The sequence below is a fragment of the Salvelinus fontinalis genome, chromosome 6 (assembly GCF_029448725.1).
Source record: "Salvelinus fontinalis isolate EN_2023a chromosome 6, ASM2944872v1, whole genome shotgun sequence".
NCBI lineage: Eukaryota > Metazoa > Chordata > Actinopteri > Salmoniformes > Salmonidae > Salvelinus > Salvelinus fontinalis.
In genome coordinates, this window is record NC_074670.1 from 38,726,046 (window position 1) to 38,870,224 (window position 144,179).

The 144,179-nt window shown below is 42.8% G+C and overlaps 4 protein-coding genes and 1 pseudogene across 12 annotated transcripts; 2 read left to right on the forward strand and 3 right to left on the reverse strand.

Moving 5' to 3' along the window:
- The first annotated feature begins 13,030 nt into the window (after positions 1-13,030).
- LOC129857804 (protein cornichon homolog 4-like) lies at positions 13,031-23,910 on the forward strand. 4 transcript variants are annotated; one of them, XM_055926390.1, is made up of 6 exons: positions 13,031-13,138; positions 13,655-13,723; positions 14,281-14,307; positions 19,940-20,052; positions 22,559-22,699; positions 22,890-23,910. In XM_055926390.1, exons 1-6 carry the CDS (start codon positions 13,070-13,072, stop codon positions 22,915-22,917), a joined length of 447 nt encoding a protein of 148 aa, XP_055782365.1. In that variant the 5' UTR covers positions 13,031-13,069; the 3' UTR covers positions 22,918-23,910. The 4 variants fall into 4 exon arrangements, with proteins under 4 accessions (XP_055782365.1, XP_055782366.1, XP_055782368.1 ...); XM_055926391.1 differs by lacking the exon at positions 14,281-14,307; XM_055926393.1 differs by lacking the exon at positions 14,281-14,307 and having other exon boundaries at positions 13,124-13,138; positions 13,655-13,742.
- A 128-nt stretch (positions 23,911-24,038) lies between these two features.
- On the reverse strand, positions 24,039-37,598 carry LOC129857802 (WD repeat-containing protein 26-like). Of its 2 annotated transcripts, none has more exons than XM_055926387.1 (14): positions 36,918-37,598; positions 35,956-36,055; positions 35,704-35,760; positions 34,891-35,027; positions 34,415-34,512; positions 33,480-33,636; positions 31,512-31,650; positions 31,200-31,340; positions 30,838-30,957; positions 30,579-30,724; positions 30,398-30,476; positions 30,161-30,290; positions 29,650-29,844; positions 24,039-28,866 (listed from the first exon to the last, which is right to left on the reverse strand). In XM_055926387.1, the coding sequence occupies exons 1-14, from the start codon at positions 37,208-37,210 to the stop codon at positions 28,793-28,795; spliced, it is 1,866 nt and encodes a 621-aa protein (XP_055782362.1). In that variant the 5' UTR covers positions 37,211-37,598; the 3' UTR covers positions 24,039-28,792. The 2 variants fall into 2 exon arrangements, with proteins under 2 accessions (XP_055782362.1, XP_055782363.1); XM_055926388.1 differs by having other exon boundaries at positions 24,039-28,876.
- Positions 37,599-39,133: 1,535 nt separating this feature from the next.
- On the reverse strand, positions 39,134-69,517 carry LOC129857805 (adenylate cyclase type 3-like). Of its 2 annotated transcripts, none has more exons than XM_055926396.1 (21): positions 69,099-69,517; positions 67,352-68,783; positions 65,884-66,033; positions 55,331-55,473; positions 55,096-55,207; positions 54,733-54,860; positions 54,136-54,294; positions 53,614-53,779; positions 53,118-53,234; positions 52,477-52,619; positions 51,963-52,124; positions 51,726-51,813; positions 47,753-47,869; positions 47,159-47,427; positions 46,841-46,922; positions 46,515-46,673; positions 42,499-42,645; positions 42,186-42,299; positions 41,710-41,836; positions 41,481-41,605; positions 39,134-40,997 (listed from the first exon to the last, which is right to left on the reverse strand). In XM_055926396.1, the coding sequence occupies exons 2-21, from the start codon at positions 68,024-68,026 to the stop codon at positions 40,815-40,817; spliced, it is 3,366 nt and encodes a 1,121-aa protein (XP_055782371.1). In that variant the 5' UTR covers positions 68,027-68,783; positions 69,099-69,517; the 3' UTR covers positions 39,134-40,814. The 2 variants fall into 2 exon arrangements, with proteins under 2 accessions (XP_055782371.1, XP_055782370.1); XM_055926395.1 differs by having other exon boundaries at positions 53,118-53,237.
- Positions 69,518-72,136: 2,619 nt separating this feature from the next.
- Positions 72,137-78,458, forward strand: LOC129857806 (prolactin regulatory element-binding protein-like). 4 transcript variants are annotated; one of them, XM_055926397.1, is made up of 10 exons: positions 72,137-72,331; positions 73,129-73,305; positions 73,530-73,719; positions 74,079-74,329; positions 74,434-74,514; positions 74,658-74,785; positions 74,905-75,078; positions 77,387-77,459; positions 77,545-77,704; positions 77,806-78,458. In XM_055926397.1, the coding sequence occupies exons 2-10, from the start codon at positions 73,171-73,173 to the stop codon at positions 77,898-77,900; spliced, it is 1,287 nt and encodes a 428-aa protein (XP_055782372.1). In that variant the 5' UTR covers positions 72,137-72,331; positions 73,129-73,170; the 3' UTR covers positions 77,901-78,458. The 4 variants fall into 4 exon arrangements, with proteins under 4 accessions (XP_055782372.1, XP_055782374.1, XP_055782373.1 ...); XM_055926399.1 differs by having other exon boundaries at positions 74,082-74,329; XM_055926398.1 differs by lacking the exon at positions 72,137-72,331 and adding an exon at positions 72,459-72,567.
- Positions 78,459-111,370: 32,912 nt separating this feature from the next.
- Positions 111,371-116,145, reverse strand: LOC129857807 (lysophospholipase-like protein 1; annotated as a pseudogene).
- Between the last annotated feature and the right edge of the window lie 28,034 nt (positions 116,146-144,179).

Sequence of the window (144,179 nt, forward strand, 5' to 3'; positions counted from 1 at the left end):
TTCAGACCAGTCACCAGAGAATGACTAGACATTTTGATGCTTCAGGGACTAATTTTACATTGGTTTGCAAAAATTCTGAGCCAACACCATTCTGCTCTTGTATAGCAACACTACAAAGCAGCACCCAAACATCTGAAACGGAAGAAATAGGTTTCCTTAGGAAGACTGACAGAATGTTCTACTGCACAACACATGCATTACAACATAATTCTTTCATACTAATTAACCTATTGTTAGGTAACACTTTCCTTGACACCCAGCTTCATAACATGTTATGACAGTCATAACCCTGTCATAATATGGGATAACAGCTGACATAACTTGTCATAACCTGTCATATCACTGTCATGACCCATATATTTACACCTGCTGTGACATATATTGCGTTATTTTATGTTTAGTTATGACACCTACATAAGAGTGTCAAAACCCACATTTATTCAAATGTATTCTTTCCCTGCCAAGAAGTTTCCTTTTGTTTGAAAATGTGTTTCTTAAGTCCTTTGTTGTTCTTGTTGTAATTAATTCTTTACAGTCATGTTTTTTTTCATCATATTTTAAATAACTTGTAGAAAATACACTGTCATGAAGCATTATGACCATCCTGTGCCACTTCACTTGGACTAAGACAATGCACTTTATGATACTGTCAAGAAGCTTTATGACCATCCGATGTCACTTTACTTGGACTAAGAAAATACACTTTATGACACTGTCAAGAAGCATTATGACCATCATAATCATATAGGCCTATCACGTACATGCCCTTATGTCAGTCATCAGTCAAAAGAAGGGTGTCTTGTCCTGCTTCTGAAATCTGCTCCTGCATTCATCCCAGCAAAAGAGCATTAGGGTAGGTGCATGTCTGACATCAATTTAGGCATAATTGCAATAATAATTTAACATGGTCAATTTCAGTAAATGTTATATAACAAACATAATGTTGGCAAGTAGGCTATAGTATAATGGAAGTCGCTCTAGATAACGGCGTCTGCTAAATGACTCAAATGGAAAATGGAAAAAGGAAAGGTTTGTCTTGTGAGGTAGGTTTTGCGAGTTTTGACACTCTTATGTAGGTGTCATAAGCAGCCATAAACTAACTACCGTGGTAGGTTTTGTGAGTTTTGACAGTCTTATGTAGGTGTCATCATCCATAAAACAACCTAATATTGTCACAACGGTTTAAATATATGTGTCAGTGTTATGGCCATATTATGACAGGTTATGACAAGTTATGTCAGCTGTTATGACATGATTATGACCGTGTCATAACGTGTTATGATGCTGGGTGTCAAGTAAAGTTGTTATTTATGTTGTCCTATAGGCTATTACTGTGTTAGTCTGGTGCTATTATAATTGAGTAATCTTTGCAGTGATAAACACTTTACCTTAGATTTTACCATTGCCTTATCAGTGCCAGAGGGACTATCTGTAACGGGTGTCGTCGTCGGATGAGGAATCGGACCAAAGCGCAGCGTGGTAAGTGTTCATGATTTTTATTTACACTGAACACTAGAACAAAAATAACAGTGAGAAACGCAACCGAAACAGTCCTGTCAGGTGCTGAACACTAAACAGAAAACAACTACCCACAAAGCATAGGTGGGGAAAAGCTACCAAAGTATGGTTCCCAATCAGATACAATGATAGACAGCTGTCCCTGATTGAGAACCATACCCGGCAAAAACAAAGAAATACAAAACATAGAAAAAGGAACATAGAATGCCCACCCAAATCACACCCTGACCAAACCAAAATAGAGACATAAAAAGCTCTCTACGGTCAGGGCGTGACACTATTTTTCTGCACCTCTCCCTTTTTGCAATTGGTTAGTCTGATCCGTGCATTCAAGATGAATTCCTTTCCAATCATAATTTACATGAATGACAAGAAAAAGTTAATTGGTTCAGAAACAATCATACATTAGACAACAACATACAGTAGGCTACAGCTATTGCTGACAACCATTATCATTACAGCATGACCAATGGAAAACAAACAGCAGAACCTTACACAATTTCTATAACCATACAACCAAAAAGTGTGTGCTCAGCATACACTCCCAATTTTAGGGGAAACTCTGGCGAGCTCACCTGAAGCAGTTTGTACTTAAAGTTAAGAACTTTGTAGAGATACTCCTCATTAGATTTTTGGTTGAATGAGCCCAGAGCAAAGGCCATAGCTTCATTGGCCTCTAGCTGGACATTATATCCCAGTATGCTTATAGTTGCCAGCAATAAACAAAGCAGTACCAATACCTGCAACTTTGGCACCGCCATGTGTAATTTCCATTCTCAAGTTACATTTACTTTGTAACTCAAGCAAGGCTGCATACTACTCTGCAATGGAATCTCTGACCTCCAAAATACACTAAAGAGTAATGGAGAATGGGTGTGGTGGCAGGAAATTTCACCATTCACTTTACTAATAAAAACATTTAATCAAACCATGCAATCACAGTCTAATATTTGTACTACATGTATTCATTGATATAAATGTTACGATGGCATTTGTGATGCATATGAGAGTGAAAAGTAGCCAAACAATATGACTGTCGTCTAGATAGAGTGTGTGAAATAGAAAGATTGCGTGACCAACCTGTGTTTTGAGACCGATATACAGGCAATGACTGAAGAAACCTTTCAGAGAGCAAACTCTCTCCTTGTTCACTAAGCTGAAACTATATTGGCTGGTGTTTTGCAGGTACTATTTAATAAAGCTGCCAGTTGAGGACTTACGAGGTGTCTGTTTTTCAAACTATACACTAATATACCTGTCCTCTTGCTCAGTTGTGCACCTGGGCCTCCCACTCCTCTTTCTATTCTGGTTAGAGCCAGTTTGCGCTGTTCTGTGAAGGGAGTAGTACACAGCATTGTACGAGATCTTCAGTTTCTTGGTAATTTCTCGCATGGAATAGCCTTCATTTCGCAGAACAAGACTAAACTGACGAGTTTCAGAAGGAAGTTCTTTGTTTCTGGCCATTTTGAGACGGTTATCGAACCCACAAATGCTGATGCTCTAGATACTCAACTAATCTAAAGAAGGCCAGTTTTATTGCTTCTTTAATCAGGACGACAGTTTTCAGCTGTGCTAACATAATTGCAAAAGGGTTTTCTAATGATCAATTAGCCTTTTTAAATGATAAACTTGGATTAGCTAACACAACGTGCCATTGGAACACAGGAGTGATGGTTGCTGATAATGGGCCTCTGTACACCTATGTAGATATTCCATTAAAGAATCTGACATTTCCAGCTACAATAGTCATTTACAATATTAACAATGACTACAATGTATTTCTGATCAATTTGATGTTATTTTAATGGACAAAAAATTAGCTTTTCTTTCAAAAACAAGGACATTTCTAAGTGACCCCAAACTTTTGAACGGTAGTGTATGTTTGTTTGTTTATTAGCATTCAATGCACCACTGTAGTGCATTTCAGGTTACCATGGTAAATTGCCCATACAGCTCCATATCTTGAGTTTAAGTACATACAGTGCTTATAGAAAGTCTACACCCCCTTGAACAAAAAAACAAAAATGTGAGTTACAAAGTGGGATTGAAATAGATTTAATTGCATTTTTTGTCATTGATATACACAAAATACTCCATAATGTCAAAGTGAAAAGAAAATTCTACAAATTAAATAACTCAAATATAGTCATTTCATAAGTATTCCCCCATTTCTTTAGGCAAGCCTAAATGAGTCCAGAAGTAATATTTGGCTTAACAAATCACATACGTTATATAGACTCACTCTGTATGAAATAATAGGGGTTGACATGATTTTTTAATAACTACCCCTTCCTCTGTCCCCCAAACATACAACATCTGTAAGTTCCCTCAGTCAAGTATTGAATTTCAAGCAAAGATTCAACTACAAAGACAAAGGAGCTTTTCGAAAGCCTCATAAAGAAGGGCAGTGATTTGTTGATGGGTAAGAATAACAAATCAGACATTAAACATATCTTTATGCATGGCGACGTTAATAATTATGCTGGGGATGATGTATTAAACCACCCAGACACATCAAAGATGCAGTCGACCTTCTGATCTGAGCTGCAGGACAGGAAGGAAACAGCTTCACCATGAGACCATTGGTGATTTTATTGTTGACTTCAATGGCTGTGATGGGAGAAAACTGAGAACTGATAAACAACATTATAGTGACTCCACAATACTGACTTAACAGAGTGAAAAGAAATTAAATGAAATGAAAGAAATGAAAAATATGCATATGTATGCAACAAGGCACTAAAGTAATATGCAAAAAACAGCATAGGAATACACTTTTTGGACTAAATGCAAAGCCTTATGTGTACTTCTTCTTCTTTGCTATCATGGCGTTCGCACATTTTGATTGTGCATACCGCCACCTACTGTGCGGTAGTGTGTGGTCAATCACTTACATTTTGTGATAAAACAATAAGGGGGAAAGGGGGAAAGGAAAATACTGCACCACCAACTAACCCTACACGCATAGTACCAGTCAACCAGCTTCATGAGGGAGTCACCTGGAATGCATTTCAATTAACAGGTGTGCCTTGTTAAAAGTTAATTTATGGAATTTCTTTCTTTATTAATGTGTTTGAGCCAATCAGTTGTGTTGTGACAATGTAGGGTTGGTATACAGAAGACAGCCCTATTTAGTAAAAGACCAAGTCCATATTATGGCAAGAACAGCTCAAATAAGCAAAGAGAAACTAAAGTCCATCATTACTTTAAGGCATGAAGGTCAGTCAATCTGGAAAATGTCAAGAACTTTGAAAGTTTTTCAAGTGCTGTCGCTAAAACCATCAAGCGCTATGATGAAACTGGCTCTCATGTGGACCGCCACAGGAAAGGATGATCCAGAGTTACCTCTGCTGTAGAGGATAAGTTCATTAGAGTTACCAGCCTCAGAAATCGGCAATTAAATGCACCTCAGATTGCAGCCAAAATAAATGCTTCAGAGTTCAAGAAACAGACACATCTCAACATCAACTGTTCAGAGGAGAAGGTGTGAATCAGGCCTTCGTGGTCAATTTGCTGAAAGAAACCACTACTAAAGGACACCAATAAGAAGAAGAAACTTGCTTGGGCCAAGAAACACGAGTAATGGACAATAGACCGGTGGGAATCTGTCCTTTGGTCTGATGAGTCCAAATTTGAGATTTTTGGTTCCAACCGCCATGTCTTTATGAGATGCAGAGTTAGTGAACGGATGATCTCTGCATGTGTGGTTCCCACTGTGAAGCATGGAGGAGGAGGTGTGATGGTGTGGGAGTGCTTTGCTTTATTTAGAATTCAAGGCACACTTAACCAGCATGGCTACCACAGCATTCTGCAGCGATATGCCATCCAATCTGTTTTGTGCTTAGTGGGACTATCATTTGTTTTTCAACCCAAAGCACACCTCCAGGCTGTGTAAGGGCTATTTGACCAAGACGTAGAGTGATAGAGTGCTGCATCAGATGACCTGGCCTCTACAATCAACGACCTCAACGCAATTGAGATGGTTTGGGATAAGTTGGACCGCAGAGTGAAGGAAAAGCAGCCAACAAGAGCTCAGCATATGTGGGAACTCCTTCAAGACTGTTGGAAAAGCAATCCAGGTGACTACCTCATGAAGCTGGTTGAGAGAATGCCAAGCGTGTGCAAAGCTGTCATCAAGACAAAGGGTTGCTACTTTGAAGAATCTAAAATATAACATGTTTAACACTTTTTTGTTTACCACATGATTCCCTTTGTGTCATTTGGTAGTTTTGACGTCTACAATGTAGAAAACAGTAAAAATAAAGAAAAACCCTTGAATGAGTAGGTGTGTCCAAACTTTTGAATGATACTGTATATACACCACTATTTAATACAAATCTAAATCCCCACCCCATTCCACTACTTTGTCCCTAACTGATCCTACACAAGGCCAAGAAAGGGAGAAAGGGACTCTTTGGTTCAACACACCTCGAAACTCTTCTGCAGTAAACCCTTGTACATCCAAGTACTTCTCTGCAGCTGATAATCATGGCAATGAACGCTAAGAAGCAAAACTTACTGACGAACAAATTTGTATCACTCTGTATTAGCCTAGGCCTACTACTCACCCTTGACCAATCATCCTCAACTCTCTTCACTGCCTCAGTATACGACACCTCCTGTTCTACTCTGACCCTGGCAACCTCAACCTTTCTCTCTCTCACACCGGGCACTTCTGATCCCCAGCAACATGGGCACCCCCACAATTGACAGTTTTTTCCACCGATACTACAAATTTGTTCGTCCCATACCATCCTGCACACTTCTCACATATCCTAATCTCCCTCCTACACACTGCTGCAACATGACCGTAAACTTGGCATCTGAAACACCTCAGTGGTTTCGGCACAAGTTATTTGGACTGACTGGATAACTGACATATCCTAACATGACTTTATCAGGTAAAGATTCTGCTTCAAAACTCAAAAGGACAGACAATGTCGTCTCAGTTTCACCACGCTTACCACCGGGTCTGCGTCGTACCACTCAGAGGGCGTCACAGACAGAGAGAATTTTCCATTTCAGTTGCTCCACCTCAACGCCACCCCAGTAATCACTCCTTTCAAAGGGTTCCTGCTCCGAAAAAGCAAAGTAAGTCACAGGTCTTGTCCCTAGTCACGTGAAACAAGACATCTGCTCCCTCTGGACAGAAAAACATCACAAGTCCACTTCGAGCTATCTTTACAGATTTAACAGTACCAAAATCATTTTCTACCCAGCCTGAGACTACAGCCAAACGGCAGGGATCCACTTTCTCCAAAAATGTTCCTCCCACTGTGTCACCTTGCTTGTAGAAAAGTGGAGCAGAGCATGCTGAGCAATCTCCAGCTCTGAGGAGAAGGAAGTAACTAGAGAAAAGTTATAAGTTCCAGTCATCTCCTGTGATTTCCTTTAGTTAGCATTCTTTGTTTTTGCCAAGGCCAGTGTGCGTCCTTCAGAAATGTGAGTACATATTTCTTACTCTTCATGTGTGTATGTTGTGGACACACTCTGCTATGATTATTTTGTTTCTCTTTGTTATACTAATTGGTGTTTTTCAGCACAATAAGAGCTAAGATGCTAATATTTGTGGTAAACTCTACACAGTTGTGTTCTGTGAGTGTCACTAAGTAGGCGGATACTTCATAGGTTAAGCTGCAGAGAGCAGTATGAATGGCCAATACACACAATAGATTGATTGGAAAGGTGATTTCCCACAGTCAAAGTCCTGCAATAAGAGCTAAGACAGACGTTATGGATGTTAAACTGTTGAGTTTTTTATGCTACTAAAACACGCATTTGCACACTGCAGTCAGTGCACAACAGAGCCAGAGACGCTGTTAATGTCATTAGCAAGCAATTTGTTTTCTCAGCAGTTTGAATAGTGTCCTGTCTGACAGTGAAATGTGGCTAAGTTAGCTAGCTCTTACTGTAACTTGGACTATGGAGTAGCTAGCTACTAGTAGTGTTACAAAAATGTAGGACTGGCATTTGGATGTAAACTAACATTAGCTAGCTTCTGAGTCAAGGTCAGCAGTTGTTGTTTGGCTCTAGCTAGCTAGCTAATGGCTGAAGTTATTTGTGTAACAAACCTTCCATAAACAAATGTAGCTAACGCCCTTTCTTTGCCTTTTCGCTAGCTGACTTGTGTTAGCTAGCTACGGAGGTTGTCACGTTCCTGACCTTATTTCCTTTATTTTGTCTTTGTTTAGTATGGTCAGAACGTGAGCTGGGTGGGCATTCTATGTTATGTGTTTCTATGTTGGGTTCTTTTCAATTAGCCTGATATGGTTCTCAATCAGGGGCAGGTGTTTTACGTTTCCTCTGATTGAGAACCATAGTAAGGTAGGCTGTTCACACTGTTTGTTTGTGGGTGATTGTTCATGTGTTAGTGTTTATGCCACACGGGACTGTTTCGTTTGGGAGTTTGTTCCTGTTCGTGCGTTCTTCGTTGTCTGTAAGTTCTCATGTTCAGGTCTGTTTACGTCGTTTATTGTTTTGTAGTTTGTTAAGACTTTTTTCATCTTTCTTTAAATAAATCATTATGTCTTCATACCTCGCTGCATATTGGTCCGATCCTTGCTCCTCCTCAGACGAGGAGGAGAACGAACGTTACAGAGGTTAGCTGCTGGACTTTGGATAAGCAAGCTGCTAGCTAATAATGTTAACAGCAGCTGTGTTGTTGCAGAGCAACCAAGTTGCTGACCTGGTTAAATAGAACTCTGAGATTTGGCTGAGTTGATTTGCAAATTTAAAAAAAGGTGGTATCTCGAACCTAAAAGAGTTCATTGGCTGTCCCCATAGGATAACCCTTTGAAAAACCCTTTTTGGTTCCAGATAGAACCTATTGGTTCCATGTAGAACCCTTTCCGCAGAGGAGTCTACATGGAACCCCAAAGGGTTCTACCTGGAGCCAAAAAAGGGTTCTTCAAAGGGTGCACCTATGGGGGCAGCCGAAGAACCCCTTTGGAACACTAAGAGTGTAGTGTAGGTAGATCCAATTGATATAGCACCGCTTCTAATAGAATAACTTTGTAAAGCAAATCAAATCCTATTTTATCTCGCCTTTTTTTTTTCAGGTGCAAAACCCTTGTGTCCTGATTCAACAAGACACCTACCTCGGTGAGTCATGTAAAGATTCTTCCTCTTCTCTCTTGCTCATTCTCCCTGTCGCTCACTCAAACTCACATACGTGCGCAGTTGCAGAAAAGAGGAAGAGATTTGCCAATAACACCCATTTCTAACAATGTTTGTTGCAGAAATGATATGTCAGACAACTTTTGAACAAGATAATGTTGTTGTCTCCTTATTGCCTCTTTACACATACTTACATTTTTACATGTAGCTTTCTTTTTTTAAGACTGCCAAGTTGTCCTCAATTGGGGAAACCTCTGTCAGGGACAATGTCCTCAGGATTATGGAGTGTGTGTTTCTAAAAGGTTGTATGAATATCACAACATGTATTAGGATTAAGCAAAACTTTACCATTTAAAATGGGTTAAAAATTGTCATTATCCAACTTCTGTCTAATGTTGATATCCTCTTTCTTAAAATGTTTCAGATTGATGACTAATTCATTAAATTCCCACTTCAATATGAAGGGACAGAGGAGCAAACATGCCTTTGCTACGACTTTTTGTCGATTCTGTTAAAGATATTTTACTGTGCGTTACTGTTCTGTCGCGTTGTCATGACTGTCTTGTGAGGATCACAATGGGTCAGAACAGCTTGGAAATGGCTGACAATAACCAGACCTTCTCCCACCCGCAGAGGGGAGGATGGAACTGGTGTGGGTGTTTTGATGATACCTCCACACCCGGTCGTAAATTAAGCAATAGAGGACTCTCTCTCTACCCTCCAGTATTGGCTAAAGGAATGTCCCTTTGTCTCCAGAGACTTTTGCCCACCCAAAACTCTAAATGTGCAAAAAGTGGATAATGGAACAATAATTCTAACATAAAGAATGTTGGGAATAGACAGTGGGGAAATGTAGAAAACTAATGTCATATTGTTTTTCATTGTGCGATGTCATTAAAAACTGTATGGTTGAAATTCTGTAACTTGGAAAGGAAACCCCCTTTATCTGTCAAGTTTCCATCCAATACCTTGTGCATAGGATATGAACAATGATGAAAGTATCTTTATTAAGATAGGGATTTGATTTTAGGAGTCATAAGAGATAACTTCTAATCATACCCGTTGCACATTAATTAGCCACACCCTGAGTGAGGTCAGAAGAGCGTGTCAGACGGAAGGAGCCGTCCCTTTGGCCAGTGTGCATAACAAGTCTTGGTAATGAAATTCACATTAGAGTGGAGCAATCGCTACACGTCTGAAATGTTTGGAAATTTGAACCTCAACACGAGGTGAAGAAATAAACGAATCTTCCTTTAGACCAGAGAGACGAAGAGCTGCAGCTCATGTCCATAGTGGTCAGAATCCTGAACCCTGAATAATCAACACGAGGAGGAGGTTCAGAATTATGAATATGATAAGAGGTAATGTATACAGTTGAAGTCAGAAGTTTACATACACCTTAGCCAAATACATTTAAACTTCGTTTTTCAAAATTCCTGATATTTAATCCTAGTAAAAAATTCCCTGTCTTAGGTCAGTTAGGATCCCCACTTTATTTTTAGAATGTGAAATGTCAGAATTATAGTAGAGAGAATTATTTATTTCAGCTTGTATTTCTTTCATCACATTCCCAGTGGGTCAGAAGTTTACATACAGTCAATGAGTATTTGGTAGCATTGCCTTTAAATGGTTTAACTTGCGTCAAATGCTTTGGGTAGCCTTCCACAAGCTTCCCACAAGAAGTTGGGTGAATTTTGGCCCATTCCTCCTGACAGAGCTGATGTAACTGAATCAGGCTTGTAGGCCTCCTTGCTCACACACAATTTTTCAGTTCTGCCCACAAATGTTCTATAGGATTGAGGTCAGGGCTTTGTGAAGGCCACTCCAATACCTTGACTTTGTTGTCCTTAAGCCATTTTGCCACAACTTTGGAAGTATGCTTGGGGTCATTGTCCATTTGGAAGACCCATTTGCGACCAAGCTTTAACTTCCTGACTGATGTCTTGATGTTGCTTCAATATATCCACATAGTTTTCCTCCTTATAATGCCATCTATTTTATGAAGTGCACCAGTCCCTCCTGTAGCAAAGCACCCCCACAATATACTGCTGCCACCCTCGTGCTTCATGGTTGGGATGGTGTTCTTCTGCTTGCAAGCCTCCCCCTTTTTCCTCCAAACATAACGATGGTCATTATGGCCATATAGTTCTATATTTGTTTCATCAGACCAGACGACATTTCTCCAAAAAGTACGATCTTTGTCCCCATGTGCAGTTACAAACCGTAGTCTAGCTTTTTTATGGCGGTTTTGGAGCAGTGGCTTCTTCCTTGCTGAGCGGCCTTTCAGGTTATGTCGATAGAGGACTCGTTTTACTGTGGATATAGATACTTTTGTGCCTATTTCCTCCAGGATCTTCACAAGGTCCTTTGCTGTTGTTCTGGGATTGATTTGCACTTTTCGCACCAAAGTACATTCATCTCTAGGAGACAGAACGCGTCTCCTTCCTGAGCGGTATGATGGCTGCGTGGTCCCATGGGGTTTATACTTGTGTACTATTGTTTGTGCAAGAACGAGTCTCCTTCCTGAGTGGTATGATGGCTGCGGGGTCCCACGGGGTTTATACTTGTGTACTATTGTTTGTGCAGATGAAAGTGGTACCTTCAGGCATTTGGAAATTGCTCCCAAGGATGAACCAGACTTGTGGAGGTCTACAATTTTTTTCTGAGGTCTTGGCTGATTTAGTTTGATTTTCCCATGATGTCAAGCAAAGAGGCACTGAGTTTGAAGGTAGGCCTTGAAATACACCCACAGGTACACCTCCAATTGACTCAAATGATGTCAATTAGCCTATCAGAAGCTTCTAAAGCCATGACATCATTTTCTGGAATTTTCCAAGCTGGCACAGTCAACTTAGTGTATGTAAACTGACCCACTGGAATTGTGATACAGTGAATTATAAGTGAAATAATCTATCTGTAAACAATTGTTGGAAAAATGACTTGTGTCATGCACAAAGTAGTTGCCCTAACCGACTTGCCAAAACTGTAATTTGTTAACAAGAAATGTGTGGAGTGGTCGAAAAACGAGTTTTAATGACTCCAACCTAAGTGTATGTAAACTTCCGACTTCAACTGTACCTTATAGAGTTTAATTCGGGAGATTGTAACTCTTTAAACAATTTATTCCATGGTGCCCCAAATCCTAATGAGTTCATTGTTATATGATTAATTTAATCGGGTAACAATTCAACATAGTTAGTGGATTAAATAAATAAGTCATCAGATTACTGAAGGTAAAGTCACGACAATGTCCTGCATGCCCACATTATGCCTATCATTAATTTATTTTCTTCTCTTTTTATGCTTACAGTAAGTGCCATGAAAAGCCAGAAAACTCAGTAGGTTGATCTGTTGCTGGAAAGTCCTAAAATATGCCCCTGACCGCAATGGTGTAGAAGGGTGCAAACTATGTATATGAGCATCTTGCTCTTTTTTAAAGACATCTTTAAGCTATAACTGCAACAAAATGTGTCAACTAGCACCATGGAAATACCTATAGGCAGCGGATTCCACAAAGTTTCTTCAAGAATGTCCTTTTCTAGTTTTCTTTTAAAATCTGAAATTGATACAGATGTAATGCGCTGATTCTCTTCATTGCAGATCTGACACATCACATGACTCTTCAAGAGAGCCACTATGCTCCAGATTGCCTTCTGTGCTCAGAAGACCTTGTGAGGCTCTGCCCCATCAAACCATGCTTATCAATCATTAATCAAATAAGACAATGGGACTTTATATGTGTCCCAGTCGTTATATTCATGTAATATCTGTGGGTGAATTTTGAAACAATTACTGTATGCAGATGTGCAAAAAATTGTGATGTAGATTTGTTTTTGCCATTGTTTGATCCATTTAAAATGTAAGAATATGTTGCAGATTAACTTTAATTGGTGACTATGGAAACAAATAGAAATGTAATGAACAATGTTTTCAATATCCATCTTTATCCTCAGCAATACATTTTACAGTACACTCTTAGAAAAAAAGTGTAGGTTATAAGCAGTAGTCAGGTGGTTATGACCAGTAGGCTGCATAATATAGTGGTCACAATTATGACCAACTGGTCGTATGGTGGTCAGAAAAAATACGTTATATTCTGGTCAGTAAAAATATGGTAATGACCTGGCTAGATCCTAAATGAACAAATGTTCAGACAGAGGATTGCGTTCACGAATTCCCGATGTATTAACCAAACTCATCACAGGCTACTGTTTGGCCGTAACCCACGCCAAATAAATCAAGGAAAACAGTATCAAACAAAGGTGACCAGACGTAAAGAGGGAGAACAATGACTAAGTATGGTCTTAAATTTGCGGCGCTCCACCCCCTTCCAAACGATCTACTACAGTACGAGAGGTGGCAGTATAGTTAAAACCTGACCCTTTGCACAAATTTCAAAATAACCGGAAATAGCAGTGAATGCGGAAGACGAAAGATGGAGGCGGCTGTGTTCATTCTATCGCTGGTCGACTGCTGTGCTCTGATTTTTCTGGCGGTGTACTTCGTATCCTTTTCTTGAACATTAGCTAATACGTTGTGTAATGGATCTCTATTACTACCCTTTGTTACAATCAATACGTTTTGGCGCTCGTGCTTTGTGGGTACCTGTCTGTGGCAGACAAGTGCTAGTTAACGTTGGCCGTGGTTTAAGCATGATCAAACGTATCAATCCAATCCGTAGTGCTCTGTCTTGATAAACGGACGTTAGCGAACTAGCCAGCAAGGGCCAGTTAGCCAACGCCCTGTTCGTCCTTTGCATTTTAAAATGTCGATATGCTGGCTGTCAACAGCAGTGTTGACATATTTTAGATGCAGTGTCTGCTGCTTGTCTTTTCCTAGCAAAAGTTCAGTGGTTAAACAGACCGTCAGTCCTAGTTACTCACACATTCCTAAGTGTTCAATGGCTTCCTCGCTTGAGTTAGCTGACATTCAGAATATAGAGAAACTGTTACTGTATAGCTAAACGTTAGCCTTATACATCTCTGCCCAGACAGTTTACATACCTTAACTTCATGAATAGGTAATTACCCTCTCCGATCTAGAATGTGACTACATCAATGCTCGAGCCTGCTGTTCGAAGTTAAACAGAGTAAGCACACTTGTCATGGGTAATTTCCTTTCAAATATATATTTTTGCATGTACACACAGCTAGCTAGCTCTCGAGAACCTAGGGGGCATAGCCTCCCTTTAGGGCTTTCGGTTAAATGTGTAGACCACAACTGGCTCACTGTAAACTATAATCCCGACACTGTTTTAACGGTTCGAAACATAAAATCTCGTTTGCGATAAGGTTTTGGAAACATTTGGGATTTAACTTTCACATCAGCAAGAAATAATATTTCAATTTCCAAAAGATACATTTGTGAATCGCAAATTGAGCATCACCGGGCCACAGTTTGGTGTGCCGACGTTTCCCAATGTTCTTGAATTTCTGATTTCGTTTTAAGTAATTGTTATATATGGCAGAGCACCCCGCTAATAAAGCGAGATATCCCACCTTGTTACCCACTCCACAAAGCCGGGAGGCAGCCTGTGGTCAAAACGAATACAATAATTTTTTACACGGATAAACGCCCCCTACCGGGTCAATCGGGTGAGCTAAATCGAACTCCCGCCATTGGATTTTCTTTTCTTTTTTTACACAGCGGGGTGTAACTTTGATAAACTGTACAGTAAGTGTATTTTTTTGTGTTTTTTCGTCGCTGATATGATAGTTAGCTGCAATATGTAACTTGTTGGCCACTGTGTTAAATTCCCATAGAAATGTGTGTTATAGCTCTGTCATTCTCATTGAAAGCAAGTCTAAAAAGAGGTAGATATGTTTTATGTGCGAATTCTGTGCTTCCGTTTCGTTTTTGCGTCTTTACTTTAGGTTTTGTACACCATTTTCATTCAAACAAATTAAATTACAATATTTTTGGTTATGGAAGATATATTTCACAGCGGTTTAGATGGTACAATGATTCTCTACACTATACTTGCTGTTTAGTCAGAAATTGAAATGTTTAAGTTCCAAACATTTCCAAAACCCTATCACAAGTGAGGCGTATTTACGTTTAGACAGAGCATTTGGGTAGGGACAGGACATTTCCCACTGCAAAAAGGATGTGGAATGCCATAGAGCCCCACATTGGAGGTGATATAATACCCATAACCTAATGGTCAAACAGGAAAGTGGTTCCAATCGTTTTCCACCCATCTAAAAATCACCTATGTGAAAAATGAAACACTTAAAATAAGTGCTGTGTTTCGTGTAGGCTTACCCTGGCATGATGTTTTGATAACCATGTTCTATCTCGGACAAGGTGATTTGTCAATATATTCTGTTCCATTAACTCTGACTCGAAAATGCTAATTAAGATCAAAGTAGACATCATGCAAAACTACAAATCCCTGCAAGCACCTGCAGACCATCGCAAGCTGACACCTTTGCTAACAGGTACTGTGTCAATTTAAAACTTGCACAAGACAGTTCACAGAATTGTCAATTTAAAGAAATTCAGCCAATTTATTCATTACTACATTTACCTAACATTAGATAGTTAATCTATAGATCCTACATTTTGCCTTGATTCGGCAGTCTCGTCCAGATCATTATGGCATTTGTAGTTCTTTATGATAGCCACATTAGCAGCTAACTAGCCTTTCATTTTGGGGGGGTAAATGCAGGCAAATATATTGATAAAAGTAACTTTATCCTAGAGCAGGCGTGGCAAAGGCCGACCTGCGACCTGATTCAATATGGCCCGCGGACTCAGGCTCAGATCACATAAAGAATTTGCGATAGTAAAGTATTTGTTATTCAAATTAAAAGCATAATGATTTAACTCCGACCGCTTGAGGGACATTTATTTTGAAGGCACTTATAAGTAACAACTACACGAGGACAGGCAGTGACTGACAGGCTGACACACGTTACAAATAGTAGCTAGCTAGAAGTTGCGCTAAAATGAGTTTTTCAAAGAAAAGGAAAGTAGACAATAAATGTAGGGTGTTACAGCAAGAGTGGACTTCGAAATATTTCTTTGAGGTATCAGGGAAAGCTGTGTGCAAGGAGAGCATCGCAGTCTTGAAAGACTACAACTTGTCCCGACACTTCCAGACGCATACAGAGAAATATAGGAATATGTCTTCTGAGTAGAGGGCAAGTGCATCGAAATAGTTGCTTTCTCAGTTGCAAAAGCAGCAAGGACTTTTAACAAAACTGCATTCAGCAAACGACGGAATTGCGAGAGCTATCTATGTACTGTCCTACACAATTGCGAAACATAGCAAACCATTTGCTGAGGGCCAATTCATTAAATAATGTTTCATTGACTCTGCAGCAATACTTTGCCCCGTCAAGAAAGCTGTTTGAAAATGTTTCCCTGTCAAGACGAACAGTGACAAGGCATGTTGAGTACATCACCGAGAATAAGGAACAACAGTTGAAAGACAAGGCAAAGGATTTCACCTATTTCTCCTTGGCCCTGGATGAGAGCAGTGATGCATGTGACACAGCGCAGTTATTGATATTCTTATGAGGCATAACACCAGACTTTGAAATTGCAGAGGAGCTTGCTTCGGTGCAGTCAATGAAGAGCACAACCACAGTGAAAGATTCATTGGAGGAGGTTAATAATTGTGTGGCAAAGCTGGGAGTTTAGAAAGTTAACCGGTGTGACCACTGATGGGTGCCCAAACTTAACAGGAACAAACGTTGGCCTTTTGAAAATGATACAAGATCAAGTGGCTGAGCTGAACCCAGATCAGAACATTATTTTCCTGCATTGCATTATTCATCAGCAGGTTCTCTGTAAATGTGTTCTGAAAATGAGCCGTGTTGTGGATGCCGTCACTAAAGTGGTAAACTTCATAAGAGCACAATCTTTAAACCACAGGCAATTTGTCTCACTGTTGGAAGAGACAGAGTCGGATCATGCAGATTTCCCCTTAAAAGGGTGTGGGACCTGAAGTCGGAGATTGCTGAGTTTTTGCAAATTAAAGGAAAATGTGTGGATTTCCATCAATTGCAAGATAAAGAATGGTTGGCTGATTTTTGCCTTCACTGTGGACATCATGGCCCTCATAAATGAACTGAATTCCAAACTACAAGGGAAGGGTCTTTTTGCACATCAGATGTACAGCCTTGTCAAAGCCTTCAAGGGAAAGTTACTCTTCCTGACCTGCCAAGTAGAAGCCAACAATCTCACCCACCTTCCGACACTACTAGTCTGTTCCCTGTCAGATGACCAGCGGGAGAAGTATACATCGCTGCTGCGTGCTTTGAGCGGTGAGTTTTCTCGTCGTTTTGAGTATTTCAAATGTTGGAAAATGACATGCTGTTGGTTTCCTTTCAACTTCAATGTGGATAACGCTCCCACTGACCTGCAACTTGAGCTTATCGATCTTCAGTCTGATGCAGTGATTGGAGAACTTTTCAGAACATTGTCCCTGACGAGGTTCTAAGCATCTCTCGATGAACAAAACTTTCCAAAGATTAGGAGTCATGCTCAGATGTTTGTACTGTTTGGGTCAACCTATGTATGTGAACAGACATTTTCAGTGATGAAATATAACAAGTCAAGGCACAGATCATCTCTTACTGACTCGCACCTCTCAGAAATCCTCATAGCGATGTCAGAAACTAAACCTGACTGCACTGCTGTAGTTAATGCCCATCAGAGACTTCACTCCACACTGATTGAGTAGTTGAAATGTAATGTTGAGCTCTCTCTCTTTCTTGTGTTTTTGTACATACCCGTTAACAAGAGTTCTGTCCGTGGTGCTGAATGCGCAGTGTACTTTTCCCTCCGTGTAGTGCATTGCATGTTTAATAATGAAAATGCCTACCAAAAGGAGAACATGGATGTGGTTTATTTCTGTGCATTTAAAAAAAAAAAAATGAAATAAGTAGCATATCTGGACGTGATTTACAGTAGATATATCTGTTAACAGTCATACACATGATGTATAATCCTGTAATATGATTTAGGCCTGCGATGGCTAAAATATATTCGAATGTGGCCCTCCATGGAAAATAATTGCCCAGGCCTGTCCTAGAGAGATTTACACAGTTATCAAGAAGTCACTCAAGGGTAAGCCTACATGAGAAACAGCCTTTATTTCAAGTGTTTCTAAAATCCCCTATGGGGAAAAATGAATGGTGGAAAAATTCTTGGAACCGTTTCCCTGTTCGACCGCTAGGTTTCATGGGTATTATAACTCATACTGTGGTATTTTACAGGACTCATGATAAGTACAAGCTGTGCACCTGAGTGCAGAGCAGACATGAGAAAGAATGTCATATTTTGTTAATGTTGGTATAGGTTAAGGGAGTGAACGATATTTGAAATAAAGTTTACATGGAGAAAATGGACCTCTCTGAAATAAATGGATGGCCCTACCTTCAGTAAAGTGTTAAAAAAAATCAACCCTCCCCTGTACCCAAAATAATAATTAAAACAAAAAGTAGATGGCAACTGAACTGCCCCCATAGTCCTACACAGCACAGCCATTGGTTAAACTGCACACAAAAATGTTTTTGATTACCAAGAGCAGAGCTGAGCAGGCCAGGGCTCAGGGTTGGATTATCCATTGCAGTGTGTAATGCAGCCTACTTTCATTTACACCATCCCAGCAGCTATCTTAGAAATAGAACTTTGCTCTGTGCTTTTCGAGCATGCATTTCGTAGCCTATAGGCTATGGATTGTTTGATTGAGAACACACTAAATAGACTATAGGCGCACTTGATATTGAGTGCCCAGCGGAGAATCCGAGATGAGGGGCGGCATCGGGCACACATTGATTTATAGCCTAATAAGCAACTACTTCTAAAATACAAAGAAATATTGACATTTCAATCCATTACAAATTACATGACCCTCCCCTGGACTAGATTGAATAAAACACTAAACCCTCCGCTTGACTAATTGAAAAAGCATGACCCTCCCCCATTTTCCCCCAGGTAACCATTCTATAAATGTCGATCCATCCCTAAATCCATTTGAATTCAAATCACTTTTAGTCAGGATCCCTTTTGATTTAAGTAAAACTTTCCATACATGGTTGTCCATGGAAAAAGTGGTCTGAAAGTGACTTTTTGGACCTGACTGCCAAAAGGTTCAGGAGATAAAGGTGCTAAGAGTTTACCAATTATGCGTACACCACCATACAATGAGACATCCATGTCTTCTTCAATAGAAAGATAGTTTAGTGTGATATCATTTTATAAGCTTACAAACAGTGTTGTCAAACTATTTTATTTATTTGAAAAATATGTATGCAATACAGAATGTCATTTTGAAACCTTGAACATCAATTATCCAAAAAAGTTTAAAAAAATCTTCATATTCTCATATCCTATTTCACATCATCTGAGGTTTTTGTGTTGTGCCCGCCATTGGTTGAGACACAACATGCCCTTGAATACAGGGGGGGTGTCATTTCAATCATAGAAATATAATTCATAGAACGGAACCAAGCCTTCAGACCACTGTAATTTAGCTGGTACACTATTGACATTTAAAATGAATTGACATTTGTACTTCTAATTTCTACCACAAAGATGACCGCCCATCGTCGACTGTCAACTTAGTCATGTCTATTCTATTATCTATATTTCTATGATTTCAATAGGTTTCCTATGGATGATTGACAGTATAATTTAAAACAACATATATTCCCATTCAAGTCAACATTCTCTGATGTGTGGGCCTCCAACCATCTTTGTGGTACCATTCAAAATTTGACATTTCAATTTTATTCCCATATTTGAACATTTATCAGCCAAAACATGACACCCACCTTGTATTCAACATAAACATCTTAGACGATGTAAAATAGGGTCTAAGGTACAACATATGCGAATAGCATTTTTAGATAATTGATGTTAAAGGACATTATAAAAATAAATCTAGAAATTGTCAAACAATTTGACAACCCTGTTTTGTAAGGTTTTAAATTATATAAATCTCAACTGTTTATCTTTTACAGTGATGACGACAATGTGTGGTGGGGTGGTAATGGTGAGATATGCAAAATGGGTTAACTTTGAGCACCTTTTATCTCGTGAATGGTTTGGAATTCAGGTTCCTAAAGTCATTTTCTGAGCACTTCTCCAATGGTTAAATAGGCCTATGTATGGAAGGTTTCGTTCAAATCAAAAGGTGTGCAGTCAAAAAGTTATTAAATTCAAATGGATTTACCCTACATGTAATTAGTAACTTTCAGCTTCCTGACTTATACCTCTGTGGCCCATTGTCTTTTATTTATTGTGTCTTGTATGCTTGTGCTCATATACTTTTCATAATGTGCATCTGCAGTGGGTTGTACCAGAGCTGGTAGGCCAGGCCCTGGCAACAGTGCTGATGCTTGTCTCCCTGCACTGGTTTGTCTTCCTACTCAACCTGCCTGTGGCCGCCTGGAACATGTACAGGTAAGTACGTTGTACCTATTGTTTGTGATGACAACTGAATGTTAATGACCAACGGGATCTTCTTTTCCTATGTGAGCCGTAAAGACACTTTTGTGTTTGAGGAGTGAGGGGTTCCACTCAGAGCTGTCATCAGTGGCTGTGTTGTAAACCTTACGATAAGATATACTTTATTTTACATTGAAATTCATTTCGCGACGTCAGCATACGAACACAACACAATATACAGTTGAAGTCGGAAGTTTACATACACCTTAGCAAATACATTTAAACTCAGTTTTTCCACAATTCCTGACATTTAATGCCAGTAAAAATTCTTAGGTCAAGTTAGGATCACCACTTTATTTTAAGAAATGTCAGAAAAGTAGTAGAGTGATTTATTTCAGCTTTTATTTCTTTCATCACATTCCCAGTGGGTCAGAAGTTTACATACACTCAATTAGTATTTGGTAGCATTGCCTTTAAATTGTTTAACTTGGGTCAAGCGTTTCGGGTAGCCTTCCACAAGCTTCCCACAATAAGTTGGGTGAATTTTGGCCCATTCCTCCTGACAGAGCTGGTGTAACTGAGTCAGGTTTGAGGGCCTCCTTGCTCGCACACGCATTTTCAGTTCTGCCCACAAATGTTCTATAGGATTGAGGTCAGGGCTTTGTGATGGCCAGTCCAATACCTTAACTGTGTTGTCCTTAAGCCATTTTGCCACAACTTTGGAAGTATGCTTGGGGTCATTGTCCGTTTGGAAGACCCATTTGCGACCAAGCTTTAACTTCCTGACTGATGTCTTGATGTTGCTTCAATATATCCACATAATTTTTCTGCCTTATGATGCCATCTATTTTGTGAAGTGCACCAGTCCCTCCTGCAGCAAAGCAATATGCTGCTGCCACCCCTGTGCTTCACGGTTGGGACGGTGTTCTTCGGCTTGCAAGCCTCCCCCTTTTCCCGCCAAACATAACGGTGGTCATTATGGCCAAACAGTTCTATTTTTGTTTCATCAGACCAGAGGACATTTCTCCAAAAAGTACGACCTTTTTTATGGCTGTTTTGGAGCAGTGGCTTCTTCCTTGCTGAGCGGCCTTTCAGGTTATGTCGATATAGGACTCGTTTTACTGTGGATATTGATACTTTTGTGCCTGTTTCCTCCAGCATGTCAAGCAAAGAGGCACTGAGTTTGAAGGTAGGCCTTGAAATACACCTCCAATTGACTCAAATTATGTCAGTTAGCCTATCAGAAGCTTCTAAAGCCATTATATAATTTTCTGGAATTTCCCAAGCTGTTTATAGGCACAGTCAACTTAGTGTACCGGTATGTAAACTGCTGACCCACTGGAATTGTGATACAGGGAATTATAAGTTAAATAATCTGTCTGTAAACAATTGTTGGAAAAATTACTTGTCATGCACAAAGTAGATGTCCTAACTGACTTGCCAAAACTATAGTTTGTTAAAAAGAAATTTGTGGAGTAGTTGAAAAACAAGTTTTAACTGTATTACATGCGGTACTGGAAAGTTAGTATACAAATCACCCATTTACATTTTCACATTCTACTGTCCGACAGTGTATTGGGCCTGCATCTGTCCTATGTCCCACTGTTTAGCAGGCCTTGCTCCTATTCTTACTGAAGAGTGGGACCCTTAATCTCCTTCTGGAGGGCAGCAGCTCAAATGGTTGCGCAAGATTGTGTGTGGGGTCCTCTATGATGCTCTTGGCCTTGTCTCTTGCCTGTTTATCATAGTGGCTCTGAATACCCCTGCATTGCAGCCCGTAGAGCTTGGACCCCAGGTTCACAGTCCGGGATACCCTTATTAGCCACTGACTGCCCACCGTACCAGGCCAGGAAACAAAGTCAGCACACTCTATATGGCAGGTGTAGTAGTTGGAGAGTATCTAGGTGTTGACGTTCAGTTGTCTGTCTGCTCAGGAGGTACAGTCGTGGTTGGTATTTTTTATTGATGTTATGAGTTTTGGCATTAAAAGGGTGTGCTGTCCATGATGGTTCCCAGGTACCTACAACTCAACACTCTTTATCTTTCACCAATCAGGACTAGGTGGCTCACTGAGTCTGCCTTCCCCATGAAATCAGTAAGCAGTTTTGTTGAGTTTGGGGTAGTTATTGCACCAGTCATGAACCCTGTTTACATCTGTTTGGAAATGCAGTGTGTCATCTGAGGGTGCCTGGTGGTGTCTGCATATTTCACTGCCAACCAGTTCCCATTAGAGCCTTTCAGGTCATTGGTGCATATGAATAATAGCACTGTAGAGATGACAGTTCCTTTTGGGGAACCGGTAGATATACAGAGGAAGTGATGTTGTTGAACTTGACATACTGCCCCCTGCTCAGCAGGAAGTCCAGCACCCACAAGTAATACTATAACTACCCTAGCCCATGTAAGCCCCTTACAAACTCCCCAACTCTTAGAGAAAAAGCCCACACCCAAGCTGTTACCTACAATGCTATGGTTGTTCTAATGTCTCGAGTGTTGTGTCTACCTATTGTTTATCTGACAGGGTTTGGAAGGTGCCCATGGGAAACATGGGGGTGTTTGACCCCACTGAGATCCACAACCGGGGACAACTAAAGTCTCACATGAAAGAGTCCATGATCAAACTCGGCTTCCACCTGCTCTGCTTCTTCATCTACCTGTACAGGTAAGAGACTGGCCCTTGCTGTCTGGGATTCTACATGCTAGCCGCTGTCACATGTTACAGTACTAACATAGCTAATCTTACTGCTCCTTTATGTATTGCTTAGTACAGGATAACTTCTGTTTAGCCTGAGCTTAAGTTTTGTTTTAAAGTAATTTCTTCACTTGTCACACGCTTCCTTTCACCCCCACAGCATGATCCTGGCACTGATCAACAATTGAGATCCCCATGGCCATTTTAATCCAATCGGCCAAATCACAAACTATTCAGTATGTGGTGTTCAATATGTCCTGGTCTTCAGTCCTTTGCTCAGCTGGAGTCACGTGACATTGCACTCCCCTTGGACACCTAATCATTGCTCAGACCCCCCCCCCGTACTTCTGTGTTCTTATAACTGCCCTGGAATTGTGTGTGTGGGGGCTTTCGTTCAGCCTTTGTCCAACAATGCTGTCCATGCACTGCTCCTCTAGGCAGAGGGAAAACATGACAATCGTACAGGCTAGATGGTGCATACGATTGGGTAACAAATTTTCGGCCAAGAGCCAATCACAACAGCTAGCACATCCTCTTGCAGCCTGCCGAACATCATCTCTGATAAAAATAAATATGACTTTGTCTCTTGTCAACATGCTGGAAAATCCTTGAATTGAATATCCTTTGCAGAATAATAACCTGTGTTTTGGCGATCTATTTCTATATTTTCTTGCAGTCTCTTAACATCAATAAGTTATAGATCTGACATCCCCTGACTGCAGAAAGGTGCACATTTGATTGGTATTATAAAATAAAGTGTTCTCAGGGGAATACATGCACCTGGGTTGGAAAATGTTTCTCAACCCTATTTTTTCACTCGACTGTGTATCAATGGGCAATATAACCTCGATTCAATCCGTAGCACTGAAGAGCTACACCGTAGCGCAATTTCAAGGTAATTTCCAATTGAGCTGACATGTAACATTGTCTTTAAATTTGTGTGGTGCTTCAGATTGAATCAAATCCCTTGTCTGTATCCTAGTTGTATGACAGAAGCACATTTACTACACATCACTATGTATGTTATTTGTGCAGTTTGAGAATGTTCCAGCCAAATGTATTTCTCCATGGGGAAGGGTGCGTGTTCAGATTGTTTAAATCAAACTAAAATGACTCATTTTTTTATTTGTGCTTTTGAAAATAATTTGTGGGGTTTCTTAAATAAACTTGAAAGAGAACAATTTGTGTCTTTTTCTTGTGAGATTATATTGAGGTAGGGCTAATACTGTAGTCCAAAGTCATGTTCTGAGAATATCATTTCCGTGACTGTTTCTTGTAAGCTGCCAATCATTAAAGCCATCACTCACGGTCTTAAAACCCTGAATGCTTTATTGAAAATATGCATACATAACTTCTCCTACACAACGTTACATAACAGTACAATCACTTTTTGTAATAACACTTAAATGCAAAACGGATTCGTCCGAACCTAGCTGCTAACAAACAAACCTAATAATGGCTTCTCACCTCGCCAAGCATTTACAGCAAGAAGGAAATAAGAAGCCCCAAAATAAGGTACGTCTCAAAAGAACAACTTGCATAAGCTGAACCTAGAACACATCTGTGATTGTTTTCGTGTTCGACCTGTACTGAGGTGTGTATACATATTTTTATATCGATCAGTCTTCTGTAATAGAACAAGCTGGTGGTGGCTGTAATGACCTGTGGGCAGGCGCTCGCCTGATGCAGGGGAGATCTGTCACAGAAAAATGCTTAGCCTATACGCTGTTCTTACACGATCTCATTATACATGCCATAACACATCAAAAAAGCTTATTTTGCTTGACTGTCCAACAGGAACAATTTGTACATGTTCAGAATTATCTGATACACACATGTTAAATGTTTGAAGAGGCCAATGATAGTACAGGGAAACAAATAAACTATAGTAACGCCATAAACAGATAAGCAAGTTTTTTCAAAGACATTTTATGTCAGCCTGTATTGAATACATAAATCAGGAAAAGGAAAAACAAACAAAGCAGCAAATAAATGCTAATTTCACCACAGCTAGAGAAAAAAAGAGGATACACCAAAAATGTAAGCGATAAAGATGAGGGAAATGGAGGTAAAATGAAAACAGCACAATGGTGGACACAAATCAGATCAAGTCAAGGAAAACCCAGTTAACCCCATTGCTGTTAAGGGTGATACAGCAAGTTTAAGCAATTCCCTCTCCACAACTAAACTCAGCAAAAAAAGAAACGTCCCTTTCTCAGGACCCGGTCTTTCAAAGATAATTAGTAAAAATCCAAATAACTTTACAGATCTTCATTGTAAAGGGTTTAAACACTTTCCCATGCTTGTTCAATGAACCATAAACAATTAATGAACATGCACCTGTGGAGCGGTCATTAAGACACTAACAGCTTACAGACAGTAGGAAATTAAGGTCAGTTATGAAAACTTAGGACACTAAAGAGGCCTTTATACTGACTCTGGAAAAACACCAAAAGAAAGATGCCCAGGGTCCCTGCTCATCTGCGTGAACGTGCCTTAGGCATGCTGCAAGGAGGCATGAGGACTGCAGATGTGGGCAGGGCAATGAACTGCAATGTCCGCACTGTGAGACGCCTAAGTCAGCGCTACAGGGAGGTAGGACGGACAGTTGATCGTCCTCGCAGTGGCAGACCACGTGTAACAACACCTGCACAGGATCGGTACATCCGAACATCACACCTGCGGAACAGGTACAGGATGGCAACAACAACTGCCCGAGTTACACCAGGAATGCACAATCCCTCTATCAGTGCTCAGACTGTCCACAATAGGCTGAGAGAGGCTGGACTGGGGGCTTGTAGGCCTGTTGTAAGGCAGGTCCTCACCAGACATCACCGGCAACAACGTTGCCTATGGGCACAAACCCACCGTCGCTGGACTGGCAAAAAGTGCTCTTCACTGACGAGTCACTGTTTTGTCTCACCAGCGGTGGTGGTCGGACTCGCGTTTATCGTTGAAGGAATGAGCGTTACACCGAGGCCTGTACTCTGGAGTAGGATCGATTTGGAGGTGGAGGGTCCATCATGGTCTGGGGCGGTGTGTCACAACATCATCGGACTGAGCTTGTTGTCATTGCAGGCAATCTCAATGCTGTGCGTTACAGGGAAGACATCCTCCTCCCTCATGTGGTACACTTCCTGCAGGCTCATTCTGACATCGCCCTCCAGCATAACAATGCCATACTGCTCGTTCTGTGCGTAATTTCCTGCAAGACAGGAATGTCAGTGTTCTGCCATGGCCAGTGAAGAGCCCGGATCTCAATCCCATTGAGCACGTCTGGGACCTGTTGGATCGGAGGGTGAGGGCTAGGGCCATTCCCCCCAGAAATGTCCGGGAACTTGCAGGTGCCTTTGTGGAAGAGTGGGGTACCATCTTACAGAAATAAGTGGCAAATCTGGTGCAGTCCATGAGAAGATGGACTGTAGTACTTAATGCAGCTGGTGGCCACACCAGATACTGACTGTTACTTTTGATTTTGACCCCCCCTTTGATCAGGGACACATTATTCAATTTCTGTTAGTCACATGTCTGTGGAACTTGTTCAGTTTATGTCTCAGTTGTTGAATCTTGTTATGTTCATACAAATATTTACACATGTTAAGTTTGCTGAAAATAAACGCAGTTGACAGTGAGACGTTTCTTTTTTTGCTCAGTTTATAACCTCCTAAACATTCCCATTAGAAAGTTAGCCTCAGCACGTGCTTCACTAGGTCTAGCATGGACTCTGAAGAGTAAGAGCATAGCCACCATATAATCAAATGCTATTTAGCTATGAACCACAGGTGGTCAAAATGGTTTCTTCTGGCAGCAGTGAGGCCTAAGCAACATGCACATCAATCTCACCATCCCATCCTTTGGGGAAACAAAGCTACATCCAATTTAAAAGGGTATTTTAGTGTGTTAAAAAACACTAAACAAACGTAATAATCATAACCATATAAGCATCTCCAAGATTCACTTAGATTTGTGGATTTTATATCCATCCAATTCAGTTAAAATGCCTGTCATTTAAAAATAGCTAAAAGTTTGAGGTGAACCAAATACGTCATTATTTCACCGTGTGAAAACCCCAATCTGATATACATTGAGGTTTATTAGAGGCAATGAATAAACCAATAAAAAATGACTTTCCTGTTGGAAGAACAACATAGATATACAGTGCCGTGAAAAGTATTTGCCCCCTTCCTGATTTTGGCATATTTTTGATACTGAATGTTATCAGATCTTCAATCAAAACCCAATATTAGATAAAGGGAACCCGAGTTTACAAAAAACATTATTAACAAAGTTATGCAACACCCAATTACCTTGTGTGAAAAAGTAATTGCCCCCTTTACACTCTTTAACTGGTTGTGCCACCTTTAGATGCAATGACTGCAACCAAATGCTTCCTGTAGTTATTGATCAGTCTCTCACATTGCCGTGGAGGAATTTTGGCCCACTCTTGCATGCAGAACTGCTTTAACTCAGCGATATTTTGGGATTTTCAAGCATGAACTGCTTTTGTCAAGTCCTGCCACAACATCTCAATTGGGATTAGGTCTGGACTTTGACTAATCCATTCCAAAACATAAAATGTGTTACTTTTTAACCATTTTCATGTAGACTTGATTGGGTGTTTAGGATCATTGTCTTGCTGCATGACCCAGCTGCGCTTCAGCTCACAGACTGATGGCCTGATATTCTCCTGTAGAATTCTCTGATACAGAGCAGAAATCATGGTTCCTTCTATTAAGGCAAGTCGTCCAGCTCCTAAGGCAGCAAAGCATCCCCAAACCATCCCACTACCGGCACCATGCTTGACCGTTGGTATGAGTTTCTTACTGTGGTGTTTGGTTTTCGCTAGACATAACGGGACCCTTATTCACAAAGTTGACTCAAGTTTGCCAAAATGCATATGGACTTTCATTAAGACTCTTGGAAGAACGTTCTATGGACAGATGATTCAAAAGTATAACTTTTATGATGACATGTGTCCCATTACGCCTGGCGAAAACCAAACACTGCATTCCACAATAAAAACCTTAAGTATGATGGTGGTAGTGTGATAGTTTGGGGATGCTTTGCTGCCTCAGGACCTGGGTGACTTGCCTTAATAGAACAAACCATGAATTCTGCTCTGTATCAGAGAATTCTACAGGAGATTGTCAGGCTATCCGTCCGTGAGCTGAAGCTGAAACGAAGCTGGGTCATGCAGCAAAACATGATCCAAAACACACAATCAAGTCTACATGAAAATGGCTAAAAAGCAACAAATTTGAAGTTTTGGAATGGCCTAGTCAAAGTCCAGACCTAATCCCAATTGAGATGTTGTGGCAAAACCTACAAATGTCGCCGAGTTAAAGCAGTTCTGCATGGAAGAGTGGGCCAAAATTCCTCCACAGCGACATGAGAGAGTGATCAACAACTACAGGAAGCGTTTGGTTCGAGTCATTGTAGCTAAAGGTGGCATAACCAGTTACTGAGTGTAAGGGTGCAATTAATTTTTCACACAGGGGAATTGGGTGTTGCATAACTTTGGTTATGAAATGAGTATGTAATTGTTGAGTTATTTGTTCACTCAGGTTCCCTTTATCTAATATTCGGTTTTGGTTGAAGATCTGATAACATTTAGTATCAAAAATATGCAAAAGTAGAGAATTAAAAAGGGGCAAATACTTTTTCACAGCACTGTATATACCCTTACCACTCTCCACCACTACAGCCCTCTCTCTATATATCAACGTACTAATCATGACAATAAATAATACTATCAATAATAAATAATAAACTCTCGACGAGGCAGGTGAAAGGTGGCAGTCCTGGGGTTAGCTCCAAGACGAAAGAGGATGGGGCCTGGCTGAACACAGGAGGTGCAACAGACATCAGACACTGTGAGCCACACAGGTAAGAGGAGGTGGGAGGTCAGTCAAGGTGGCTGCTTGGTAATCAGTTAATTTAAGTGATTTGTCTGACATCTCCGTGTGTGTGACGTTATCACCTGCCGCTGGAGCACAGCCCCAGACCAGAGCCAAACCTTCAGAAAGCAGCTGCCAAAACGCAATAGTTTCTCTGCTTCATTCGTTAGAGTTTAGTGTTTTTCTCCTGGATTCGAGAAGTAGTGTCTTCTGCTCCAAGGTCATCATCAGCTGTCCATGCTACAACATTCTTTCAGGGAGAGAGAGAGAAACAGAACAGCATTTTCATTTATTGCTTATTTTTTGAACATTTATTTTTGCCCATCCCCTTCTTCGGATGACAAAAATAAACGTTGTTCTTACAGTTTTTTTTATTTTCTTGTTACATGTAGTCTACACACGTTTTACATAGATGCCACTTCTTTTTTTTCTTTCTTCTTTTTTACAGTAGTTACATAGCAAGAATAAAAGAATGATATTTTTTATATGCATTACATCTATATAGAATAGTACTTATTTATACATTACGTTGTCAGTCATAACTATTATAGAACATGAGCTTTAAAACCCCCCCCTCAGCTACTCTCAGTCCATCCCACCTATCTCCGTAAACTGCCCTCGTATGATTTCCATGTGCCATATATTTTTCAACTGTGCTGTATCACATAAATTCTGAACCTGTCTAATCCTATAGGATCTACAGATTGTATGTTAAAGATATACATTTTTACCCAAAGTACAATTATACTGTTAATTGATTATGGCTTTCCAAATCTCCCAACAATGCCGTATGTAGAGTTAATTATAGAAGAGCACTTGCATGTATATTACCTTAACTTCTTGGTCCACCCCTACACAATAGACTTAAAAACCTTTCAAATTGTATTTTACACCACTTTGTCTCATAATTACAGTGTAGAGGCTATGGTAATAATAGACACTGAACCCAAAAACATATGGCAGATATAAAGAGGGCTCTAGGCCACTAGTTAAAGTATGATGACCAGTCAAATAAATCCGTACCGTTTAGCCCCTCAGCGTCCTGGACATCAAGGAAAGGGGCGGGCCCCCAGATTCGGACGGTGCCGTCGTCTGAGGCGCTGGCCAGGAGACCGGGCACTACAGGATTCCAGCTCACACAGTTCACTGTACGTGAATGACCTGTCAACTCTGCGATGGGCAGCTCACTACGCCTGTGCCAGATGTACACTTTGTGATCTGTAGATGGAGGACACACAGTATAAACCAGACCATGCGAGTGTTAAACATTCGCCTCTACCTTATCCTGGGTCATGTTCATTAGGCAACAAATGGAAGAAAACAGACAAACAGGAAGGGACTACCTGGCCGTACAAAAATAAATGTTAATTTTCCTTTGCAAACTGTTTGAAAACATTTTCCGTTGCATGAGCTAATAAACAGCCCTGGTGTGTGAGTGAGTTAGTGTGGTTATACTGACAGGTTAACAAATAATACTGAAAGTAATGTCAAAGCATAATTTGGACACATCGACTAGAAGAGGACGTGGCCTTACCCTCACTCCCACTGGCGATGAAGTCTTCGTTGTGTCCTCCAAAGCAGGAGTGGATGGTGTAGAATCCCTGTGTCACACCCTGATACTTCCTCACCAGCACCCGGTCATGTAGGTCCCACAGGTGCACACCCTACAGACAGACAGAATATTGACCGGTGTACTCTCAGACAGCTCGACATAATCCTGACCAAACAAAACCAACCCCCCCCCCCCCCAAAGAAAAGCCAAACCACTCACCTGAGTAGCCACATTCAGCAGAGCTAACCTCCCGTTCTTTGAAACTGTGAAAGACATGATTGGATGGTCCTCCTGGACTCTGTGGAAGTGCAGCACAAACACAGAACTTGTATAAGCACAGGATGGGCCTCGTGCATATAGAAACAATGATTAGATATGACAATGGATGGGACTAACTCACATGTTTCTGTCCGTAAGGTCCTCAAAGTTGTAACCACGGATACGCTGGTGTGTGTCTGATGCCAGGACGGTCCGAGCGTCACCCAGGCACCACAGGCACTGAACCCTTACTCCTTCCCACGAGTCCAGCAGGTTACCATCCAGATCCTGGGGATAAGGTTATATCAACCTAAATGCACTGATTCGTCCCAACACACACAATAGCTCAATCTGCCCTTATGCTGAGACAGACAGGTCACACCCTGATGGAAGACACTCACACACTGGTAGAATTGGCCCCTCTGGCCTCCGGTGACGAAGCGTTTGCCGTCTGGATTCCAAGCCACACTGGTCAGACTGTCCTCGTGTGATTGGCTCATTTTTGTCCGCAACTCACCCGTCTGGCCAATGACAAGAGACATGGGTGAGTAAGCAGGGAGGACTTTTTTTAAAACCTTTAAACTTTTTTAATGCCTAGTAATAACATGACAATAACAACTACCATTTTCATCCTGGTGAGAGTGAGATGTGGAAGTCATCTCTAATTTACCCGCAACACAATCATTGACGAATAGAACTTTGTAGAGGACTTTTGATCTTTCCAACAGCAAGCTTTCTGGGTAAAAAGTAAATCCAACGTTACCTGTACATTCCACAGCCACAGCTCTGAGCAGTCATCGGGGCCACAGGCAATCAAGTAAGTGTCATCAGGGCTCCAGGCCAGGTATGAGACACCGTAGGCGTGGCCCTCTAGAGTCTTCATCAGCTTCAACTGGTGACTCTCCTGTCAATCAGCAGCACAGTTATGACCTCAGCTAATAATTTCCCCCAAAGTTCACATCTTCCCGCCTCCGCCACCCCTTTGAAACCCCCCTCTCTTATATGCTCTGTTTACTAAAACCTGATACACTTATCAGCGTGATAATGGTTCATCTGTAATGAGAAAGGTTCCTACTGTGTTGACATGCCACACGATGACTGTGGTGTCTTTGGATCCCGTGGCCAGTTTGGTGCCGTCATTGGAGAACTTGCAGAACCACACTTCATTGCAGTGTTCGGTGAGGATCTGCTGGGTGTAGCAAGGGAACTGTTTCCTGTAGATAACAACACTCAGACGTCAGGGAGAGGGGACATATAGGAGAGAATATATAGGAGAGAATAAGGTTTTGTTAATTCCAGGAATAGACCTTATCACCCTGAACGTTCTACCCAGCTAGTGTGGGTACCTAATATACACTGCTCAAAAAAATAAAGGGAACACTAAAATAACACATCCTAGATCTGAATGAATGAAATTTTCTTATTAAATACTTTTTTCTTTACATAGTTGAATGTGCTGACAACAAAATTACACAAAAATTATCAATGGAAATCAAATGTATCAACCCATGAAGGTCTGGATTTGGAGTCACACTCAAAATTAAAGTGGAAAACCACACTACAGGCTGATCCAACTTTGATGTAATGTCCTTAAAACAAGTCAAAATGAGGCTCAGTAGTGTGTGTGTGGCCTCCACGTGCCTGTATGACCTCCCTACAACGCCAGGGCATGCTCCTGATGAGGTGGCGGATGGTCTCCTGAGGGATGAGGTCTAGCATTAGGAGGAACCCAGGGCCAACCGCACCAGCATATGGTCTCACAAGGGGTCCGAGGATCTCATCTCGGTACCTAATGGCAGTCCGGCTACCTCTGGCGAGCACATGGAGGGCTGCGCGGCCCCCCAAAGAAATGCCACCCCACACCATGACTGACCCACCGCCAAACCGGTCATGCTGGAGTATGTTGCAGGCAGCAGAACGTTCTCCACGGCGTCTCCAGACTCTGTCACATCTGTCAAATGTGCTCAGTGTGAACCTGCTTTCATCTGTGAAGAGCACAAGGCGCCAGTGGCGAATGTGCCAATCTTGGTGTTCTCTGGCAAATGCCAAACGTCCTGCACGGTGTTGGGCTGTAAGCACAACCCCCACCTGTGGATGTCGGTCCCTCATTACCACCCTCATGGAGTCTGTTTCTGACCGTTTGAGCAGACACATGCACATTTGTGGCATGCTGGAGGTCATTTTGCAGGGCTCTGGCAGTGCTCCTCCTGCTCCTCCTTGCACAAAGGTGGAGGTAGCGGTCCTGCTGCTGGGTTGTTGCCCTCCAACGGCCTCCTCCACGTCTCCTGATGTACTGGCCTGTCTCCTGGTAGCGCCTCCATGCTCTGGACACTACGCTGACAGACACAGCAAACCTTCTTGCCACAGCTCGCATTGATGTGCCATCCTGGATGAGCTGCACTACCTGAGCCACTTGTGTGGGTTGTAGACTCCGTCTCATGCTACCACTAGAGTGAAAGCACCGCCAGCATTCAAAAGTGACCAAAACATCAGCCAGGAAGCATAGGAACTGAGAAGTGGTCTGTGGTCACCACCTGCAGAACCACTCCTTTATTGGGGGTGTCTTGCTAATTGCCTATAATTTCCACCTGTTGTCTATTCCATTTGCACAACAGCATGTGAAATGTATTGTCAATCAGTGTTGCTTCCTAAGTGACAGTTTGATTTCACAGAAGTGTGATTGACGGAGTTACATTGTGTTGTTTAAGTGTTCCCTTTATTTTTTGGAGCAGTGTATATATTTTTAAACCAGGGCAGATAATGACAATGCGGTAAGGTTTTAGCATTGGTTTAAAGGAAGCACTTAATTTCCTACCCAGTTAGAAAATGTGACCGTCAGAAAACAAACATTAGTCAATGGCACGTGAATACATATGATCTATACATACAATCTTGTGACATAACCACAATAGAAGCAAAACAAACTATTACTGGGAAGTAAGACCATTACAGCTACGGTCTAACGCAAGGCAATTTTGACAGCCAAATTAAGGGAATGAACACAGAAAGGACAGACAAATATGTGAAGAGTGAAGAGCCTTACCGGCTGCAGGCGTGGTCCAGGAGGAGGGACACAGAGTCCAGGCCACTGTCCAGTTTGGTGTTGTGGTAGAGGCAACGCTCTCTCTGCAGCTCCACAGCCTGCCTCAGCAGGGTCTGCAGCCGGCGCGGAGGCAGCATCACAGAGGGAGGCAGGTACGCTGCAGACAGGACAAGGGAGGGAATGAGGCACAGTGTGATAAGATAGGAATGAGGGGAACAAAGATAGAGGGAGAGAGATACATTGTTTAAAAGAAAGTCTCTTCTTAAAATGTCACTCGGAAAAGAAGAGGAACAAAATATGTGTTTAAAGACCATCAATTCTGTTTCTAATCTGGAGAGTGTTAGGTTCTACATGAACCTATTAAAACTCACGGACGCTTAATAAAGCTCAAACCAAACATTTTCACATAAGCACTGATATTGAACCCTTTCTCCTATGCTGAGTCTCCTACACATCTGAACAGCCAATGCATCGCGGTTGCTAGACAGAACCTTAGTGATATCCGTTCTTCCTCACTTCATCTGACCTGACCTCTGCCCCAAAGTGCTCACTCCTTCCCAACTCACGGCTGTCATGTTGACTCGTACCAGACTGTGTCTTTTCTCCTCCCATAGGATCCCTGATGGCTAACAATAACATATCCAGACAGAATGTAAACGTTATACATTTCCCTCTCTCCCTCGGTAAGTATATTTCATATTCTCAGAACACAACAAGAGGAATTAATTTGATAATAAAGGTGCACTCATCTTAAAACCAGGGGGGGAAGGCTGAATGGGAGGATGTGGTGTGTGTGTGTGTGTGTGTGTGTGTGTGTGTGTGTGTGTGTGTGTGTGTGTGTGTGTGTGTGCGTGTGTGTGAGATGTGCGTGTGTGTGAGATGTGCGTGTGTGTGAGATGTGCGTGTGTGAGATGTGCGTGTAAGATGGCACTCACTCTGTAACTTGTCCAGGAGTTTAGTGCGGGAGGCAGTGCCTTTGCCCTCCCACTCTGCCTTTGCTCTCAGGTCCTCTGCATGGCTGCACATCAGGTACCTTGGAAATAGATGACATCAGTATTAGGCTGCCCTGCAGGACTTGCCACCAGCACCACGGAGACAGTCAGCTAGAATAATGGGATTCCCTGTCTAACTGAAAATCAGCTAAAATTCAAAGAGCAAAAAAATTTGCCTTTAACAAATCCATACTATCGACCATACTGAATGAGGATTTGGCTGTACTCCAACACAAACACTCCTCACTGATGGAATAGTTAGTTGTCACATTGCAATGGACGTGGATCAAATTAGTTTTAAAAGGCACTACAAGTGACAGCGGTTTCAATTTCAAAAAAGGCTTAGCTATATCTCAGTGATCTAGGCCATTTCTTTAGGGTGTGGTAGGGCATTAGGACTGTTGATCAGAGGTAGCTACCCGCTCAGGATGTGGATGCGCTCTGTGTTGTACTTGAGGGGAGTGAGCTCAGCTCTCAGGACCTGCAGCGCCTCCAGGACCTTGGCATCCTCCAGATACTCCAGGTACTTCTGCTGCAGGAGCAGGAACTTCATCCGCTATAGAGGAGAAAATAAGACAGACAGGGGAGGAAAATGAGTGCATTATGAGTTAAGCACATGCATCTTAAAACATTTCAAAATGGTTGTCTATGAAGAAAATGTAGCCCACACATCCTACTACGAACTGCACAATGTAGTAGGGATTTTCCAACAGGCCAATATTCTACATAGTTTGGGGCAGAAAACATGGTAATTACCTACAATGACCATAATCAAGAGACAGAAGAACACACAATCAATAGGGATAGAGAGCAGTTGCTTTGTGTGGTATCGTTATCTGTAAATACATAATCTAAGATTGATAGTTGGTAGCAGTCATAAAAGTATGCCTTATTTATTACTGTGAAGAACTACTAAAATAGTGATTTTGTCAGACAGCATAAGCATCAGCTCTATAGAGATGAGATGATGACGTGGAATGAAATAATAGCAATCAAATAGGCCTAAAACAAACGTAACATACAAAACAACTGAAATATTTTATTAAATGTGTATAGATTATGGTTAATAAGTGATAAGCAGTAATTCATTGTTTTATTCTGTGGTACAGCATTTATGCATTTAATGTTAAAAAACAAGAATTTAAACGTTTATTTTAATTTTATATATAATCAAAACCGACCTCAAAATGCACCAATCACTCTGTGATTAACTGTAGCACTGTTGGGCTTACCACAATAGCACTTGGAGAATGCATCAATGCTTTTAGCTCATTCAGGTCACTTTCAGCCTATATTCAAACAAAAAAATAGACACAGGTTATTTTCTGTTTTCTAACTACTGTACATTTCAACTTAATAAGCAAAATTGTTGTTTAAAAAGTTTGAGAGAAATTTATAAAATAAGTCAACAAGTAGAATAGATGTGTTGTGTACCTTTAAGGTTAGATGATTAAAAATAAAAACATCTAAAATGGTTTCATCACCTTGTCCCACTCTCCTTCCACCACATGGTTGCGGAACTTTGTGGCAGAGGGATGCTCCAGTCTGCAGCCAGACTCCTGCATCAACAGGTCCACTGTCTGACTGTAGATGAGAGGGGGAGGGTGAGAACTTGCAAAGGAGAAATACAAAGTATTTGCAAATAGCATTATTTTATGTACATATATTCAACACAAATATTTGTTACATTTCTTATTTTGTCAGAGTCCTGACCAAGTTATAAAAAAGTAATTAATTTGAATCATGTTTACTAACTTATTACTTGGTCAAGTATAACATCACAATGCCTGATCATTGTATCTTTATCAATGACTTGCCAAAGTCCTAAACAATTCGACTTGTGCTGTATCAAATATGTAGACATATCTTTAACGTTGGAGGCAAATGTTGTGACCGTTCAATTTTCAAAATTCTTAACGAAAACAGATCGATTTCACGTGGCCTTGTGGCTTGATTGACATGCAAATACTATCGAGTAACCAAACATTCTCAAAGCATTATGGATAGGATTTGACCGTTTCCATGGTCTTGGCAACTCCCAAGAGTAATATCATTATGAGTATATTTTTAATTACACTTAAAAATATATAAGTATGCATATGGCTGATGATTAGGGAAGTGTTGTTTCTTTAGGTAACTTAACGAGAAAACTGCATGTTCTTGTCATTTCATGAAGTCCCATTTCTGGACCCCAAAGTAACAGTTAACGTTAGCTAGCTTCCTACCAAGACGAGCTAAATTGTGCAATAATGGGCCATCTTTCTCCCTCAATTTTCTAAAGGACCCGTGCTGTATTCCATTTACCTCTACAAACCCCCTCTGTTTATCTCACCGAACTAGTCGCTGTCAACATGGTGACTTGCTTTATTCGCGTTTGTTATGAAGGACATGATTTAGCATCAGCTGACAGCTAGCTAGGAAGCGAACGTTAGCTAACGTTACTTACTTAAGTCCTAAATCGTGTAAATGTTGCCCTATAAGTCTAATGACATCTTCCTCTGACTGAGAAAGACATTTCTTCTTTTTCACGGAGTTTGCATCCGAAGACACGGTGTTGTTAGATGCTGCTGGGGCTGGGATACCGTCGTTGTTACTGACAGAGTTCCCATTGTTTGTTGTGGACAGTCCATTAACGTTAGTGTGAGCTTCCCCGGCGGAGGACGACTCTCCGTTTTGCGCACTGTTGTTTAGGCAGGACAGCTCCGAATCTTGACCCTGCCCTGCCCCGTTGGCCTGCATGTTATTAATGTTGATGTGGGCTACACTGTGCGGATTGAATCGAATGATAGGAGCAACGGGTGAATTGGGAAAAGTTAAAATCCCCACAACTGTAGACAGGGCCGCTGACCCAATTGCAGCCCCAAGCCCCCCTGCTCCCTCCGCCACCGAAGCTCGGTATTTCTTCAGCGGTGGCGGCGACGCTCCGCCGGTTTCCGAGTCGGAGGAAGCGGAGGCCAGAGTTAATTCACCAAGAGTGTTGGTGACAGAATGATGTGAAGTTGGGGCTAGCAAAGGTGTCAGAGACGAGACAATAACTCGTTTTATCGCTGAGCTTCTCTTGTTATTGTTGCTCTCCAGACAGCTGCAGACCCATTATGGATATTGAGACGCAGTGACGTCACCGGAAATTCCGACACTCCCTTGTGTCCGGGTAGTCCATAGGTGGTGCCCTTGAAGTTCATACTGAACTTTGTTTGTTTCACAAGTTAATATATATTTTTAAATGTATATGTATTTGTTTTATATTTTATTGATTAATTATATCTCGGGAAAATTATAAGTTGTTTACGATAAAAGGGTGAATCTGCAGTTCTAACAATAAGGCCCGTCCTGCTGCTGTATGTAACCACTGTAACCAAACGCAACCACTCTCACATTCATATACAGAGCTATGGATGCAAGGACTGACCATCCATGACGTCAAAATTATAGAATTAACAAGTTGAGGCTATACAGCTTTCGTTTCAAATTACATTGTTTACAAACATTGGAGTAAAACAGCTTATATTTTCAGTTCTGGTGGAGTATGACAATTGACCTAAGCTCATGAGACAATATGTTATATTCTTCAATAATCCATGGATTATTATTATATACCCGTATATATCATTAATTTAAAATTCTAAAAATGGAAGTTCAATTGCAGGTTGCACCTCTATGTTTTTTTCAAGCTACATCAAAAAGGGGAACTCTTCTCAGTAAGCAAAATCAGTTGAAACGTCTTTTCAACAAATTGTGCTCATTAGGTTCTGCAACTTCTGCATGCAATGGATCAGACATCACACTCTCACACATACGCGACAACTTTATGCTATCCAAAGAGGAGACAACAAACTTACCCAAAACACACTGAATAAAGAAAGTATTAGAGACAATGGTTCAAATTCTTTTTTTAATCAATACACTTGAAAATGACAAATAATTTTAAAGAAATACATTATTAACTTTTCTTTCAACTCAAACACAGATAGTTTACAGACCATTCAAAGTGCCATTTTATTCCCAAGCCTGAGGTTCTTTAAAATACAAATCGAGAAACAGCAAAGACCTGCATTTTGGCCACATTTTCAGGGACCAAAGCCATTCCTTCAACATTGGCACTTTTACATTGGTTTAAAAAAGGAAATCCGTCCCTGACATCTGCAATAAATTAATTTAATGAACAGTAAACTGTATGTACAACTCAGACTCATTAGTCCTTTATCCCTTCACTTTAAATATAATCTCAGAATGATTGAAACTTAGTTATAAAAATATTAATTAAAGGGCCAGCAATGTTTTAATTTGTGTAAGTGGCAAGCGAGGACAGAGGGTTGTAGAAGAATAAACTATTGCACTTTCATCCAATTTTGGAGAAAAGACACTGATGGGGATACAATACGAGCAAAAGAAACTCACGCGCATCTGCAATACTGTTCACATATCCACCTTACATACAGTCAAACAAACAAACATACAGTGCTGTGAAAAAGTATTTGCCCCTTTTTAATTCTCTACTTTTGCATATTTTTTTTACACTGAATATTATCAGATCTTCAACCAAAACCTAATATTAGACAATGGGAACCTGAGTGAACAAAGAACACAATAATTACGTACTTATTTCATAACCAAAGTTATGCAACACCCAATGCCTGTGTGAACCCCCCCCCCCCCCCCACCCCCTTAAACGATTTAGATGCACTATTGTAAAGTGGCTGTTCCACTGGATGTCATAAGGTGAATGCACCAATTTGTAAGTCGCTCTGGATAAGAGCGTCTGCTAAATGACTTAAATGTAAATGTAATGTAAAAAGTAATTGCCCCTCACACTCAATAACTGCTTGTGACACCTTTAGATTCAATGACTCCAACCAAACGCTTCCTGGAGTTGTTAATCAGTCTCTCACGTCGCTGTGGAGGAATTTTGGCCCAGAGTTAAAGCAGTTCTGCATGCAAGAGTGGGCCAAAATTCTTATACAGCGATGTGAGAGACTGATCAACAACTAGAGGCGGCATTTGGCTGCAGTCATTGCAGCTAAAGGTGGCACAACCAGTTATTGAGTGTAAGGGTGCAATTCATTTTTCACACAGTTGCATAACTTTGTTATTTAAATAAATAAAAGAAGTATAATTTTTTGGGTTATTTGTAAACTGATGTTCCCTTTATCTAATATTAGATTCTGGTTGAAGATCTGCTAATTCAGTATCAAAAACATGTAAAAATAGAGAAAACCCCAAAAAGGGGCAAATACCTTTTCAGGGCACTGCATTTCTACCCACCGGAATACCCATAATGGCCACAGGTGTCAGCTACTCACAAAGACCCGGTGACCACAAACTCTAAAATACCATGAATCACTCAATCACTTGCTTTACAACATGCATGCACACACCTGCAATGCCTCCAAAAAACACAAAAACATTCAACCTGTCTCGAATTTCACACCTGAGGACTCACACCTGGGTTCTGTACCCACTGTCAGAATAGCCTCAGATGCCGTAAAGAAGTGAAATGTGCCAATATAAGCCCGGGGGGAAGAGCAGAGAACTGAGAAGGCATGTGTTCCAAATTCATAGCAAACAGAAAGAGGGCATGGCAACATTACTTGATTGCGGATCGAAACAAAAGTGAGAAAGAACACTTTCACTGCAGGCTTATTCAGTGCGCACACACACACACACACACACACACACACACACACACACACACACACACACACACACACACACACACACACACACACACACACACACACACACACACACACACACACACACACACACACACACACACACACACACACTCTGCATTAACCTTCAAACACTACCATCTTATCTCAGGTCATCTTCATCTCCGAGCAGTTTGGAGATACTGTAACAAACACAATGAAATACATCATTTTCCAAATATAAAGTATTTTGTAAAAGGGGGAAAGTATTCAAAATGAGGCATTTAGTCCAACAGCCTGGCTGCATCTGGCTTGAGTGATGGCATTGTAGTGAATACATGAATGTGTGTTTGTCAGACGATGTGTGTCTGAAGAGTGTTTGTCTAAAAATGTGTGTAAATATGTGTGACTATACAGTAGCGTGATATGTGTTCATAGGGTCTGTAGTGCAAGTAGCTGAGCACTCTTTTGAAAAGCTTTGTAGTTTGCAAAAAAACTATTTGAACAGGCAGGGTAGGGGAGGCGGAACAAATCTTCTCTCTTTGCAAGATGTTCATATCCTCTTACATACTTTGTAATTCTGAAAGATGGAGTGTTGGTATAAGCATTAATTCAGATCTCACTTATACATTAGAATGTATATTTCTGATTATGTGTGTGCGTTTGTGTTTCTGTGTGCGTTGACACGCAGGTCAGGAGTTGTCCACCACTTGGTGTGGCAGGGTGACCAAGGAGCCGTTGATGAAGGATCCCTGTTTTTCTCTACCCTTCAGAAAATAGGTAAGCAGCTCTCCTTTCCCCTTCACAAAGATGGGTCCCCTCCTCACAAAACGGAATCCGTACTCCTTCAAGATGTGGTAGCAATCTTCCACCACCTGGGGGAAGCAGAATCACATTGAATTTTAGGTGATGAATCTCTGTATGCATACAGATCCAGCCAACACATGTGTTTTCTGCCCAGATTTGGTAATCCACTTAAAGACATTCCCTGATGTCAAATCCCACGATCTAAATAGTAATCAAACAAAGTAGGATTATTCTTATGTTATTATAGCCATCTGTGAGACAATGGCTGCATTCCAGGCAGACTACATTTCAGTCAACCAATGGTTTCATGCCACATCATCGACTGTGCAGTCAGGTATCAGATTGCTATATGTGATTTTGAGATCTTGCAGGTGACTGCAATGTGTCAATCATTGTTGGCTATGAAGTGCTCCTGCTCAGTCCTCACCAGAAATCAGGTACATCAACGACCTTCCGGGCCAATGCGCTACAGCTATAACTGATTGTCTGGTTGTCACCTCACTACTTATCACATCCTGCATCTCGCCGCACCCTGTATGGAGAGGCCTTACCTGGATGTTACCCATGACGCCTGTGGACTCCATGCGACTTGCCACATTCACAGTGTTGCCCCAGATGTCATAGTGAGGCTTCCGGGCACCAATCACTCCTGCCAGCACCCCCCCTTTATTCAAACCTGGGGAGAGGATGGGATACATGATATGCATGCAGTACAAAACTGGGACACGCTCTCCATTCTCCTCTCACCTTAAAATATATGGCTGAAAGGTTAGCACTGACCTATGCGTAGCATGAAGTTGTTGAAGGACTGGTAGTTGATGTTCATGAGCGTGACCTTCATGGCCAGAGCAAAGTCAGCCAGATCTGCCAAATGCTGCCAGCGCTCTCTGTCGGTCAGCTCCTCTTTCTGCACAACAGAGCCCTCTACCTTAACCATCTTCATCACCATCATCAAGTTAAGTGAATTAATTTGATCACCATCACCACCACCGCCACCACTACGATCATCATCACCCATAAAATTAACATATCCTCTGTAAAAGATCAGTACTAAAGCTCTAGATCACATTTCTGACCTGCTACCACAAACAGTAGAAGATGCTCTAGACTGAGTTCATCAGGAGTTCTGCTGTTTAGCTATAGGAGTTCACATGATTATGTCATACTATAGGAGTTTACATAATATAGTTTACACGGCTAGTTTACGCCTCCCCTGACCCAGACCCATTGGCTGATGACCATGGTAATGAGCTGACCTTCAGACAGGCGTAGCCATTGCTGACGTTGGGAGTGACACCTGATGCTGCCATGTAGGTGCTGCCAATGGTTTTGATTTTGGTGATGCAGCGGAACTGAGACTCGTCCAGGAGCTGTCAGAGGTTAAAGGTCACGGGTTGAAAGGTCAAGTCTCAAAGTGTTAGGCAGCATCTTTAATTCCTATACAGTGGCATGCATCAGGAATAAGGAGTAATAACATACAGTACTACCATTGTTATAGCAAGCTAGTTCAACCATTTGCATGACTGTTACAAGTCACAAAATGAAATTATGCATTCATGAGCTTCTTACACTGTCAAAATCAGAGATGATTTCGTTTAGGAACCTGAGGCACTCAATCCCCCCGTTGTTGATGCTCTCCTCTGTGTAGAAGTCCGAGAAGTTGGGGATGGAGGCGAACATCACCCCAATCTCATCATATGACTGGCTGTACAGCTCCTGGAAGGGGCATATATTTCAGATTAACAGATGTACAGACATAGATAACTCAATAGTATAACTCTAGGTGTAACCATTGCAATAGCTAAACTAACCTTACCTGTCATGCCCTGATCTGTTTCACCTGTCCTTGTGATTGTCTCCACCCCCTCCAGGTGTCGCTTATTTTCCCCAGTATCCCTGTGTTTCCTGTCTCTCTGTGCCAGTTTGTCATGTATGTTTCCAAGTCAACCAGCGTTTTTCCCATTCTGCTTTTTGTATTCTCCTTTTTCTAGTCCTCCCGGTTTTGACACTTGCCTGTTTCTGGACTTTGTACCCGCCTGCCTGACCATTCTGTCTGCCTTGACCACGAGCATGTCTGTCACTCTGTGCCTCCTGGACTCTGATCTGGTTTTTACCTTTTTGCCTGTCCACGACCATTCTCTTGCCTAGCCCTTTGGATGAATAAACGTTGTAAGACTCCAACCATCTGCCTCCTTTGTCTGCATTTGGGACTCGCCTTGTGCCTTGATATTACCACTGTTATAACATGGGGGCTGATCACCGCACACAGTGACCGTGGTTGATACCTCTTTCTCAACTTCAGTAACTATACTGTACATGTATTGGTCCCACTTCACATTGACTGCCTTAAAACCTATGTAGTTAATAGGGCTGGCACAATTACCATATAACCGATGGTTATGGATGAAGATCATCATGACAATTAAATAACTGTCATATCCATTAAATAAATAAATAAATATACGTTTGGATACAACCTACTCATTGAACGTTTTTTCTTTATTTTTTCTATTTTCTACATTGTAGAATAATAGTGAAGACATCAAAACTATGAAATAACACATGGAATCATGTAGTAAGCAAATAAGTGATAAACAAATAAATATATTTTATATTATTCAAAGTAGCCACCCTTTGCCTTGATAACAGCTTTGCACATTCTTGGCATTCTCTCAACCAGCTTCATGAGATAGTCACCTGGAATGTATTTCAATTAACAGGTGTGCCTTGTTAAAAGTTCATTTGTGGAATTTCTTTCCTTAATGCGTTTGAGCCAATCAGTGGTGTTGTGACAAGTTAGGGGTGGTATACAGAAGATAGCCCTATTTGGTAAAAGGCCAAGCCAATATTATGGCAAGATCAGCTTAAATAAGCAACAAGAAACAACAGTGCATCATTACTTTAAGACATGAAGGTCAGTCAATCCGGAAAACTGCAAGAACTTTCAAAGTTTCTTCAAGTGCAGTCGCAAAAACCATTAAGAGCTATGGTGAAACTGGCTCTAATGAGGACCGCCACAGGAAAGGAAGACCCACAGTTACCTCTGCTGCAGAGGATAAGTTCATTAGAGTTACCAGCCTCAGAAATCGGCAATTAACTGCACCTCATATTGCAGCCCAAATAAATATAACAGACACATCTCAACAACAACTGTTCAGAGGTGACTGCGTGAATCAGGCCTTTGTGGTCGAATTGCTGCAAAGAAACCACTACTAAAAGACACCAATAATAAGAGACTTGCTTGGGCCAAGAAACACGAGTAATGGACATTAGACCGGTGTAAATCTGTCCTTTGGTCTGATGATTACAAAGTTGAGATTTTTGTCTCTAGCCGCCGTGTCTTTGTAAAACGCAGAGTTGGTGAATGGATGATCTCTGCATGTGTAGTTTCCACCTTGAAGCATGGAGGAGGAGGTGTAATGGTGTGGGGGTGCTTTGCTGGTGACACTGTCAGTGATTTATTTAGAATTCAAGTCACACTTAACCAGCATGGTTACCACAGCATTCTGCAGCGATACGCCATCCCATCTGGTTTGCGCTTAGTGGTACTATCATTTGTTTTTCAACAGGACAATGACCCAACGCACCTCCAGGCTGTGTAAGGGCTATTTGACCAAGAAGGAGAGTGATTGAGTGCTGCTTCAGATGACCTGGCCTCCACAATCACTCGACCTCAACCCAATTGAGATGGTTTGGGATGAGTCTTCCAACACATGCTGAGCATGTGTGGGAACTCTTCAAGACTGTTGGAAAACATTCCTGGTGAAGCTGGTTGAGAGAATGCAACTTTGAAGAATTTCAAAAGTAGAAAACAGTAAAACATAAAGAAAAACCCTTGAATGAGTAGGTGTGTCCAAACTTTTGACTGGTACTGTATATGAACGACCAGTTGACTGAAGACAGGATGGCCGGCCATTCGTGCAGTTGAGTCAGTTTCTGCTGTAACATGGACTCTACAACATGATGAAACTTTGTTGCTCCTTGCTGAAACATGCAAGGTGTTGTAGCAAACAAGGCTTCGGGTTGCCTAGGCAACACCACACTCCCTGCATCAGCAGCACAATGCAGTTAGGGGCAGAGGAGAAAATGTGCTTCTTAAAATAAATATATACACTGAGTGTACAAAACATTTGGGACACCTTCTCTTTCCATGACAGACTGACCAGGTGAATCCAGGTGAAAGCTATGATCCCTTGTTGATATCACCAGTTAAATCCACTTCAAATCAGTGTAGATGAAGGATAGGAGACAGGTTAAAGAAGGATTTTTAAGCCTTGAGACATGGTTTGTGTATGTGTGCCATTCAGAGGGTGAACGGGCAAGACAAAATATTGAAGTGCCTTTGAACATGGTATGGTAGTAGGTGCCAGGCTCACCAGTTTGAGTATGTACTTCAACACTGCTGGGTTTTTCACGCTCAACAATTGTCCCGTGTGTATCAAGAATGGTGCACAACCCAAAGGACATCCAGCCAACTTCACACAACTGTGGGAAGCATTGGAGTCAACATGGGCCAGTATCCCTGTGGAACACCTTCGACACCTTTTAGAGTCCAGGCTGTTCTGAGGGAAAAATGGGGTGCAACTCAATATTAGGAAGCGGTTCCTAATGTTTTGTACACTCAGTGTTCACATGTTTCGTACATGTATTATAATTGTTTTGCTATTCGAACGGTTATAACGGTGAACACGTTTATTTGACTAATAACTTTCATCCAAAATTCCATTACCGTCTCAGCCCTAGTATTCACATTGTAGCTACATGGTAGGTGCAGTCAGGGCTATAAAGTGTGACAATTTTGGTCACATATGGTCCCAACCAAACACTGCATTCCACAGTAAGAACCTCATAACAACGGTCAAGCAGGTAGTGTGATGGTTTGGGGATGCTTTGCTGCCTCAGGACCTGGACGACTTGTCTTAATAGAACAAACCATGAATTCTGCTCTGTATCAAAGAATTCTACGGGAGAATATCAGGTCATTAGTCTGTGAGCTGAAGCGCAACTGGGTCATGCAGCAAGACAATGATCCAAAAAACACAAAGTCTACATGAAAATGATTAAAAAGCAAACAAGTCAAAAAAATGTAATGGCCTAGTCAAAGTCCAGACTGAATCCCAAGTGGGATGTTGTGGCAGGACTTGAAACAAGCAGTTCATGCTTGAAAACACACAAATGTCACTGAATTACAGCAGATCTGCATGGAAGAGTGGGTCAAAATTCCTCCACAGCGACGTGGGAGACTGATAATCAACTACAGGAAGCGTTTGGTTGGAGTCATTGCAGCTAAAGGTGGCACAAGCAGTTATTGAGTGTGAGGGGGAATTACTTTTTCACAGGGGCATTGGGTGTTGCATAACTTTATTTATGACATAAATAAAATACGTATGTAATTGTTGTGTTATTTGTTCACTCAGGTTCCATTTATCTATTATTAGGTTTTGGTTAAATATCTGATAACATTCAGTATCAAAAATATGCAATAGTAGAGAAAATTAGAAAGGGCAAATTCTTTTTCGTGGCACTATATGTTTAACACGAAGGGAGAACCAGGTACTGCATCTATAGTAGTGAAGCTGTCTCACCTCGTCCCTTTTCTTGGAGCCAAGGAAGTGGCGTGCTACGTGCTCTGGCAGCATGTTCGTGACCAGCGCCTCGTTCCAGCGCCTCATCTCATACACCTTCTCCTTCTGCTCGTGGACCTCAATCTTCCACAAGAACAGAGTACGGGCTAGCTTCTCCACCTAAAGTCAGGGACATGGTGGCGGGAGACAGGAAATAGGTTCAAATAGAGGTGGAGAGGTTAACAAGAATGGAGAGGAAGCAGAACATGTGTAAAATAGAAAAGGTAGTGATGACTTAGTGAGGTTGGAAGGTATATAACTAATAGACTTCTGCCACAGTAACTTACATGTCGAGAAAAGTAGTAGAAACTGATCATCATGATGAAGATCATCACAGTCATGGCATATTTGGAGGGAACCAGGTAAGACCTAAAAACAGAGCACAGAGATAATCAGAAATCACCGGCATGCTCACAATGTTTAGAGAACAGCAATATCACACTAAACATGACAATCAGAGTTGAGGTCAATTTCATTTCAATTCAGTCAACTGAAATTCCAATTCCAGTTTTACTAATTGAAAAGAAATGATGACCACATATCCATAAACTGATTACCACCACCCACACCTGTTCTACAGCTTATAACACCACAACCACATCCACCTGTAGTCCTGGAAGCGGGCCATATCGTAGCGGTCAAATATGTCCCTCCAGCTGTAGATGTTGACGATGCCCGTCGCTATGGTGATGAGGAGCATGAGTGTGACCTTGACCATGTGGCTGACCTGCACCAGCATGGTGGTCGCCATGAGAGCCAGCACAGCGATGTAGCTGTAGTACTTGGGGTTGTCCAGACAGCCCTCTGCCCCGGATTGGACAACAGAGGAAGGAGGGGCAATTGTGGCGTTTCCCGAGGGACGGGGACAGCTCAACTACAGGGCGTGGACAGAGAGGGGATAGAGGCCAAATGTCAACGCAAGACTCGAGCCACCACTCAATCGAGTTCTAGTGCTTCCTCCAAGCTCACCTGGGCCCCTTTTAAAAAATCCTTGGTTTCACTCCCATCTTGTTGCTTTATTATGAATTTAAAACATTTAACTGCAATGCATGTCAATACCAAAAACAGACCCTGAAGTCAAACCCAGGTTTATGGGAAGGCTTGTGCGCTGGCGTGCTACTGCATAATTCAACACCAGAAAGCCATTGTTCTCAGTGTTGTGATTTTTTTCTACTGGACTAACGATGAACGTTTCTCACCATGTCCACAATGTCGGCCATGGTGAGGATGAAGATTGCTGCCATGGCCCAAGTGTTCCGTGCCCAGCGGGTGTGGTCGATCCATGTGGAGAAAGACACCAGCCTCTTAGGGAAAACCTAGGAGGAAAAATAACATGTTGGTCATCAACAGTAATATCATTAACCAGTCGCGTGAACTACCAGTAATATCTATCATCATCATCATCACCACCACCACCACTACCATTGTTGTATTGATGTGGTTTTGAGTAATGTTTTACAACACTCTTTTATGACACCTGTGGTATATGTGGGGCAATGGCGGAACATTAAAAACGTTTTAACAATGATTGATGGTGACGGTCGTCTTTGCTCGCTGTAACCAACAAAGTAATACAATTGTAATCATCATCGTAATGATATTCAGTTTTCCTACGCATCATCAGATAGAAACCATAGTAGAGGTCAGGGTATTTCTCAGAGTGACTTTGCACAGATGAAGATGATTAATTTGCGCCAGTTTGCTACAGCATTCAAAAATAAAATGATTATGTGGATTATAGTTATTGGACATTTCTGTCGGGGTTGATGCATTTCTCATAAGAGAAAATCAAGTCTGAAATGTTAAAGTGGTAAACTCCAGAAGCCTTTATAAACTTCAAATACACTACAAGTGTCACGAACGTCGAAATCCTCCTCGTCTGAGGAGGAGTAAAGATCGGACCAAAGCGCAGCGTGGTTTGATGAATAAATACTTGATTTATTTAACGAAGACAAAACACTAAACAAACTTACAAAACAAACGTGACGCTATATAACGAAAGTGCAGACACAGGCAACCAACGTATAGACATAGACAATAACCCACAACCCACAATAAAAAACAGGCTACCAAAATATGGTTCCCAATCAGAGACAACGCAAAACACCTGTCTCTGATTGAGAACCATATCAGGCCAAACACAGAAATAGACAAACCAGACAAACAACATAGAGTGCCCACACAGATCACACCCTGACCAACCAAAACATAAAACATACAAAGCAAACTCTGGTCAGGGCGTGACAACAAGTTGTACATTTCCTGCAACTGTAGGCTGTCATTTTAAATAAGAATGTGTTCTTAACTAACTTGCCTAGTTAAAACAGGGTGTTCAAATTAAGATCCTACATCTGTATTATAGTGACTTTCATGTTAGTCACAGTACAGTATACTACTATATAGTGCTGTATCTGTCAACGGTCATTTCAGATGAGCTGTGACAAACCGAGGACGAGACATATTGGTTTTCCTCATTGAACCATCAATCATGCCATTAGGAGTCATGCATCAGTCCAACCAGAGGGCTTCTCTATGAACATCTATGATGAGCAGGGATTGATTTTCCATAGATAAAGAATAGTCACTGGAGTGGAACTACTGTCGCGCGAGGGGACTCAGATCTCCAAGGTTAAATCTGATCTCATTGAGTACAGTACATTCTCTCAGCAGCTGAACAATAATCTGGTCCATATAGCTTCAAGTAAAAGCATTTCATTATGTAGCACTAAAAGCTCTTTTTAATAGGCTCTGGGGTGAATTGTATATGTGAGTGTGTGTGGCTTCTGGTGTTCATGTGGTTGACATTGTACTGTGACAGGCACAGACATGTTGACATGGACATGCATTTCGCCCTCGATATAGTAGTTGTTTATCTGTTTGTTTATGTGTGTACAGTGCATTCGGGAAAGTATTCAGACCACTTCCCTTTTTCCACATTTTGTGACCTTATATTATATTTTTCCTCATCAATCTACACACAATAGAAATGTTTGTAAATATATATATTTTTTAAACACAAATACCTTATTTTAAAAAAGATCGTTAACTAGGCAAGTCAGTTAAGAACGAATTGTTATTTATAATGACGGCCTACCCCGGCCAAACCCTCTCCTAACCCAGACGACAATGGGCCAATTGTGCGCCGCCTTATGGGACTCCGAATCACGGCCGGTTGTGATACAGCCCGGGATCAAACCAGGGTCTGTAGTGATGCCTCTAACACTGAGATGCAGTGCCTTAGACCGTTGCACCACTTGGGAGCTAATTTACATAAGTACTCAGACCCGCTGGTATGAGACACGAAATAGAGCTCAGGTGCATTCTGTTTCCATTGATTATCCTTGAGATGTTTCTACAACTTGATTGGAGTGCACCTGTGGTACATTCAATTGATTGGACATGATTTGGAAAGGCACAAACCTGTCTATATAAGGTCCCACAGCTGACAGTGCATGTCAGAGCAAAAATGTTTGCTCTGACATGCACTGAATTGTCCATAGAGCTCCGAGACAGGATTGTGTTGAGGCACAGATCTGGGGAAGGGTACCAAAACATTTCTGCAGCATTGAAGGTCCCCAATAACACAGTGGCCTCCATCATTCTTAAATGGAAGAAATTTGGAACCACCAAGACTCTTCCCAAAGCTGACCGCCCGGCCAAACTGAGCAATCGGGGAGAAGGGCCTTGGTCAGGGAGATGACCAAGAACCCGATGGTCACTCTGACAGGGCTCCAGAGTTTCTCTGTGGAGATGGGAAAACCTTCCAGAAGGACAACCATCTCTGCAGCACTCCACCAATCAGGCCTTTATGGTAGAGTGGCCAGATGGTAGCCACTTCTCAGTAAAAGACACATGGCAGCCCGTTTAGAGTTTTCCAAACGGCACCTAAAGGACTCACAAGATTCTCTGGTCTGATGAAACCAAAATTGAACTCTTTGGCCTGAATGTCAAGCGTCACGTCTGGAGGAAACCTGGCACCATCCTTACGGTGAAGCAGGGTGGTGGCAGCATCATGCTGTGGGGATGTTTAAAAGCGTCAGGGACTGGGAGACTAGTCAATATCAAGGGAAAGATGAACGGAGCAAAGTACAGAGAGATCCTTGATGAAACCCTGCTCCAGAGCGCTCAGAACCTCAGACTGGGGCAAAGGTTCCCCTTCCAACAGGACAATGACCCTAAGCACACAGTCAAGACAACGTAGGAGTGGCTTCGGGAAAAGTCTCTGAATGTACGTGAGTGGCCCAGCCAGAGCCCATACTTGAACCCGATCGAACATCTCCGGAGAGACCTGAAAATAGCTGTGCATGGACCCTCCGCATCCAACCTGAGAGAGCTTGAGAGGATCTGCAGAAAATAATGAGTGAAACTCCCCAAATACAGGTGTGCTAAGCTTGTAGCGTCATACCCAAGAAGACTCGAGGCTGTAATCACTGCCAAAGGTGCTTTAACAAAGTACTGAGTAAAGGATCTGAATACTTGTTTTTGCTTTGTCATTACGAGGTATTGTGTGCAGATCGTTGAGGAGAAACATTTTCATCAATTTTAGAATAAGCCTGTAACTTAACAAAATGTTGAATAAGCCAAGGGGTCTGAATACTTTCCCGAATGCACTGTATGTGTGTGTGTCTGTGCGCACATGGTGCAAAACCCTTGTGGGCAATGTGGGGATTGGGGGGGGGGGGGGGGGGGGGGGGGGGGGGTTTGCTGTTAGGGTGACAGTAGCAGTCGATAGTGGTAGCTACATAACTGTCTGTAGCAGTCAATACATTTGACTTTCCATGACCTGGCTCATGAGGTTAGATCAAAAGTGCTGATGCGTGACAAAAGAACATACATATGGGGTGCTTATTAGACACATTCTTTACCACATTCAGCTTACATAACATTGGGAGTGTATGTACACATCAAATGCACAGCATCATGAGATGCTTATCACATCTAAGCTATTTAACTACGATATGTTGATCCACTATCACAACTACGTTATTTTTACTCAAGAGTATACCACAACAAATATCTTCATATCTACAGATTTATTATGTTGTGGAAAATGTTCTATGATAAATTATGATTTAGCTGTGGGTTAACTGTTGCTCGCTCTGAAAGGCTAGCTGCTCTCTGGTTGGATGTTGAGCAAGGTGTGATAGTGGGGCGGGGGGAAGAGGCACTCACTCGAGGGAAGATGGCCGCCAGAGAGCAGACAGTTAGGACGAGCAGCAGGACCTCGCCCACAGCTAGGGTCACGTAGTTTGCTATCATCCTGTCAACCGCAAGAACACACAGAACATAAGGAACACGAGAGAGAGAGAGAGAGAGAGAGAGAGAGAGAGAGAGAGAGAGAGAGAGAGAGAGAGAGAGAGAGAGAGAGAGAGAGAGAGAGAGAGAGAGAGAGAGTTTAGGTGAACTCACCGAGGGTCTATGAGGACTTCCATGGCTGCAGTGAACAGGAGCACTACACAGGAGCAGCTGAAGGCAGCTCCGCTCTGCTTCTCCTTTTCTACGGAGTAGCGGGTCTCCAGCTCAGGGTCCACAAAGCGCAGGGACAGACGGTTGGTGCGTTTCCCCTTCAAACTGACAGGGCAGAGGGAGGGTTCACACGGTCTGTCTGCTCACATAACCATAGGATTCATACCTGGCTGCACATGGCTCACTCTCACACCCTCTGCTACTGGGTGTTTCTCTATGAATATCACACACACACGCATACATAGCTACACACTGGAAGGCAAAATTCTGTGAATTTAAAATAAATTCCCTGGTTTTCCCAAAATGCCTCGTTGGGGGATTCCCGGAATCAGGAGGGAATAAGCATGAAATCCAGAATCCGACAAACAGGATTTCAGGAAAAGCAGGGAATTTATTTAAAGTTCCTGGAATTTTGTAACCCTACACACACCCTCACTCTCACTCTCTGTCTACTCACGCTTGTACGGTCTCTCGCTCCAGAAGTGCCTCATTGAGCAGTTTGTTGAGCTCCTGTTCGTTCTCTTGGGCATCAATCACCCTCTCGGCCAGGTCCCGCAGTCTTAGCCTCCGGCGAGGGTTGGGGAACGAAGGGTTCACCACCTGGAGTCACAAGGTGGCATTCCTGTTCTGTCATTACACCACCCACTGGATGCACCCCGATTCTCCACACTTCTTCTAAAGTGTGCACTTGCACACTCCCTCTTATGGATTTAACAATGGTCGAAACTCTCTCCAGCCAATACTTACACCAATTCAATGCTTTTAGATCCATGACGGGGAGTGTGCAAGTGCACACTTAATGAGAAGGGTGGAGAATCTGGAAGTAGCCACTCTTCATTCAGGTTTGAAGTGGAGAAGGTAGCACACGTTGGAGCAACTCCTGTCTTGGAGACAGCCAAAGTATTTAGAGGTTTTTGTACTAGCCAGCACACCCCTGAATTTACATATCGAGGTCTGAATATAAGACAATGATTAGTTAATAATTTGAATAGGTGTACTAATCCTAAACTGGAACAAAGGCCTGCACACACTGTGCACTTGTAGGACACAGAGTTGCAATCCTGTGTGTTAGGGGTTACAGTAAAGGTCATATGTTACCCGTGTGTCCAGCTCCTCTGGCTCGTCTGGTGTGGTGCAGGCTGTGTGGACACTTCCATTACACTCAGTGGTGTTGATCAACAATGGAGAGTTCCCATTGGATGACATCACAGACAACTTCTGATAGGAAACGAAGAGACAGGAAGGAGGAGAGAGAGAGAAAGAGAATGTGAGGTGTGTTACAGTGACTGTTGTGTGGTGTGTTGACGGGAGGAATCTGGAGAGAAAAAAATATTGACATTTTTGTAACGCTTTCTTTTACAGCTTGTTGTAAGCTGTTACTTACCTGGTATTTTCATGGTATTAACTAGGAAACTACGCTGGTAATTACCTCAAAGAATTCAACTAAATTGGTGACTGGTACCAAAGTTAAAGACAAAGTTATTTCTTAACTACTACCTGGTTGTAAAATAAAGTTTTACAGAGGGTTTATCTCAGTGAGACGAACCTGTAAGAATAAAGGTTGAATAAAACTAGGTGCTGAGGCAATACTCACCACCCCGTTGATGCCGTTCTTTCCCAGGGGGCCCTTGGGCACCACCACCAGGTAGGAGTCGATGCCCCTCTCCTTCAGGTACTCACAGCGGTCGCCCCCGTTCCCCGGCTCCATATCAAACTCCCCGTGCAGACACTCCATGGTGGCTTGGGAGATGTGCACACGCCTGCCACAAAGATCAGGGGTTATAGGTTATAGGTCAGAGAGCCTGGCATATCAATGGCAGGGCGGGTGGGGGCTGACCCTATGCCCTCCCTATTGCAAACTTTGAATAATTCCTGTTGTCACCCTCTTATTTGATATACAGTACATCAACATTTCCTTACAGACTTCATAACTTATTGCTAGCAATAATTCATTTTGTATTGGTATATAGGGTTTGTATTGGGCACAAACACATTTGACAAATATGAGTGCATGAGGCAGGTAAATCTGTGCATCATCTAAGGTTGTAGTAAAGATCTGTAAATAGAGTTAGGGAAAATGTAATAACTTAGAGGGGTTTAACCAGTTCCTTCTTACCCCGGTATTCCCCCCGCCTCCATCTTATTGGCCACGGTGACGTCAGTGGACCAGACGTCATACTGCCACCGCTTCTGTCCCAGGACGCCCCCCAGGACAGTGCCAGTGTGTACCCCCACACGCATGTCCACATCTGTCCCGGTCTTCTCACGAACATACCTACAGGACAACACAGTCACCGTGACACAGAGCCAAGAAGAACCACACTAGCCAGTCTTTCCCCTACCATTTGTTTTGCCTCCAGCACATCACATTACTCCTACTCTATGTGCAAATCTCAAATGACACCCTATTCACCACAAGTACAGAAGGACCTCTGAGATGTAAACACGTCTGAAAAGGAAGTCAATCGGAATACGGAAAGATTTGGACTTAAAAGTGCATCAAACCTTTCTAGAAAATATGAATTGTGTATTATTTTCTCAGCATTTATCCAGATACTGTAGATGTCAGACCTGTTTTCAAGTAATTGGATCTACAGTAGTATTCTACCTTTGACCCTAAGTGGGTGAATAGGATGTCCTTTGACACATGCAACCTATACCACAAACCACTTTAAAGTTTCTACAGTCCACATTTCCATTGGGTGCTACTCACGAAATGGCCTCCACCATGGCCAGGCCCATCATGATGGAGCAGGCAGCGTGGTCCTCTCTGTAGTCTGGCAGGCCACAGATGCAGTAGTAACAGTCGCCCAGGATCTTTATTCTCAACTGGTGGTATTTCTGCACAGAAACACACACACAGAAACACACACACACACACAGTGAGGTAGTGGAGAGGCTGGAACATTCAAATAAGTGATTTCATCTGTATGTGAAATGATGAGACTATTCATTTAAATTAACTTTAATCTACAAATAAATCTGTTTAAAAGATTAGTATGCATGCCAACCAATATACATTTTTAGTCAGTAAGTAACATATTTATGTTTCTGTGTGTGTGTGTGAGTGACTCACGGCAGCCAGCTTGTCAAAGCGGGCAAACAGTTCATTGAGGAGCTTGACCAGCTCATGGGCACTGCATGATGATGACAGCTGAGTGAATCCCACAATGTCTGCAAACAAAATACTGCAGGAGAAAGGGGATTACATGCAGTCATCACATCATCCTATTGGACATCCTGCCTCTGTGTTATACAACATAGTATCCTCTATAAGTTGTGTTCTCCTAGCCATAGGTCTGTAGTCTTACCTGACATTTTCGTGGCGATACATGTACATGGTGTTGAACTGCTGCATCTCCTTCTGTCCAGTCTGACTGGCTTCTTTCTTCTTCATGTCCTGTAACATCTCGTCTGCTATATGCTTGGGCAGGATGGACAGCAAGAGACGCTCCTGTGGATGACACAGGGAGACTGGTGAGGTTTCAGTCGATATGAGGAGACTCTAAAGAGCCTCAATAGACGCATGCAGGGCTTACAATAAAGGCACTTCATTCGGTGTGATTGGCAGCAGAATCAATCAATGACTCAATCAGAATCAATAATGATTCAGTGACCTGATCAAACCACTTTCTATAACAAAGGAAACCGTCCGTTGGAAACTGTCCAAAGGAAACTGTCCATTGCCATCCCAAAGCCTCCACTTCCATTTATATCTACTTCTATCACCCTTCAACCAATAGATGTGCTCAAACAGTACATACAGTGCATTTGGAAAGTATTCAGACCCCCTGACTTTTTCAACATTTTGTTAAATGACAGCCTTATTCTAAAATAGATACAAAATAACTGTTTCCCCTCATCAATTTACAGAGCTAAAACGTTGTTTTTTTAAAAACATTTTAACAAATGTAATAAAAATATAAAACAGAAATACCTTATTTACATAAGTATTCAGACCTTTTGCTATGAGACTATAAATTGAGCTCAGGTGCATCCTGTTTCCAATGATCATCCTCGAGATGTTTCTACAACTTGATTGAAGTCCACCTGTGGTAAATTCAATGGATTGGACATGATTTGGAAAGGCACCAACCTGTCTGTATCAGGTCCCACAGTTGACAGTGCATGTCAGAGCAGAAACCAAGCCACGAGGTCGAAGGAATTGTCCGTAGCGCTCCGAGGACAGGATTGTCTCGAAGCACAGATCTGGGGAAGGGTACCAAAACATTTCTGCAGCATTGAAGGTCCCCAAGAACACAGTGACCATCATTCTTAAATGGAAGAAGTTTGGAACCACCAAGACTTCCTTGAGCTGGCCCCTCACACAAACTGAACAATCAGGGGAGAAGGGAGGTCAGGGAGGTAACCAAGAACCAGATTGTCACTCTGACAGAGCTCTAAAGCTCCTCTGTGGAGATGGGAAAACCTTCCAGAAGGACAACCATCTCTGCAGCACTCCACCAATCAGGCCTTTATGGTAGGGTGGCCAGACGGAAGCCACTCCTCAGTAAAAAAGCACATGACAGTGTCACGCCCTGACCTTAGAGAGCCTTTTTATGTCTCTATTTGGTTTGGTCAGGGTGTGATTTGGGGTGGGCATTCTATGTTTTGTTTTCTATGATTTTGTGTTTCTATGTTTTGGACGGGTATGGTTCTCAATCAGGGACAGCTGTCTATCGTTGTCTCTGATTGGGAACCATACTTAAGTAGCCCTTTTCACCTCCTTTTGTTGTGGGTAGTTGTCTTTGTTAGGGGCATTATAGCCCTTGTGAGCTTCACGGTTGTTTATTTTGTTTCTTGTTTTGTTGGCGAACTTTTAAAATAAAATAAAATGTACGCTCACCACACTGCACTTTGGTCCACTGCTTTTGATGGCCGTGACAGACTACCCACCACCAAGGGACCGAGCAGTGTGCGCCAACCTGGAGGATGAGCTGGACCAGTGAGGAGAGAATGGCAGGGGACAAGACCCGGTCACGGAAGCCCGAGAGGCAGCTCCCCCAGAAATTGGGGGGTGGGGGGTGGCACACGGGGTGATTGGCGGAGTCGGAGTTTAGACCTGAGCCAACTCCCCGTGCTTACCGTGGGGAGCATGTGACTGGTCAGGCACCGTGTTATGGGGTGATGCGCACAGTGTCTCGAGTGAGCATTCACCGGCCCGGTGTGCTCTGTGCCAGCGTCCTGCATTTGCCGGGTGAAAGTGGGCATCCAGCCAGAACGGGTAGTGCCAGCTCTGCGCTCGAGACCTCCAGTGCGCCTCCACGGCCCAGTGTATCCGGTGCCAGCGCCAAGAACCAAGCCTCCAGTATGTCTCCCCAGCCTGGTGAGTCCTGTGCCTGCTGCCAGAACCAGGCCTCCTGTATGTCTCCCCAGCCTGGTAGGCCCTGTGGCAGCTCCACGTACCAGACTGCCCATACGTCTCCTCACTCCAGTGATGATCCATGGCACGAAGCCTCCAGTAATGATCCATGGCACGAAGCCTCCAGTGATGATCCATGGCACGAAGCCTCCAGTGATGATCCATGGCAAGAAGCCTCCAGTGATGATCCATGGCACGAAGCCTCAGTGATGATCCATGGCAAGAAGCCTCCAGTGATGATCCATGGCACGAAGCCTCCAGTGATGATCCATGACAAGAAGCCTCCAGTGATGATCCATGGCAAGAAGCCTCCAGTGATGATCCATGGCAAGAAGCCTCCAGTGATGATCCATGGCACGAAGCCTCCAGTGATGATCCATGGCAAGAAGCCTCCAGTGATGATCCATGGCATGAAGCCTCCAGTGAGGATCCATGGCAAGAAGCCTCCAGTGATGATCCATGGCACAAAGCCTCCAGTGATGATCCATGGCAAGAAGCCTCCAGTGATGATCCATGGCACAAAGCCTCCAACAACAGCCTCCAGTCCGGAGCCTCCAGCGACGGTCCTCAGTCCGGAGTATCCAGCGACGGCCTCCAGTCCGGAGCCTCCAGCGACGACCTCCAGTCCGGAGCCTCCAGCGAAGCCTCCAGTGATGATCAATGGCAAGAAGGCTCCAGTGATGATCCATGGCACGAAGCCTCCAACGACGGCCTCCAGTCCGGAGCCTCCAGCGACGGTACCCAGTCCGGAGCCTCCAGCGACGGCCTCCAGTCCGGAGCCTCCAGCGACAGTCCCCAGTCCGGGGCACGCAACGAGAGTCCTCAGTCTTGGGTCGGCGACGAGGGTCCCTGCACCAGAGGTGCCACCAAAGTGGGGTGAGCCAGTGGTGGAGCGGGGTCTGCGTCCCGCACCTGAGCCGCCACCGCAGATAGATGCCCACCCAGTCCCTCCCCTATAGGTTCAGGTTTTGCGGCCGGAATCCGCACCTTTGTGGGGGGGTGGGGGGTGGGGGGGGGCGGTTACTGTCACGCCCTGACCTTAGAGAGCCTTTTTATGTCTCTATTTGGTTTGGTCAGGGTGTGATTTGGGGTGGGCATTCTATGTTTTGTTTTCTATGATTTTGTGTTTCTATGTTTTGGACGGGTATAGTTCTCAATCAGCTGTCTATCGTTGTCTCTGATTGGGAACCATACTTAAGTAGCCCTTTTTCCCTCCTTTCGTTGTGGGTAGTTGTCTTTGTTAGGGGCACTATAGCCCTTGTAAGCTTCACGGTTGTTTGTTTTGTTTCTTGTTTTGTTGGCGACATTTTAAAATAAAATAAAATGTACGCTCACCACGCTGCACTTTGGTCCACTTCTTTTGACGGCCGTGACAGACAGCCCACTTGGAGTTTGACAAAAGGCACCTAAAGGACTCTCAGACCATGAGAAACAAGATTCTCTGGTCTAATGAAACCAAGATTGAACTCTTTGCCCTGAATGCCAATCGTCGCATCTGGAGGAAACCTGGCACTCTCCTTACGGTGAAGCAGGGTGGTGGCAGCATCATGCTGTGGGGATGTTTAAAAGCGGAAGGGACTGGGAGACTAGTCAGGATCAAGGGAAAGATGAATGGAGCAAAGTACAGAGAGATCCTTGATGAAAACATGCTCCAGAGCGCTCAGGACCTCAGACTGGGGCTAAGGTTCACTTCCAACAGAACAACAACCTTAAGCACACAACCAAAACAACGCAGGAGTGGCTTCAGGACAAGTCTCTGAATGTCCTTGAGTGGCCCTGCCAGAGCCTGGACTTGAACCCAATCGAACATCTCTGGAGAGACTAGGGCTGTGGTGGTCACAAAATTTTGTCAGCAGCTGATTTTCAAGCAAATAACTGTCAGTCTCATGGTAATTGACCGCTAATTAACATAAACACATTTAGCATCTCATGGCTTCCACACATACAAGCCACTGATGCTGACCTTCGGAACATCTACATTTTAAAAAGTTTAATAAATCCATGTAATATAGCCTACACCCATCACAATAAATCCATGATCTATTTTAGAAAATGTAGTAAATTTCAAAAGAACAGAATAGCATACTCTGAGTTTTCCTTATGTTAGGTCCTGATCTGGCTAAGCCAAATTATGTGGGCTACACTAGTTCATTCAGCAGACAAGATTTGCTTTGAATTCCATGGCATTATTTTATAGTATGAAGAAAACAATTGAACAAAGCTGAATAAAATAGAAAGGATATTTTCTCCAAACGATTTGAGAGAGTGCGGACGCGACTCTTCTGTGATGAGCGGTTAACAAAGAAATAGGTATTCCTATATGCTTAATTTAGAGTTAATTTTGTCACTTTAGTTGTTCTACAAACGTTGGGCTATTTGTTTTGATTGTTAATAAACTCAGCATATCCCTTTTTCAGGATCCTGTCTTTCAAATATATTTGGATTTTTTACGAATTAACTTCACAGATCTTCATTGTAAAGGGTTTAAAAACTGTTTCCCATGCTTGTTCAATGAACCATAAACAATTAATGAACATGCACCTGTGGAACGGTCGTTAAGACACTAACAGCTTACAGAAGGTTGGCAATTAAGTTCACAGTTATGAAAACTTAGGCCTTTCTACTGACTCTGAAAAACACCAAAAGAAAGATGCCCAGGGTCCCTGCTCATCTGCGTGAACGTGCCTTAGGCATGCTGCAAGGAGGCATGAGGACTGCAGATGTGGGCAGGGCAATGAATTGCAATGTGCGTACTGTGAGACACCTAAGTCAGCGCTACAGGGAAGCAGGACGAACAGTTGATCGTCTTCACAGTGGCAGATCACGTGTAACAACACCTGCACAGGATCGGTACATCCGAACATCACACCTGCGGGACAGGTACAGGATGGCAACAACAACTGCCCGAGTTACACCAGGAACGCACAATCCCTCTATCAGTGCTCAGACTGTCAGCAATAAGCTGAGAGAGGCTGGACTGAGGGCTTGTAGGCCTGTTGTTAGGCAGGTCCTCACCAGACTTCACCGGCAACAACGTCACCTATGGGCACAAGCCCACCGTCGCTGGACTGGCAAAAAGTGCTCTTCACCGACGAGTCGCTGTTTTGTCTCACCAGGAGTGATGGTCGGACTCGCGTTTATCGTCGAAGGAATGTGCGTTACACCAAGGCCTGTACTCTGGAGCGGGATCGATTTGGAGGTGGAGGGTCCGTCATGGTCTGGGGCGGTGTGTCACAACATCATCGGACTGAGCTTGTTGTCATTGCAGACAATCTTAACGCTGTGCGTTACAGGAAAGACATCCTCCTCCCTCATATGGTACCCTTCTAGCAGGCTCATCCTGACATGACCCTCCAGCATGACAATGCCACCAGCCATTCTGCTCGTTCTGTGCGTAATTTCCTGCAAGACAGGAATGTCAGTGTTCTGCCATGGCCAGAGAAGAGCCCGGATCTCAATCCCATTGAGCACGTCTGGGACCTGTTAGATTGGAGGGTGAGGGCTAGGGCCATTCCCCCCAGAAATGTCCGGGAACTTGCAGGTGCCTTGGTGGAAGAGTGGGGTAACATCTCACAGCAAGAACTGGCTAATCTGGTGCAGTCCATGAGGAGGAGTTGCACTGCAGGACTTAATGTAGCTAGTGGCCACACCAGATATTGACTGTTACTTTGATTTTGACCCCCTCCCCCCTTTGTTCAGGGACACATTCTATTTATGTTAGTCACATGTCTGTGGAACTTGTTCAGTTTATGTCTCAGTTGTTGAGTCTTGTTATGTTCATACAAATATTTACACATGTTAAGTTTGCTGAAAGTAAACACAGTTGACAGTGAGAGGACGTTTCTTATTTTGCAGAGTTTACATTGTAAAGCTGCATGATGCGACTCTAATGATGATTCGAAAAAGGTTGCTTGAAAGGCATGAGCTCTGCTTTGTTTATTGTGCAGGCTGTACACACTACATCAGTCACCCATTCACAATTTGATAAGCACTTGATAATGTCTAGAATTTCACAGCAGCATCCCCTTTGTGTGGCCGTAATGCAGCCTAAAAAAATCCATGCCTTTTGCGCCCAGTGGCTGTTGTGATGGAGTGCTGCATGCTCTATCACGTGATCGGGTCTTTCTCACAGGCTACAAGTGAAGACAGACACATTGGCGACACAACTGTGCACATCAGCAAACAAGATAAGTAGGCATAACGAACAGCAAAAGCACTAGCCTATGTCAATCTACTATCCCCCATAGTACAAAAGTCGACCTATTCTATTCTGTGCGAGTAATAGAGTGCTGAGTACCAGGCAGTTAGCAAGTTTGGTAGGCTACTAAAGACCAGCAGCAGCATCTGAGTTTGGAGAAGCCTAATTACCGTGACTAAATGGTCATGTGGAATTTGACTGCCTTCATGACCGCTGGTGTGGCGGTAATACAGTCACCGCAATAGCCCTAGGAGAGACCTGAAAATAGCCGTACAGCAACGCTCCCCATCCAACTTGACCGAGTTTGAGAGGATCTGCAGAGAAGAAGGAGAGAAACTCCCTAAATACAGGTGTGCCAAGCTTGTAGCTTCATACCTGAGAAGACTCGAGGCTGTAATCGCTGCCAAAGGTGCTTCAACAAAGTACTGAGTAAAGGGTCTGAATACTTATGTAAATATGATATTTACATTTACATTTTTTCAAAATTTGCAAAAAAAAAGAAAAACATGTTTTTGGTTTGTTATTATGGGGTATTGTGTGTAGATTAGTGAGAATTTTGTTATGTTACAGCCTTATTCTAAAATTGATTCAATTGTTGAATCAAATTTAGAATAAAGCTGTAGCGTAACAAAATTAGGAAAAAGTCAAGGAGTTTGAATACTTTCCGAATGCATTGTACATGTTATAATCACATCCCATGGTATGTATTAGAGATATACGAAACCACAAAATATTAATCCTTTACATGGTTCTACTCTGATTTAGCCACTGTCTCCTGTATTCCTGACACAACGTTGGCTCTAGAAAATGTATCCTCCATATGTAATTCCTCTGGCATATAAACAAGCCCCTTTTAAACAATTCAGAGTCAAAGATAGAAAACCAAGGGTTAGATCTTCAGAGCTATCTGAGCTCATTCAGATGCGAAATCTGGCCTGGGCCAAAGCAAGGAAAAAGGCCTGGAAATGTTTCAGACAATTGCGAAACAGATGTACTATCTCGATTAAGAAAGCAAAATCAAACTATCTTTTAAACTCTATATCCGACTGCTGGTGATCCTTCAAAATTTTGGAAAACAGTAAATGCACTGAAGCGTACAAATTCCTCTTCTTCCCTGCCTAAGCAAATTCTGTCTGACTCTGGCATCATAACTGAGAAGAATGGGATAAGCGATGCTTTTAATCATATTTTTTTCCAGGCAGGCTTTTTGCTTGCGAGAAATGTTGGTTTAATTGACCCTGGTAAGTCAATCAACTGCTCTTCCTTTGCCAGCCTCGATGGTTAACCCATCAACTTCTAGTGAATTTTTGTTTTCATTTCAACAATTTACTATATGTGATGTGCTAAATGCCTTGCTTAAGACTGGTAAAAAAAATCCACTGGGGCTGATATTCTTGATCCATTCTTGCTGCAGCTCTCTGCCCCCCTGATTACTGAATCAATAACCCATATTTTTTACCTGACGATTATATCTGGTACTATCCCCAAGGTTTGGAAGGCGGCCCATGTACTCCCCCTTCACAAACGTACAGACCCTTGTGATCTAAATAATTAAATCACCCTATTTCTAAACTTTCTTGCCTTGCTAAAATATTAGAATATTTTAATTAATTTTCAGATAAGATCTTTCTTATTTTTAAAATGTATTCTAAATGTACATCAGTCGGGTTTTAGACCAGGTATTAGCAGTATTTCTGCTGGATCCCTAGTTATAAATGATGTAGTTAACTGTATGAATAAAAGGCAACATTGTGCCGCCCTCTTCATTGGCCTGTCAAAGGCTTTCGATACTTTTGATCACTCATGGCTAATTCAGAGCCTTTCCTCAATTGACCTAGACCAGATTGCATGTAACTGGTTTAAAAATGTATTGACAGATAAAACTCAATGTGTATATCTACTGATGGTGTTAAATAAGGTTTCCTGGATATTACGAAATGTGTCCTACAGGGGTCGATTCTGGTCCTGTGCTTTTTAACATTAACAATATCGACATGTTTTTTTTTTTTTTATGCACTTGTATGCCGATGATAGTGTTGTGTATGCTATTACCCCCAACGTTGACCAGGCTCTATCTGAACTACAGTCTGCCTTCATTGTATTACAGAAAAACTTTATTGACCTGGAATTAGTATTGCATGCAGGTAAAACTACGTGTAGGTTGTTCTCTAGAGCACATACAAATAACTCTGATGATTGAAGCATGTCATTTGGATAGTGTCCATATTGATTGTGTCCCTGCTTACAAATATCTGGTTAGATTTAAAGCTGTCTTTTAAAAAGCATATTAATGAGTTAAGAACCTGAGAATAAAAATGGTCTTCAATAGAAATAGGTCCTGCCTCTCGCTAAATAGTAGAAAGCAGATTGTTCAGTCGACAGTCCTATCGGTCCTAGACTATGGCGACATCATCTATATGAAGTCAGCTGTCACTTCATTTAAGCTGTTAGATGCAATTTAACATAGTGCACTGTGCTTTACTACGGGCTAAAATGTTTGTACTCGTCACTGCATTCTTTTGATTTATTAGGATCCCCATTAGCGACAACTAGTCTTACTGGGGTCCGACAGACAGGTGGTTGGCCCTCTGATGTCACGTAGGTTGATACATTGCTATGTTTTTATTTAGAAAGCCCTTTTACAAAAAGTCCCACTGTACCTAACTTCTTTCCTAAACTTTAGACATACGGGTTACCACACTCTGTCTCAGGGATGGCTGAGTTACCACACTCTGTCTCAGGGATGGCTGAGTTACCACACTCTGTCTCAGGGATGGCTGAGTTACCACACTCTGTCTCAGGGATGGCTGAGTTACCACACTCTGTCTCAGGGATGGCTGAGTTACCACACTCTGTCTCAGGGATGGTTGAGTTACCACACTCTGTCTCAGGGATGGCTGAGTTACCACACTCTGTCTCAGGGATGGCTAACTCTGGAAATTTCTTTGGCTGCTACTGAGTTAGGTAAATCAGCTTTTAGTTTCATTGCACCTTATTTATGGAATAATCTTCAAAATGTTCTTAAATTTGATATCTGGGTGCCTCTAGGGAAATTTAGTAAGCTGAGTGAGAACCTTATTTTCAATTTTTTAACCTGACAAAGGCTTTATAACCGTGTTTTTCTTTCTGCTTGCATTTTGATGTGGCTATTTTCTGTAATTTCTGTAATTCAGGGCTTATCTGTAAAAGAGACCTTGGTCTCAGTATGACTCCCTGATAAAATAATAAACATCCAACGGTCAAACATGATATATAATCACATATTACACAGTACATAGACTTATAGGCCTATAACATTTCTCCCTGTTAAAAGCACTGTCCCTATACACAAATCTGATTGGCCTAAAACTATCACTCATCGCCAAGTCTCAAGTCCATCTGAACAGATTCCACCCTTGATGACCCAAGACCAGAAACATAAACATTGGAAAACACAAACGCATCAGGCAAACAAAAGCCTTGAGTTCACACACACGTGGAGGGAGGAAAACAAATAACGTGGCAGGGTTTTTCTACGTTCTTATCAACACCTGACGGAGAGAGACAAAAAAAATGGGCAAGCGAGTCAGCAGAGTGATTACTGCGGACATCGTCTCAGGAGGCCGGTCGCCATAGTAACCTGCAGCGACCGGATGCTCCTTGATTGGCTGGCGGCCCTTGTATCCCGGCAGCCCATGCTTCTCCATTAGTATTCTGGGAGAGTCTCTCTCTCCCTCCCTCCCTTCCATAATCACCCCTTTCCTCTCAGCGCTCTCCCTCTTTCTGAGCTCTCTATAGCAGTGACCGTCTGTTCCATAAATAGTAGCAATCAAGAATGCCCAATGGCCACAGCTGTGAGATGGGGAGGGAGGGGAAATGACTGCTGACACAGTGCTAACTCAAACAAACAAAATATGCACACACACACACACACACACACACACACACACACACACACACACACACACACACACACACACACACACACACACACATATGTAATTAGCTTAGTGTAAGTGTACTGTAACAGTAGATCAAATGGAGCTGTAGATACTAAGAATATTGTTTAAATTCCCTTTGGCTTCAACATAAATAAAACAGGTCTGAATCAGAATCACATACATTCAAACCAGGGCACTACTCTGGCACTGCCACACACTCCTTATTGCCCCCCACTCTCTAACCTACCACTCAAACCTACCAACCTCTGTCACTTTTCTCTCTCTGCACATGTTGTCTCCTCCCCTATATTGTATATGCCCCTCTGTCCTCCCACCATATGTTTTTACCCACACATCCTCCCTGTCTCAGTCTGTCAGTCTCACCTGTTGCTGGCTCTGTTCCTCCAGATTGAGTTTGACCTCCAGGGACTGCCGTGCTTCCAGGAAGGCCTTGCGGTGTTTCCGGTCTGCCATGTAATAGGACATGACCCCCACAGTGATGGCACACACATAGATCACTATGTTGGCCAGCAGCTGGAGAACGCCAGAGTCATTAGACACACACATTTACACATGAGCATGCACACACCACCTGCACTATAATAAACACACAAACAGGCACGCACAGTAAGCCTTTCACTGTTAGTCTACACCTGTCGTCGAACCATGTGACAAATACAAATTTGATTTGAAATACGGACGCACGTACACCCACTCTGAACGCCGTGGGGACGACCCTTGTGTAGACTTATCACGATCTAGGCTAGTGGTATCTTACTGAATTGCTGCAGCCATGAATGTGGCAGACAGGCAAAAAGAAACCAGCACTCAAAACCATTACCAAACTCTAATAGGTTGCAGTGAGGTGGCTACTGATGAGTTAAATTTCAAACAAAGTTTGGATACTGCACTGTTTTGTCATTGAATAACGTTTTGATTCGCTCAGATTGAAGCTCTGATAGGGTGGTTGGCCTTTTATTGGGCTGCCTGCCTCTCGTTGGATTAATGTGACATTATGATAAAGACATGAGCATACTGAGAACCAAAAACTGTGGACCATTTGAGAACAGTCTTGATGTCAAACAAGAGAATAACCTCTAAAATAACAAATATAGACAAATGACAAAACCACTGAGGCTTTTTTGTTGCCATTGATAATTCTACCTCAGACTCTTTTAGTTGGTAGGAGACACTGAAACCTCAGCCTCTAATCTGTCACCGAAACATTTGACACAGTCAGCCTGTTTGAAGACTCATCAGTAATGCCTATTCATTGTAGACAATTACAGGGCATAATGTGACATAAATAGTACATAGACTGGAGGCTTATCTTCTGCATGATGAAATTATTTCAACACACCATTTGATGTGATCAGGAAAGCTAGCATGACTTACCTGCACTGTCCTTTTAACAATATCTAGCCTCTTATTAAATCTGCTGTACATACCCTAGTAATTGCTCATCATTCCTTGAGTTGCAAGTACGGCATGTTGCACTGTTCCTAGTTATTTTATGAGCTACTTCACAAGATCTGTTCACCTCTCTCTACCTGCCACCCTACTATCTACCGTGCCCCCCCCACACACACACACCTGCCTGTCTCCAACTCCACCTGCAACTTCATCCAACTCTTATGTGTCCACCCACCCCAAGTGTTTCCTGAACCACTCTCACCCGTCTCCCTCTCCACCTGCAACTTCCTTCCCCTACTGCATGTGTCCTCAGCCCCCACTCTTACCTGTCTCCCACTCTACCTGCAACTCCAATCCCCATCACAACTCACCCACTCACACTCCCGCTGCAATTCATCCCCCACCCAAGGTGTGTCCTCAGCCCCATCCCCACTCTCACCTGTCTCCCGAGGGCAGCCCCCTGGATATCCTCCTGCTGCTGCTGAGCAATGGTGACCCCCAGCACTAGGGTGTGGACCCCGCACGACACGGATGTGATCAGCACAATGGGCGTGAGCCGCAAGGGCAGTGTCAGGAAGAAGGAGAAGCTAAAGAATGCCTGCCAGCCCACTGTGTCACTGGCCTGGTGGAAGCGGGCATAGTTCAGGCCCAGGTAGCAGAAGATCTGGGTCGCTATGAGCACCCACAGGGCATAGGGCACCACACGTCGCGAGATGCGGTCGGGTAGCAGGCCGTAGCGGCACAACACATAGAGTAGGATGTCTGATGCCAGGCCCACTGATGCCACCACCACAGAGGCCAGCTTTTCGCCTGTGTAGACCACAGCGCACATGACAATGATGTAGCTGTCAAACAGGGCAGCAAACACAACCAAAACCAGCAGGGTCTCGTGTCGCTGTCGCCGGAAATAGGTCTGATAGAGGTTCTCCAGAGACTCGGGTGCAAAGGTGAGACGCATGAAGCGTGGGAGGCAGAGGCAGCACCCTTGGCTGCGAACCGTTACCTCGTGCGTGCGCCCCACGGCATGGCCTGGGTCCGATGGTAGGGTCACAGAGCAGTCCGCCGAATACTCTGCTGAGTACTCCGGCTCAGAGAAGGCCCTGTTGCGAGGCATCGTGAATAATGACTACGTTTGGTATTCTTCCTGTGACCTCGTCGTAAAAAAGTGGAAATCTGTTTGTAGTTCTGCAGGTGTAAAATTCCTCAAGGTACTGTTGTAAGGTTCAAACGTAGGCCTACATCGTGCTCTCTCATCGGGTTCCCTTTTATTCTCCTGTGTGTAAACTGAACCCTTTGCGCTGAGGTGTCACGAATGTCCTTTAAATCCCACGTAGTGTCTTGATTGTCAGGATCTGCACTTTGGAATAGCTTTGCTCACATATTTGTTAGTTACACGCCTCTGTCAGTTGATTCACCAATCCAATGTTCTCCAAATGTAGGCCTAAGGCAAAAGGAGATTTAAAGGGTCTCCTGGACCATGTTAATTTTCCTCAAGTGAGCCCATGGAAAATTCACTAAGAATAAATTGGGGGCGATAATATAGCTTTGTTTCTTTTCGAATACAACACTTTGTTTACATTGCCACCCTTCACCTGAGATAACGCCTGACTAGCAATCCACGTTGGGAAAAACTGGGATTTTTAGGAAAATGACTGGAAATATGGACAGCTTGTGCAAGTTGTGCAAAAGAGGCCTAGATTCGTTTCTTCTTTGCAGTTGACAGACTGATACCGAGAGCAATGTCTTTCGTTTCCTTCCAATATTTAGCTTGAGAAGACTGCGCCTCTGTCCTCAGTTGATAATAACCCCGGAGCACTATGCGGGACTTCTGATTTTACAGTGCACACAGGAAATCCGCTACATGTTGCGCTCTATGAAAAAGAGAAAAAGGATAGAACTTGTAAAATGGATGTCCAAAACGGCACGATCAAGACTATCAATTTAAAATACTTAACACAGTCTTTGTTGCCGTATTATTAAGCAACCCGGTTTTCCAGCCTACAGTATAAAGACATAATATTTACATATTTCTTGCCCTCATTACACATATTTATGCGTTTGTTGCCTGTGATTTCAGGGTTAAATCGTGTGGCTACATTTCTATTTTGAAAAGGTGCTAGAGGACTGCTATTGTCGTACCCACTTAAATGATCGAATGACTGAAAATAATAAGCGTCATTATTTACCCATTCTGTATCCATTTAACATGTGGTGATGGCCAAAGATGAACGTGATCTTTCAATGTAGGTTTTCATTCTCCAGTGACTCGACGTTTGGCATCTCCTGTCTATCTATCCCTTTTAAAATGCCGCATGTGAACAGAGATTTTGTACCAGATGCTGTAAAAACCATCCGCATATTGTTGCATCCGTTTACAGAGCCATGAAAAAGCCACTTTCGATCTCCTATAGGTGGTGCTCGCTCTTTTAAGGATTAGATGTCACTTGTAATCAAAACAGTGCATTTGGGGTGTTTGTTATGAGAATAACATGAACATGTCCCTCTCGACGAGTAATAGACTACAATGGACTCGCCTTCTGCAGAAAACACGGAACAGCTCTGCTTTTTCGCCCTCGATCTTCACTTTCTACCCCTGATAAGCCCGTCCCAGTCTTTAGATTCCCCCCCCCCCCCCCCCCCTGCCTCCGATGTACAAAGTCAGAAATAGGGACAGACTATTCCAAATAGGATAACTAAATGTAAATAGCATATGATTATTTATTATGACTGGATGAACTAATATGGCACTTGATTTCATTTTATTGATTAATTGCCATTAAAGTTCGCATAATGTTTTCCCGCCTCCTGGCCATACCACCACAATGTCTGAGTGCACTAATTGACTCTGACCATTATCGCATCAAATGATCTACTTCTATAGTTAAATAAAGGTAAAATGGATCCAACAAACACCGTAAAAGAAATATGCATGTCACTTGAACCAGTCTTTGGGAGGGAACAATTGATAGCGTACTTATCGACAGCTGTTCCCGCATCGGCTTGAACAATCCAAACAAGAGCAGCAGTCCATTACACAACATCAGTTTATTTTGCTCACGCCCACCCTATTTCAAATCAAAGGTCACTTACATAGTTTAGAAAATCATATAGCGGTTGCGGCGAAATGATTGTTACTAGCGCCTAACAATGCAATGCAGTAAAATGCCAAACAGTGTGTGCGTGTGTGTGTGTGTGTGTGTGTGTGTGTGTGTGTGTGTGTGTGTGTGTGTGTGTGTGTGTGTGTGTGTGTGTGTGTGTGTGTGGAGCAGGAACTGAGTCTAGTCTAGGTGCTCCAGGGCTGTTCATGCACCATATGGCGTCGTTGTTCATTATTCTTTTTTGACTATGAGATGTGTTCAGGTTGTTGTGTCTGGTAATTTGTTTGTGTCCCAGAAACGCTACTGGCTGTGCCGAACCTGCCCGAGACCGGCTTCTTTCGTTGACACTGCCATTAGACCTGTATTGATTATTCCACTGAAACCCTGTATTGAACGTGTGATCAATACCCAGACCATTGACCTTTTTTTACTGGAAACAAACTCATCAACAACATCTCCCTGCCTCTCAGGCCCAAATTGAACAATCATACTTCCCCCTGTATTCATCCCTCTATAGCTTGGGGTGTGTGATACCCCATATCACAAGGTCCTCTCCCTTGTCACCATGCCACCCCCCCCCCCCCCCCCCATAAACACACCCCATGATCTTACTTTTGCCTAATTTTTTAAGTGCATGATGTGTCAATTTGGATTTTGTCAAGGAAGCAGAGGTTAGAGACCACGAGAACACATGTGGACATATTTTTGAAGTTGTGCTAATCATGGAGAATTAACCTACCGCTACCGATATGTGCCTAGAGTGATGCAGCCCATTCAAATAGATGAGTATTGCAGGTAACACTCTGTAAAAGCGATTCATTAATTGCTGGATTCCAAGACTGATGTTGCCGTGGAGAGACAGATTTCCCCAGAGAACAGCCAACAATAATTATTAAACAGTGCTCTTTACCACCAGCAAAGGCTGCGGTAGGACAGATGACGAAGGTGTGCAAAATTAGACACAGATTATGGGAGGCAATGGATTAGGGTACATCCTTTAACAGTTGACAGATGATTATGTAATGTCATGATTTTATTCAGAGGCATAACAATTGATTGCTTTGCTAAAGCGGATTATACAAGTCCGGTTTTCAGAATGATCTCTTCCCAGTAGAAATGGGCAAGGGAATGGAGTGACAAATTAATCCTGTTTATTGTGTCTAACCATGTCTCTCCTCATGTGAGGGTTTTCTCTAGATTCATAAATGAACATTGTCCTATAACAATATCACAATCATGCTCTCAGTATCACTATTGTTTTAGAGAGACAATTTTTTTCATCATCCCTCTCATGTGATTAATCCAATACACTGTAACTATTTGAATGACCCTGTTGGGCAGAATCAGAATAGAACATCAGATGTGCATATTGTTTTCCATGGCATTGGCCACAGAGGACAAAGAAGAAACAGATTATTTGCACGAGGAAAGTGTTATAATCAATACATTGTTTGGCCAATATAGGCCTGTGCAAATCTTTTCTGCTGTCTATGATCTACAGAAGGTTTTAGATCTATGTAGAATAGAATACATATATGTACAACATTTGTTTGCAAATATTTGTCTCTTGTTTTGCAATGCTATTAAAATGTTTATTGTGTTTAGAAAAAAAAAACAATACAGTTCAATCAATACAGTGTCACAGAACAATGTAATATGTTTCACCGGATATATAAATCTGAAGCCTCCGGTTGGCATTTCCGCTCACCACCAAATATGGTTATGAGAGGAAGCCCAGTGGCTGGCAGTAGGAGAAAATGGATTTGGGATTTGGGATTTTGATCTTAATACAGTTTTCTGTTCCCCAAACTAGAATCTGTTATGAACAGAGTGGACCAAGTTTTGTAGACTTTACCCTTTGCCAAAGTAAAATATACATGTATAAAAATGCTTTGTTTAGTAGCGCAAGAACAAATTGAGTTATTGCACACTTTACAGAGTAGACGTTACCTAAAGGAAATATGCAAATACCTGCTAGAACGCACCAATAGGATTTCGCTAGCTCGTGCTTGGCTCTGCCCACCTTGATTGTTCTGCCCACTATGATTACTTTTCGCCCAATGGAAACGACAGGGTGTGGTCTATCTAGGGATAGTTCAAATGTTTTTTTTGACAGTGTACGTACAGGGGCGTCTTTAATGACGTGGACGCTCAGATTGCACGCTGCTGACGTGTATGTAGGGAAGTAGCAAGCTGGCTACCTAGCAACTTTAGCGTTATTTTCATTAGATATGTGCAGCCTGTGACAGCTCATAATGGGAATAATAGCCAACTAATTGAAAGAATTGGCATCAGAAGAGAAATCGGAGCAGATTACACAGGTAGAGTTTGCTACACATTGGTTTGCAAGACCTCAAACACATTAGCATACACTACCCAGTGCACCATTCATGCTCAATTAGCTAACGTTAATGATTGGCTGGCATGCTTAAAACTGGCAGTATTTCAATATTCTCGTTGGAGCAGTGTGGATAAAGGTAGCATTTGGAGTACAATGGCATATCCCATTCCTGCAATTAAGTAGGTTTTCTGACCGATATCTCGCGCCGACTCCAAGGTGTGTTAATGTAACCATGATTGTGTTACGACCTCGGGTGTAAACAAGAGTAACTGTAGGGATGGTATCTTCTACCTGTCAAGCCTAAGGCGCTTGCTACATCGTTTGCTAACTAACTAGAACAAGTTTTGTTATTTTAATGTTAGCTCGCTAAACATCCCATCGCGAAAGTCTTGTTAGCTAGCTAGCTACATAACTTGAAATCTTTGCAATCGTCACTGCACAATACATCTGTACAAGACAGTTTAACTAGCTAGCTAACTCGCCATCTAAGCTTTTGTTTTAGGCAAGCTTGTTACTTACGACGTTTTTGGAACAGATTCCTGTTGGAACGTTCCACAAGTTATGCCCACCCTGCAGCATCCTGGTAGGGTCTAAATTGTCCGAAAATTGTATTTAACTTTGGCTTTCCATAGACTGTTTTGTGCAACCAAATACAATTGAAAGCAACACTAGTGCATATAAATACACAAGCATTGCTAAAAGCAAGGATCTAGCTACTATTGTGTAATTATAGTTTTTTGTCTTGTATTTTGAGTACTCATGTGTCTGTTTCTACAGACAAGGAATTTGCCCTGAAGTGGATTGATTCCTTCAAGAGCCATGGGCAAACGGAGGATGCCAGACCTGTATAGGGCCCCCTTCCCCCTCTACACAATCAAAGTGGACCCCAAAACAGGATGGGTGATCACTGCAGGAGGGGGAGGCGGTTCCAAGACAGGCATAAAGAATGCAGTGGTAAACTACTGAATGTTTAGGTGATCATGTAATGGTTTTGCTCTATGGGCACAATCTCTCAATTTCTAGTCTCTTCTGTCTTCACACCCTTTTACATTGCATGTATTCTGTAAGTGTGAAAATGCAGAAACATTGTAGACATTGTGATTCAGCATTTATTTTGATCTAATTAAATCTGAGTAATGTTGTACAGTATTTGCTAAGTGAAGGGACTGTCTTTTCAGCACTTCCTGGATTTGGAGTTGGTAGGAGACCAGCATTGTGCCACCCTGGTGCACGCTCATGACACAGACACGCGTGCCACCATGAATCTGGCAATAGGCGGGGATGTGATCGCCGCAGGGCAGGATGGCAGATGCAGCCTCATGCGCTTCAGACAACGCCAGCCCAGGGGCAAGGCTGCAGCCAAAGACGGTAAGGAAGGGACACCCCCAAAAACCTGCCATTCACTTTTATAAACCTCTTCATACACAAAGTTCAAATGATCTTTACAGATACATTTACTGTCACATCATTCCTATCTTACATTTAATCTCTTACATCTGTGTTTTTCAATCCTGGTCCTGGTGACCCAAAGGGCTGCACATGATTATTTTTGCCCTAGCACTAACACACCTGATTCATCTAATCAACTCATCATCAAGCCTTTGATTATTTAAATCACGTATGTTTGTGGGGGAAAAAACTAAAATGTGCACCCCTTTGGGTCCCCAGGAGAATGATTGGGCAACACTGCCTTACATTAACACATCACTATGCGCCTTATTTTCCAGCAGGGGGCGGCAGTGAGCAGGGCGCAGCTAGGAGACGAGCTGGGAAAGGGGGTAAGGGTAGTGAGGGAGATGCTGCTAGGGGCAATGTGTCTGAGATGAATGATAACACCACCCAGATCTCTGTTGACACGTTTGGGGAGGTGCAGTCGGACCTCAACCCCCAGGACCCCCTCCAGAAGTGTGTGAGGTTCAGTCCCGATCTCCGCCTCCTACTGACTGGCGGGACAGACGGACACATCAGAGTGTGGGAGGTGAGTTTAAGTTATGCCAAAATAGCCGCCATGTTGAGACTTCTCCCCAATTTGTTACTGTGCAGGTGTTGAGCTTGACTGTAATGCCTCTGCTCTCTCATCAGTACCCCTCCTTAAAAGAGAAGTTGGACTTCAAAGCTCATGAGGGGGAAATTGAAGACTTGGACATCAGTCCGAATAACAAGGTACTAAACAGCTAATAAGTATATGACCTCGATGTCTGTCTGTGTTGGAATCACGGTAATGAAGAGGTTATAAACATAATGTGCAAGCTAAACTGGTTAGTGTTTTCTGACCTGTGTGTGTGTTATTTTGTGTTTCTGTGTAGCACCTTGTGACGGTGGGCCGGGACTTTGCCTGCAGTATATGGAGTGGCAACCAGCTGGCCATGAGCCTCTGTTGGCATGAGAAGATGCCTCAGATAGCAGCGAAGTCATACCGCTATATGTCTTGCAGGCAAGCACATACCCCTTTCTCCTACTAATTTTCATATACCCTGTTACATCACCGACATATTGCTCTGATCCAATGGCCACACTAGCATACCACATATGTTTTTTCGCTCTCCCGTTTAGGTTTGGAAAAGTCGAGGACCAGAAAGACACCCTGAGGCTCTACACCGTCCAGATCCCCCACAAACGAGACAGAAAACCTCCACAATGCTACCTCTCTAAATGGGATGGCCAGAATTTCCTACCCATGCTGACGAACCCCTGCGGCACTGAGGTCATCTCCACCCTGGCTGTCAGGTGAGGGAGGATGGAGATGATACCTAGGATTCAATTAATCTTTCCTTGCCCACCTTCTGAATTGGAGAAGGTCCCTCCCCTCAGACCTTCTTTTCCAATGCATTTTGAGAAGGCAAATCAGAAAGGATGCGAGGAATTGAGCAAAGAAGAATTGAGAAAGAGCCTTATCTGTTCATCTCTGATAAGGTTGCGTAACTGCTCATTGCAAGTATTTCTTTGTGACGTTACTGTGTCATAAATGTAAGGCTGATATGGCCAATATATCATATCACAATATTTCTCACATTTATGATATGTTTTTGAATAGTAAAAGTTCTACATTTGCTTTATGAGTTGTGCAGGATCCTAGGGTGGCTACACATGCATTCAAAGTGATTTTCAAAGGGGCTTTCTCTATTCTGTACAATCAAACTTCAACCAGAAGTTGATCTAATTTGACAATTTTCATACTGCCACGTAGGTTTGATTTGATTTGGATCTCTTAGGTGCGCACAATATGCACAAAAAATCAAGGCCTTATTTTTAACTAAGTATTGCGATTTAGATTAAAACACTGGGGTGTTGGATCTGTTGGAATCATGTAAATAGAATGATTACTCTACACTCACTGGAGTTTTAGGTACGTCACCCCATTCACAAAAATGGATTGCTCCTACAGACAGTGAGTTACGTAGCTTGCTATATAAAGCAGGCAGACCAGCATTAAGGCATTGTTACTGTTGGATTGAACGTTAGAATGGGCAAAGCGAGTGACATTTAGTGTGGTATGATCGTCGGTGCCAGGCATGCCGGGTCCAGTATCTCAAACGTCCGCCCTCATGGGCTTTTCACGCACAACATTGCCTCGGGTTTACAGAGAATGGTGCGACAAACAAAAACATCCAGTCAGCAACAGTCCTGTGAAACAGCTCGTTGATGAGAAAGGTTGAAGGAAAATGGCAAGAATCTTGCACTCTGACGAACAAGTAACAGTGCAGTACAACAGTGGTGTGCAAAATGGCATCTCGGAACGCACAACTCATCAATCGTTCTCATGGATGCGCTATTGCACCAGACGACCACACCGGGTTCCACTCCTATCAGCTAAAAACAAGAAGAAGTGGCTCCAGTGGCCACGCAATCACCAACACTGGACAATTGAGGAGTGGGAAAACATTGCCTGGTCTGATGAATGATGTTGCGTCATGCTGATGGCAGAGTCAGGATTTGATGTAAGCAGAATCCATGGACCCATCCTGCATGGTGTCAATGGTACAGGGTGGTTGTGTACTAATGTGGGGAATTTATTCCTGGCACACATTAGGTCCCTTGACACCAATTGATCAACACTCATTTCCAACACCTTTTGTAAAATCAATGCCTGAAAGATTTCAGACTATTCTGGAGGCAAAGGGGGTCCAACCCAGTACTAGTTGGGTGTACCTAAAACTGTCCGGTGAGCGTTAGAATGTAATAGTGGGCACTTTGAATACACTGTTTGACATGTCAATGAATGAAAAAGCCAAGCAGGCGTTCATAGAACTTGGAATTTCAATACTAATTGGAGGCGTTATTGTGACAGGGTAGGAACCTAAGTGTTGGTCAGTGTTTCCCATGGGAGTGGAACCCTATAAACTTTGGCTACATTAGAAGTTTCTCTTACTTCATGTAGCTAGCTAATATATTCATGCTTTGCCTATTCCTCTCTGATTTTAGAAAATACTGTTGCAGAAACAACATGCTGATTTTAGGCCTACACCAGCACTGGTGTCAGGCTGTATTAGCTAGCTACATTTGCTCAAACTCAGTACATTTATTAGCTAACTAGCGATTCGCATTAGCGGCTAATACGATTATTTTAGCCACAACTTTCTAAGAAAAGACAAACTAGCTGTTTGCAGACAGTAGGATACAAACTAATAGTGTAATTATAGAACACTTATATTAAGAAGCAAAGTGGAAAGCAGCATCGCTGTCATCAACATATTGCTGCATCTGCTGCATTGACCATGCAGTGAACTGTCGGCAAATGATCTCGTGGTCTAACAGCAACTGCGCTCCTTGAGTGACGGGGCAGAGCTTGGGGAGAGAGACTCAAGTTGCGGAGTAAACTATTAAAGAAACGGAGTGGCGTATCACATTTTAACAAACCAAACACTGAAATACCGCTACAGAAGGTAAAGTAAAAACTCAAACTGGTCAATACCGGTGTATATAGTAAAATACGGTATACTGCCTATCCCTGAATAAATGTAATTGTTGTAGATATTTGTTCTTCCCTGTTAACCAGGAGTCAGTGGCTCTTTTTTATTCTCCCTGTGTTCCACAGTGACTCTGGAACCTTTCTCGGCCTTGGGACAGTGACGGGATCAGTAGCAATCTATGCCGCCTTTTCACTACAGGTAGACAAACGCACACACAAATAATTAGCTGCCTTAGCTTATCCCTGTGTAACTCCCAATTTATCTTGTCTCATTGTCTCTGTAGAAGTTGTACTATGTGCAGGAGTCCCACGGCATTGTGGTGACCGATCTGGCTTTCCTGCCTGACACTCCCAAAGGCCAGAGCCTCAAAGGGAACAACGAGGCAGCCATGTTGAGTGTGGCTGTGGACAGCCGCTGTCAGATGCACACTGTACGAAACCGAAGTAAGTGGTTTGAATTGGTAGCATTGATTTATCATTGTGAGCAGGATTGTCTTTTCCTTCACCCTCCTTTGTACTCTCTCCCTGTATCTTCACCATCCCAGGATCCTTCCCTATCTGGTTGGTGCTGTTCTTCTGTGGCCTCATGGTGGTGGGAGCCGTCCTGCTCCTGCAGCACCTCTTCCCAGGATTCATTTAGACATTGACGAGGATGTTAATTGGAGGGAGAATGAAGGAATCCCAGACCGCCCTACAATCATCTTCAACAACCACAACCTCTAAGGAACTCCCCTGATGCAACTCAACCCTGGAACACGCATCCATCTCCTACCTATAGCCGTCTTACCACACTTACCAAACCGTGGAACATTTTAACCACACTTGCACAACCCTGGACTACATCTACTAGAGCCATTTACCCACTCTTAACTCAACCCTTCCAGCCCAACAACATTCCCTATATCAATTACTATATACCTTAACCAATATTTGTGTCCCCCATCCGTCCCTGTCATCCCCTAGCCCTGATTCAGGACAGCCCAGTGAACCATCTGTGCTCCTTCCACCCCCAATTCTGCGAGACTCAAGAATTTCCATTTTTTTCTTGATCTGTATCAATCAGTCATAATCTTCTTTTTTGATTTTATACCATGGTGGGGAGTTAAGGGCTCAGCTTCAGCTCTATATCATCACGAATGTGCAAGGGGTGGGGCCTTTTTATCGTAGATATTTAAGAAAATTAAAAATGTAAATCATTGCTCTGTCAGTCTCCATCTGTCCTGTGCATACATAAACACACACTTGTAATTTTATCGAGTTGGTTGGATAACATTTCTGCATATGGATTTTCTGTACCAGTTTCCATTGAGGCCTGTTTTTCCTGCTTTGTCCACTAGTGGGCATCATAGACCAAATGTCTATCTAATATTGTTAATCCCAGACTGGAAAGCACGCCAGGCAACAGGGCATCATGACCTTCAGGAAAAACTAAATCAAATGTGTTTGTGGACTCCCCTTTAGCTCCATTTCCAATGTTGAAAGACCTGGCAAGTTGAGTTCTTCTCTGAAGGCTCCTGTGTAGTATCTCTAATCGTCTCCTTTCAGGCCTATTCCGGCATTAAACCAGATTGACAGGTGGAAGGGTGGTCTTTTTTCTGCTCCACACAGCTCAGTAGATGTGTTTATGTACAACCATTCAGTCTGGTCCCAGGGCTTGCTCTGATTCGTCAGAGCTGGACCGACTGATTCATATTAATGTGGTGGTCCTGAGTGCTTTAGCCAATCTCACGTCTCATTTAACACTACTTAGCTAAGACAGTAGAAAGCAATAATGTTCCTAAATAAAAGATGAGGCAGGCTATGATCCAGTGTATGTGATGGTTTTCTGTATCTTGCAGAGTCTACACACTTGATATCAGCATTGTAGGGTCTTTTGTAGCATGGCATTCAAGATTCTGCATGTCCTAGACCAAAGCACCATGGAGAGTGCTTGGTTTGTTTCAAATGGCCGACTAACCCTATCATCAAGCTGTATAGTTCATCTGTGTTTGTTTCAACCAATTAAACACTTTATTGGAATCTCTTTTGTCGGGGCTTAATGGCCTTCAACTAAAGTGCTTTAATGATTTTCTCTTCCACTTTCTTCACACTCTTTAAAATAATGCCACCAGCCCGTCTGGGTACCTGAATATGTAACAGCTTGGTTCTGGCCCTTAGTCTCACCACCATCCCTCTACATGCCTGGCCTAAGCACTTGCGTCGTTGCAGAGATGGAAAGGTTGCCGTGATACACTGGGACGTGTTCATTAAGCACCAAATGGAAGACGACGGACTAAAACAGGGAGGGACTACCTGGATTTATCCAATAAGAAAGGCACATTTTAGTTTCCCATTGAAAAACTTTTTTTTTTTAATGATTTCTGTTGTGTACCCTTATTGAACATGACCCAGGGTCATAAGAGGGCACAAGTTGAAAATATTGGAGATACAAATTAGAGGTATAAAATGGACATTGTCTACCATGCGGAATAAAGAACTTTGTAATCTGGGACATTTGAAATGTTTGGTCCCACCAGTTCACATCATAACCTTTATAGGTGCTTTGCCAGTGACAACAAAGACACTTCTTTAGGAAGCAAGAAACCTTGAGAGGCTTGCATTGCTGGCATGTTGGCCGCAATATTGTTTGGCTTTGGCATACACGACACACTGGATGGGGTTTTAGCCTTAAACCAGCCAGCAGTTGGATTACAATTTTTTTTTATCAGAATTGACTTGCCAATTTTCCCTCAACATGAAGGCCTTTGATCAGTGATGGGTAGAACTTCAAGGAGTGTGTGCTCTACCTCTGTTAAATTTCTGTCACAGCGGCAGGCAGAATATACCTTTTAAAAGTCGAATGCAGACGGTTTTATTTCAATATCAAATAATTTCTGGGTAACAATTAAGTACCTTACAGTGATTATTTTAAATTAAAATTATCAAAAAGAACCAAAAATGAGCAAAGAGCAATTTCTCAAGCAAGAATTTTGTTAGGACTGTCTGGGAGTGGTCTGAGTGGGGAGGGGAAAACTGAAAACTATCTGTTCTTGGCAGAGAGGTTTGGAACTCTTTCTTATTGTTCTATTAACCTGGCAGGCCAAAACTCCATCCCACCAAGACAGTCAGAAATTCCAGGCAGTCTTTTCAAACAGCTCTCCACTAAAAGGGTACTATCATAATTTTCACAATTTCACAATATTATTTCAACCTCATAGTGTGGAAGTATATACAGTATAAAACACAGGAAATCACATTTTTGATTGCACTGGGCCTTTAAAGACATTCTCTGGTACTTTTGTATACTTTTTAGCCAGTAGTCTGAAAGTAGTCCATGAAAATTACATACTATATGCAGATATGTGCACCACCTCATTGCTCTCGCGCTCTCTCTGCCGAACACTGAGTCGTTGGGCCTGCCCTGCAACCTCATTTGATAATGCTGGGCAGGCCTCTTGCGAGCTGTCACTCAAATGCGAGGAGCTGAAGCTCATTAGCTAGAACACAAATTGCTAGGGGGCTGTCCCATATAGAGGAAATGTAGGGAAAATGGCACAGGACAATTTCAAGAAAACAGTTGCTTTCAAACTAGGGATTTTGTGGCTAATTGTGGTAAGACAGTCATTCTGCTCATTGATTATGAATGTGTAACAGGGTTGGTTATGTTTCTACTTGACAGTGCAGAAATATGTATTTGATGTTTATGTACACATTTTGCTTGGTTGAATTTACATATCAATAATGTGTTATGCAATCGGTCATGCATGCAGATAGGGGGAGATAGCAAATTTAAATTCTTCCCACTCTGATATTGACATTCAAGTGGTAGGTCACGTTCTAAAATACTGTATTCTATTTCCATATTTATAATGCGTAAGAGTTCACTATGCACATGTCCTGATGTGTACAGTGGCTTGCGGAAGTATTCACCACCCTTGGCATATTTCCAATTTTGTTGCCTTACAACCTGGAATTAAAATAGATTTTTGGGGGGTTTGTATCATTTGATTTACACAACATGCCTACTACTTTGAAGATGCAAAATATGTTTTACTGTGAAACAAACAACAAATAAGAGCATGCATAACTATTCACCCCCCCCAAAGTCAATACTTTGTAGAGCCCCCTTTTGCAGCAATTACAGCTGCAAGTCTCTTGGGTATGTCTCTATAAGCTTGGCACATCTAGCCACTGGGATTTTTTCCCATTCTTCAAGGCAAAACTGCTCTAGCTCCTTCAAGTTGGATGGGTTCCGCTGGTGTACAGCAATTTTTAAGTCATACCATAGATTCTCAATTGAATTGAGGTCTGGGCTTTGACTAGGCTTTTCCAAGATATTTAAATGTTTCCCCTTAAACCACTCAAGTGTTGCTTTAGCAGTATGCTTAGGGTCATTGTCCTGCTGGATGGTGAACCTCCGTCCCAGTCTCAAATCTCTGGAAGACTGAAACAGGTTTCCCTCAAGAATTTCCCTGTATTTAGCGCCATCCATCATTCCTTTTATTCTGAACAATTTCCCAGTCCCTGTCGATGAAAAACATCCACACAGCATGATGCTGCCACCACCATGCTTCACTGTTGGGATTGTGTTCTTGGGGGTGATGAGAGGTGTTGGGTTTGCGTCAGACATAGCGTTTTCTTTGATGGCCAAAAATATCAATTTTATCTGACCAGAGTACCTTCTTCCATATGTTTGCGGAGTCTCCCACATGCCTTTTGACGAACACCAAACGTGTTTGCTTATTTTTCTCTTCGTGCAATGGCTTTTTTCTGGCCACTCTTCCGTAAAGCCCAGCTCTGTGGTGTGTATGTCTTAAAGTGGCCCTGTGGACAGATACTCCAATCTCCGCTGTGGAGCTTTGCAGCTCCTTCAGGGTTATCTTTGGTCTCTCCAACCCTGATCTGTACTTCTCCACAACTTTGTCCCTGACCGGTTTGGAGAGCACCTTGGTCTTCATAGTGCCGCTTGCTTGGTGGTGCCCCTTCCTTAGTGGTGTTGCAGACTCTGGGGCCTTTCAGAACAGGTGTATATATACTGAGATCACGTGACAGATCATGTGACACTTAGATTGCACACAGGTGGTCTTTATTTAACTAATTATGTGACTTCTGAAGGTAATTGGTTGCACCATATCTTATTTAGGGGCTTCATAGCAAAGGGGGTGAATACATATGCACGCACCACTTTTCTGTTTTTAATTAAAACATTTTTTTTTTAAACAAGTTATTTTTTTTATTTCACTTCAACAATTTTGACTATTTTGTGTATGTCCATTACATGAAATCCAAATAAAAATTCATTTAAATTACAGGTTGTAATGCAACAAAATAGAAAAAATGCCAAGGGGGGTGAATACTTTTGCAAGGCAATGTATTTTTAGTATATATGTGTATGATAACTGTTAGATATTGGGGGAGTCCTGGGATCTGCTTTTGTATGTTATTGCTGTAAGAGCGAGTTAGCTAGCATGCTCTAATTGTAATGGTCACATTAGCTCCCTGCTAATTCACAGTTATTTCCATGCTAACAGACGAATCCCGAATCTACAGCCATCAACATACTGTTGTCCTGAACATCTAATGTGCTTCCTTGTGTCTATTGTTAGGTACTTACATGTATTGTATTGTGTACTATTGTTGTCATTGTTATGATGTTTGATTACAAAATACCCAGTCTAATATTGACATGCAAGTGACGAATCAGGAAATCTACAACCATTAACATATCGTTGTGCTGCACATCTAATGCGCTTCCTTGTGTCTATTGTCAGAATAAACACAAACCAACTGGCATCGCTGGCTGGACAGTCCTTTCTTTAAAAACACAACGCAAGAGAGTGACGAAGTATGATCACATCTGTTACACTACTGGTGCCGAAACCAGTCATCTTGTCTTCGCTGGACAGCTGTTACACATGTATGAACTACACCAAATCAAATCAAATCAAATGTTATTGGTCACATACATATATCTAGCAGATGTTATTGCGAGTGTAGCTAAATGCTTGTGTTCCTAGCTCATGCAGCTAGACATTGACACATCCAGCAAAAAGCGGGAGGTTAAAAAATTACTTAGTCGCTAAAGTGCCGGAGCATGTCTTTAAGGCTTTCAATGAAAACAAATGTGTGCATGTGTGCACTCACACAGTGTGTTTGGCCAGCAGGTGGCACTGTGTGTCTGGCAAATTATTGCTGTATAGTGGTGAAAGTCCCCATGTTGTTGATCTAACCTACATTCTGACTCAGTTGAAGCAGCACAACCTTCCCACACATCCAAGCCAGTCATCACAGATTGGGGGGATAGACTCAGACTTCTCAGACTCAGAGGTCTATGGTTTCTCCAGAGAAGTCCAAGGCCACTTCACAATGGCAGTGTGTGTTTCATTATGAAGCTCTCTAAATGCTGTCTGTCCAGCCAGCCATCCCTGGTTTACTTGTCTATATGAGAGATCGAAAGGGCAAGTATCAGTCATCATTGTGCTGAAAATCCTGAGATCCATCAGTGAGACAAAATTACATCCTAAAAGGTCAACAGCCATGTTGGCGCAACCCCCTCGCCCCTCCAAAACATCATTCTTCTCACCAAATTGTGAAGCCGATTCAGACATTTCCCCAAATACACCCCCGCCCTGCAGCCAGCCTCCTCCACCCCACGGCCCGCCCCTACATCAGCACAAGGCAGGAAACCCAACTCCCACCTCTCACCTACATCGCAGCCCAGCAGGAAATGAATTCCCCAGACAGGCCAGTGTCTCAAACTCCATGAAGAGGAAGAAACACCATCTCTTTCTCTTTTTTCACCTCCTGTCCTCCCAACAACGCACATACCCTGTCGGCCCGCTGTCTTAAACTTGCCAGACCAGTAAAATGGTTTCAATTTGTCTAAGGAATTGACTGGTGGCATGGGGCAAAATGGCTAGACAGAGAGCGGGAAGTTTGTCATTCTCCATAGTGGTGACTAAGCCAGTGACCATGTTTATCTGTCCCATCGTGGTGATTGTTTTGGCGTACCTCTGATAATACAGTAATACAGTAATAATGCAGACCACGGTCATGTGTCTCAGTGGATGGGTTTTGTTGGCTGGCCAGTCAGCCTGGTCTGCACAGAGCATTGGGGACTCCTGTTCAAATGAGACTACTAAAACACTATTGTTTTTATGAATGGATATGTGAGTTCATGGATCAAACCTTGTGGGACAACATGTAGATGCTATGCTACATCTACATGGGGTAGATGTAGCATAGCAAATGTAAATGCGGTACACTCCAATTAGTATGATATGTAATGATTTGTATGGTATGTATTAATTTGTGGATGTCCATTATCCATTTCTTATGATGTTACGAATTACAATTTGTGTGAAATGTTACAAATTGCAATTTGTACAATATATTACGAATTGCAATTCATACAATATTTTACGAATTTGCAAAATGCATGATATGTTACGAATTCCAATTTCTTGTGGCTAATGTTAGCTAGGTGGCTAACGCTAAAGTTAGCTAGGTAGCTAACATTAGCCAAGCTAAGGGTTAGGGTTTAAGGTCAGGGTTAAGATTAGGTGTTAGGTTAAAGGGTCAGGGGAAGGGTTAGCTAACATGCTAAGTAGTTGCAAAGAAGCTAAAAAGTAGTAAGTAGTTTCAAAGTTGCTAATTAGCTCAAATTGTCCGTGATGCGATTTGAACCTTTGCGTTATATGCCTACCCATCCACCCCGACCAGCCATCCTACTTTTGTTTTTGCCTTAAGTAACCTTCTGCCTTATGTAACCATCACAAACGTAACATATCATACTACTACTAATTTGAGGGTCCCGGATTTACATGTATTATGTTACGTCTAGTCTATGAGAGCAGGCTGTGTGGGACCACTGGTTCAGATACTGTCATGTTGAATTACAGGGAAACATTGATCTTCTTTGCACTTCTCTTCGCTTCTAGTGTAAAAACGCTTCAAACTCAACCAGTTGGATACAGTTATGGTATCAGAGAGCAGCCCTTTAAATGGATTTCAAAGATGTGAGATAAAAATCATAAAACATGCATGTTTCCACTATAAAGGCAGGCCTCTCCCGTTGCTGCTTCAGGTGTGTTGAAGATCAATCATTTCAAATTAGGGAAGGAAAAAAATGCATTCTCCCGGAAGAAAAGGTTTCCCCGGGTCGGAAGCACATAAAATACAGTCTTAAATGTAGTACAGTTAAGCAACCATGAAGGGTAATGTGAAACAGACAAGCAGGGCAAACATTATACCTGCCTTTGCCTCTATCAGCACGGCAAACAACTAAGATATAAAAGAGACCCCCCCCCCCACACACACACACACACACACACACACACACACACACACACACACACACACACACACACACACACACACACACACACACACACACACACACACACACACACACACGCTACAAATTGGAATTCATAACAAGAATGTTTTGAAAATTCGTAAAATATTGTACAAATTGCTAAAACAACCCTTACATCCTGGTGTTCTCCATCGATCCTCATGTGCATCAAAGCCATATCGCAACATTGGTATCCCACGTGTCTGTTGATTGAGTATTGCATAAGACGGCTACACTGGAGATTTGTTCTCTGACTGTGGCTATCAGGACAGTGTTTGACGTAGAGCCCTGCACAGGAATGAATTTTAAGCCTGTGCCTGCAACGTTCAGGCTCTACCCTACCCAGGCCGGATTGCTTAAAGTCCTAGCCTTGCCTGAAACCCAAAATAACTTCCCCCATTAGTAAATCCACTAGCTGCTACTCTCTGTCTGTCACTCGCTCCCTGCGCACAGCTCACTCTGCATGCGCTCTGCTCATGGAGCTTAGAGTCTGTGAGTATCTATAGCAACCGCTCCGCTTGGACTGCTCTGCTCAATGAAGAGACATGAGGGAGCAGTTAGCTGTTAGCTACTTTTTGTCTCTCTAAACTCAGACAAAACTCAAGGAACATCATCATCGTTTCTTTGAAATATAATCTAATCTCGTAGGGCTCTAGTTTGAAGAAGTCGCCCCCTCCTGGTAGCCTCTGCAGCCCAGAAGCCTAACCTTTCATAGCCACATCACAGCAGCATACCGCACAGCAGTGGAGAGGCCAGGCCAGCTGCCTCTGACTTAAACCTCCTGTCTACTCATCTCCATCTCTCAGCCCTATCTGGATGGGAGAGAGGGAATTCCGCATTATCGTATGGTCCTCTCTATAGATATAAAACGTTTTATATGAATGATATATGACCGCTCTTAAGGTCTTTTCATCCATTATTGGGAACCGACAAAGAGCGAGGAACCACTTTGAACAAAATGTGTAACATACCTTTGTACAGCACCATAAGTGGTACAATAGATAGGCTGTGTCTGCATGCATGTGTGTGTAGGCTATTTCATGTTTGACTTTGATTATGTGTGTTTGTTAGAGTGAGTGTAATTGTGTGGCATAAAACTGAAACAGTGCAGTGTGCTTATGTCTCTTTCTGTGTGTGTTTGCAGTGTGGTGAGTGAATATGTATTTGAGTGCACTGTATGTGTGGCTGTGTATTTGAGGTGAGTACAGCATATGGGGGATGGAGTGACTGTGTGCTTGGGGATTGAGTGAGTGTGTGCTTGGGGATTGAGTGACTGTGTGCTTGGGGATTGAGTGACTGTGTGCTTGGGGATTGAGTGACTGTGTGCTTGGGGATTGAGTGACTGTGTGCTTGGGGATTGAGTGACTATGTGCTTGGGGATTGAGTGACTGTGTGCTTGGGGATTGAGTGACTGTGTGTGTATGTGGGAGAGTGCTGTCGTCTAGCAGTGTGATTGTATGAGGTGGAGGGGTAGCCAGAGTGGCACCAGGTACAGTGCTTTATCAGAGATGGAACACATTAGAGAGTATTATTGCTTCAGCATGTTTCGGCCCACACTTTACTTCACTCCCACTCACTCCTATCACAACCAGTTTGAATTGGAAGGTTTAGGGGTTAGCTTTAAATTCCACAGATAAATTATACATTTATTTTCATTTGTGCTCAACCCTGTCTCTTTGTGAGTGTCTCTCTGTGTGTGTGTGTGTGTGTGTGTGTGTGTGTGTGTGTGTGTGTGTGTGTGTGTGTGTGTGTGTGTGTGTGTGTGTGTGTGTGTGTGTGTGTGTGTGTGTGTGTGTGTGTGTGTGTGTGTGTGTGTGCTGCGTGCTGTGTGTGTGTGTGTGTGTGTGTGTTTGTGTGTGTGTGCTGCGTGCTGTGTGTGTGTGTGTATACTGTATCTGTCTGTGTGTGTTCATTTGACTTCCAACCCTGTGCACATGGCAACGTAAGACGAAACAGAAAAATACTGCTTGAGATTGTTGGTGGTCGAATGTACAGTAAAACGTTATCAGCCATGAGTTTAATTTTGTGGTGGGCAGAGAAAGATAGAAAAATAGTTTGTTTTGGCAAGAAGCTGTAGGGATGGGCTGGAAAGAAAATAGCAAATATGTGTGTCAGGGACTTTAATTGTATGGCCCCTTAATCTGGAATGATTCACCCCCATGTCTGGGAGGCAGAAAGTGAGTCAGTTTTTAAATGTGGACTAGAACCTCATCTCGATCTCCCTCCCATAGCGTCCAGTGGCCATGCGCTGTTTATTCTCATCCGGCCATTGTTTGAACACTGCTGACCCGTCTCACCAACTCAGGGTGGTATGCTAAACAGGGAGTCTTGCTGGCACGGACTAAACAAACACACACACGCATATATACATATAGCCACATGCGCACAGACAGACAGACATAGGCTGTAGACTTGATAGCGGGGTGTGCCTCTGTAGACACCAAGTCCTACCCAAAACCTGGCAGGCCTATGTCTTTCTAAACATTGGTGTTCAAATGGTATCTGTCAATGCCATTTCAAAACGTCATAACTTTCCCCACAGGAGAGGTCAAATATAATCAGATTACATGGGATGGAATGACACCTGATGAGAACTAAAGCCCATGTGTCTTAGTCTAGTCTAGCGTCTAAGCTCTTACCCTATCAGCAAACCCAGGCCAGTGGTGACCTAGCCACAACGAGCCAGGCGGTGAGTAAACCGGGATTTCCAGCGAGAAAACCCTGTCTCCCATCCCACACACTCACACACAGACACACCACAAGTGTCTGCGCTGGGGCCCCTCTGCACTGACGTCAGCCATGGAGTCAGCCGGCCCACGGCTGGAGTGGAAATCTGTCGCACACAGCTAAAAGTAGCCATGTCTGTGGATGTGTGTGTAAATACGCCAGAGCCCAAATAGAAGGCCACATAAACGAGAGGAAAAAAACAACAAACAAGAAATTAAGAATGTAAAAGTATCTGTTTTTCCCTTTCATGAACAAAATCTCCCAAGATAAACAAAATAAATCTCTTTAACTCTTTTGACATAAAAAAGCATAACCCTGCAATGCCTGACCAAGCATGTCCTATACATATAAAATATTAGGCTATATATTAAAATTGTAATTGGCATATCACCACATACACACACAACCAATAGCTACAGTATGTTGAATTTGCTGGCAGAACATTGTTGAAGTTATGACTCTCCTGTCTCGCGCCCACCGGACAGTAGACAGTAGACACAGAGCGGAACTGGACCATGGCAGCCAAGCTGTACGGAAAGCCACAGACATGTTATTGAGGCTGTGACGCAAAGCCCTGCATGTCAACCAAACTATATATAACCAGCAGTAGGATGTTTGTTTGTGTGTCACACGTCATTGTTTCTAATCATACTGTGCATTGTGCCATGTGCGTAGAGTCTGGCCTACAAGAAAGCCTTGGTGGCGAACTGTCACGTTCCTGACCTTATTTGCCTTTGTTTTACTTTGTTTAGTTGGTCAGGACGTGAGCTGGGTGGGTAGTCTATGTTATGTGTTTCTATGTTGGGTTAAATGTGCGTGTTGTTATGCGGTAGAGCGCACGGTGTCTCCTGTACGTGTGCATAGCCCAGTGCGGGTTATTCCACCTCCCCGCACTGGCAGGGCTAGACTGAGTATTGAGCCAGATGTCATGAAGCCGGCCCAACGCATCTGGCCACCAGTGCGTCTCCTCGGGCCGGCATACATGGCACCAGCCTTACGCACGGTGTCCCCGGTTCGCATACACAGCCCGGGGAGCTGGTCTGGCGACGTGGAGCATACAACCAGGTAAGGGTGGGCAGGCTCAGTGCTCAAGGGAGCCAGTACGCCTGCATGGTCCGGTATATCCGGCGCCACGTCCCCGCCCCAGCCCAGTACCACCAGTGCCGGCACCACGCACCAAGCCTCCTGTGCGTCTCCAGAGCCCTGTTCCTCCTCCACGCACTAGCCCTATGGTGCGTGTCTCCTGCCCATTACCACCAGTGCCTACACCACGCACTAAGCCTCCTGTGCGCCTCCAGAGTCCTGTGCGTCCTGTTGCTGCTCCCCGCACTAGCCTGAAGGTGCGTGTCCTTAGCCTGGTACCTCCAGTTCCGGCACCACGCACCAGGCCTATAGTGCGCCTCAGCCGGCCAGAGTCTGCCGTCTGCCCAGCGGCGCCTGAACTGCGCGTCTGCCCAACGGCGCCTGAACTGCCCGTCTGCCCAACGCTGTCTGAGCTGTCCGTCTGCCAAGCGCCGCATGAACTGCCCGTCTGTACTGAGCCTTCCGCCACCCATGAGCAGCCAGAGCCGCCAGCCAGCCATGAGCAGCCAGAGCCGCCAGCCAGCCATGAGCAGCCAGAGCCGCCAGCCAGCCATGAGCAGCCAGAGCCGCCAGCCAGCCATGAGCAGCCAGAGCCGCCAGCCAGCCTTGAGCAGCCAGAGCCGCTAGCCAGCCATGAGCAGCAAGAGCTGCCAGCCAGCCATGAGCAGCCAGAGCCGCCAGCCAGCCAGAATCCGCCAGAGCTAGCCAGCCAGTATCCGCTAGCCAGCCAGGATCCGCCAGAGCCAACCAGCCAGGATCCGCCAGAGCCAGCCAGCCAGGATCCGCCAGAGCCAGCCAGCCAGGATCCGCCAGAGCCAGCCAGCCAGGATCCGCCAGAGCCCTCCAGTCATGAGCTGCCCTCCAGTCATGAGCTGCCCTCCAGTCATGAGCTGCCCTCCAGTCATGAGCTGCCCTCCAGTCATGAGCTGCCCCTCAGCCCGGAGCTGCCCCTCAGCCCGGAGCTGCCAGTAGTCCAGAGTTGCCCCTCTGTCCTAAGCTACCTCTCTGTCCTGAGCTACCTCTCTGTCCTGAGCTACCTCTCTGTCGTGAGCTACCTCTCTGTCCTGAGCTACCTCTATGTCCTGAGTTATTTAGGGGGGACCTGTGTTAAGGGTCCTAAACCAGGGTTGGGGGCGAGGATCACCACTCAAAGGACGCTAAGGAGTGGGACAAAGACAATGGTGGAGTGGTATCCTCGTCCTGCGCCGGAGCCGCCACCGTGGACAGATGCCCACCCAGACCCTCCCCTTGAGGTTCAGTTTTGCGGCCGGAGTCCGCATCTTGGGGGGGGGGGGGGGGGGGGGGGGGCACTGTCACGTTCCTGACCTTATTTGCCTTTGTTTTACTTTGTTTAGTTGGTCAGGACGTGAGCTGGGTGGGTAGTCTATGTTATGTGTTTCTATGTTGGGTTAAATGTATTGCCTGATATGGTTCTCAATTAGAGGCAGGTGTTTGACGTTTCCTCTGATTGAGAACCATATTAAGGTAGGCTGTTCTCACTGTTTGTTTGTGGGTGTTTGTTCCTGTGTCTGTGTCTGTTGCACCACACGGGACTGTTTCGTTTGTTCGTTCGTTTGGCTAGTCTTTCATGTTCGTGCGTTCTTCGTGTCTATGTAAGTTCTCAAGTTCAGGTCTGTCTACGTCGTTTATTGTTTTGTAGTTTGTTTAAGAGTTTTTCGTGTTCGTCTTGTCTTTAATAAATAGCAATTATGTAATGCATACAACGCTGCGTTTTGGTCCGACCCTTACTCCTTCTCCTCATCCGAGGAGGAGGAATTAGACAGCCGTTACACGAACCTTAACTACGGTTCTGCCCACCCATTTAGTCACAGTCTGTCTGGGCCGTAGACGGGTTAGCTGACAGCGTCACGAAAACAATGCACAAGCGTCAATGTGGCAGAAGTCTGTGTGTTTATTTATGTTTTCAATTAACATTGGAGACTAAATATAGTTTACATGTTGTGAACAATGTAAGCCAACCCCATCTGTTTTGCCCCATAGTTGCGCATGTGTCGGTTTTGTGGCTAAACAACCAACCCATCTAATGGTCTGGGCACTTTCTCCCAGCTTGATATATACCACTGGAGGGAACAGGGTGCCACGGGAGAGTGGGGGCGTTTTGGGGGTGTCTGGTTATCGGTAAACCAGAATGAATAATTTTTACTCTTTTTTGTTGTCACCGTGGTGGGTATGGTGCGCGAGTGAGGGACAGGGTACTAGATGATGGGAATCTGGGTGCACATGCCCTGGCCCTGCTGCTGCTGCCCTTTTGAGTTCCGAACACAAACATGGAAAAGACAACATGGTCGCATTAAGAGAAGGGCTTTGGTTTCTGACAAAAGGGTAATGAAACAAAGAAAATGACAGGGTGAGTGGAACAACTATGTCCCTCTGTCCGACTGTCTGTCTGACTCCCTCCTTCCCTTTCCCTCTGTCTGGCTGTGGGTGACTTGAACAGTCTTGGCCCATAGAGCAGCATGGGGCTTGCCTGCTGAGGCGAGACAGTGGGAAAACTGATGCTGCGACAGGACAGGGGTAACTGGATCATTATGTTCCACAGACAAGTTTGAAGTCTTCTAAAACGACTCACATCTTCACTTGTCAACATTTGGAAATTATATATTACTGCATCATGGCTTATTTCTGGTATCTCTCACAGACCCACAGTCTGGCCTGGTAAACTCGCAGTGATGACAGAGATATGGGTAAACTTGGTCAGCCAGCCCATGGAGCTAAAGCCATGTGTGGCACGTCACAGACACGTTGTGGGGCTTGTGGTGGGGGGCTCCCTGCTGGTGACGGCACCACTTTCTCATCCACCCGCTCTTTAAGACGCAAGCGGCACAATGAAATTATATGTCTAGCCCAGGGCAAACATTGTGTGATTCAACGTGACGCAGTTTGATCCCTAGTAGTAGCGTATGATTTTTGTGTGGTGGTGGTGCCATGAGAGAGGTAGAATGTATGTTTATGTGTGTGTGCGTGCGTGCGTTTGCCGCAGGGCTGATGAGTTAGATCAGCGATTAAGCTTTGGTTTGCAGTGATGAGACATCCTCCTCTCACAGGTGGGCCTCTGTCTCTCGCAGCACTGGATAGTTAGCAGAGCAAACACGAGCAGGGGCCATTTTGACTCCTGTGAGGTGAAATAAATCAGAGGGTCTCTCCAGCTGTTCCTCGATCAGTCCAGTCCAGATTGAGTCAGGCTGAGGCAGCAGTGCTGGGTTGCAGTGGGGCTCTCACATGTGGGTACTCAGGCTCATTAGTTGGAGGTCAGGTACCAGTCTGCAGATGGTGATGGTGTTGATCACACGTGGCTAACGGCTAGCTAGAGGTCCATTTCTCCATGCTGGTATGAGAAGGACCAGGGGATTTAAAAGAGTACAGTCCCACTCTCCCTGGATAGTGTCCTTACAGTGTTAGTGGGGGTGGTGATCCCAAATATATCTGGTCTGAATCCCAAACATCTCCCCTTCAACCCTGCTATGCCATTTTAAATAATGTAACTTTAATAATGTTTACATATTATACATTACTCATATCACATGCATATACTGTATTTTATACCATCTACTGCACCTTGCCTATGCCGCTCGGCCATCGCTCATCCATATACTTATATGTACATATTCTCATTCACCCCTTTAGATTTGTGTGTAGTTGTTGGGAAATTGTTAGATTACTTGTTAGATTTGTGTGTATTAGGTAGTTGTTGTGAATTGTTAAATTACTTGTTCGATACTACGGCACTGTTGGAACTAGAAGCACAAGCTTTTCGCTACACTCGCATTAACATCTGCTAACCATGTGTATGTGACCAATAAAATGTGATTTGATTTGAATGAGACAACCACCACACTTCTACCGGTAGTCTGGCACTTAGTCTCAGCATCAGAGAGGAACGTAGGTAGCTGACTAGCAATTCCCACCTGGACTATACCTCCTGATAGATGTATCTGATTGGTGACTGCAAACATACTCACTAACACAACACAAACACACACATACTCATACACAGCCACTTTATTTGCATGAGGAGAAGTGTACATGTAGGAATAGTCACACCCATCCTAAACCGCATTAAAAAAAGATGTTGGTAATCATCTTTAACATATCAAATACATTAAATAGATTTTTTGGGGGGGGTGAGGCAACTGCACAGGTTTAGACTATTCCTCTATAAATAAAATAAAACTATAAAAAATGATCTTCTGGTAAAACAATCAGTGGTCTCGTAAACAACACGCCCCTAAACGCCCCTGTGAATATGGCAACCAATGTCACAGCGCACTGAATCTGGCAAGTGACAGCCATCCGAAAACCCCATGACAAATGCAGGAACAATCTGTCTGAAACATAATGTTGTGTGTCAATGACTGGACAGTCTCAGACTGCAGGAGTGCATTCTAGAATGTCTACTGCTATTGGCATCGCTTGTCATTACACCACACGATTGGTCAGGAAACATAGGTGTATGTTTTAGTCCTCGGGTCTTTTTTTCTCAAGTCTTAAGCCAAACAGACTGGTTGTTTCATTAATTGAAATTATGGAGCCTTGCATAATCTTTAAAAAACGTTAGTGTCGATTGAAGCACCCGTGCGTCAATCTAATTAACATAATACAAAAATCCCCATAAAAATCAGTCTGTTTAAAGCTAAATATATATTTTTTTAATGGATCTCAATCCACCAATGTCGGCTTTTCCGCATTTACGGTGGAAAGTGGCAGAGCTACAGCACTGTTTGTCAGACCAGGAGACATCCTGAAAATCGGTCTTCTCTTTGTCTGTAGGTTTGGCCTACAACTAATATATACCTGCAGGGGTCCTAAAATTCAAAATTAAATAGCTAAATGATCCATGGTATGACCATGTTTAAACAATTCCATATGTTACCTTAGTAGAACCCCCCCCCCCCCCCCCAACTCTTGTACTTTTAGGATTCATTTCTAGATATGTCTATAAGTCACGTTGTGTTCAAGTTCCATGTGGCTGTAGACACGTTTTAAATAACATGACATTTCTGTACAGCACTGTAATGACTGCAAAACGTTTCAAGATGAAAGGGCACAGCGTTTGTTTGCACATTACATTAACCTAAGTATTTCCTGGGCAAACAGCATGATGAAAAGGAACGTGTAAATGAAAATATAAAATGTACAAGTGTGCTCCTGAGTGGGCTAGCTTGAAAAGTGCATGATGCCACATCCCAGCGTAAGACACGGGATGTGTTTGAACTGCAAATCAGTGTGTGCTCCACTGGCGGCGGTGTGATTAGACAGGTTGGGTAGAGTAGTGTGGAGCAGAGAGTGGCGGATGGGGAGGGCCATCTATGGGCTCTATGTGCACAGAGCAGGCCCTGTCTCGTGGCAGTAAGAAAGTTAGAATAATATATACGTTGGACGAGGGCCCACTATTAAAGATGGAGCCTACTCGAGGCAGTTGTATAAACTTCCGAGGACTTTCAGTGTCTCTCTCTCTCTGATGTCAAAATCCTTTTGGAACACTTAAATCGAATCACTGTAATGGACAACGAGGGGGGAAATTGCGAACAAAAAGCGACATTAAATTAGATTTCCTCCTCCTATTGGGTTCCGAGGTTTCACTTTCAAACAAGGTGCACCCATTTTGCATGAGAACTTGAGGTATTTCATTATTTGATCACACTTTGAAATGTTAATAGGGCAAAATTTGAATGTGATCCCTCTTCAAAATAAGCACCAGCAGGGAGGGGCATATTGTGATTGGAGGGTTTAGTGTTTATCCTGCATTTGGGCCCCACTCTCCGCTTCAGGAAGGTTTTCTCTGGCAGGGATGACCAAAACAGGCTCAAATAAAGCAGTGGACGTCAAATTTTCTTTGGTGAGTTTCTGTCACCCTGGGTGCTCCAGCTGCCCAGCCCCCTAAACAGTGAAAGAAAACATGGCGGCCCCCGCAGGGCCCTGAATCAACACTGGCGGACGCCTGCAACTGCTTTTCTAATCACAGGAAAGCCTATCAGCGGCAGCATAGTGTGGACACAGACAAGCAGACTACATACTCCACTCTATCTCTAGTCTCTCTGTCATACACACACACACACACACACACACACACACACACACACACACACACACACACACACACACACACACACACACACACACACACACACACACACACACACACACACACACACACACACACACACACACACACACACACACACCACACACCACACACCACACACCAAAAAACCTGGATGACTAATGCCTGCATTATGAGTTCCACTCCGAGTGTCATCATCATCATCATCGTAAGACCAGTCTGATTTGTTGTAAGGTATTCACATCTTATTTTGCATCAAACGAAGATTCAAGCCTTCTTGGACAGAGAGCATACAAATTGAGTAATTGAAGGGTGACACCACAAACATTATATATTATAACTTTCAAAGAATGGTCTAGTAGGGAAGCATAGCTTTGAATGGGAGTCAACCACTATAACTTCTTATGGCTGCAGGGGCAGTATTGAGTATCTTGGATGAAAGGTGCACAGAGGTGCCCATAGTAAACTGCCTGCTCCACAGTCCCAGTGGCTAATATATGCATATTATTATTCGTATTGGATAGAAAACACTCTGAAGTTTCGAAAACTGTTTGAATTATGTCTGTGAGTATAACAGAACTCATATGGCAGGCAAAAACCTGAGAAGTTCCACTTCCTGTTTGGATTTTTTGGCAGATTTTCAACCAAGCTCTCATTGAAATTACAGCGAGATATTGATGAGTTTTCACTTCCTACGGCTTCCACTAGATGTCAACAGTCAATAGAACTTTGTCTGATGACTCTAATGTGAAGGGGGGCCGAAGGAGACAGGAATTAGTCACCACTGCCACGAGCTGACCATGCTTTCACCATGCGCGTTCACATGAGGAGGACCTCTGTTCCACCGCTCTTCTGAAGTCAATCTAATTCTCCGGTTGGAACGTTATTCAAGATGTATGTTAACAACATTCTAAAGATTGATTCAGTACATCGTTTGACATGTTTCTACTGACTGTTACGGAACTTTTGGACATTTCGTCACGTTATAGTGGACGCACTTTGTGACTTTGGAATTGTTTACCAAACGTGCTAACCAGAGTAGCTAATTGGACATAAATAACGGACATTATCGAACAAATCAAGCATTTATTGTGGACCTGGGATTCCTAGGACTGCATTCTGATGAAGTTCATCAAAGGTAAGGAAACATTTATCATGTACTTTCTGGTTTCTGTTGACTCCAAAATGGCGGCTAATTTTATTATATTTCTGAGCGCTGTCTCAGATTATTGCATGGGTTGCTTTTTCCGTAAAGTTTTTTTGAAATCTGACACAGCGGTTGCATTAAGGAGAGGTATATCTATAATTCCATGTGTATAACTTGTATTATCATCTACATTTATGATGAGAATTTTTGTTGAAACGATGTGGCTATGCACTATCACTTGATGTTTTTGGAACTAGTGAATGTAACGCGCCAATGTAAACTCAGATTTTTTTATATAAATATTAACTTTTTCAAACAAAACATGCATGTATTGTGTAACATGAAGTCCTATGAGTGTCATCTGATGAAGATAATCAAAGGTTAGTGATGAATTTTTATCTCTATTTCTGCTTTTTGTGACTGCTATATTTCGCTGGAAAAATGGCTGTGCTTATTGTGGTTTGGTGGTGACCTAACATAATCGTTTGTAGTGCTTTCGCTGAAAAGCATATTTGAAATCGGACACTTTGGTGGGATTAACAACAAGATTACCTTTAAAATGATGTTTGAGGAATTTTAATTAGGAGATTTCTGTTGTTTGAATTTGGCGCCCTGCACTTTCACTGGCTGTTGTCATATCGATCCCGGTAGCGGGATGCAGCCATAAGAAGATAAGGGAACGGTCTGCTGATAAGTCAAAAGGATCTCACTTATTCTGTTGTTATTGGTACCCTTTTAACAAACTTTGCATGTTCTTTATACAGACATAGCTGATTCAAAGGAATCACATAATATTTCAGTAGTCCAATACAGAAAAAACATTTAACTGATCATTCAATCAAATATGACATATTATTGTACAAAATACATGAATGGACAGTGCAAACAGTGCAAACGTCAATGCCCTACGGTAAACATTCTGCGATTTGGGAGTATTTTGCTGTTGCTGGAACTGCATGTCAATGTTGCCAAACAGTAATGTTAGCTTGTTTATGTGGTTAGAGCTTTACGCATAATGTATTGAGTTGGTTTTTAAGGGCTTGTTAATGTTGTGTTAATGGTCATCCACCCCCTTCTTTAGCAACAGGAACAGACAAATTGAATTAAAACAATTCTGATGAGCTAAGTTAAAACAGCCTCTTAATGATCTCTTGTTGGAAAGTGCCCTGAAGATAGAGAGGGGCAGGGGGGTAGGGGTGTAATGTTGGGGGGCGTACCCATGGAGAAATGCCAGGATGGAGGCTCCATGCCAGTGGTTGTGTACTGCCTCTGGGGTAAAGGAGGTATAATGTTTTCATGTCCTCTCACTAAACTCTGCCAATGATGCCTTTTGGAAGGAATTTAAAAAAGTCCAAAAATGGAAATAAGTAAGCACTGGATACTTTGAACTTCAGGGTGGTCTGCCAGTCACATTAGCTATTATTATCACCGACTACACGGCATTCTGTTGCCATCTGATTATGAACAATTTCTCGGGCATCCTACTGCTTCACTTCGTTAGCAGGTTATAAGAGGTAGTGGGGTTAATGGAGCAAAATGAGAGGAGAGGGAGAGAGTGTGTGCGTGAGGAGAGATCGGGGGAGAGAGAACAGTGTAATTGAGTGTGTTGTCCACAAAACTGACAAGAAAGTATCTTCTCTATTTGCAACGGCACGAGATAAGATACACTGAGTACACAAAACATTCAGAACACCTTTCCATGACAGACTGACCAGGTGAAAGCTATGATTCCTTATTGATGTCACTTGTTAAATCCACTTCAAATCAGTGTAGATGAAGTGGAGGAGATGGGTTAATGAAGGATTTTTAAGCCTTGAGACAATTGAGACATGGATTGTGTATGTATGCCATTCAGAGGGTGAATGAGCAAAACAAAACATTTAAGTGCGTTTGAATGGAGTATGGTATTAGGTGCCAGGCGCACCAGTTTATGTCAAGAACTGCAACGTGGGGGGCGCTAGAGAGCGTGCTATGGAATAGACGTGTTTTGTTAGAGATCCGTTCAATTTTGAAACAAATTCGTATTTATCTTAATCTGTCACCACCTATAATTTCAAACATTGTCTGGCAATATGACAAAAGGAAAAGGCATCAAAAAAGGGGGTGCGAAACAAGATCATTTGGATGAGACAGAAAACAATCCAATTGTCTATCACCAACCCCCGGGGTAAACCTCCAGGGATACCATAGTATCATGATCATAAAGTTGAAGCAGTGGTGATTGCTCTTGATCTAGAGAAGGCATTTGATCAGATTGAGTGGAAGCATTTCGGGTTTGGAAAGGAATTTATGAATTGGATAAGAATTATTCATGCACACCCAATGGCATCCGTAGTAACCAATCAGGAGATGTCGCAGTCTGCGTGTTCAAAGGATGTCGACAGGGGAGGACCTATTTCGCCTGCTCTCTTTGCTATAGCCATGGAACCCCTCGCTACTCTCATTTGTGTACGTGCCAATATAGCTCCCGTTAAGATAAAAGACACGCAGCACAAAATCTCCCTCTATGCAGACGATGTTCTTTTGTTTTTATCCAAGCCTAAAACTTCTATTCCCCCCTTACTTAACTTGTTAAATACATTTGGCTCCTTCTCTGGCTGCAAGATAAACTGACAAAAAAAAGCGAATTGAGGCCGATATCACGGCCTGTGAATATAAAATGTAGAACTGTGATGGACAAGTTCACAAGCCTTGGCATTGTACTGACACGAACATTTGATCAGCTATTGGAAACGATTTGGGACATGAAAATTGATTAGCTTAAACTAAATATAGATTTTTGGAATACTCTGCCTATTTCCTTTGTTGGTCGTAAAAACGCTATTAAAATGGTTGTCTTCGCCAGGTTTCATTACCTCTTCCAATGTCTACCCAATGTCATACCACAAAGCTATTTTAAGAAACTGGATTCAATAGTAATTCCATTTTTATGGGATAACAAGGCAGCCAGAATTTCAAAGAAGCTTTTATGCAAGTACAAGATAGAGGGGGGGTTGGCCTTCCTCACTTTAAACTGTATTATTGGGCTGCCAATCTGAACATTGTGTTTTTCTGGAGGGAAAGTTTACCTGGTATCTGTCAGATACCCAGTAATTTGTCACACTCTTAGGATCTGGAAACAGATGAGGTATTTTCTTAACATACCCAATGTATACATTGACAGCCCAATTTGCCTGAATCATGCATTCCACCCTGCATTGGATGATACGGTGTGGAGGGAAAAGGTGCTCACAACAATAAATAACTTATACATTGATGGTCATTTAGCTTCAGGGTAAGTTTAAATGCCAGCAACACATTCTTTCAGATACCTTCATATCAGGAATTTCTTAAGGACAGATATCCCACAGTATGGCATTAAGCCAAAGAATCCTACAATAGATAGCCTTATCCTTGTCAAACCCCATTCAAAAGGGTCAGTATCTAGACTTTATGATGTGCTACAGGCCCACATAGAAGTATCTACAGAGACTTTTAAAAGGGCTTGGGAGCAGGAACTTGGTTCATAAATCTCAGATGAGGACTGGGTAGAAGCTCTCATGAATATAAACCACAGTTCAGTGAAAGCCAGATACAACCAGATACAACAAGGAACTAATACACACAGTCAGTTAGGAAAGCGAAGGCTAGTTTTTTCAAACAGAAATTTGCATCCTGCAGCACTAATTACAAAAAGTTTTGGGACACTGTAAAGTCCATAGAGAATAAGAGTACCTCCTCCCAGCTGCCCACTGCACTGAGACTAGGAAACACTGTCACCACTGATAAATCCACAATAATCGAGAATTTCAATAAGCATTTCTCTACGGCTGGCCATGCTTTCCACCTGGCTACCCCAAACCCGGCCAACAGCTCTGCACCCCCCGCAGCAACTGGCCCTAGCGCCCCCCCCCCCCCCCCCCCCCCCCCCCCCGCCCTGCCCCCCCGCCCCCCCCCCCCCCCCCCCACACACACACATCTCCTTCACCCAAATCCAGACAGCTGATGTTCTGAAAGAGCTGCAAAATCTGGATCCCTACAAATCAACTGGGCTAGACAATCTGGATGCTCTCTTCCTAAAATGATCCACCGACATTGTTGCAACCCTTATTACTACTCTGGTCAAGCTCTCTTTCGTATTGTCTGAGATTCCTAAAGATTGGACAGCGGCCGCGGTCATCCAGGTCTTCAAACGGGGAGACACTCTAGACCCAAACTGTTACAGACATACAGTTGAAGTCAGAAGTTTACATGGACTTAGGTTGGAGTCATTAAAACTTGTTTTTCAACCACTCCACACATTTTTTGTTAACAAACTATAGTTTTGGCAAGACAGTTAGGACATCTACTTTGTGCATGACACAAGTAATTTTTCCAACAATTGTTTACAGACAGATTATTTAACTTATAATTCACTGTATCAATTCCAGTGGGTCAGAAGTTTACATACACTAAGTTGACTGTGCCTTTAAACAGCTTGGAAAATTCCAGAAAATGATGTCATGGCTTTAGAAGATTCTGATAGGCTAATTGACATAATTTGAGTCAATTGGAAATGTACCAGTGGATGTATTTCAAGGCCTACCTTCAAACTCAGTGCCTCTTTGCTTGACATCATCAGAAAATCAAAAGAAATCAGCCAAGACCTCAGAAAAAGAATTGTTGACCTCCCCAAGTCTGGTTCATCCTTGGGAGCAATTTCCAAACGCCTGAAGGTACAATGTTCATCTGTACAAACAATAGTACGCAAGTATAAACACCATGGGACCACGAAGCCGTCATACCGCTCAGGTTCTGTCTCCTAGAGAGGAACGTACTTTGGTGCGAAAAGTGTAAATCAATCCCAGAACAACAGCAAAGTACCTTGTAAAGATGCTGGAGGAAACAGGTATAAAAGTATCAATATCCGCAGTAAAACGAGTCCTATATCGACATAACCTGAAAGGCCGCTCAGCAAGGAAGAAGCCACGGCTCCAAAACCGCCATTAAAAAGCCAGACTACGGTTTTCAACTGCACATGGGGACAAAGATCGTACTTTTTGGAGAAATGTCCTCTGGTCTGATGAAAAAAAAACAGAACTGTTTGGCCATAATGACCATCGTTATGTTTGGAGGAAAAAGCGGGACGCTTGCAAGCCGAAGAACACCATCCCAACCATGAAGCACAAGGGTGGCAGCATCATGTTGTGGGGGTGCTTTGCTGCAGGAGGGACTGGTGCACTTCACAAAATAGATGGCTTCATGAGGCAGGAAAATTATGTGGATTTATTGAAGCAACATCTCAAAACATCAGTCAGGAAGTTAAAGCTTGGTCGCAAATGGGTCGTCCAAAAGGACATTGACCCCAAGCATACTTCCAAAGTTGTGGGAAAATGGCTTAAAACTTCTTGAGAATACAGGGGGTGCTATTTCGCATTAGCATAATTGCCTCTACAGACTAAACTGCCTCTTATTCAATTATTGCTGTTACTATATGCATATAACCATATAGCATTGGATAGAAAACAAGCTATGGTTTCTAAAACCGTTCCAATTGAGTCTCTGAGTCAAACACAGGTCATTTCACAGCACTTTCCCTGAGCCTGAAAAAGATTGCAAGATGTGTATGCTCGCTTCAAAGCTCTGCCTATATATGGTCACGCCACCTATGACCCGAATGACACTTCCTACTTCTTCCTATGGGTGTTTGGAAGACGTCAGAGGAGAAATTTTTTGTTTATCTTGTACTGACGTGAAATAAGACTTATTTCTTTAGCGTGACCGACAACTTCCGGTTTCTGAGATGCGCGTTTTCAGAGGTGGCATTGTCTTTTGTTATGCTGACGTTATGGATGAAAACTATCTCCGTGTCGAAGTTTGTTTGCTACATGTGACCATATCACCGTAATGTATGTTTTTTCAATATAGTTTAATCAGATTATTAGAATTTTTTCGGGAGTTTTGCCGTGTTCCGTTCTTTGAGTTTTTTAACTTTGGGAATTGACCGTGCCAGTCGACCAGTACCCAGGCTGAATGAAGAGGGGAGGTTGCCATTGTGAATGGATTGAACGACTCATCAGGACTAAGGACACCTTGATCAACATTCTGATGAAAGACCAGCAATAGTAAGACCCAATTTACGATGTTATTTCATATATCTGTCGTGCATGTGAACTGGTCGCGCGCGTCCAGCTGGTTTTGGCTGGCCTGGTTATGCTAATTAGCGATACATTTTGTTTTCGCTATAAAACATTTAAAAAATCTGAAATATTGTTTGGATTCACCAGATGTTGGGCTTTCAATGTCTGTACGCTGTGTATTTTTTCTGAAATGTTTTAAGACAAGTAATTAGTTATATAACGTTGGTCTCTGTAATTGTTCTAGCTGCATCAGCACTATATCAGATTGCAGCTGCAATGTAGAACTGTGATTTATACCTGAAAAATGCACATTTAAAAAAAAAAAACTATGCTATACCATAAATATGTTATCAGACTGTCATCTTATAAATTTGTTTGTTGGTTTGTGGCTATCAATATCTTAGTTTAGCCGAATTGGTGATAGCACCTGATGGAGTAAGAAACTGTTGGAGTAAGAAAATGGTGTCTTTTGCTAACGTGTTTAGCTAATAGATTTACATATTTTGTCTTCCCTGTAAAACATTTAAAAAATCTGAAATGGTGGTTTTATTCACAAGATCTGTGTCTTTCATTGGGTGTCTTGGACTTGTGATTTAATGATATTTAGATGCTACTATTTAATTGTGACGCTATGCTAGCGATGCTAATCAGTGTGTGGGGGGGGGGGGGTGCTCCCGGATCCGGGTTAGGTACTCTGTAGAGGTTAAGGACAACAAAGTCAAGGTATTGGACTGGCTATCACAAAGCCCTGAGCTCAATCCCATAGAAACTTTTGTGGGCAGAACTGAAAAATTGTGTGTGAGCAAGGAGGCCTACAAACCTGATTCAGTTACACCAGCTCTGTCAGGAGGAATGGGCCAGAATTTACCAAACTTATTGTGGGAAATTTGTGGAAGGCTACCTTAAACGTTTGACACAAGTTAAACAATTTAAAGGCAATGCTACCAAATACTAATTGAGTGTATGTAAACTTCTGACCCACTGGGAATGTGATGAAATAAATAAAAGCTGAAATAAATCATTCTCTCTACTATTATTCTGAAACGTCACATTCCTAAAATAAAGTGGTGATCCTAACTGAACTAAGAAAGTACATTTTTACAAGGATTAAATGTCAGGAATTGTGAAAACCTGAGTTTAAATGTATTTGGCTAAGGTGTATGTAAACTTCTGACTTCAACTGTATATCCATCCTGCCCTGACTTTCTAAAGTCTTTGAAAGGGAGGGAACAAACAAGAGAACAAACAGATCACCGACCATTTCGAATTCCACCGTACCTTCTCCGCTATGCAATCTGGTTTCCGAGCTGGTCACAGGTGGACCTCAGCCACGCTCAAGGTCCTAAACGATATCATAACCGCCATCGATAAAAGACAGTACTGTGCAGCCGTCTTCATCGACCTGGCCAAGGCTTCCGACTCTGTCAATCACCGTATTCTTATCGGTAGACTCAACAGCCTTGGTTTCTCTAATGACTGCCTCGCCTGGTTCTCTAACTACTTCTGAGATAGAGTTCAGTGTTTCAAATCGGAGGGCCTTTTGTCCGGATCTCTGGCATTCTCTATGGGGGTGCCACAGGGTTAAATTCTCGGGCCGACTCTTTTCTCTGTATACATCAATGATGTCGCTCTTGCTGCGGATGATTCTTTGATCCACCTCTACGCAGACGACACCATTCTGTAAACATCTGGCCCTTCTTTGGACACTGTATTAACTAACCTCCAAACAAGCTTCGACGCCATACAACACTCCTTCCATGGCCTCCAACTGTTCTTAAATGCTAGTAAAACTAAATGCATGCTCTTCAACCGATCACTGCCCGCACCCGCCCGCCCGACTAGCATCACTACTCTGGACGGTTCTGACTTAGAATATGTGGACAACTATAAATGCCTAGGTGTCTGGCTAGACTGTAAATTCTCCTTCCAGACTCACATTAAGCATCTCCAGTCCAAAGTTAAATCTAGAATCGGCGTCCTATTTCGCAACAAACCCTCCTTCACTCATGCTACTGTAACCAATGTGAAATGGCTAGCTAGTTAGCAGGGTGCGCACTAATAGCGTTTCAATCGGTGACGTCACTCGCTCTGAGACCTTGAAGTAGTTGTTCCCCTTGCTCTGCAAGGGCCGCGGCTTTTGTGGCGTGATGGGTAACGATGCTTCGTGGGTGTCTGTTGTTGATGTGTGCAGAGGGTCCCTGGTTCGAGTCCAGGTAAGGGCGAGGAGAGGGACGGAAGCTAAACTGTTACACTGCCAAACATACCCTCGTAAAACAGACTATCCTACCGATCCTTGACTTTGGAGATGTAATTTACAAAATAGCCTCCAACACTCTACTCAGCAAAATGGATGCAGTCTATCACAGTGCCATCTGTTTTGTCACCAAATCCCCATATACTACCCACCACTGCGACCTGTATGCTCTCGGTCCTCGCTACATATTTGTCGCCAAACCCACTGGCTCCAGGTCATCTATAAGTCTTTGCTAGGTAAAGCTCTGCCTTATCTCAGCTCACTGGTCACCATAGCAACACCCACCCGTAGCACGCGCTCCAGCAGGTATATTTCCCTGGTCATCCCCAAAGCCAACACCTCCTTTGGCCGCCTTTCTGTCCAGTTCTCTGCTGCCAATGACTAGAACGAAATGCAAAAATCACTGAAGTTGGAGACTTATATCTCCCTCACTAACTTTAAGCGTTAGCTGTCAGAGCAGCTACTGATCGCAGTAGCTGTTCACAGCCCATCTGTAAATAGCCCATCCATCCAACCAACTACCTACCTCATCCCCATATTCGCTTTTGTTTTTCTGCTCTTTTGCACACCAGTATTTCTATTTGCACATTCCCATCTGCACATATATCACTCCAGTGTAAATTGCTAAATTGTATTTACTTAGCCACTATCTGCCTATTTATTGCCTTACCTCCTTACTTTACTTGCACACACTGTATACAGATGTTTCTATTGTGCTATTGACTGTACATTTGTTTATCCCATGTGTAACTCTGTGTTGTTTTTTTTGTCGCACTGCTTTGCTTTATCTTGGCCAGGTTGCAGTTGTAAATGAGAACTTGTTCTCAACTGGCCTACCTGGTTAAATAAAGGTGAAATAAAAATAAAAACCTTGTTCCTTAAAGGTCATGCACATGTTATATTACTCAAAGGTTAAACTGCATAAAATATTCCCAGACACTTCACCACTGTGTGAGAGGTGCAATCAGGATGAGGGGACTTTGACGCACTTATTTTGGACATGTCCTAAGTTACATGCTTACTGGGCTATCATTTTTGATTACTTATCTAAAGCCTTTGATAGAGTTATAGCCCCAGACCAATTGATCGCTCTGTTTGGTACAGTTGATGGGGAAAAAACAGGACGGAAAGGCTGTTTCTCTTTGTACTCTATTATCCAAAAGGCTTATATTGCAATTTTGGAAATTGGAGACTACCTACCTTTGAAATGTGGTTACGGGATTTAGGGTATGTAATGAAATGGAAAAGATTCGATACAATACCTCCAATAGAAGTACAGCTGCTACTGGATAAATGGTCTATTCCCCCTTCATAACTGGGTTGATAATCTGCTGCTACTCTGTGCCGTACTCCACTCAATATTTATTTTTGGTTTAACTACACTGCTTGTAATGACTATATGCTGTCTTCTTATAATATGTACCACTTAATAGGATTTTTATTTTGTATATGTGAGTTAAGTTTTGTTTTGTGCTCTAAATTTGCCATCCCATTCAACACTATAGTGAATGTCAACAATAAACATATTATATATTTTTTTAAGAACTGCAACGCTGCTGGGTTTTTCACGCTCAATAGTTTCCCGTGTATATCAAGAATGGTCCACCACACAAAGGAGCATTGGAGTCAAGATGGGCCAGCATCCTTGGGAAACGCTTTTGACACCTTGTAGAGTCCATGCCCCCAACTGAATATTAGGAAGGTGTTCCTAATGTTTGGTATACTCAGTGTAAATCACCTGCACTTAACTCTAACTTTCTTCAGAGTGGGGAGAACACCATCGGCCCTGGCTGCAGCCCCAGTGACATCTGTCCAGAGCCCAGCTCCAGCCTCTTGTAAAAGCCAGATCCAGTTATTCTGGGGGGACAACAGACACAGCATAATGCCTCTCCCAGAGGCACAGCTAAAGCTGCGAACACTTTTTACATGAGACCTGCCTCGCTCCCCTATGGCCGTGTTTTGCCTCACGGCACGGAGGATGTATTCAAAGCACAGAAAGAGGAAAGATCAATGGTTAAAGGGAGAGGTCAGGGCAGGACATCACGTAGCCACAGTGTGTGTAGTTAAATACATGATAAAGGCTAATAAAAAGACAACTCTCGTTTGAAACTAAAAAGCTCAATGGGACTAGCTCTGGGGTAAAGAGCTCCCATAAAGCAGAGGTTGGAACTGGAACAGAACCAAAAAACTGAAAAAATATATATTTTTCTAGGAACAGAAATGGAACCGGGAACGAATGTGATCCATACTGTTCCGGAACAGAACCGTTATTTTAAAATCATGGGAAACGGTTAATAACATTATTTTACATTTCATTCACTTTTCTAGCCACACAAAAAAACGCAACAAAACCCCAATGCAAAGCCCTCACTCAGAAATGTATTCCAGTGTCTGCCTGCAAGCTGAAAATCTTAACCGGTGTGTGTGCATTTAGGCTACCTGCCCCTTCCCCCTCTGAAGCATAGGCTACTGTACTGACGTTACAAGCATGGTTCAGAAGATAGGGAGAGTTTCTTTATTAGCTAGAGAAGAATGGATTAACTTTTTCAATGCTAGTTAAGGATACTATAGGCCTAGTTATCATGTTTCAAGTTGGATTTATTAACTACAAAAAGGTAAGACATGTTTTTAATTCTAGTGCCGCTCTGCACACATAAGCTAGCTAGCTCAAAGAACATTCAACGTTTCTCCATAGAAGCCGCTCATCCTAGGTGCAGAATAATTCTGTGGACCTAATTCAGATAATGCATGTCATAAGAAGATGCCCAGCGCTTCAAGCCTCTTCCTCAACCCTCTGCAAAATTTCAGTCGCATCTTGCGCCATAGGCTACACTTGTCAGTCCATCGTGTATGTAAACAACTAGCTTGCCTGCTCTATCCACACTGATTGGTGAAGTAATTTAATGAGATAAATGTAAAAAATGTTATTTCACAGGTTAAAAAAGGAACAGAAAGGAACCAGCACTTTTCTGGGGGTCGAACCGGTTCAAAACTTATTTTTGCTGGTCGAAACAGTTTTTCTCTAAAGTAACATTAACTCAAGTTAAACCCTTTTCTTGAATTCAGACTATTTATAAATCCTCATCTGCAATAAATGTGCTCTTGGAATAAAATGAGTATTACAATCAGATTTGGGCACTCTTGCTCACACATTTCCTAATTGATTTGGCTGGCACACTGTACTAAACAAATGTTAGAAGAATATATTAGACGCTACAACAGTAATCTAATCCCTAGTCCACAAATCATTTAATACTGGATTGGAATCCATAGTATCAAGTTATAAATCAACCAAGGATGGTCAAGCATTGCAATAGACCAATTGAGTGGTGACCTTAAATGGGGGGGGGGGGGTGGCCAGATGAGTGATCTGGAATCTTTCAACACCTCTGCTCCCTCGGCCGGGAATTCCTCCTGCTGTAGCCTGGCCACTCTGGAGCAGGTCCACATGGAAAGTAGTGCGCAGTGGAAACTGGCAGCCAAAAAAGCCCCGACTTCGCAGTCCACAACTCTTCCAGATTAGCATTCCTTCCCCCTGACACATGCACCGTGAAGCAGATTATCATCTGAGCCGACAGGGGACGCACTTTAGAGGAGGAGCAGGGGAGGAGAGGAAGGGGGAATGCCTCAGGAAAATATAGAACAAGAAAGCAAAGGGAAGGGAAGGTGGAGAAGAGAAGGGAGAAGTTAGAAAAGCCAGAGAGAGAGGAGTGAGGACGGCTAAGGGTTATGGGGCAAGTTACAAGTTAGGGTGGATATGTCATGACGATCCGATAGAATTTTAGTAGCCTCAGAAACAGTGATACACAATTGTAGTGGCATATCATACGCAAATTAGTGGTGAAATGTAGGGTATTTGATAACGAGAGTTGAGAGGACTCTACAGTGTAAGAGGGTTGTTAAGGTGAAGGCTGTATACTCCTTGTTTCAAAATGCAGCATTTTTAGAGCCTTTGACAAACACTTGTTTCTTCACCTCATTTCACCATGAGAGTAGACCGCTCATGGCCTCCTTCATTACCTACATATATTCCCGCCATTAAATCATAAAAAGCCTGGATGGCAATAGGCTACAGCCCGGCCTCTCATGGGTCAGGGGAAGATGAGGTAGAAAAAGAGAGGAAGTGCGGGGGCGTGGAGGGAGGGAGTGAGTAAGGAGTGATGGCTAAGGAGGCATACAAGAGAGGGGGTGTGCGCCAGTTGGTGTAGGGGATGAGAACTGCTGGCCGCTCAACAGTAGCATTCTTTCACACATAGCTGGAAGTAATCAGCGATCAGGGCCAGAGAAAAATTCAGAGCTCAGTCTGTTTGCTTTGGCCACACCTCTCCTCTCTTCTTTCTCTCCCTTCCCCTCAACATGGGCTGAGGCTCTGGGCGCACCCCCATCTTCCACCTCCCCATTCTCTTCTCCCTTTCTCAGCCTCCCATCCCAGCCAAACCACTAAGAATGATCTCAACATTGTTGCCTAATCCGAGTTCACCTGATACTCACGTTTCCATTCTCTCCAGTGGAAGGAGAGAGACAGAGAAAGAATAGAAGCCTAGAGCTAGAAAGAGGGGGAGAGAGCATGACTGACAAATACACTTTGCACATGATTTGTTGGGTGATTAGAGAGTGGAGAGAGTATAGTGGGAGCACAGAGACTTTGATCAGTGTTGAGTTCTCTACCTCATGTACATATTACCTAAATTACCTCGACTAACCGGTGCCCCCGCACATTGACTCTGTACCGGTACCCCCTGTATATAGCCTCGCTTGTAATTTTACTGCAGCTGTTGAATTATTTCTTACTTTTATTTTTTACTGATCTATTTTCTACTTAACACTTACTATTATTTTCTTAACTTCTTAAAGCATCATTGGTTAAGGGCTTGTAAGTAAGCATTTCACTGTAAGGTCTACACCTGTTGTATTCGGCGCATGTGACAAATAAAATTTGATTTGAGTACAACATTGACGTTGATGAAACAGATGCTGTAGGTGAACGCTTCCTACATGGTGGATGGTGTCGAGGACAACTTCCAACTGAATTTCAATAGCCTTATTGCTACTGTAAAAACAGCTGCTAACACTGTCAACGCATTTTGGATATACAGTTTATATGTTGGAATGAAAGCATGCACGGATGTGAAGTAATAAACTTGGATTTTCTTTTGCAGTGAGATACATTTTGGTTTGGTGTTCGTGTGTGTTGGGGACCCTGTTACATTGTGTAGCTGGTTCAACTCAGCAGCTATAATTTTTCATACCTTATTCATGTCTAAGAAGTTCCTGGTTTGTTAAAGCCTATATCATGTAAACCACAAATATATAATAAACTCATTCAAATAATGTTAAAAGTTTGTGGTTACAATTTCAAAATCATAATTCAAAGGATCTTTTTCACTCTTCCTCCAAAAAACAATCGTTATATATCGTAATCAGAATCAACTTTTGCCTCCCACACACATACTATGTTCATCGCAGCTGCTACTACTAACGTCTTATTTAATGACATCCAATGACCAATGTCATCTCCTCCTATCAAAACTCTTATCTCACTTCCTCTAACTCCCATCTTAAGTGGCCTCTTAGCGCATACAGTAAGGGGAGGGGTGAAGGAATGTGAGTGTGTTTGTTTTCAAATTGGCTCCCATATGTGGCAGTGATGAGTACAGGCTATTAGTCAGTGAGGAAATACACAGCTGGGCAACAAGCTGAAATATGCTTATCAATAACTTTTCCAAAAGGTGACTGCTGATGTTGACAGTTGTTTAATTTATAGCCAGGGCTATACAAGAAACGTTAATCATTTCCATAACTCTCATTATGTTTGGCACCTAAGTGTTACTACTGCTCACTCATGATCTTCCTGTGTTTTTACCCTGGCCTGCAGCCCTATACTAGTGAAGGCAGCCCAACATCCGGACTACCTTAAGCACAACGCTGAGAGAGAGGCTGCGAGACGGAAGAAGGGAGGAATAGCTAACCGCTTCCTCCCACTAACCATCAATGAAGCGATGTGTGCTACGGAGCAGAACTACTGAGCAAACAGCACAGACCTCCGCTCCCTCCGTCCCCACACATGTTCAACACATTTCCCAGCACAAAACGATAATGGTGTATAAAAAAAAATGAGCGAGCGAGAGAAAGATTGACTAAACAATTCCTGTTCTCTCTACAGCAACGATACTAATCTGACTCTAGTGTTAGTTAGACTATAGGGGTGGAGGCAGAGCATGCTCCCATATCCTATCATAGACAGACAGACGAGGCTGAAGTGTTAAGAGTGGAGACTGTACTAGTGCAGAGGGAGTGGTTATAAGCACACTCAACTATCACATGTTCTCTTTTGAAGGGAACTACACAGCTGTTGAGTACACTAAGCAAGCACAACGGACAGTGTCCAAGCATTTATTTTTATTTTTTATTGACACCAAAACATTTTTTAACGGTATTGTGTCCAACAGAGGTTGTGAGGTGGTCCACAGCCCACTCAGCACGTTAATATCCTTTTCGCACTATAATACCAACCGAACCGTGTTGGCTCGCTTTTCCAGCTTTATTCCAGAAACTACGGGCAATGCTTTACCAAGCCAGCGCAGTACAGTTTGGTTTGGCTCAGTTTAAATCAGCTCAATAGTGTGAACGTGTTATTAACGTGTTAATAACGTATGGTTAATGTGTCTGTTTAGTGGTGTGGGGCTGACTGGTCACTGCCCACTAGCATCTAGACTGTCCGGGAGCAGCTTGATGAGGATCCAGGAGCGCAGTAGCTCAATCTCTGGCCGGAAGAGCTGGTGCTGGAGGCCTTGGAACGAGTGGAAGGTGGTCGTCATCCCAGCCTTCTTCAGCACTGCCGTGGTTTCTTCTCCCCACTTATGGAACACCAACTCGTCTCCTGTCCCATGGCCCTGGAACAGCTCTGGGAGGGGGCTCCCCGCCCCTGCCCTCTCCTCCACAGCCTAGCAGGGGGAGAAAAGTCAGTCAGACACTTCTAGACTGCTTACTAGCACACTATAGGCCCAATATCTCTGTCAGAACCAAGTGCACCCAACTCCAGATAAATGCAAGGTCTTGGGACTGACATGGAGCATCTTTGAATTGGGACACTGTATATCAATATACCAATATTTCTCTACCACTATCTGTCATTCAAAGGACAGTTTACTAGAAAGTTGTAGTTTTTTGGCGCTCAAATCAAGATTTAGAATATTGTCTGGACAGTTTTGAAGACATTATGCCCAGTGAGAGCCTCCCTTACCTGATATACTAGTCCTTGTTGAGAAAGCTGGACAGAGCAAAGACTCCTGCTACGTCACGGTGATAACGGCACGCTAGGTGGAGTGCCATAGCTACGCCCATAGAGAAACCCCTTTGGACGAGGAACAAAACAAAACAGAACATGTCATTGTACTGGGTCCAATTTGTACTATGGTCTCAATTGTACTAGGTCTCTTTCTGCAGGTATTCACTGAAAATGTGTATTGAATATTGTATCCAAAGTGCTTTTCACGGGAAAATCCCATTTTTCAACTGTGCTTATTGGGAATAATATAATGTAGCAACATAATAATAAATATATTAATTTATTATTATGTATGAGTAACAGTAGCTTAAGCCATCCTGGCAGTTTAAGCTGTCCGAAGTGGAAAATGCTCTGCCTTTAACTGAGAAAGAAAAGAAAAAAACATTCCTTGGTTCCACATCATCAGCTTTTTCGCTCCTCAGGAGTCGGCATCCGTTCACGAGCCCATCCTTAATCTCACCCATCTGGGTACATCTGGGCACACAGCGTACATCTGGGAAAGTGTGCAAGTACCCATCATCCTGTCAGAGGGGGAAGGGAAGAATGGAGATATGAAGGGATGGGGGAGTTCACACGCTTTGCCCAACGAATAAAACATTTGTCCATGAGATTCTCTGTTTCTTTCTTTACTTCACCGGCTACACTCTTTGAAAAAAAAGTGTTATCTAGAACATAAAAGGGTTCTTTAGCTGTCCCCATAGGAGAACCCTTTGTAGAAGCCTTTTTGGTACTAGGTAGAACACTTTTGGGACCAGGCAGAGCCTTCTCCTACAGCTGAAGACCGCTGACAGCTGAAGAACCCTTTTTTCTAAGAGTGTGTACTTTGAGACCGTCTTTCTGCTTACTCGCAATCTCTCATTCCAATTCACGATAACAAACCTCAACCATACATTCACATTCTAATGTCTCATTCGTTCTTAAACCCCTCCGCTATGCTGTTTGGTACAGTGCTGCTGTGTGTTTGTGGTGTGTGTGTGAGCCTATATGTGTGAAATCACGACTGTGGTGATAGCTTCTCTTTTCTGAGATTTCCCAACGAATCCGTGCTTTTTTTAAAGAGTGAAAAACATAAACACAAAAGCCTGCGGCAGTGGATTTTCCTTGAAAAACTTTTTCCATGGAAAGATCTGGCGCTTGTCAGTCCGTCAGCCCTGCAAGTGGACTCTGGGTACAGACCACTTCGTTTCTCCAGTATGCCGAGTGACTCCAATGGGTATTTATAGTTAATGACAAAATGTTATGATTTAGAAAGATAATATTTCAGCAGTCTCTCAGGAACATGTGTTTTTTCAATCACTTTCTCTGGAGTGGAGTTCAGGGGCTTTTCTGGCATTCCACACTGGGCCTTTCACACAAACGCTCAGCTCTTTTTTTTCTACTCACAACTATTTCTGTAAATTTATATATTTCAGGGCTTGTAGGTTAACCCTTTTCCCAATGTTCCCATCGGTTTCCCCTTTCATGGACGGCTATCATTTGTTCTCTTCCAGAGACATAAAACTAGTGATGGCCCCCCACATATTTCCTGTGGGAACTCTTACCTAGGTTCTAAAATAGTGTTTATGGCACATGATCTGAGCGGTTTTATGTCATTGTTATTTACACGCGAACCTGATAACCAAAATATTTGGGGAAAAAGGATTTGCAGAACCTGAGAATCCCTCCAGAAATACTTTACGGTTCATAATTGGCAGCGTATAAAAGGATAAAGAAACCTGATAACTTGCATTCTTCATTTTATATCATGACAGAGGGAGTTGAGAACACCAAGGCCAAGAGAGAGAGAGAGTGATGTGTGTGGAGAGCGAGATCAAGCAAATGGGCAAGTGGAGGGGTGCATAATAGACACATTCAGGGGGGTCATGGAGTTAGGATGTCATGAGGAAGGCAACGAATGAGGGAGAGAGCATACATCCAAATCTGACATACAGCCAGAAAGAGACAGGGAAATAAAACAGACTAAGTAAGACAGCTCTAGTAGCAGCAGAAGTAGTGTGTGTGTGTGTGTGTGTGTGTGTGTGTGTGTGTGTGTGTGTGTGTGTGTGTGTGTGTGTGTGTGTGACAGTACCTATGATCATCCTGTGTTTGGGTACTCCTGACCTCCGCCTGTACAACCGCTCCCAGGGAGTTGGCCCTGGCGTCTATAGACTCCAAGTGCTCCAGACAGTCCTGTGAGATTTTATAGCGGTCAAACCACACATTGGACAGAGCCCCCCGCATGTGTGTGTATGGCCTGAGGGGTCAACAGAAAACAGAACAAGATTCAAAGTTTGGTTATGTAGCGAGGAAAGGTTGGGGCAGTGAGGGTCACATGGGAGGATGAGAAGAAGATTTACCCCTTTCCACAATATCGTGCTGACCCGAACCACACTGTCTTGGAAATTATCTACTCACATGGTCCATTCATCTCGGCACGGTAGTGTGAAAAGGATACTTAATATCCTTTTCCTATTTAAATTGCTGTTCAGGGCCCATATTCATAAAGCATCGGAGTAGCATATAATCGTAATCATTATTATCTAAAAGGCAAAACTGATCCTAGATCAACTCTGAGATGCTTTATGAATACATGCCCAAATGTTCTACTTGTCTGGGTTAGTTAAGTTATTTAAAAAATGACAGTTGAAGGGCTTTGTCTGTGTGTTGAGGAGGTGAGTATAATTTGTGGAATGTTCCAACAGGAATCTGTTTCAAAAACTTCGGAAAGTACAAGGTTGCCAGCTAACTAGCTGCCGAATAGGTATCAACTCACCACGTAGCTTATTCTTAATGTTTAGCCTACCAGAGTGAGGACAGACATTTTTCGGGAATAAATGAGTGAAAAACGTAATGAAATAGCCCGCTCCCTACCCTGTATCTTATTCTGCCGCTATACAACTTTGTATGCGTTGTTTGTTGGCAACCTTGATATTTACAACGTTTTTGGAACAGATTCCTGTTGGAACGTTCCACAAATTATACCCACCTGTGTTGAGGGGTTTCAGCAGCTTGACTGCAGGACTGTATATGGCATTTACCTGGCTAGGACTGTGGGATATACCACTCTGATGTGGGGGAAAGCCAGGTCTGGTACCGAAACCTCTTTGACCCATGCTCGCACTCCCTATCCAGTGTCTCCTGCATGGCAGAAGTGAACAGTTAGCCAATATAACTGACTCAACAGTCACTAGGCTTACAGATCAGAACCCTGGTGTCAATAACATCCCGTTCACATGTTTCTGACTGTTTTTGGCATAAACCGCATATTGAATAACCTTAGTGATGCCACAATTATATTTTTTGTTGTTGAGTTCCTTTTTTTCGATGAAAACGATTTTACTATATTTGTTTTTAAATATTTGATAGATTATTGTATTTAACATTCATTATATCAGGGAGATATCAGATAAAAACATAGCATTCTGTTTTTTCTCGTGATCAAGGCCAAATATTAAGTATCCTTAGAATAACATTACCCACTGCTGACCACTCAATTGAATTTAACTATCTACGTAGCTACTGTTATCTACATTATTAATTTGCCACAATAGGCCATATCATAACTCAGAGTTGCTTTGAAGCCACATAGTTTGTATAGTTATGAAGTTCGAAGACAGTCCTGTCTGTCCATCACAGTACAAAAGCTATCAGTATCTCATTTGAAGGTACTCTGGCTATGCTACAGGCTAGGCTATAGGTAGCTAACCTACTAACACTCCTAGTTATTATGAGGCTAGTTCAGCGTAGTTACTGTTGAATAAATGTCACTAAACATAGAGAGCATTGCAAAATGTAAACACCTGAGCCGTGTAAGAAGACGACTGATGCAGTCTTTCCCCGTTGGAAATTCAACAAACTTATGTTGAAGTTTGCTGCTCCGTACGGCAGCCATGACTTCTGTTAGTGTCGCGCGAGACTACAGAGACAAACAGACAGACATCTGTGATTGGATAGACGCAGTGCAGATTACCAAAACCTAAACTCCCGATAGGTTGTTCGACTGCAAGCTTTGCTCCATCATGATGATACAAAGACTAGGGAATGTACGCTGCATGCGCGCATGCTCCAATGCGAACAGGTATTTGCTACATTATTTTAATTTTGCTACGAAGGCAACATTTGATAAGTTACTACAATACATTTTCACTTCCCTTATGTAGGCTAATCATTTCAGAATGAATGGTCAAGGACCAATTTCCCCCTGATGCTATTTAGAGCCACACAAGTATGCGCTTACGTAGCTCCACAAAAACTGATAAAGCACTGCTTGGTCCAGTGTTTCAGTGGGCTCTATCATGTGTGCAGTGATTAAATAATGGAATGTCTGGATCTACAAATCATTTTAAACACATTCTAAGGTCTTATCTTTTATAAACATAAGCCTGTTTTACTTAGATTCAGATCGTTTTTACTTGCCTTGGACCACACAAACTTTGTCCCAACCCTGACCCCCAATAATGTTGCAGAGGGATCAGCTTGAAAGTGGGTGGCTCTTGCTGTGCCAAATACCAAAACTATAAACCCACTCAGGGGTCATTCCCTCCATTTTGTGTAATAGAACAGACCATAAATATTTCATGAAACTTTCACTAACATGTTTTACATGGGAAGCTCCCCTCTTTAGAATAGGCTGTTGATGTGAAACTTGATATTAGGCATACATGTCTGGGTCATGGTGTCTGTGACATGTAACACTGTTGTCCTTTTATTCCTTATTTGACAGGGCACAATGGCTGCATGCCAAAGGAATGCACAGGTCTCTTGGAGGTTGATCTATGAGTATGTGGTAATATGGGGTAAAAACATGACACATTCACTCAATAATTAACACACTTAAAATATATATAAATCAGTGAGCAGCACAATTTGTGCTTTAAATGTTTTTATGATAATTTCTTGGTTTAAGTAGCTTCACTACGTTTAAATAAATATTAAATAAATCTCATTTGGGTTGTGTATGAGTTGTTCAAAAGAACACAATGTATTTCACATTTAATTGAAGCCAAGTATGGCCTTGTTCTGGATGGCTCATGTTTTGGATGGCATGCTGGAATTAATTCCCTCTGAGTGATTCATGGTGCTGATTGATAAGTAAACTCACTGTTGTCTTTCAACCTGGATTCAGGGGTAGACGTAACATACTGTAGTAAATGTATATCTGGGACACTCCCATTAGTATGATATGTTATGTTTCGTTTGGTATGTATTCATTTGTGGATGTCCATCATCTATTTTGTATGATATGTTATGAATTACAATTCATATGATATTTCCGGATTGCAATTTGTACAATATGTTACTAATTGCAATTTGTACAATATGTTACAAATTTGCTAAAAGTATGATATTTTCCAATTTGTTATGGCTAACATTAGCTAGGTGGCTAACGTTAGCTAAACTAGGGGGTAAGGTTAGGGTTAGGAGTTAGGTCAAAGGGTTAACTTCTTATGGCTGCAGGGGCAGTATTGAGTAGCTTGGATGAAAGGTGCCCAGAGGTGCCCAGAGTTAACGGCCTGCTACTCAGTCCCAGTTGCTAATATATGCATATTATTAGTATTGGATAGAAAACACTCTGAAGTTTCTAAAACTGTTTGAATGATGTCTGTGAGTATAACTGAACTCATATGGCAGGCAAAAACCTGAGAAGAAATCCAAACAGGAAGTGAGAAATCTGAGGTTGGTCGATTTTCAACCCAGCCCCTATTGAACACACAGTGGGATATGGATATGTTTGCACTTCCTACGGCTTCCACTAGATGTCAACAGTCTGTAGAACCTTAAATGAGGCTTCTACTGTGATGTTGAGCCGGATGGGAGCTGTTTGAGTCAGTGGTCTGGCAGAGAGCCAGGTCCTGGTCACACACATTTCACATGATAGCGACCTGCGTTCCATTGCTTCTCTACAGACAAAGGAATTCTCCGGTTGGAACGTTATTCAATATTTATGATAACAACATCCTAAAGATTGATTCTATACTTAGTTTAACAAGTTTCTTCGACCTGTAATATAACTTTTTGAAGTTTTCGTCCGACGTTCGGCTGGACCTGCTCGAGCGTTTGGATATGTGTACTAAACGCGCTAACAAAAGTAGCTACTTGGACATAAATAATGGACATTATCGAACAAAACAAACAGTTATTGTGGAACTAGGATTCCTGGGAGTGCATTCTGTGCATTCTGATGAAGATCATCAAAGGAATATTTATAATGTTATTTTTGATTTCTGTTGAATCCAACATGGCGGATAATTTTATTTTTTTCTGAGCGCCGTCTCAGATTATTGCATGGTTTGCTTTTTCCGTAAAGTATTTTTGAAATCTGACACAGTGGTTGCATTAAGAACAAGTGTATCTTTAATTCTATGTAAAACATGTATCTTTCATTAAAGTTTATGATGAGTATTTATGTTATTTGACATGGCTCTCTGCAATTTCTCTGGATATTTTGCAAGCATTTCTGAACATGGCGCCAATGTAAACTGAGGTTTTTGGATATAAATATTAACTTTATCGAACAAAACATATATGTATTGTGTAACTTGAAGTCCTATGAGTGTCATCTGATGAAGATCATCAAAGGTTAGTGATTACTTTTATCTCTATTTGTGCTTTTTGTGACTCCTCTCTTTGGTGCGAAAAATGGCTGAATTTTTCTGTGACTTGGTGGTGACCTAACATAATCGTTTGTGGTGCTTTCGCTGTAAAGCCTATTTGAAATTGGACACTTTGGTGGGATTAACAACAAGATTACCTTTAAAATGGTATACGATACATGTATGTTAGAGAAATTTTAATTATGAGATTTCTGTTTGAATTTGGCGCCCTGCACTTTCACTGGCTGTTGTCATATCATCCCGTTAACGGGACAGTTCGGGTTAGCTAACATGCTAAGTAGTAAGTAATTGCAAAGTTTCTAATTAGCTAAAATGCCAAAGTTATCCATGATGAGATTTGAATACGCAACCTTTGGGTTGCTAGACATTCACATTATATGCCTTCCCATCCATCCCGAACCAATCATCCTACTTTTGGCTTTGCCTTAAGTGACCTTGTGAGTTATGTAACCATACCAAACGTAATTTATCACACAAATTTTAGTGTCCCAGATTTATGTCTACTATGTTGGGTCTAGTCTATGAGACCAGGCTGTGTCTTTAACCTGCATTGAGTACTATGTGACAAGTATCTCACCTCACACTTTATCGTCAGTGTTGTACTCATGCATGCCATTCTTACACACCAACATGTCCCTGTGCTAACCTTGCCCAGCTCTATCCTCACCTGTTTGTTATTGCTTTCGATAGCATCTGGGTGTGCTCGTGTTGGTGTTCAAGTGTGCTACCTTGCTTCCGTGAGATACCCGTTGCAGCAGTGTCATAACATATTTGTGAGGGTTTGCAGGTTTTAACCAGACAGTGAAAAAAATATCAAACGAGGTTGCTTGTTCTAAAGATAATTTTAGCACTCATACCCCTCCGCCTCACAAACAAGCACTCGCTCATTCAAATTCTAACTCAGGTTAACCTATGCACCCTATAAGTGTCTAAGTCATGTGGCTCATAGTAATAACTAATAGTAATAGCACATACAAGTCCAAAAGAGAGAGAACAATCTGTTAAAACTCTCACTATTTGTGTTTGAAAGTGAGAGAGAGAGGAGAGAAAGAAAGAGAGAGAGAGAAAGAGAGAGAGAGAAGGAAAGATTTAGAGTGGGGTCAGGTTGTAAGTAAAGCATTGCAGTGGGTCTGGCGCTCTCTCAGGCTCTCAGTGGTTGGTTGTTATAAACAGTAAACAGTAGAGGCTCTGGTGGCCCACCGACAGTAGCTGTGGAAGACATAAATCAAACTGTGATTCTTTTAGCAGTGCTGTTATAGACTGAGTCAGAACTAAACATGCCACACACACACACACACAAACAGGTTTCTTAGGGCAATAAATAGCTAATCTGTCTTCATTTAGGTACCCAAATCCCGCAGAGCTTTATGCCAGATGCTGTCTTCTCCTATATGTCTTCTCCTATAACTATATATATATTTTTCTAAGTGAAATAAAAATGGTAGATGTTGAGCTGTAGAGGACAATCCATGATTTTGTTTATCATATTGGAAAGTTTGACTGGGAAGTTAGAACACTTTGATCGCAGCAATTTTTCACCCTGCTGTTTTTCTTTTGCCTTTTCATTTTTAAACTTTTTTCTCTCTGAACGTGAGCTCACTGGTGAGCCCTTGGAGAGCTACCGTGGAAAGGTAGCTTCTTCACATTGATCAGTGATGATAAAATAATCACCACACTCAGGTTGAGGGTAGAGATGAGTTAAACAACTCATCACTCTCCCTACTCAGAGGTCTTTCTGTGATTCAGGTCCATGAGGGCCTTTTTATTTATAGAGGGAATTTAGTTAGCAAAAGGAAAAATGCCAGCAATGGAAACTTGTTCTCCCCTCTCCAGTTAGGCAGGCTAAAGGGGATTGGTTTGATCTTACAGAGTACACTCATAACTTAAATGGACTCACAACACAGCAGTCACATATTAATCAAACTTCAGTCCACTTCAAAGCACACTTACACATGATAGGAATTACATCACCTGACTCCTAGCTCTGGAACTATACATATCTATGGCCTTGTGTCATCTAGATATCAGTGTTTTATTACTGTACTACTGCACAGGATTCCATACACAACTACCTGTATTGGCTCTGCCAAGGCTTCTGAACTGTTTGCAGTAACAATTTATTTGTGCCTACTATTTGATCTGTGCCATGGATGTTCTACAGGTTAGTATCTTCTTGGCAGAGGCTCCAGGTCGCTGTATGACCAGGACCTGCCCTCACTCCCTGTATAGTGCAGATGCCACTGACTTTATTGACCTGCGTGTCCTGCCTCAACCCACGATACACAGTGCTACCTTGGCTGCTCTCTCACTGTGTTTTATGGCCTCACTTCAAAGCTCCCTGCTGCATCCCTGCCAGAGAGTGCCACATAACTCAGCCAACATAAAAGTATGGCTGACCATAAATTTCTACGGAGAAAAAAACCTAAGTAAACACAATGGGCTCCTAACAAGCAAACTAACAGAGAAACAATGCCACCGCCTCTGCCCATGTTCATTTGGAACCAGGCAAGTCAGCTGTTGATGGTTTCGCTTTAAATATCTGTAACTGTATTTTCATTATGTACCCAATCCATAATCCCTCCAACCTACAGCGGTGCAAAGGTATTGGGTTTTCAGGAATGTGCATGGGAGGCCAAGGAATTTTTGGGCGATGTGATTTTATTTTCAGGGTTCACTTTGATGTGGATGGATGTTTTCTCCATTCTCTCCCTTACCGAGAAAATCAGAAGCATACATGTCAGCACAAAGGTCAACTGGGAAAGTGTACGGCTACTGAGAAGTTTACACAACCATTTTGATGTTTAAGAGCAGGGTTTGGAAATAATAATCTTTATGCTCTCTTTACCTTTTTATCAGAGCTATGCATATCCACTCTCTCTATCCTCTCTCAGATACCACTGCATCCATAGCTCCACCTCATCAACCCCATTGGCCCTGTCATGCCTCCCTTCTCTAACAGTGTTCCTTCTGTGAAAGTCTGCTGTCAGTGCAGGAAAAACTTGGGGTATAGAATTTGCCTCTAAGCACTGGTCCAGGGAATGTTTGGTTCATTGGCTCATAGTAGTTGAGGTCAGACACAGGCTAGGGAAAGCTGATCCTAGACCAGCGCTCAGGGCCAGGGGCAACGTCTCCCCAGAGTATTGGGGAAGCACCTGCTCTCCCCGGGCCTATGATTTAACCATAACACAGAGCTTCTGTAGCTCTCCTGACTTCAGACAGGTTTCCATTGCACAGGAAAAGGGGGAAGCAGTGTTTTTTGAGCTGTGAGCGGTCACAGTTTGGGGTCCTGCCAACTTCGAACTGTATTTTTGGAAAATAAAGTGCGAAGTGAGAGCATCGCCACAGCATTTTGCACGGCACAGGCTCCACTCTGGGTTGATTTTGGATGGAGGAGGCCCTCTGGAATGGATCTTCCCTCTTTGTTTTGAAGGACCTGTCATGGAGAATGACTAGGAAGCAAACATTTTGAGAGGCATGGAATAGAGAGAGAGAAATTCAGAGAGAAAGTGATGCAACACACAGTCTTGTATAATGACTAATTTGAGCTCCCCCACAAATTAGAATGACCCTTGTAATATTTTGGTTGTGTCTGAGACCATATTGAATGTAATATTTCAAACAGATAAGCCCCGACCGAGTCACTGGAATCACTGTCGTTTATCTGACTGGCAGAATAGGGAGAGATGCAGGAGGATTTGTAATACGTGAAATCCAATATTCTCCAGGAAAGGAGAAGTTGGACAGCTCCTGATCTAATTTGCTCCCTTTCCCCTCTACCCCACCCCAAACATTCTGTTCCCACATCATTAGATTCTGACGTCCCATCCCAGGGGTGTCACATCCCGTCACATCCCACATCTTGGCCCTTCCCCTCACCTAGCTTTGAAATCAGACACGGGAAGAAATTATGAAGTTATTTGTTATTCTTCCGCCTCGCTCTTTCATTCTTCTGCGGAGAAAGGTTGAAAACCCCCAAAATGTATTTTTAAAAATGTAATTGTGGTGTTACACAAATGTGCCACATCCCCACATGCCTTTGACTTGAGATGCTCGACCCTGGCTAAACTCAATGCAAAAGCTACTGTTCAACTGTTTATGTCTCTTTAAAAAGTCATAGTCTATCTAAAGCCCTATTGGCACCATGGTCCATGCCCCCTTGAGACACTGACCTTGTGTGTGTCTTTGCAGCAGCGCCATGGTAGAGTGCTTGGAGCCTCAGGTACAATGGCCTCAGCTGGGTCACTTTGACTATCACTTTCATTCCATGTCAGCTCAGCTGCCGCTGGCAATTTATGAAATGACACTGTAGGGCTGTTGCTGACCAATGTCCACTCTAGCATCCGCTCCCAGCTTCTATTCCTGTCGCCGCCAAGCAGCAGATGCTGGGAATCTGCCAGCCGGAATTTAAAAGGGCCAGCCGATGATGCTGCCCCCTCCAACCCGAGTGACTTGATTTCAAAGAGAGAGAGAGAGAGCGCGAGAGAGAGAGAGACATAGAGACATAGAGAAAGAGAAAGAAAAAGAGAAAGAGAGGTGGAATGGGGGCCAAGGGGCAAGGGGGATCATCAATTTGGGGTCTTGAGTTACGGGCTCACATGCAACACTGAATGGCTTTCACTGACAGGTGACAGGGATCTCCCCAGAGACAGAGGCAGAATTCCAAACACTTGGGTCTAAAGAACACAAGAACTGGCCCTGGTGGTGAGAGAATAGTTGGGCAACCAGGTTTGAAGGTGAAGGGTCATAAATCTCAGTTATCAACACAGCAGTGACATACGAGGTCCACACACTCTAAACTCCCTGATCTGATCTTAGCTGTGCAGCCTGAGACTGGGTTTGGCACGTTTCCTGGCGTTGGAAAGTACGAGGGAGAAGGCTCAGAGGTCTTGTTAGTGATAGGATGGATAGTAGTGAGTACAGGGAGCTTAGCGCTACTTTGTCTGTCTCTCGTACTTTATTTCATTCTATCTTTTGATCGCGTTGTAATATTGGGATGGAAACAGGAGGAAACCTCACGGTGCAATATGAACTTTCTCTTTTTAGATGCAGTCAGAAACCCAAGTTTTATTATGTTTATTTATAAAGAAATGCCGGGAAATAATGTTACGTTCCACATATGTTTTCATGTATGTATATCCCCGGTGATGTAAGGACTTTATGTTTAAAGGAGAGAAAATAATAATTTGCAACACTTGCGAGTAACAGAGCTGCCGAAAATTCTAAACACAATTAAAGTAGTGTTTGCTACTATAGCAACTCCCCGTGCCATAGCAACCTGGAAGAATCCCACAAATGTCATTTGGGTGTGCTTCAGAGAGGAGAATTTCAGAAGTTCAATGTAAACATGTGCTATGTAACAGTTTCTGTGTGTGTGTGTGTGTGTGTGTGTGTGTGTGTGTGTGTGTATGTGTGTACATGTTTTAGTTGGATTGTCAAATATGTTATGTATAGTCAAATACAGGAAACTGCCAAAATAATGGAAACACCAATATAGAGTGTCTTAATAGGGCGTTGGGCCACCACGAGCCAGAACAGCAGCTTCAATGCACTTTGGCATAGATTCTACAAGTGTCTGGAACCTTATTGGAGGAATGCGAGACCATTCTTCCACGAGAAATTCCATAATTTGGTGTTTTGTTGATGGTGATGGAAAACGCTCTCTCAGAAGCCGCTCCAGAATCTTCCAGACGTGTTCATTTGGCTTTAGATCTGGTATGTGAAACCGCCATGGCATATGGTTTACATTGTTTTCATGCTCTACAAACCGTTGTTTAGTCAAATATGTTATAGTTGTTTAATTATAGATGTTATACAGTTTCACACACACACACACGCGCGCGCACGCACGCATGCAGGCACACACACTCTCGAATACTGTCACATGACCAGGAAGCAGGAAGTTTGAGTGGCGATACAGTGCTTCTGTGTTTTATGCTTTTTGAAACACTTATGCGTTTTGTTTTAAGTGTTTTAGTTTGGGACAACAGTGTTATTGCTGTTCTTAACATACCGTGTTTGCTGGATATTGCCGTCTTCTGGGGCTAACGTTAGCAGGCTACCCTCGGCTAGCTAGGTTACCTAGCTCTCACTGGCAAAGCTTATTTCACGTTGCGGTAGACTACTGTTTCTGACCCAAGTATAATGATGTTGGATTCCTCTGATTTGGATTCGGATCTGTAGTTGGACAGTTGCCATGAAATATGAGACCTGTGATGTGTTCACCGTAGTATAAGAGTGTACTGACTTTTACACTTGTAAATAGTGTAAGCAACTTGTTGCCTCAAAACACTGGATCATTGAACTACTAGAGGAGAACAGGATCCTAAAAGAATGTCTCGCTCTGGCTAAGGAGACTCCAAGATGGCATGTTGTTTTTGATGCGGGGATAATCCAGGGTACTCTATGAGATCGGTCTCCTCTGCAGTAGCCACTGAAGATCCTACCTTGGACCACGTTCCCATATTAACACATTGTTTTCTGGATCTGGTCCTGCATTACTAAGCCGGCCATCCCCTGGATCGGCCCCCATAGCACGTCCCACAGGCTCGCAGCGACCCTCTCATCATCGTCCAGTGGTGGTTTCTATAGGGAGCTCCGTAGTTAGGGATGTGGTGGTTGTGAAAGCAAGGACCCACTGCTTCCCTGGAGCCCCTGTTCGGGACATAGATCACCAGGTCCATGCAGTGATGGAGAAGCCGCCGAATACTCACACAGTAGTCATTCATGTTGATACAAACGTCATCCATCTTCCTAAATCGGAGCAATTAAAAGATGACTTCAGAGGGTTATTGTTCTCATTTCCGGTCCTCTACCAACAACAGAATTCTTTAGTCATCTCCTCTAGCTACACTACTGGCTTAAATCCTACTGTTCCTCAATGGATTTGGAGTACACTGAAAATGTTTACCACTTTTAGGAGAGGCGCCAATTTTACATGAGGGATGGCTTGCATCCAAATATGAAAGGGGCAAAAGTTGTTTGGTGTATGCTATTGCCCCCACAGCTAACCAGGCTCTGTCAGAGTTTCAATCAGTCTCTCTTTCCCTGCAGAAAGCCTTTGCTGATCTGAAATTAGTACTTAATGCGGGTTAAACCAAGTATGTTATTTTCCAAATCACTTAAAATGTATCTGATGATTTATGCATACGTACTTTTAATGGTCTGGATTGACGAAAACCAATCTTTCAAAAAGCATGTTGATGAGTTACTTAAGAAATTAAGAATTAAAATAGGCTTCTTCCATAGGAACAGGTCCTGTCTTTCGTTAAATAGCAGTAAACAAATAATTCTGTCAACATTAATTCCGGTTATTGACTATGGCGATGTTTCAGCCACACCCATTGTTGGCAGGTGTATAAAATCAAGCACACAGCCATGCAATCTCCATAGACAAACATTGGCAGTATAAGGGCCTAATTGAAGAGCTCAGTGAATTTCAACATGGCACCATCATAGGATGCCACCTTTCCAGCAAGTCAGTTTGCCAAATTTAGGCCCTGCTAGAGCTGTCCCGGGCAACTGTAAGTGCTGTTATTGTGAAGTGGAACCATCTAGGAGCAACAGCGGCTCAGCCGCGAAGTGGTAGCTCACACAAGCTCACAAAACGGGACTGCTGGGTGCTGAAGCACGTAATGCATAAAAAACGTCTGTCCTCAGTTGCAACACTCACTACCGAGTTCCAAACTGCCTCTGGAAGCAACGTCTGCACAATAACTGTTTGTCGGGAGCTTCATGAAATGGGTTTCCATGGCCGAGCAGCCGCACACAAGCCTAAGATCACCATGCACAATGCCAAGCATCGGCTGGTGTGGTGTAAAGCACATTGGACCATGGAGCAATGGAAATGCGTTCTCTGGATCTAACAGTCCGACAGACAAATCCCAGTTTGGCGGATGCCAGGAGAACGCATAGTGCCAACTGTAAAGTTTAGTGGAGTAGGAATAATGGTCTAGGCTGTTTTTCATGGTTCGGGCCCCTTAGTTCCAGTGAAGGGAAATCTTAACGCTACAGCATACAATGACATTCTAGATGATTCTCCGCTTCCAACTTTGTGGCAACAGTTTGGGGAAAGCCCTTTCCTGTTTCAGCATGACAATGCCCCCGTGCACAAAGTGAGGTCTATACAGAAATGGTTTGTCAAGATCAGTGCGGAAGAACTTGACTGGCCTGCACAGAGCCCTGACCTCAACCCCATCGAACACCTTTGGGATGAATTGGAACGCCGACTGCGAGCCAGGCCTAATCGCCCAACATCAGTGCCCGACCTCACTAATGCTCTTGTGGCTGAAGCAAGTCCCCGCAGCAATGTTCCAACATCTAGTGGAAAGCCTTCCCAGAAGAGTGGAGGCTGTTATAGCAGCAAAGGGGGGACCAACTCCATATTAATGCCCATGATTTTGGAATGAGATGTTCGACAAGCAGGTGTCCACATACTTTTGGTAATGTAGTGTATGTATAGTGTGATTGTTGTTTATTGATGTGTTCATGCAGGAATCATCTGCAAAAGAGACCATGGTCTCAGCTTGAGTCCCTGCTTAAATAAAGGTTAAATAAATACTAAAAAGGTCAAAGATGTTAGTTGTATAGTCAAAGATGTTATACTTGTATAGTAAAATGTATTGTAGTACAGAAAGACTCCACAACTATTGTACTGTCTATTGCAGGAACTGGAAATCTGATGCAGATCTTGACTAAATCACTGGGGTTCACATGGTTGGAAATCTCATAGATATTTTAATGATTTATGGTGCTACTCTCTGGCTGATAAACAACACATGCTTTTACTTCTTCTTATGTGATAGAAACATGATTTGGCCCAGTAAGACAAACATTATGCCCAGTAAGACAAACATTATGCTAGTAATTAATAATCCTTGGTGAACAAGGCACTGCCTTGGACTTCAGCTCCGTTATTTTCCATCTTTTCAGGAATCGCACAATGTGTAAAAGACATTCCGGCCGTGTGGAAAATGTGTGCGCTATAAGTGAAGGAACAGACATAGGTCCCATTCCAGAGGCATATAACATGATCCTCAGAGGTGGGCCAAGGGGGTCTGGGGTGGGGTTGGAGGGGGGTACAAGGGGGTCCCCACGCAATGTCGACAATATGATGCATATACAGTACAGTACCATACATACATACAGTTGTAGCCTATGTGATGGTCTGCTATTGACTGATTTATTGTGTTGTTTGTTTGTCACTATGTCCAACAGTCTCACGGCGTTCCTGTATTTGAATGTGTTTGTGTTATGGAAAGACAAAGTGTGTGTGGCTCTGTACCCCTTGTAACCTGTACTCCTGCACATTGACTCGGTACTCATGTATATAGCCTCATTATTCTTATTTTATAGTGTTACTTTTTCTTTTCTATTTTTTAACTTTTGTTTATTTAATAAATATTTCCTTCCCTCCATTTTCTTAAAACTGCATTGTTGGTTAAGGGCTTGTAAGTAAGAATTTCACGGTAAGGTCTACACCTGTATTCTGTGCATGTGACAAATAACATTTTATTTTATTTTGATATATGCCATTTAGCAGATGCTTTTGTCCAAATTCACTTACAGTCATGCGTGCATACATTTTACATATGGGTGCTGCCGGAAATCGAACCCATTATCCTGGTGTTGCTCTACCGACTGAGCTACAGAGGACCACGTTGAGCTACAGAGGACCACTGTGCATGTGTCTCTGCACAGTGCAGTAAGGGACTGGGAGAGCAGGTGAGATTACATTCAGTTCATTACATTACATCCATATGTGTGTGTGGGAACTAAGTGACCTTGTGGTTTCTAAGGATAAACTCCATGTCGTTGTCTCTCACCTGCATTACCCAGGTGCTGGGAGTCTTTATTGCTGTAAGATGACCCTAAGTCAGAGTCCTGTGATGATTTATCCCTCAGATCTCCTTTGGGAACAGGAATAAAGGGATTAAAGGTGGCTTGGAGTCCCAGGTGGGAAACCAATGGCACAAACAGCAGAACAGCCACATCTCTCATTTCCTCAGACACCTGTTATGAGTGTATTCAATACTTTTTTAAATAAATTAGTTTTGGTATAATGTGTGTTTCTGTGTTTGTGTGTGTGTGTGTGAGCACTTGTGTGCCCAACCTTGTGCATCTTGTGCAGAAGCCTGCATTTACATAGTCATGCTACGCCATAATATGGCTATTATGCTTTGCCACGGTAGCCGAAAGGCATGGAGGAGAAATATTTTTGAATGAGACGTGTGTGTAGAACTGTATCCACTACCAGACCAATGTTTGACATTCCAGATTCCATTTCCATGTTATACACTGAGTGTACAACTCATTAGGAATACCTTCCTAATATTGAGTTGGGGCATGGACTCTACAAGGTGTCCAAAGCATTCCAGGGATGCGGGCCCATGTTGACTCCAATGCTTCCCACCGTTGTGTCAAGTTGGCTGGATGACCTTTGGGTGGTGGACCATTCTTGATACACACAGGAAACTGTTGAGTGTGAAAAACCTAGCAGGGTTGCAGTTCTTTACACATTCAAACCTGTGCGCATGGCACCTACTACCATACCCCATTCAAAGGCACTTAAATATTTTGTCTTGCCCATTCACCCTTTGAATGGCACACATACACAATCCACGTCTCAAGGCTTAAAAATCCTTCATTAACCTATCTCCTCTCCTTCATCTACACTGATTGAACTGAATTTAACAAGTGACATCAATACATTTTCAACTGGATTCATCTGGTCAGTCCATGTCATGGAAAGAGCAGATGTGCCTGTCACGATCGTTTGTAGAATGAACAGATCAAAGCGCAGCGTGCGCAGAGTTCCACATGTTTAATAAAGAAGTGAAACTTTAGCCAAAGACAAAACAATAAACAATAAACTAACAAACAACGAACCGTGACTACACCACTAACTCAAAACGAAACAATATCCCATAACCCACAGGTGGAAAAAATGCTACTTAAGTATGATCCCCAATTAGAGACAACGATAGCCAGCTGCCTCTAATTGGGAATCATACCAAAACCCCAACATAGAAAAAACAACCTAGAATTCCACATAGAAAATAAAAACTAGACTAACCCCCCAGTCACGCCCTGACCTACTCCACTATAGAAAATAAAGGCTCTCTATGGTTAGGACGTGACAGTCCCCAATGTTTTGTACACTCAGTATATGTTCTATGTTCTTGGTTGCAGGATCCAGTTCCAGCTTCTATGTTGAACATTCTTTCGAAAAATTGGTTTGGCTGACCCCATGGGATAATCATTTGAAGAACCCTTTTGGGTTCCAGGTAGAACCTGGGTCCTACAGTTCCAGATTCTATGTTCTAGGTTCCAGGTCAACCAGCCATGATGACACAGCTGCCATCGTACACAGCTGCCATGGTCTTATTATTGAGCAAGGCTCCCTTAGAGCGAATTGTTGTTTGATTACATAATGATGTCAGACAACATGGGGCACTGATGTCTAGTTCTCTACATTCCGCTTGGTTAAATATGTATACATGTATATATATTAAATAAGCTCACTCTGCCTTCACTTGTGGCATCACTCTCTATGTGTTCCCACTAGGACACAGAGGGCTTCTGGGAAGGGCAATATACTGTATCTCTGACTCGATCTGACCTTTCACCCATGGCCTATTCCATGGCCTGAACTCTTTCCTAATTTCCTATTATTACTGTATGTCAGTAATAATAGGTCCAGTTCCAGCTCCAGGATTGCAGAAAGAATGAGTTACTCTGGCCAGCAAGTCACAGGAATGTTGGATTGTTTGTTATGAGGTTGTGAAAAGGCTCCCCTAAGTATATTGTGGAAACACACAACATTATCATTTCCAATGCTGCTTAAAGGGCAAGAGTACCTCCCCTGGTACAGTCTTCACACAGGAAAAACACACATTTTACAAACACAGCTAGGGGCTTAGCTAATTCAGCAAAGTGGGTTAGCAAGGCTGCAAGACAAGTCATATGCCAATGTACTTTATTACAGAGAAGAAGTGGGTTACCCCAGCTATAAAATGTTACATGTCACCCATCCACGGCGGCTGTGTATATTTGTCCTAGCATTTAAACAGTGGAGAAGGGCCCCTGGTGGGAGCCACGCTCAGGTAAGCAGGACCCCCTTAATCAGTTCATCTTGTTTTTCTCCCTCCAGGGTGTACAGAGAACAATGCTCTATTATCCCCTATCATAAAAGAAATAGAAGCTCACAGATACTGGAACCTGGGTTATTATGACAGCCAGGGCTATGGTGGCTCTGACATGCTAATAATACAATGCTGGTTGTTGCAACAGGAGAGAGAGACAGATCATGAAACAAGAGCTATGGGTTTGGCCCCCCTGTTCTGTTGCCTCTGCTGCACATACTGGTACATTATCTGTAATCAGGCCTTCCATCTGGGAGCTCATTGTGAAAGTTCCCTGGCACCTCTCTGCTCAAAGACCCTCTGTGCCCGAAAACTCCCTCCTCCTGCCCACACCACAGCTATTTACTGTACTCTACATCAGTGGCGGTCAGTGCCGTTTAAGATGAGGACGATTATTTTTTTATGAGCATGGCCTTATTTCTATTACAGCATATTGGATGACTGTCATTCATATTCCATTCACCCAGAAAAGTTCCATAGCCAGTTAGCTAGCATAGCATCCCTCTCTGTTTGAGTAGGCTAAACTAGCTAGCTGCATTCACCAGCTAATTAAGTGAAAGTGAAAAAAATAGTAAATATAGTTAGCTCTCTCTCTCTCCCGTCTCCTTCATTTCTGAAGAAATTAATTTGTTCAAAACTGTTAAATTATTGTCTCTCTCTCTCTTTGAGTCAACCAGATTGTATGCACTGCAGTGCTAGCTAGCTGTAGCTTATGCTTTCAGTACTAGAGTCATTATCTGATCCTTTGATTGGGTGGACAACATGTCAGTTCATGCTGCAAGGGGTGTAAGAACCACGAGCCTCCTAGGTTTTGTTTTGAAGTCAATGCGAAAGAGACTTTGTCAAACAATGTCATTGACACATTGTCAAAGAGGAGGACGAAAACTAGCTGTCCTCCAGCTACACCATGGTGCTACCCTACAGAGTGCTGTCGAGGCTACTGTAGACCTTCATTGCCAACAGTGTTTTTTAATTAATGATTTGGTGACGTGAATATATTTAATATAGTTTTATCTAAAAAGGATAACTTTTTAAATGTTTCACTATTAAAAATGTTCTGAAATTCAATGAGGAGGATGGTCCTCCCCTTCTTCCACTGAGGAGCCTCCACTGCTTTACACACACACACACACACACACACACACACACACACACACACACACACACACACACACATTTTCTGTACACACTGTACGCACACACAAAGACAAATAGCTATAACATTGGCTTCCTGGTCTGGGTTTCAGTAAGTGAGAGAGAAAATGGTACCACAGTGCTAAAACAACAAACAAACCCATTGGCTGAAGCGAGAGGGGAAAATGTTTACCTCGAGACCAACAGATTTAGGAACTATGACCCTAGTAGTGCTTGACATGAATAAATGGCAGAAAATTATGTCATGACATATTGACACCTTGACAACCATGATTGAGTGTGTGATGTTTTCTGGTGGCATGCTATACTGATGAAGTGTTGATGTTCTTGTTTGCTGATATTTTGGTGGTCTTGCTGAAGTCATAACAGTGAATAGCTAAATTTCTGAATCAATTATCATTATGAGTATCTTGAGTCTTAGGTATGTACTCTACTTGAACAACTGTTCTACCTGTGAAAATACATATATTTATATGTATTTATGTAAATATATATATTTATATTTCTTATAAATCAATGTCATTTCATTAATTTCAACATCTGTTAATGTGATATAATGGATGTGTTGAGAAATAGTTCAATGGTGGGACATTGAAAAGTAATTAGTTATGTACAGTAAGTGCAAGCTGGTGTAATCAATGTCTTGTTAACAACCTGTAAAATTCATGTGAAGCTGCATTTAATTTCTGTAATCGGAGGGTGCGTGGACACACTGACGTCACTGTCTCTTAGCCTACTGACTTTCTTCCTGTTCGTTGGGAAACAGATAGGGTCCCTAAATCACAAACCTCTACTACCCTGTCAAAACTGCCTCAGAGCCACCACCAACAATAATAAACATGTTATTTTCAAATCAACTTAATTAGCGGTTATTAAAAAAGTTCCTTTCACACTAATGATCGGTTTAATGATTTATGGCTAACCGGAATGAGCTCTGCCAAGCAGGCTGTTGGGATGCTCTAATGATTTCTTCTCCTCTTTTTTCTCTCATTTTTCCTGGAGTGATTGCTTCAGCCTCAGGTCTGATCTATGCTGAGAGGAATGCAGAAAACACTATGTGTGTGTGTGTGTGTGTGTGCGTGCGTGCGTGCGTGTGTGTGTGTGAGTGAAGGGGGAATGGGTCGGGTCACAATTAGGGCTGTTGCCACACCGGCATTCATGAGTCATGGCCACAGTACAATTCCACGTGAATTCACTGTAATCTCCTCTTATGCACTCTGGACATGCGTTGGTAGTACCCAACTCGCTAACGATCATCAAGTCGATAATGGCCTGGTACTCAGGGCACTATTGTCTCTCTAATCACTCAATGCAAATGAAATAGAAAATCACATCAAACACATCATCAAAACAGTATGTGCTTTTAAAACTCGCCTCACTGTGATTGATCAATTTGAAGAAAGAGGTTCAACAACAGGTTGAAACTGAGTGGAAAACATGGTCGCTGTGTATGTTGTTTCAAAGCCTAACAGGCTGACTACACCGCTCTTGTCACGTGCGCTAGCATTGCAAAATAAATTTAGACATACATGTTATTCAATTATTGCACCCACACTGCTCGCGCGCGCCAACGAGCATCTGCATTGCCAAGGACTAAAATAGAAGTCAGTTCTATTTCTGACGCAGATCGCGCTGCAAGTCCTGCCTCTCCCATCACCTCATTGGTTTATAGAAGCAGGTACCCACGTGCCTTCTCCTCATTGGTTATACCCATGTGGGTGACTGAAAGATGAACGAGGTCAGAGGTGGTAATGCACCTAATTATTGACCGTTTTATGTGTGGATTAATTGGCAGAGTAGAGGACTTTGAGCATTCCAGGTCAAATAACAACTCAATGTTTATATCCCAGGACAAATTAGCTAGCAACAGCAAGCTAGCTAAATAGGACAAATTAGCTAGCAAGTGCAAGCTAGCTAGCTAGCTAAATTGCCATAAATGTTTAATGCTTTTTGACCTCTCCCCAAATTAACATAATTGGTTCAGAGTTTGTTTTGATATTTTAACCTGCGTGTCGTGATCGCGTTTGGTGTGGGGGGGACATAATAAATGTATGCACGATGGCGCACACGCGCAGCCGGTTTGGATTTCGTGCTAGCCCTTGGCAAAGCAGACGCTCGTTGGCGCGTGTGAGCAGTGTGCGTGCAATAATTGAATAACATAGATTTCGAAATGTATTTTGCAACGCTCGCGCCCGCGACGCGTGCAGTGTAGTCAGCCTGTAACCCGGACGATGGTGGGCCACTTGTGTGCTGCCTCATGGTCTCCAGGTTCTGAAAAAAACTTTATTAAAATAATGATTGTGCCATTATACAATACATAGCCTACATCATATTACGCAAGGCAGAAAAACATAAACAAAACTAATTTAACCTCTCTTGGGTACGTGAAACGTTAGCGTCCCACCTCTTCAACAGCCAGTGAAACTGCTGGGCGCCAAATTCAAATACAGAAATACTCATTATAAAAATTCAGAAAACAAAACATATTTTACATAGGTTTAAAGATGAACTTCTTGTGGATCGAACCACGGTGTCAGATTTAAAAAATGCTTTACGGCGAAGCATACCTTACGATTATTTGAGAACATAGCCCAGCAGACAAATCATTACAAACAGTAACCAGCCAAGTAGAAGAGTTACACAAGTCAGAAATAGAGATAAAATTAATCCCCTACCTTTGATGATCTTCATATGGTTGCACTCAGCAGACATTCATTTACTCAATAAATGTTCCTTTTGTGCGATAAAGTCTCTTTATATCCAAAAACCTCAATTTTGTTTGCGCGTTTTCTTCAGTAATCCACAGGCTCAAACGCAGTCAAAACAGGCAGACAAAAAATCCAAATTGTATCCGTAAAGTTCATAGAAACATGTCAAACGTTTTTACGTGTTTATATTCAATCGTAAGGTTGTTTTTAGCCTAAATAATCGATAATATTTCAACCGGACAATAACGTCCTCAATATAAAAGGTAAACAAGAAAGGCACTCTCTCGGTCGCGCGCATGAAAAAGCTCTGTGACACTTTAGGGTCCACCCATTCAGACTGCTCTTACTTCCTCATTTTTCAGAATACAAGCCTGAAACAATTTCTGAAGACTGTTGACATCTAGTGGAAGGCATAGGAACTGCAATTTGAGTCCTAAGTCAATGGATACTGTAATGGCATTGAAAAGAAAACTACAAAACCCCCAAAAAACTACTTCCCGAATGAATTCTTCTCAGGTTTTCGCCTGCCAAATCAGTTATGTTATACTCAGACACTATTTTAACAGTTCTGGAAACTTTAGAGTGTTTTCTATCCAAATCTACCAGTTATATGCATATCATATCTTCTGGGCCCGAGAAGCAGGCAGTTTAATTTGGGCATGCTTTTCATCCAAAATTCCGAATGCCGCCCCCTACTCTAGAGAAGTTAAGGCTGACACATTATCTTTAGCTACAGAATATCTCACTACCGTACGTTTCCAGCTCCTTCCCTCTCTCCTTCATTCCTTTCTCGAGCGTGCAGTGAGGGGCTGTCAACAGTTTAATGTAATATGTTTCGTTGAGAAAACATGTTACTGTCAATGTAATATATTTCATGAACAGATATATTATAGATGATTATATTTGATGAATAGATTTCACTCGGTTTCGCGTATGGATGACATGTCTTTTTCCCCCTGACCATGTTCCTGCCAATTTGATAATGGGCCATTCTAAATCGCAACAAATTTGACATATTAGTAAAGACAATATTAAATTGAGAATAGTCTGATGGGTGAAAATATGATCACTTGATGAGAGAACAATGTCTGTAGCCTGAGACAAGGAACAGAGCACATTTTTTTGCCGACTTTCTCAAATCAGCAATAGCCTAGTCGCATCATGTGTTTTCACTTCTAAGACATTATATAAGGTTTGTATCATTCACAACTAAAGTTGCCAAATAACTCTAAATCTAGCACATAGAACCTGTTTCAAATGGTCACTTTTACGCTCAACATAACCAGGTCATATGCACACTTGTCCCGGAATGGGAAAAACATTTTTTATGTTAATTCTGTATTCAAATATATTGTTCTTACTATAAAATCATAGAATATAAAATACTGACATGGAACATACAGTTTAAGCATATCTGATGAACGAACAAGCGTACAGCCTGTGGCATGGTGCATAGCCAGATAGCATACAGTATGCCAACTCATATTCAGTTCTTCTGAAATAAATTTGCTTCATATCATAATGTTTCTTTAGACCTGCTTAAAATAAATAATGGATTTATTGTGATGGTGTATATTAAATTGGTTTATTAGACTTTTTAAATGTAGATGATCCAAAGGCTCACATTAGCGGTTTTTATGCGGGTTGTATGCATAGGGGCTTGGAGATCCTAAACCTGCTTATGTTAATTAACAGTCAATTGTAGTGAAACTGGCAGTCTTTTGCATGTCAATAACCAGCTGACAAAATGTCATGACCGCCACAGCCCTACACAATGCTAACTTGCCATCATGATCTGATGTGTTTTGTCTTTGCTCAGAATTCAGCAGGAAGAAGATCTTGGTGATACAATGTTTCTCAGCAGCTCTTTCTTACCAGAATCCCAGAATGAAGACAACCAATATGATTATGATAATGTGTGTGTGTGTGTGTGTGTCTGTCTGTGTCGGTGTGCATTCGTGTGTTTGTACATGCATGTGTGTTTGTGTGTGTGTGTGTGTGTGTGTGTGTGTGGTGTTTGGCCTCAAAGTGTTATCTTCACATCATGGTCTATTTTAACTCCCCTCTCCCTCACTTTCTGGTCAGAATTAAGAAGGATAATCTCGGTGATGCAATCTATTTCTTACCAGAATCCCAGGAGCGTGTGGGTCCACATGCGCCTGTTGATTTTGTCCATCCATACCAGACGCAATCATGACACGCAGGTTGAAATATCAAAATGCACTCTAAACCAACTATATTAATTTGGGGACAGGTCAAAACACATATGAAACATTCATGGACATTTAGCTAGCTAGCTAGCTTGCTGTTGCGAGCTAATTTGTCCTGAGGAACATTGGGTTGTAATTTTACCTGAAATGTACAAGGTCCTTTTTTTGCTGAATCTTTGTGTGTTCTCTACTCCGACAATTAATAAAAGTGTAAACCTAGTTAGTTTCTAGTAATCTCTCCTAATTCAGTCTTCTTCTTCTGTGGATTATACACTGCTCAAAAAAACAAAGGGAGCACTTAAACAACACAATGTAACTCCAAGTCAATCACACTTCTGTGAAATCAAACTGTCCACTTAGGAAGCAACACTGACTGACAATACATTTCACATGCTGTTGTGCAAATGGAATAGACAAAAGGTGGAAATTATAGGCAATTAGTAAGACACCCCCAAAAAAAGGAATGGTTCTGCAGGTGGTGACCACAGACCACTTCTCAGTTCCTATGCTTCCTGGCTGATGTTTTGGTCACTTTTGAATGCTGGCGGTGCTTTCACTCTAGTGGTAGCATGAGACGGAGTCTACAACCCAGACAAGTGGCTCAGGTAGTGCAGTTCATCCAGGATGGCACATCAATGCGAGCTGTGGCAAGAAGGTTTGCTGTGTCTGTCAGCGTAGTGTCCAGAGCATGGAGGCGCTACCAGGAGACAGGCCAGCACATCAGGAGACGTGGCGGAGGCCGTAGGAGGGCAACAACCCAGCAGCAGGACCGCTACCTCCGCCTTTGTGCAAGGAGGAGCAGGTGGAGCACTGCCAGAGCCCTGCAAAATGACCTCCAGCAGGCCACAAAAGTTCTAAACGCAACACGGCCGGTGTGGTCAGCATGTAACGACATCCATAGAAATGTATTAGTGTGTATGTATTTCAATGTATGTATGTATTATAATATGTGTGTAGTTTTGGGTTTGTAATATGAGTAGTTGGTTTATGTCTATGTGTGTATAATGAGTGTACAAAACATTAAGAACACCTGCTCTTTCCATGAAAGACTGACCAGGTGAATCCTTAATTCCTTATTGATGTAACTTGTTAAATCCTCTTCAATCAGTGTAGATGAAGGGGAGGAGACAGGTTAAATAAGGACGTCTATGCCTTGAGAAATGATTTGTGTATTTTGATTTAACTATCAAGTCAGTTAAGAACAAATTCTTATTTTAAATGACAGCCTACGAACAGGGTTAACTGCCTTGTTCAGGGGCAGAACAACAGATTTTTACCTTGTCAGCTCTGGGATGCAATCTTGCAACCTTCCGGTTACTAGTCCAACGTTCTAACCACTAGGCTACCTGCCGCCCAGTGTAGGTGTGCCATTCAGAGGGTGAATGGCCCATTCAAAGGGTGAATGGGCAAGACAAAATATTTAAGTGCCTTTGAACGGGGTATGGTAGTAGGTGCCAGGCGCACCGGTTTGTGTCAAGAACTGCAACGCTGCTGGGGTTTTCACGCTCAACAGTTTCCCGTGTGTATCAAGTATGGTCCCCCATCCAAAGGTCATCCAGCCAACTTGACATAACTCTCCAAAGCATTGGAGTCAACATGGGCCAGCATCCCTGTGGGTCTTTTTTGACACATTGTAGAGTCCATGCCCCGACAAATTGAAGCTGTTCTGAAGGTAAAAGGGGAGTGTGGGGGTTTGCGTGTGTTCGTTTATAAATGCGTTGCCCTGTGCCTGATGAGTGAATGTGTTTGTGTTTACGAGTGGTTTTATGTAGCTGTGTGTGTACATTAGGGACAGGGGTATCTACTCTCTGTAGGTCTAACACACAGAAACAGACCTGTGCTGTGTGTGGACTCGCAGGCTACAGCCCCCATTCACTGCAGGAAGGGTGACTCAATGGAGGGGTAAGTCCGAGACCCCCCTCTGTTTTCCTCCCTCGCATTTTGGCTCTGGTCCCCCTCTCCCCTCTCTCCGTGAAAGCCTCTGTACACATCTGATGACTGAATGTGTGTGTTGTGCTGGGTGGAGGAACAAGGCTGCACTGTGCTTTGGCCTGCTGTGTGATGTAATATCTGTGTATATGTTCGGGAGATATAAAGCGCTTGATTGGAGCACACACAGGGGGCACCGTGTATGAAATGAATGGAGGCTAAAAATGAGGGACGTGCCCACTTGGCTGCCGGTGATGAACATGATGAGTGCAACCCTTGTCTGTGCACGTATGTGTCAACGGCAGTTTTCTGTCAAGTGCACGAGACTCTGTCAAACAATCTGACAACTGCCTCAGAGCGAAATGGCACATCATACCCACCACAGTCAGTGCAGTGCCAAACATGTTATTGCTCTGCTATTTGTCTGTGCTCTACTATGTCTGAGGATAGTCTGCTTGCCAGCGATGATATGATAGCCCATTCGTTTTTGTTTCGTGGTCTACATTCTGATTGTGGTAGGCAGACATGACAGGACGTTGGCCATGTTTATGGAGAACCATTAACATTTGGGCTTCCAAGAGCGGACGTGCACAAAGATAGTGCTTCTACAGTTTGACATCAGTTAGCATTATGACCCTGTCAACATTCCTTCTCACACTTACCACAATGACTCAAACCTTTCGTCAGCCAAAACAAACCCTAAAGCGTGAGTGTAAATGTTGTTGTCACTTGAAAGATAATGTTGCCATCATGAGGGCTTTATTTCTATCCTGGCAGTGTTTAGGAGATAAAAGATAAGTATTGGAGAGTTAATGAGTCATAGAGATGGGTGGGTGATGTGTATGTGTGTGTTTGAGAGTTTCCACAGTTTGTTTAGGGGGTCCCGAGTGGCGCAGCGATCTAAGGCACTGCATCTCAGTGCTAGAGGCGTCACTACAGACCCTGGTTTGATTCCAGGCTGTTTCACAACCGGCCGTGATTGGGCGGCGCACAATTGGCCCAGCGTCATCTGGGTTTGGGTTTGGCCGGGGTAGGCCGTCATTGTAAATAAGAATTTGTTCTTTAACTGACTTGCTTAGTTAAATAAAGAGAGCTTAGCTGGATGGAAAACAGGTGTAAGTACATGCTCATGTGATCTGTCTCCAGAATCAGATAAGTCTCAAGATCACGTCCCAGCATGAGGCTGCACATATCTCCTTTCACATTTAAATGCCCCACCCGGTGAAATCAAAAGCCCATCTTTTAAAACATGCGTGTCCTGTTGCCAACCCACAAATCATTAGAGACTCATTTTAAATTATTATTTTCAACCTAGAGGATTCCAGAGGTATGGTATCAGAGGTGTCCTGTTACTCTACTAGCCACCTAGCAATTTTATGAAGTTGGCTTTAGCTAACCCAGATAGATTCCCAATCTCCCAACCTCATATCTAGCTACCAACAAGCCATTTCAGGCTATCAATCAAGTTAGAGTAGCTAGCGTGTCTATATACAGTATACTCTTAGAAAAAAGGGTTCCAAAAGAGTTCTTCAGGTGTCACCATAGGAGAACCCTTTTGGGGTCCACATAGTACCATTTTTGGTTCCAAAAAGAGTTGTCTAGAAGAAAAAGAAACGCACACCTATTTAGGCGAGGTGCTGGCTAGCGGAGTAGAAAACTTGAAAATAAAGGAGAGCCGCACACTCTAGGAGCTCAGATGCAAAATGTAATATCCAACGTTTCGACAGCCAAACTGTCAATAAACCCTGATGAAGACAGCTTGGCTGTCGAAACGATGGATATTACATTTTTGCATCTGAGCTCCTCGAGTGTGCGGCTCTCATTTATTTCCAAAAAGAGTTGTACCTGGAACCAAAAAGGGTTCTTCAAAGGGTTCTCATTTGACAGGGACAGGCGAAGAACCATATTAGGTTCTAGATAGCATATTTTTTTCTAAGAGTTTATCTTAGCTGGCATGCATGCTGGCAAGGTTGGTAGAGTTTAGAAAAGCAAGCAATGACTAAATTTAGCCTACTGAATGAGACTCACATTCCTTTCAATCTTTTACCCAGAATTTAGCAGATGTAGAAAAATATTGCAGAAAACAGACTTTTTTTACATGGAATTAAGCATAATGATTATGGCTGTAGATTGCATGAAAAAGCAGTTTCAGGTGAAAAATGTAAAATTCTCCAACTTAATTACAGAGGGCCCCCCCTTCGGACCACCCGCCATCCCTCCTTGCCCCCTCAGATTTTGGGGGTGCATGACGCCCCTGTGTGGCATGTATGAGTGTGGTAGACTTGGCGTTCCCTCCCCTGCTCACTCCTTCTCACCCCCTTCCATGCACCCTCACCTCCGCGCCTCTTGGCACCCTCTCATGCGTCTCATCGCATCACGCCTATGGTCACAAATAAAAACTGTCGGCTTCCAAAGCTACCCTATTCTGTTCTCCCCTGAAGGGAACCTAATCCTTTTCTGTGTAATGAAGGGTTTTACACTAATCTGCTGTGAAAAGGGCTGAGCAGACAATCACACAGACAACGAAGGGGCCTAAGGCTCCTATCTGTCCACTAAGCTCACACTAAGAGAGCTGCTCAAAAGCTGCTCACTAAGAAAGGGCCAAAAGGGCAGAGAAAACAGGGAGAGAAAGAGACCTAGCTGTGACTGCTCCGAGGCATTGGATCAGATGGTACACGCCCAGGTGTAAGGAAGGTGTAAACAGGTGACAGGGAGGTAATCGAGGGCACACCTAACTCAGGAGTGGAGCAACACCTGTATGGAAATATAGGAGTCGTACAGGGAGGCGCCTTGCAGACAGACAGCTGTGGCGGTCCACAGAAAAGGAGTTACCACCCATTTGAAAGGCCATGCAGGCACTTCGGTAATCCCCTACTTATAAATAGGCAAATTAAAGTGGCCACCCCAATTCAAGCTGTGGTTGATACATGCAATAGTACAGAAAAATGGCTGCTGTGCATCTCCTACACATGGGTAGTACACTTACATGGTGCATATTGATGAGGATCCTTCTAGCCACCAATAAGACCCTTATATACATATAACGTGGTGGCTCATTTCAATGTGGTACAGCATAAGGAAATTAATGGACGCAATCAACTGAATGTGGGAAATGTCTCTACAATCCAGCCTGGAAGTTTTCTTTTCATTATTGGTAGGAAATGTAGGCCGAATATGGCAGGAAATAGAAAGTGCAGAAGCGTGGAAGACAGACCAAGGTCATCAGATTGCAGAGGAAGTGCAGCACACTTATTGAGGATGGACGCGTTTCAAACGCTCTGGGAAAGTTACTCGACTGACTTAACAAACTTGGAAACTATGGCTGTTGTGGCCAGTCTTTTCATGTTTGGGTAGATTTCATGATCTTCTCGACATATTAAATTCATCACAGTTAAAACGAAAAGAAAGAATGAGAAAGAAAGAGAGAAACGAGTAGTCACTTTTTCCATTCTGTCATTATATTGACCTCAGCACTAGTGAACTAGGGGCACGTAATGTAGATAGAGAAGGAGTACAGTCTGGCAGTGGTGGATTACAGTTAAGATGTCTGCTGGCTTTAGCACAGGACGATGTCACTGTTCACCAAAGTGTCCTCTGGTTAATTTGACCACAGGCTCATTCAGCGTATTGACCCCGCTGTGGGTTTACAAACGATGATGGGAGACCAAGCATGGCGGGAATTCAAACTCAACTTTCCTCTAAATGTACATTTAGATACCTGGAACTGACAGCACTTAACTTCTTTGCAGATATGAAACACACAGACTATCATAATATTAGTCAAAAATATAACATTCACATGTTAATGCTTCAAAACCAACTTTACAAGAATGTCTATACAATCAAACTAGCAACGGCAATGATCACAAGTTAGTCATAACGTGGCTAATAGGCTAGCTAGCGCACATGTATCAAACACAAGGCCCACGGGCCGAATAGGACACAGAAGTGAGTATAAATGAGTCAACAGTTGAATCTTCCACTTTATGAAATTACAGCCTGATGCGCTCCCGTTGGTGAATTCCACTTCAATTGCGCTGCTTTCATGTGTCCCATTTTCAACGTGCAGTGGAGGGAAAGTCTACAGACACATGCCATAGTCCTAGCTAGCTAGCTGCTGGGAGGATGTCATGTCATTGGAGGAGTGGATGAGTGACCGACTTACCCTCGTATCGTTTTACGGTGGCTGCAGCTAAAGATTCAGGTGTCATTTGGTTAGCTAGCAAGAAAAGTGAATCGCGTTGCTAGCTAGCAAAATGTGGTTTGGGACAAAACTACATTGGCAGGCAAGCTGCAGATGGACGAGAAGGCAACTATTTCCCATCGTTTATCAGTACAATTCTGACTGCCAACTAGCTGAGAGGGTTTATATAATGTTCACTCGTTAGATTTTAGCTCATCTCTCTCTGGCTAGCATTAGTTGTTGATCTTGTTGTTGTTGGTGTGCATAAGCAACTGAGGGAGAGACAGCCTACCTTTTTCATGGTTGTTTGATCTAAAGTCACATTGTTGCTACTGCCTGTAAACACACAGTTCAGCTCAAAGTGAATGATGGCAGGCCTGTGTGGCAAATGTCTTATTTGCATATAGGTCTACTGCAGCTCTGATTGGCTATAGTGCACTGGTCTGCATAGACTCCGGTCCTGGACAAGACAGATGTTTTTTTAGGTTTTATTTACTGAAGTGTCTATTAATTGTACAAACGCACGGCAGCTTTCCCACTCTATATTGCTATAGAATGTTCACAAATGCCTTACTATACGTCATTCCCAAACATTCTATGAATCTATGAAAATGTAAAATGACCATATCAAGTGCTCGCTTGTCAGAAAATGTCAAATAAAATGTCATATTTTTCCCGGGGGTGTATATGAACAGATTTTAATACGATTTCATGTTGCTAAAATGCTGTCAGTTCCACTTTAATGTATCTCTGTGTTAGAGACTACAGTAGTTATTTTGTAGTTATCACATAGCCATCTCTCTCCTGAAGAAATCACTGTCCTTTTCACATTCATCTGGTTTCATGGGAACAATGTGACAGTGGCGATCCCTACTCTCGTCACTTAGCTATACTAATAGCATTCTTATCAACACCACACTTTGGGAACTCAGCCTACCCCATCTCTCCTCTTTCCTGGATTCACTCTCTCTTTCTTTCTCTCTCCCC

Bases quoted from the DNA above. Each gene is read 5' to 3' on its own strand.
- LOC129857806 (XM_055926397.1), top strand. From the start codon at position 73,171: ATGGGCAAACGGAGGATGCCAGACCTGTATAGGGCCCCCTTCCCCCTC. The intron at 74,515-74,657 runs GTACTAAACAGC...GTTTCTGTGTAG, and splicing joins ACATCAGTCCGAATAACAAG to CACCTTGTGACGGTGGGCCG. The intron at 75,079-77,386 runs GTGAGGGAGGAT...TGTGTTCCACAG, and splicing joins ATCTCCACCCTGGCTGTCAG to TGACTCTGGAACCTTTCTCG.
- LOC129857804 (XM_055926390.1), top strand. From the start codon at position 13,070: ATGGAGGCGGCTGTGTTCATTCTATCGCTGGTCGACTGCTGTGCTCTG. The intron at 13,139-13,654 runs GTATCCTTTTCT...CTTCATGAATAG, and splicing joins TTTTTCTGGCGGTGTACTTC to GTAATTACCCTCTCCGATCT. The intron at 22,700-22,889 runs GTAAGAGACTGG...TCACCCCCACAG, and splicing joins TTCTTCATCTACCTGTACAG to CATGATCCTGGCACTGATCA.
- LOC129857802 (XM_055926387.1), bottom strand. From the start codon at position 37,210: ATGCAGGCCAACGGGGCAGGGCAGGGTCAAGATTCGGAGCTGTCCTGC. The intron at 35,761-35,955 runs GTGATGAAACCA...GTTTGAATATAG, and splicing joins TGGAAGGAGAGTGGGACAAG to GCTGAAAGTGACCTGAATGA. The intron at 31,651-33,479 runs GTAAGGCTCTTC...TGTTATCTACAG, and splicing joins CTGGACCACGCCTGCAGCCG to GAAACAGTTCCCTTGCTACA.
- LOC129857805 (XM_055926395.1), bottom strand. From the start codon at position 68,026: ATGCCTCGCAACAGGGCCTTCTCTGAGCCGGAGTACTCAGCAGAGTAT. The intron at 52,125-52,476 runs GTGAGTAGACAG...CTGCCCTGTCAG, and splicing joins GAGCGAGAGACCGTACAAGC to TTTGAAGGGGAAACGCACCA. The intron at 51,814-51,962 runs GTGAGTTCACCT...TGCGGTTGACAG, and splicing joins GAAGTCCTCATAGACCCTCG to GATGATAGCAAACTACGTGA.